The 121,896-nt window shown below is 40.4% G+C and overlaps 2 protein-coding genes across 3 annotated transcripts in view; one reads left to right on the forward strand and one right to left on the reverse strand.

Annotated features, from left to right (window-relative positions):
* The window catches only part of scamp5b (secretory carrier membrane protein 5b), a 9,304-nt gene extending 2,136 nt beyond the window's left edge, over nucleotides 1–7,168 (reverse strand). For both annotated transcript variants that reach the window (XM_030048308.1, XM_030048307.1), the window contains exons 1-5: nucleotides 6,955–7,168; nucleotides 6,270–6,332; nucleotides 6,064–6,183; nucleotides 2,534–2,690; nucleotides 1,564–1,665 (exon numbers count right to left, since the gene is read on the reverse strand). In XM_030048308.1, coding sequence (XP_029904168.1) covers nucleotides 1,564–1,665; nucleotides 2,534–2,690; nucleotides 6,064–6,183; nucleotides 6,270–6,276 — 386 coding nt within the window. In that variant the 5' untranslated portion in view covers nucleotides 6,277–6,332; nucleotides 6,955–7,168. The remainder of the gene's footprint in view (nucleotides 1–1,563; nucleotides 1,666–2,533; nucleotides 2,691–6,063; nucleotides 6,184–6,269; nucleotides 6,333–6,954) is intronic.
* Nucleotides 7,169–44,432: 37,264 nt separating this feature from the next.
* Nucleotides 44,433–103,212, forward strand: igdcc4 (immunoglobulin superfamily, DCC subclass, member 4). The gene is made up of 21 exons (XM_030044421.1): nucleotides 44,433–44,494; nucleotides 51,744–51,814; nucleotides 53,224–53,538; nucleotides 63,589–63,730; nucleotides 70,780–70,913; nucleotides 79,490–79,624; nucleotides 80,316–80,468; nucleotides 83,349–83,759; nucleotides 85,269–85,433; nucleotides 86,198–86,335; nucleotides 87,054–87,236; nucleotides 90,307–90,519; nucleotides 91,988–92,089; nucleotides 93,340–93,529; nucleotides 95,960–96,087; nucleotides 97,477–97,647; nucleotides 97,953–98,087; nucleotides 99,796–99,898; nucleotides 101,567–101,798; nucleotides 101,968–102,096; nucleotides 102,673–103,212. Exons 1-21 carry the CDS (start codon nucleotides 44,433–44,435, stop codon nucleotides 103,210–103,212), a joined length of 3,852 nt encoding a protein of 1,283 aa, XP_029900281.1.
* The last annotated feature ends 18,684 nt before the right edge of the window (nucleotides 103,213–121,896 follow it).

The raw sequence follows: 121,896 nt of genomic DNA on the forward strand, positions 1-121,896 counted from the left end.
TTTATAGCCCATACATAAAGACAGCCAGTTCTAAAGTGTGACATTTATAAATTTAATGGCAGCTGTCATAATATTAATTGGGGATTATCAACATGAGTAAGGTGACTTTTTGACGATTCATTTTAACAGCCTCTCAAAATCTAATAATGTGGTTATCATAAAACTTATATGAGGGCAGTTTCGGGTGGTCCATCACTGTCATGTTAAAGAAAGCAGTGAAAAAGGTCTTTTGAACATATGAACTTCATGAATTCATTGCTCACATTAAAAACACTTCACATAAATGTTTTTTTTTCTTAAGTGTTAATAGAGTAACAGTGACCTTTGACATGTTATTTTTTGTTGTATAAAACTGTGGAAAAACTGACCAGTGTTCCAACTATAGTGATAATGAGACTTCAGTCACACTTGAATACCTGTACCTCTCCATATGTTAGGGTTATAGATAGTTTTTTAGTTTATTGTTTAGTTTAGAGAAGTTCTTATTTATTTAGTACATTTTATTTTGAACATAAAAGTACTGAGGCCTGGCAAGTATTTACAGTCAGTCATCCTGGAGTTAATCTCTCTGTTCAACTCACGCTACAGCTTTGTTGATGGGAATAAGGCTAAGCAATTTTATCGATTCTGCGATATATATCTTTATTTTGTTTCCCCAGAAAGTATCGATTTTTCAGCCGCAAGTATCACTGCATTAAGCCCCATTCAAATCGTGTGTTCTGTCTGGCACTCTGCTCATGTCACTGTCACTGCGCTACAGCAGCGCACTGACATGAAGGTGCTGGATTGTGTAACAAAGCGAAGAGTTGCCACTCCTGTCTATTTTCACTGGCTAACAGCAGCACACTGGCTTAGCTTGTCTATTCAGAGAAGAGGTATCACTTCGGCTTATTTTTCAATCTATGTTATCACATGCATACCACTGCTCATTCATTGGTAGCTGAATTGTTAGGTCTGTTTGATAAGTAATTTACATTTTTAAAATAATAATAATAATAATAATAATAATAATAATAATTTAACATATTGTTAAATTATTGGAGTCAAGCCAAACTAATTTTCTCATCACATCTTTGATTCATTTTGTCCAGCATTTGCAAACTGTAGACTCTCTGTCTAGTCAGAGCCATATATTGTGTAATTGATTGATGCTTTCAGTTTTCAGTTCAATTAATTCAATTCAAGTCAATGGAACACTCACAAGATGTCACCAAAATCACTCTGTCCCTTTAAAATCTTTCAGAAAATTATGTAAGTGTATCAAAGCGTATCGTAACAAACAAACAAACAAACAAACATCAGATTTGATTATTTTCAATATTTTGACCAGTGACACTTACATAAATACTATTATATTTGTCTCAAACCATATTTGGAGCTTTCAGATTTCTATCTGTTTTGAGTGCATGAACACTGTCATTTTTATGTGAACAAACCATATCTAGATATAATCTGGATGCTCAGGACACTCAAAACAACCAGGTCTAAATGGGGTTTAACTGATTTAAAAATAATTCTACTTGAGTTAATCACTTCACGACACATTTGATCTCTCATTCTTACCATACTCCCCATCCAGGGATGCCTATGCTTTGGATGATGCTGATGCCAACTTGGGCCATGAACACAAAAAAGAATGCCATGAAGTTGAAGGAGCTGTCACTCCTGGAAAAAAAGGGTGTGGGGGGGGGGCATTAACATTTACACACACACAATCATATATATAATATATATAATCATATATAGATATTTTTATGATCGCTTGAGCTATAATATTGTGTAAGTATATTATAACCAATTTCATTTCAATAAGTTACAGTAACTTTGATTTGACTGCATTTCAGCCTACAGGTTGATATGAACCACTCTGCACAATCAGGACAAGTGTTACAGTCAACTGTGGGAGCCAAAAGCAATCTGTCTGTGGCCAGTGCTACAGCACTTGACACATACACAATACTTATTGTAGAGTCCTGCAGATATACTGTCTCTGATACCCAGTGCTACTGATATGTATTGATATAATACACTGCTATAATACTAACACCTACAGCACTCTGCAACCATGTTAAGAATATAAAATTCAATTATTCTGTTCCTATACACTATTTTACAACATGTTGCTGTAATACTATTGAGTTAATACTTCAAATTACATCTAATTTGCAAAGAAAATGCTGTTACTTATGTTTTTCCAAACACAGCATTTCATGTTTTACTACTCGAAACTAGCAGTAATTTGTGAAATACTTCAACAAAACTTTAAAGGTACACAATGTAGTTTGTGAGCACTTTTCATGGGGGTGACGTATTATCAATATAAACAAAACAACTTTCAAATATTCCAAAATAAGGCTTTGCAAATGTCTTTTGAGATAGGAAATGCACTCAACATATTTATTATTTATTGGCCTAAAGGGGTCAAGGGCAGTTTTTTGTGAGAAATTTTGACTGTAAACAAAACCAAGTGTGTTTACAAGGAAAACTACTGTGGCTACATTTAACGAAACAATGCCATGAAATGCTGACTTACTTGAAGGCCTTGTAGATTGGCCTGAACCAACAGACATAAGAGCAGGGAGTGAACATGAGCAGCCAGATGATAGCCAGGCCAAAGTTGGTCACACCACCACCACCAAACATCCACGCAAAGCAGCCAATCAGATTCACCGCAAGTGTAGCACTGTTCACTGAGAGACCACAAAGCACAGATGCACACAAATGTAAATTTGGCACATATACATGAAGAAAGTGGACACATTGTATTCATTTTGAGATACTCTGAACTGGAATGCACATTCATGCAGAGGTAGAGACTGGGACACTCTCCTGTGTAGAACTGACCTGGATTTATGAACATAAAAATTTCAATTTTGTGTTTTTTATATTGTGTATTTTTTATTTCTGACACAGTGGTCTTCAAATCAAATCATTCAGGACTACAACATTTTGTAAACCTCTATTCATAGACGGAGGGCCGCCCCTTGCACATGGATCTAAACTAATATGCTATGATGTATGGGTCTATATAAGTTTTGCAGTATCCTATAACCTAATGAAGCCTTGTTTGAGTGAAATGTTGTTCTAGTCGATGTGGGTGAAACTGAAGCACAGGACAGCAATATACCCTGTGCAGGCATTTCTTTTTCTCTTTAGACATACATGTATTCTGATCATGCAGCAAAGAACAAAGTTTAGAAAGCATAAATGAAGCCAGCTTGTGAAAGCATACTGTTCAATAAGAGCAATACTTGACTCCCCGCATAGATTGTGTTCCTTGAATAGCCTTTCTGCTTGTGTCCCTCTCAGTTTATTCTCAGGAATATCACAAATGTACACGGCTTCCCACTTGGGTTGCCATTGGTTCTAATTGGAGCGCTGTGTTAGCACCTCAGTTCCAGCTTTCTTCACTTTGGCAAAGGAGGCCAATCAGTTTCAATTTCTGGCCCATTGCAGAGATGCAGAGCACTTTACATCAGAGTTATAAACCCAACCACAGCTGCAGTGAGACAGCCATTAAGGAACACAGTTTCAGTCTCTCTAAAATGCACAATTTATGAGAGAAAATCCACTGGTAATTGATTTCCATACATGCAGTAGGATGGGAATGACTTTGGTTTAAATAAAAAAAAAAAAAATCTAAATATTGCACAATACACAAACAACTGAAATACAAACGGGACAAACTGAATGAGACCCCGATGATTACATCAACCAAGCAATGTGCATGCCATACCCACATACTGTGACAGAGAAATGGAAAATGCAAACACAAGCAAAAAAAGATACAGGAAAGTGCTCCAGTGGGAATGAGCAGTACAGGAGAATCAACAGTCAAAAGCAGATTTGGGCTTTGGATACCTGCTTTATCATTTGTAGAAAAGAGAGGAGGTCTGTCAAAAGAAAAGAGGTTAGCTAAAATGTAAGCTAAATCAGAATAATAAGTACTACATAATTTTTGTTGGGTATCATACAAACATCAATTGGCAAAACCGTGCTTTATTGAGCCTGCAATCTACATATAACAAAACAGACTAGCATGGAGACAAAAAAATAGTGCTCTCTAATCATTCAGTGTCACGGTAAAGGCCATATCGCCCCATTGTCAGCCTTAGTGGAAACAAGTTATCCCAAAATATGATAGATGACTATTGATGAAGTGAGGTTCAGGTATGCAGTGGCGGTTCTGCCCATGTTGCCGCCCTGGGCGAAATTACTGCCTTGCGCCCTTCTGTTCTAGCCGCAGCGAGAACTTCCAAGCGATAATGGCCGTTACCGGTGCCCCTCTGGCGGCTACACGCGCCCCTCCCAGAGCAGGCGCGCCAACACCTGCACAAATACCTTTTTTGGAAAAATACTTTTTATATGGACAAAATCTTGTTTGCATAAAAAAAAAAAGCCACCAGTCGGCATCAGGCGGGCCGGTCGCGGCACCGGCTTGATGCTTACAGGTGCCGCGCCCACCCGGTCAGGTCTGCCGGATCTGACAGGTGAGCAGCACACACATACTGCCATCCTCTCATTATAAATCAACTTTTGTTCATACGCGACTGCAGCAGCACAACGGACAATGACACAGACAACATGGTTGATTATTGACTGCGCAATGTGGCCATTCGCCGGTAATTGCGGCATCAGGCGAGCCTACCTACTGGTTTATATGCAAGCACAATACATGTGTAGACCCCAATATTAGACGAGGGCGTTTTTTCAGGGCATTTTCAATGGAAAAAATATTGTCTTATATTCAGATGAATACGGTAATAGAAAACTGCTTTGCAGCGAGGATGATTTTTTTTTTTTTTTTTTTTTTTTTTTTTGCGCTCATGCCGCCCCCCACGTGACATGAAAATATGCCGCCCCGGGCGGCTGCCCGCTTCGCCCGTGCCTAAAACCGCTACTGCAGGTATGCAGCAGGGAAATTGTGCAGTGTTGGGCCTTTTTCAGGTGGTGGCAATTTCTTTTTTGCTGTTATGTATATATATATTTTTTCTTGCAGCACTTATCTGGAGATTTTCAAATGATTGTAAGGTCTCTCTACAGCACCTTAAAGGCTGGAGTCTTGGTTTTCTTGCCTCTAGCTTTGAGACATTCATGTAGACGCACTTTTAATTTCAATGCTAAACTATTCAGGATTCAAAACAAAGCTGTCCAATCAGTACTATGGCTCATTATCAAATAAACCATTCAAGATGTTAGCCATCGGTCAAGATGTCAGCCGTCATCTCTTTTCTTTATATTCTGCCAGAATATTGGTAATGGCAGGTAAGCATTGAGCTCACTAATGTTCTGAGGAACAACTCAACGAGTCCATTTTCCAAGAATTTGTAAGAATAGTTTAGTCTTTAGTTTAGTCAAGGCTGCAATATCATACATCACAATTGTCCAGATAAATACAGTAAAACTGGCACAAAGATCAGTCTATAATTCTTTCACTTCACTATAAAGAACAGAGTACGGTAATTTGTACAACTTTTAATTCTTAAGTACCCAGTAGCTGCTTTTTTTTTTAAAGTGGCTGCTCTCAGTACATAAAGTTGCAAAATGATCCACTCAACCCTTGATTTATGGTGCGAATGATGACAAGGCCCATATACATTTTATTGCTCACTGTAGGGGACTAAAATACACCCACTGAACAAGTTCCCATAAAATATCTAATTGACACAAATCAGTAATCAGCAATTGCCCTGTAAAACAAATGATTTTAAAAACAACTCTAATATATGTGAATGTATTCCCAAAGAGGATGATAGTAAAATCCTCTGTCAGTACAATATACAGAATTATTATCTTTTTAGCCTACTTTGAATATTTTTGACCATGCCTGTGTTGCTGTTTTGCAGCGCAGTCATGGGGCTGTTTTGGAGTTGAGTATTTAAAAAAAGCACTGTGGGATGCACCTGCTGGCTCTCTTTAGTTAAAGGATGTAAAAAAAAAAAAATCCAGTTTATTGTGAATGGGACAAGGTTTGCATAATAGGTTAACAAAGAAAAATTAACTTAGATTACCTTAGATATGCAACTTAATGGAATAGGCTACCAAGTCATTTTAGCCACTCACATATCCACAGATTGTACATTTTCTTGCACATGCTGCGGTGCTGCTCAGGGATCTCTTCAAAGTCCTGGTAGAAGCATGGCTTCAGTGGGATGAATTTAGGCAGTGGAGGGAAGTTGGGCTCTGCAAAAAGTAATTGCATAACACTTAGAGATTTTACATCAATAATGAGACAGTATTTTCCAGTAAATGTCTACTGAATTGCTTACCAGCCATGTGGACAAAATGTTGATTTTGCTCTTTGGGTTGATTTCTTTCTCAGTCACCTGAAGCTGCACAGTCAGAAAAAAAAATAGTTTATGACTTATTTCTACACTTATGCTCCCTTACAGACTACCTAACCCCTTGTGTATGTGGTTATTGCCAGTTGCTTTGATAAGGCAGTCAAATCTATCACTATTATCTATCACTCTACCTAATAAATCTATCACTTTATTAGGTATTTGTCCTAACACAAACTGCCATAACAGCAAACGTGGAGCCATGAGGCTGGTCTTAACGTCGACACGTTCTGCCGGGGGATTTGTGTGTGTGTGTGTGTGTGTGTGTGTGTGTGTGTGTGTGTGTGTGTGTGTGTGTGTGTGTGTGTGTGTGTGTGTGTGTGTGTGTGACCGCCAGGCATATCGGCTCAGTGGTGGCTCTTTGGGGTTTTAACGACTGCATCTTTCCGGTTTGAGTCTAACCACCGCAAAATGGTAACACCCTTCTCCATGCATTTTTGCATTTAGGCGTGTGCGCTTGTCTCAGTCAGATAACAATCTAGCCCCACTTAAGTACTCGACAAAGTAAGCAGTATTCGCAGTGTTTATCTTGGAAGCCAGTTTGCTGGTTTGACAGACACCTCACCATAACGGCCAGGAATTACGGATTCTGCTGGGAACATAATCTGCTTACCTCCTCCAGAAAGCAGCCGTACTTCTTGGATTGCCGTGCACTGTGGCTCCACTGCACGATTGCACGCGTTAAATGGAATATGACTGACAATCAGGCGATCTCCTCAAGAGAGCAATCAGACTATTAGGACACTTTCTTCCGCAGAATACAACCAGAGCAACAAATCTTTGCTGTCATCGCCACCGGCCAGTCATCGTGCGTAAAGCTGCTGTCACTTCGCCTCAGACCAATAGGCAGACTTCTCTAATCCTCGACGCTGCATCCATGGTCCAATCACCGCTTGGCTCTCTGTCCGTGGTGCTGAACTGATGCCGGCGGTGGTAGTACAGAGCAGTGTGGGTAAGTGCAAACCACCAGCCTTGTCTCGCTGAATGGAGTCACTGCCTGAGCTGGGCTGTCTAAAAATAGCTGCTGAATGAGATCTAGTCTGGTGGTCTGGTTTCCCATGGGATAACAGGATACACTGCTGGCTATATTTATAACAAATTGTAACATCCGGAGATTCGGCTTTGCTGAAACAAACATGGTTACCCAAAATTAAAATGTATTATTCTCTTTTGGACACTGGATGGTGCCACAAGAGTGAAGCCGGAAGTGCAGCACTGAACGCAGCGCTAGATGGCATGCTGTCCTGTGCTGGCTCCCTCCACTGCTGGGCTTATTTTTGTGTCCAGCAGTATTCAGGAAAAGGGTTGCATCCATTCTGTTTATCTGGGAAACAACTACAAGGTGTTTTTGTTTACTCAGTGGCAATAATGCTGTCCCAATGTATCCAGGCTTTCTCCTTATCATTTCTAATTCGGGCTGTTACTTTTCAAAGATTTGAATTGTCAAAATACTTTTTTTCTTTAACTTTCTTCCTTAGGTAGATGACTGGATTACATTGTGCAAATCCAACATATAAAGATCATATTGTAGAGTGTCATGGTTTGTAGGTTCAAGTCCAGCACACTGATGCCTGGTATCAGCGTCAAAATGAAGCTTAATTTATTTGACCTAAATATTTGGCTGAGTCCAGCTCTCCAGCTGGGGTTGCTGTTTCACTGTGCTGGAGAGAGAGTTTTGAGCAATGATGTAATGACAGTTATGATATTGTAACCCTAGCTCCATCACCACAGGGGAAGCCGTTTAGCAGGCTCTATGGGCTTGTGTTCCATACAATCATATAATAGACCCTGCTCATATTCCGGCGCAGTCCGAGCCCCCTGTCTTTTTTTTTTTTTCATCCAAACCTTTCTTCAGGTTCGATAAGAAGTGGCAGGGGGGCCTTGCTAAAGGGCTCCGCCTGTATCTTCCAGTGAAAGCATGCCATGTTGAACCGCCTCGGTGTGGATCTCAACTCTCAGTACATCTGCAAATCTGGAGGCAGGTGCCTTGGTGCTGATGGGATCTGCCCAGGATGCCATGACATATTCCCAGAAGTCTGGCAGGGCTGGTGACAAGGTTAGCTTGAAGGCTGGGAAAGGCCTGTGAAAGCCCTGTTGCAGACACTTTGTCAGGCAAGGGGCACCAGGTGGCAGTAGCTGCAGGCCAGTCTTCTCTGCAGCAACAGCCATGATTGCTGGGAAATCCTTCCTGATGGAAGGAACCCCCAACATGGTGGTGAGGGCTGTGGAGGCATCATTTTCTGTAGACATCCCAGCGTCATCTTCCATTTCCATGTCAGGAAGAGGGGTTGGGCTCAAGGTGGTCAGTGTCCAAACACAAAATGAAGCAATGAAGACTTGGAATAAAACATTCCTCATAACTCTATGCAGAAGTTCTGAAAAAGTGCTTCATAAAAAAAGACACTTCCCATACAGGGGAAACTGAAGAATCTTTAAAGGTAGCTGAAACACTTTGTATTAACAGTGTGCACCATTATCAATATCAGGTTACCAGATTCCCTACCTAACCCTAACCCTAACCTGTTGGTGAATTGTCTTAATGATGTCTCTTTTAAAAGATGTCTCAAAAGGTGGGAAAACAAGAAAAACCTGCAATCACATATTTCCATACAGTTATAGGCTTTGTCTTTGAGAAAGCCTGTAGCTGTATATAATGAATAGGGGCATTTTATATTCCTTCAACTGGACCTATATTTAAATGCCTGAGTCAATCTGTTTGCTCTTAATTATATACCATTACAGAGATAAATCTTTGAACTTGCCCAGAAATGCATGTTTTTCACATAACATCTTATCAGTATTCTCAAAGCCGAGTGCAGGTTTTTCCTAAGATGAAGAAAAAAGGAGGAAAGAAAATTTCACTGATGCAGAGAACAGCTAGCTCTTTGACATAGTAAGGATGTCTTCAGATTATTCAGCAGTTGTTACAGACATTACATCAGCATGAGATTCATGTAAGGACAGTTGGTTGTATTACATAGCCAAAGATTAAAAGTGCCAAAATACATTAAAAAATCATTGCTGTAAAGGCTTGGAAAAACCCTTACCCTTTAAGTTGTTCATGTTCATGTATATTGCATAGAACTCCAGGTACAAATGGAAAATGAATCCACTTCCTGAAAGCCAATATGTTATGGCAGTAACATAGCAATACTGTACTGCTTGTGGATGCAATTTTGATGCTGGCAGCCACTTTTTTGCATTGTCCAACAACCTGCTGTAAACAATGTGTAGCTGATTATTAGTCTGAGGCTGTTAAAAAAAACTACTGCATAAGCCAAAAAACACAAATTAGCACATTGCCACATTTCTTAATACACTGTATAAGTCACTTTTAAGGACAGCAGGGAGGTGATGGGAGCATGGATATCATTATCCGACTGGGTTGAACCATCTTGTCTGCTGTAGTCCTCCCGACTGCAGTGCCCTTGAGCCAGTCATCGAGTCCCTACCAGCTACAGCAGTACTGACCCTGCACTCTGACCTCCCTGTGGAGGCGGGAAGGAAAAATTCCCCACGGGAATCAATTACATTATTATTATTGTGAGCATCCACCTACAGTACAGACATGCTGTGTCTCCATCAGCCTACGTAAGTCATGAGGTCACATGACTCAAGTATATTTACTGTTAAGATACTGAATAACTTTACAGGGCTTTCTCTCCCTGAGACTCGCTATTGTGGAACAGTCTACATATTTTCTTCAAGGAATCAGAGATCATCTCAGTGTTTATATCCGGGCCAAAAACACCTGTTTGGTGCTTTTTACCCACCCACTGTTTCCTGCTTTCTTTTTTTTCTCCAGGCCTTATACCCACACAACTTTCTTCAAATGTCCTCCTGCAAACTGCTCCCTTCTGAACCCATTGCCTCCTACTGTTTTTGTTATGCTGGTCATATCTTCTTGCTCATCATCCTAAATCGTTTGCCACTTTACATCTTTATTTAGCTTGTCTCTGGAGCATAAAACTTTATGTTTGCAATTTAGATAATCTTTACCAAAAGTTCTTTATGTTTTGTTTGACTGATGGCAGCATTTATGCAAAAGGAGCACAAATAAATATATGTTGTAACTGTATAATTCAATATGCTTCACTGGAGAAGTGCAGGGATTTCTTGTAACTAACAATGCCGTATTAATCAGATTTCAATTAAAGTACGTCTTGAGACGAGACTTAAAAGAAGCCACTGACTCAGCCTTGGTTTTCAGCCTGGAAACAGAAGACCACTACTAGGTTCATAAGGGATTAAAAGGTTTGAAATATAATCTGGAGGTAATCAATAAAATCTTAAAATCAGCCCTAAAACAAACAGGGTGCGGAAGCAAAGAGGCTAAAACAGGTGATCATACCTCTTGGTTCTGGATAAAAGCCTGGCAGCTGAGTTTTGCACAGTCTGTGGTCATTTCAGTCGTTGTAATAATCAAGGCACAACAAGATTACAGCAAGTGCAACAGTTTTTACATCTCTAAAATTTCAAATAGATCTTATTTTTGCAATATTTCTGAGGTGATAACATGATTGGACAAGTGGGTCAATGGGGAGGAGTGGTATGTTGCTCAAAAAATAATTATTATCAAATAGGACACAAGGATTTCTTGCAGCAGGCATGATATGTTGTGGCAGGTAACCAGTAGATGGCAGTATTTGTTTGGCGATGTGCTGTGCCCCAATAGCAAGGATTTCTGTTTTACTGGACTGGAGATGATGAAAATGTACCAGTTTCCAGTTTTTATCATCAGTCAGACAATCCTGTGGAGAACTCAGCATACTGAGGTCAGTGGGCTTAACAGAGAGGTGCAACTGTGTGTCATCCTGGTAACAGTGAAAAGAAACACCATGTCTACAGATGACATCACCAAAGAGGAGCAGATACACAGAGAACAAATTTGGTTCTTTAACTGACCCTTGAGGCACACCACACTTGATATGAGAGAGTGATGACAAGAGCTTGTTAACAGAGACACAAAGCTTCGTATTTGACAAATTCAACGAGAACAAGTTTAATGCAGGACCCAGTATGTCCAAAGGAATGTCTTGAAGAGTTCTGTCACAAGCTGCAATTAAGTCAAGCAGCACAAGAACTGAATACATGGCTGCATCGGTATTCATTAAAATGTCATTAGTGACTTTGAGAACGGCCGTCTCAGTGCTAAAATGATGATGAAAACCAGATTAGAACTTTTCAAAGATATTATTGTTTTCCACAGTTTAAAGAAGCTGCTTTGACATATATTTTTTCAAGAATCTTAATGAAATAAAATAAAAGGTTGTTTTGAAATCTGACAATGGTTATCTGAGGTTAGGATCACAACCAGCAGACAGTGAGCTGGTCAAAATAGAAAACAAAGGAGGCCCAGAACATTCCACTACGAAAAAAAAACAAACAAAAAAAAACATGCTTTACCAGTATCAAAATGTTTCAAAATCAGTCAGGACCAGACCTGTTTACCTATGAGCATTAAAGGAATATTCTACCAGTGCCTATTCTAATTCTCTTTCTATGATGTTTAAACTGCTCATGCAGTTATTTTATGATGAAGTGTGTAATTTTCATTTTTGTTGACCCACTTCACCTCAACCTGACTCCTCCTTCAACACTGATTTCCTGGAATGACGTTTGACAAACCAGACCTGAACGTGTGTTTAACGGTGTACATTGTACATGACCATATTAAACATAATTGGATACTGGATGATGGACATTCTGTGGCTATATTTTCTGATATTCAAATCATTTTTTGTAAATTATTTTTACACTTCTAGGAATCAAAAAGATATTCATAATGTAGTTTTACATGTTACTGAAGGTAGCAAAATGAAAATCCAATATCATGGTAACTTTACTCCAGTTTTCATGTGTAGCTGGAGGAAAAAAAATAGTAATAGTTTTGTCAGCTTTAACTGGGAATTGAGAAAGACAGAACATTATAGTCTATTGAGGTTTGGTTGGTGGAAGATTGGTACCTCTCCCTCTGTGACAGTTAATTTCTCACTGTGTGATTGCTGAACACTGATAAAAAAAAAAAAAAAAAAAAAAATCATAGGTGCAGAAAGAAGACCTTTGCCTTTGAGGAGCAGACACTGTCAATAACTGTGTTTTGGAGAATGTCGGAAAAATGCACCACCATACGTCATTAACTTGAGAATGTGAGGTACATCACCAGTATCTCATTTTATTTAATAGTAGTGACCCAGATCTATTATAGGATGTAGTTTTTACCTTGGTTCACCTGTTGTCCACAGCAGTGTGGAACTGAGACAAAGAAATGACTTCATTCACGGGAAGCTTGTAAACACTTGAGCAGCTTTTCAAATGTCTGCTTCACTAATCAAAGACAAGAGCTAATGAGGTTATTCAAATGGTAATTCAGGACCCGAATCATGAAATCAATTGCAAATGTGAGGTGCACCTACACAGATGGAAGTAAGGAGCACAAGAAAGCAATTAGGGTTGCAATTAGCTCTCAACAACCTGCTTATCTGTCATGGATTAGAATCCTTCCTGCTCTTGAAGTTGAGTGGTGCAAGTATGCCGGTATAGGATGAGTGGAGCTGTCAGGCGCCTCAATGTTCTTGCACAGCTTGAAGATGAATTGAATTTGAATTTTTATTTATCCAAAACCCAGCCATTCTATTGCTTCTTCTATTGGTAGCTGCTATTGCTTCTATTTGCTCATTTACAGCAAAACTAGGTTAAGTATCTTGCTGAATTTCTCCTGATCCATTTCCATCAGAATTAGTTGTCATGTGTTCTTGTACACATACAACAGAGGAAACTATGGAAAGTACATTTTCTTGAAAAAAAAATATTTGATTTGGGTGTCAAGAACACTAAGCATAAGCTCTATTTAAAGGAATTACTGTTCCTAGGGGCTATGAGAAAGGTAATATCTGAAATGAACACAGAGTTACTTTTTAATAAACCCTACTTTTAATAAAACACTGTTGCCCAGGTACTAGGAAAATTGCCCTGATGATGCATCCACTATGTAATTATTTTACATGAATATATTATGAATGTTCCTTCAAGCTTACTATCAACATATGGTAATGTGAAATCCTCTCAAAGAAAGCTTAGTTCATATTGTTCGTATAGTTCATATCTGTGCTGACTGTTGAAAAAACAGTGAGTAGACATGTACATTCACAAACCCTCTGGGCAGGTGCTGAGTCAAACAAGATAAATGTAGTTAAGGAACAAAAGAGGCCTGCACACTGTAGTGGGTGCTTATTTATTTAGCAGTGAAAAAGTGACATTTTGATCCCCTGGTTCTTTCACTGTTGACTGTTGACTATAACAACGCTCCATGCATGGTGTTGCATAACCTCTTTCCTATATAGGAGAGACTTTGGGTTTGGTGAAAAGCGGCTCTGATAAAATGTTGCTATTATGATATTAATTATTATTTTAATTAATTGCTGGCTGAAGAGCTCTCTTTTATAAAATACAAACAATTTAAGGATGTTCAGAAATGAAACATTGAGCCTGAAATTGAAAACAAGCTACAAACTTCAGGTAATATTTGTAAAGAAACTGATGTATAATTCACAGGCAGAATACAGGGTCACACTCTCTATGCTATTGTGCATTAAGTGCGTTTCGAGGACAAGTGCTTTTCACATAAAAGATATGGTAATTGTGCTTGCATGAAGGCTGATCACAGCCAAGCAACCAATATGTGCTCAGAGAGGGACAAAGTGACAGGGAGACAGAGAGAGTCTCAAGGGAGTATAAAGTTGGCCATCATGTTTCTCGGCAAGATTTCTTCATCTCTTATTCCTCGCCCTCTCCTCAAGTGGAATGCACACATCATCCCTCTCTGACAAGACAAATAGGTCGTTTGAAAATGGTTGAAGTTGCTGACAACAAAGACGCTAGAAATAACTCGGGAGGTAAAACAGTGTGTCTGTGATTATTTAGTCCCCTTAACATTGTTTTCCTGTCACACTGACAAGTGGGGCTGAAAGCAAACGGTGACACACAAAATATAGCTCCTCTGACACCTATCTTACTTAAAGGAGTTCCAAAATAGTCATTGTCTTACCCCTTCCTCCTACACAAGGTATGCATTGTATTGGACCCCATATAATCCTACGAAAGGATGACAAAGACAGAAAGATGATAGAGGAATTTATGAATCCAAAAGGGAGTCAAAGGATAGGATAATATGAGACTGATACTACCCTCCAACCACCCACCCCCAGTAGAGATAGGCCCTTTGTCCTTTTAGCAGTGGCAAAGAAGAATATGTGTTTAAGGCTGCTCAATCAGAGACCAGACTTCCTCCAAACAAAATGCTTGAAAGATGTAAGATGACCTTCATAAATGCTTCATTTCCTGGAATACACACCTAATTTAAAGGACAGTGCAAATCTCCTCTTTTGTTTTTGTGTGTATGTGTGTATGTGTGTGTGTGTGTGTGTGTGTGTGTGTGTGTGTGTGTGTGTGTGTACATTAGTGCTAATCCGACAGAATATATTAATATATATAGAATATAGAATATATTAGTAATTCTTAGTGATGTCTGCATACTGTCTTCTGTAGTTTTATACAGCAGGTTTCATTTTCCTTTTTAAATTGCTCATAATTCGAGCACCTGGTTCATGGATTAAATAGCAGCGGATTATTTTCACTAAAGGTTTCATTTTCCTACCTTCTATAGAAACAATTGCCTGTCATTCATTTTTTGTTTTGTATGACAATATCTTCCATAGACTTGAGAAAGAAAAAAGAAAGATAAATGATCGCAACAATTATACTGCCACAATTATACTGTCAAAAAATGTTTTTTCTTTTGTTTTTTTAAACAAGATCTGACAAATTTATAAAACGTGAAAACACTACATACAGACACACATATTAACATTACCTTCATGATAACACTGTTATTGCGTTGCTGGAGTTTTGTACAAAAGCAGATTATGTTTTACTAATAGTGATATATAATATAACAGAATTCATATTCAGATCCTCAATCCTATCATTATTAAAATGTTTCCTAGAGACTTGAGGTTACTCTTTAGGTTAACCAATAATACTGGCAATAACTCAAGATGGAAATCTTTTTTAAGTGTCTCTGCTTCATCATCAGAAAATCAGCATAATGGGCTATTACACTACACAATCATAACATTTTTCATTATCAGTTTTAGAAGACATTTATAATTCTTTATCTATGGTTTACATTCAAATTGTGTACCCATGTCTTTTCTGTCATTACTGTAATAATCTTTCCCCACTTTGCAGGGGAGCTACATAAATTTGATCATGCTGTCCGCTGAGAACATACAGTATCTGACTGTGATGCCGATTTAATTCTTCATAACATTATTTTCCTTTCTCTATTCAGTATATTCTTTATAAAAAGAACTAACTATTGACAACATGCAAATAGACTGGTTTCTTATCATAATATTAGAGTTTAAACCAACCTGATCTCACAGAAATCCGTGAAATGAGCACGACCTCTTAACAACACATTGCGTGCTCCTGGCACGTAACCTGTTATAATTACGTGTGGCCACCACGAAAACAGCGTCAACTGAAAGTCAATTTCATGTGGGTGGTAGTTCATAGATGAGAAATTTAATCAAAATGAAATAATAAAATAAAAAATAAAAAAATCGGCAGTTTTCTAGACTAGGCCTACCATATTGACCCGCATAAAAGACAACCCTGATTTTAAGATGACCCCTCTTTTTCAAGACGATTTTTTTTTTTTTGGAGGGAAAAAAAAAAAAAAGGCTACTTTTTATATGGACAAAATCTTGTTTGAATAAAAAAGCCACCGGCCAGCCCGCCTGGTGCCGCAGCCGGTAGGAGTAGTAACATGGAAGGGCGCAAGCCAGTAATTTCGCCTAGGGCGGCAACATAGGCAGAACCGCCACTGTATAGTTTATAATGTCAGAGCTTATGTTATATTGAGCTTATCATATTTTCTTAATAACTAAAAGGTCTTAACAGCTTTTTTGTTTTCAACATTGAATAAAACGATGCTATATTGTTAAAATTCATCAATAAAGTGCATGAAAGTTTTCTTGAATTTTGACCATTTTTCATCATTTTCATATTTTTCTAGTCCACAAAAATCACATTTAAAGCCATTTTGAAATCAATGAATGAAATTTTATTTTAATCTGAAAAACACCGGCGTTACCACGGCAACGCGCTTCATGCAACCTGATGACTCCTGGGTTCTCGGCTTCAAAGATATCACGCCATGGGTGGTGGTTCATAGATCCCGGAAGTGCAAATTTAATCGGTAGGCTATTCTGAAAAAAAGATCTGATTATTAGCCATAACGTTGTAACCATCCAAGACAGACTTACCACGAGCTATGAGGTTGTGTAACGATGGCATGTGTCCACAAGTCCCGTATAATATCAACTTTATTTTAAGAAAACACGTTTTATTTGCGATATCATATCTCGGAGAAGCACTAGGTTACATTACCTATAATCCTAGAGTTTATCAGCGACGTGTCTGATTTGACAACTTTCATCAATAAAGTCAATAAAGTCTAATAAAGTGCATGAAAGTTGATAATATGCTGATAAGTTATGCCATTGAACACAACCCTTTCAGTCAGCGAAACAGAGCGGATGGAAAAAACGTGGAAACACGTCAAAAATAGCACTAAAGATTTATATATAGGCTATATATATTTTTTTTTTCATAACACATCTTTACTCATGGTATAAACATAGGCTACATGTTAAGGTTATGCTTTTGCTGTTGAAAAACTACCGTATGTAGGCTATGTTTTTTAAACCTAATTTCACAACGTTTATCCTAACCCGGAAGAGGCGTACCAGAACTAGGCTACAATTTGTGCAGAGTTGCAACACACAGAGGTGTCCTGCGCCATAGGTTTTGTAGTTCTAACATGTTATGTCTATTATATGAAGTTGTGATCACTAACTTTGCAATCTTAATCAAAGTTTTTGGGTGTGGGAAGAACGCTTGAATGGTCACCCAGCTGGCATTTTAACATTTATTCAACACTGAATCAACATCATAACTCATGGGTGAATCAGTGTTGAATTTGGTTTTGATTTTGCAAAGCGAATCAACGTTGATATCGTGATGTTGTTTCAACATGAGTGAACTCATGTTGAATGCCCAACAGTGAATTATTATAGAAAATTCCGTTCCCGCTGCCGGGGGGTGCGCGTCTGAATCACTAAAAATGAATAAGGAGAAACTCTGAACGTGCTTGCCACCTTTGCAACCGCGTGGTAACCCACCAGCCCTATGCTGTTAGTAGTGGCTCTTGGGAGAAAATCGGTGGCTCTTGGGAGAAAATCGCCTAAAAGTACTGGTCAAACAAATGCTTTTTTTCTCAAAGACAGTAAGTCCGAGCGGAAAATAAGGCTTACAGTGCAGCAACAAAAAATGGCACAGACATGGGGTCAACATTTTTGGAAAGCTCTTGACCTCTACTGTCATGCCCGATGGCAAACCAATAGGGGGCGCCACTAACTACTGTCAAAACATGGAAAAAACATGATTTCACTATCTTAAGAAAAAAAATTAAATCTGTAATCTGACCATACAGGCGTTCTTCCCACACCCAAAAACTTTGATTAAGATTGCAAAATTAGTGATCACCACTTCATATAATAGACATAACATGTTAGAACTACAAAACCTATGGCGCAGGACACCTCTGTGTGTTGCAACTCTGCACAAATTGTAGTTCTGGTATGCCTCTTCCGGGTTAGGATAAACGTTGTGAAATTAGGTTTAAAAAACATAGCCTACATACGGTAGTTTTTCAACAGCAAAAGCATAACCTTAACATGTAGCCTATGTTTATACCACAAGTAAAGATGTGTTATGAAAAAAATATATATAAATCTTTGGTGCTATTTTGATGTGTTTCCGCGGTTTTTCCACCCGCTCTGTTTCGCTGACTGAAAGGGTTGTGTTCAATGGCATAACTTATCAGCATATTATCAACTTTCATGCACTTTATTAAACTTTATTGACTTTATTGATGAAAGTTGTCAAATCAGACACGTCGCTGATAAACACTAGGATTATGGGTAATGTAGTGATATGATATCGCAAATAAAATGTGTTTTCTTAAAATAAAGTTGATATTATACGGGACTTGTGGACACATGGCATCATTACACAACTTCATAGCTCGTGGTAAGTCTGCCTTGGATGGTTACAACGTTATGGCTAATAATCAGATCTTTTTTTCAGAATACCGATTACATTTGCACTTCCGAGATCTATGAACCACCACCCACGGCGTGACATCTTTGAAGCCGAGAACCCGGGAGTCATCAGGTTGCATGAAGCGGGTTGCCTTGGTAATGCCGGTGTTTTTCAGATTAAAATAAAATTTCATTCATTGATTTCAAAATGGCTTTAAATGTGATTTTTGTGGACTAGAAAAATATGAAAATGATGAAAAATGGTCAAAATTCAAGAAAACTTTCATGCACTTTATTGATGAATTTTAACAATATAGCATTGTTTTATTCAATGCTCAATATAACATAAGCTCTGACATTATAAACTATACAGTGGCGGTTCTGCCTATGTTGCCGCCCTAGGCGAAATTACTGGCTTGCGCCCTTCCATGTTAGATAGGCTACTACTCCTACTGGCTGCAGCACCAGGTGGGCCGGCCGTGGCACCGGCCACTCACCTGTCAGATCCGGCAGACCTGACCGGGTGGGCGCGGTACCAGCCGGTGCCGGGGCTGGCCCGCCTGATGCCGACCGGTTTTTTATTCAAACAAGATTTTGTCCATATAAAAAGTAGCCTATTTTTTTTTTTTTTTCAAAAAATGGTCTTGAAAAAGAGGGGTCATCTTAAAATCAGGGTCGTCTTTTATGTGGGTCAATATGGTAGGCCTAGTCTAGAAAACTGGCGATTTTTTATTTTTGACTTTATTATTTTATTTTGATTAAATTTGCGCTTCGGGGATCTATGAACTACCACACAGATCCTAATTGACTTTGAGTGGACACTGTTTGCGTGGTGGCCACACGTAATTATAACAGGTTACGTGCCGGGAGCACGCAATGCGTTGTTAAGAGGTCGTGCTCATTTCAGGGATTTCTGTAATATCTGTTGCAAACTTTCACCTAATTTCCCCGAATGTTGAAAAAATAACTACCATTTTCCATATTTGTGTTGTATTTTGTGTATTGAGTGTGTTTCTGGAAATGTTAAAAAAGTTACTTGAAAACACTGGATGCAACATTTCACTAATGACAGCTGCACTAGTAGTGAAGCTGTAATTTTGTAATTAAAGATGCTTTTATTGACTGATTTTGGGCTTAGTTTGACACGCCCCTTTTCATATCCATAATAAAGCATGCTCTTTTTTTTTTTTGTCCTTTCTGGTTTATTATTCCAAATAAATTTGACTGTGGGTTGTACATATGGGCTGTAAAACTTTTGGACTGGATACCAGTGTCAAAAATGTAAGCTGAGAATCAATCAAAGACATTATAAACCATACTTTTACAAATATCGTCAAGTACAGTCATTTCCAGGGTTGTAAAGTCTCTCTCTCACTTCCCATCTGCCCCCGATTACTAGCATTATACAGCCTCAGTGAAGTAGGAAGGTTTTAGCAGTTCATGTTAAGGGAATGACGATGATTGAAATAATACCTGTCGTATGGGAGGGGGGAACTGGCCCAAGCCATCACTTAAAAATACACTCAAATTCAGAAGTGTGATCAAACAATGTTTTCCCCGCAAGCGAGATAATGACAGTAGAATAAAAAAAAAAAAAAAAAAAAAAAAAAAAAGTATCTTGAAGCATTTGAGGCACTTTTAGTTTGTCAGTGCATCAAAGCAGCCACAGATCTGAGTGGGTTCTTTGGAGAACTGGGTATTGCTGAACCATACTTGGAAATTACATATATTATAGTGACATTTATCTGTGTTTGAGAACAAATGATGTCACATTTGGATAATTTCTCCAATTCATCTCAGCCGATGAAATATATGTTTCTGGCTCATCAAACCTGGGCTATCCCATCAGACTGCATCCTCAGAGCAGTCTGTCCATGAAAAAGGGTCAACAGATCATTTTTTGTCTCTGACCACAAAGATAATACCTGCCACCAGTAGCTTGTATGAAATGTGAAAGTGGTAAGGAAGAATTGAGATGTTCTGCACCAGCTTTCAGCCTCCAGTAGCCCTGTTTTGCATTATTCTCTCTCCTTATCCAAGGGACTCACTCCACATTCATTCATTTTTTTCTTCCTACCTCTCTCTCTGTCAGTGAAAGTTCATTCGTAGTTTCAGTCCAGCCAAGCCTTTGACAGATTGCGTTAGGGCCATCTCTGGCTTAAGCTAACACAGAGAGCAACGCCACAGCTAGCTGTCACTGTCCTATGTGTTGCTTTCTGCTCTTGGTCTTTCCTCTTTTCTATCTCTTCTCTTACTCTCTCGCACCCTGCCTCTCTCCTCTCCACAGCAAACAAGGCCACCATTAATCTGACCCCTGAGATGAGCTCCTTTTTCAAGGATGACCTTTCTTTTTCAAGGCTACACAATCTTCTGCTGAGATTCAGATTTAAAATCTGCTTTTTAAGCTAATTGGGACAAGAAACACTTCTTTCAGTGAGCAGTGGTTGTACCCTTTATTAACAGGGACTCTTGCCCACCCACTCTCTCCCACTCCAGCTCCCTGTCAATGCTTCTCTCTGCATAGATTAGAATGGGAAAGTCAGCTTTCCCCCTACCAGCTTTGCCAGCGTGGATTTGCTGTGTAATGGTGTAATGAATCTTTTCTTGCTCTTCCTCGTTGCTTGGTTTGTTGTCATTGTGGATGAAATGCAGCTATCTACCAGGATATTAGTTTTTGCTGTGCCTTTGAGTAAGAAAGTGAGGGAGTGGGAGGGAGGTAGAACAAGGGAGAAATGGAGGGAGGGGAGGAAAGAGGAAATGAAAGGTGAGAGGATGAGCCTGCAGTCGTAGTTCCAATATTTATTATATTGCACACCAGCAGCAGACATACACACCATCTCTAAGAGCTTACAGTTATGTTTGGCTCTCTTGACCCTCCTTGTCTGAGAAATGGGGGAGTAGGAATGGTGAGACGATGGTGGTAGATGGTCTCTTTCTGCATGTGATCATGAGATAACCCACAGTATAGTGAATCACTGTTTATTCACAAGTATTACATATGTATTTTGGGAAAAATAAATCATTATGAAAAATGTATTATTCAATATTCATGACCCTCATTCAGGATCGTTTGTTAAGGGTGTTGTCATTTTATCTGTAAAGAACCTTAGTAATGAAGTGTCCTTCACAAAGTATTGTAATTTCTTTTGAGTTAGTGTTGTAAGAGCAGCTGCGCTTTTTTCAAACAGTGGATATCACATTTTACTACTCCTCAATTAAACATGGAAGTATCACATCACCACACACACACACACACACACACACGCATACAGCTAACATGCACATGCACACATACACACCCAAACACACACACTGACCCAGTTGGTTCTTATTAAATACCTTTATTTGTCCATTGAAAGCCATTTAAATGAGATAAGAATATGTTTCACTTGTGAGATACTCAATCTCCCCCCTTGGTACTCTAAATTTAGGCCCAGTGCCAGTGCACCCTAGTGCCATTGTCCTCCAAAAGTAAACCATTTGCCCAGTCACCGTCTAAGCCCATGTGCCACTGTTGTCTTGGTTTCTATGGAGACCCTTTCCTCCACACCAAGCATGAGGAGGGCACCCCTCCAACGGAAGGAGGTGGAATAACATTGTGGCAAGGCAATCATACACCAACCTCATTTACATATCCAAACATGAACCATGGACCATAGTGTACACTGTTTGCTCACTAAACCTTTCACATTAGTTGATTAAACTACACAGGAAAAGAGGGGAGAATATATTATCATTCATCATCAAAAATAAGGTTTTGCTGATGCCAAAACACAGACCTCTGTGGATACAGCCATGTCAAGTGAAACAAATAAAAGAAAAATTATATTAAAACTAACTTAAAACATTAAAAATACTGCTGCGAGGAAATCTTCCACTCTGTGTTCTGTTCTTTCTCATCCTGACTCTCTTTGTACTCTTACACTGTTGCACATAAATGACGCATGCTTGAGTCTGAGACAATGTAGCCCCCTTCAACACTTCCAGCTGTGGGCACTGTTAAATCCATCTGTCAGTCACTCTCTAGGTGTTTCCTTAGCCTTTCAAGGGATGCTCTGCTGTCAGATAGAGCTGGGGTTCTCTGCTCTTGGGAAGAATGAAGCATAGACACCATGGAGACTCAAATAGTCAGCATTCAAATACAATCACTTTACCGGTAATGCTTTACAATAACCAACATTAACAGCAGAAATGGGATGTGTATACATTTTGTAAACATTAGGTGAAACTGGCAAAATTACTGATATGGACCTTTAATAAGTTAGGACAGGATAGAATATTCTTTAGTGTTTTTGTAAGAAGATTTCAGTCAGAAATCATAGCACTTTGACAAATAAACAAGTCACTAATGCACAGTTACAAATACTCAGTAACAAAAAGAGACACATGACATAGTCAGTCATATTAACAATCAAGTTATTAATGATGCTAACTTGAGTAGGCCCGCTCAACTGTCAAGAGTTATAAATTATCATAAAAGAGTGATAATTTTCTGTGTAACTAATTATATAAACAATAATTACAACGCATGACCTTGTGTGTATGATTCATTTTGGAAGCATGCATGTCTTTTAAACAATATCACACATGAGGGAGTGCTGTTATACTGTATATCAGGTCATAGGTAGGTAAAAGGCCATAGGCCAAGTGCCAAAGCGTGCCAAGAATTTGCCAAGAATTGTAAAGCTTGAACAGCCTTTTGCTGCTGTGTTATTCTTTTTTCCATCTGGCTGATCTCCCAGCCTACCCTGCAGTTCTCCTTCATCACAGTAGAAGGTGCAGTGATCCTCACTGACAGTAAAGTTTATTTTTGCCTGTCACTTTTCCTGTCACCATTTTCAGTTCCTATCGGTCTGCACTATGGTATCTATAAATAACATTCATTCATTACACCTTCCCCACCATTCCCGGAAAAAATGACCTGCTCTTGTTTGTGAGTGTGGGTGAAAATCTAAATTTGGTCATCAAACATTTATACTGTACCCTATGTTGTGCTGGGTGATGAAATGCACTCAGAAATGATATAAGATTATCTCTGAGGGTGAAACAAAAGTTAAATCTGGTCTAAATACCTTTTAAACATTGGGCCTCATGCAAGGACCACTCATAAGAACAGATTCATTCTTAAGTGGTAGTATGAGTGATTTAGGAGAAATTTTCAATGCACCAATTTTGTTGTATTTTGAGTTTTCTCTTAGGCACGAACACAATTTACAAGGAGTCATAGGAGTCATGCAATTAGTCTGCTGTTACCCAAACCTAGGTTTTCCACTAATGGATTGTATATCTCATTACTCTGAAGCAATTTTGAGTTTGAAAATCCTATATATATTAGACTTCATAATTATGTTGACATTATCCTGTTTGACTCCTATATATGTTAGACTTCATAGTTATGTTGACATTATCCTGTTTGACTCTGCCTTTTAAGTTACAATTCTAAATGTATTCATATAGCCTAACAATATCATCATTAATTTACACTGGCTGTTACAATATCAATATGAACAAGAAAGGTTTAAATTATGCATTAATTGAAGGTTAATTTATCTCTGTATGTAAGGTCAATAGGAAGCGTAACAAGACGTGTCATGGCTGACATGTTTCTTTTGGATGCCTTGGCACATCAGGCCCTTGGACGAGAGTGTGTCTTTAGACAGAGTGCTGATATATTGGAGGGACAGATGAATGGTTGTTGTCACGGTTTAGATTACCGCAGGCTGTGCTGCTACAAACCAGTTACTTGTTAGAGCCGCAACTCTGTAGACAGACAAGCAGATCAAACTCTATTCCACCATGTGTCCAGACACTCACTACAACTAGATTCCTGGCCACAGGAACTTTCCAAGGGAAGATAGGAGACAGACTGGGTGTGTCCCTGTCTTCTGTATATCATGTGCTCCCTATGAAAATAAAAGCCCACATCAGATTATCACCCAGGTACATCAAATTCCCATGTACCACTGTCGAACAAGTACAAATTAAGACAAACTATCCATTACTAGCCATTGCTGGACTACCCAACATCTTACACATGCACTGTACACTAATTGAACACATACAGTGCCTTCCCCTGATGTATTGCCCTTTCTAAATTGCAAGCACTATCGCTGCATCCATGTCCAAATTACATCAGATGCAAAATATAACCTGCTAAGTGACGCTGCACACCAATACTTGCAGTCATCTTGCAGTCAGCTGTCCATTATCTCCATACAAACTATTTTCATTTCATTCATTTTCTCTAGGTGATAGAGGTTATGCTGTAGCTCACAGAGCAGACTGGAGCACTCATACAAGTGTCACACATGCATCCATGTTGTGGTAGAGTGTAAAACTGGGATTTTGAAGGCCAGGTGGATGTGCCTTGACATAGCTGGAGACAAACTGCTCTGCACTACCAGAGAAGGCATGTCAGGTTATTTTAGCATGCTGTGTATTGTAGAATATTGCAATGAATGAAAGTGTTCTATTACCAGATCCAGCACCAGTAGATGACCCCTTAATGGACCACACCATCAAAATACCATTGTGGTTAGGCACTAATTGCATGGCTTTCATGCTGTGATTAACTGAAAGTAATCAAAATTATTAGTTTTTAGGTTGGTTTTTTTTTGTTTTTTTGTTTTTTTTTAGAATGACCCTCTAGTAGGATTTGTTATTTTTCCCATTCCTTAGCTTTAGCAGGTCCCTTAATTCTATTGCTGACACTGTTGATAGACTGAATGTTAGACTTTCATCCATGGATCTCTGAAAGCAGGACTTCATTCACCGAACATGTAAAGTTTGTCTTTTTAGTCTTTGATGCCGTTTTCATGATCAAGCACCTCGTGACATATGAGGGAAGGACCTTATATGGTATTATTTTCAGGCATTAATTATGCTTATTTACAGTTCTCATGAACACACACTCAGGTACACACAGGTTGCTTTCATTATATTTACACGGGTCATTTACATGTTTATCTGAAGTTAGGAGGGTCTTCTCAATCTGACGTATCACACTTGTTCAAGCCCATCATATGAAAAAGTATACCGTATATGACTGTTAAGATAAAAATACAAAAAGCAATTCTTAAATATTTATAAGGTGCCTACGATCTCAAGTGAAACAAAAATCTATATTGAGAAAGATTTCTTAAGAATAATAATAATAATAAATTTTATTTGTAAAGCGCTTTTCATAAAAGAATCTCAAAGTGCTACAAAAACCTAAAATAACATTAAAAAAAAAAAAAAAACACAGAGAGCAGTAAAACAGTAAAAACCATCAACAAGGAGAGAACAGCTAAAAGGAGTAAGAAACACAGGATAAAAATACAAGGGCAACTAAGAACAGCTTAAAAACACCTGCCTGAACAAGAAAGTTTTAAGTCATTTTTTGAAGGTGTCCACAGACTGGGGTTTCCTGAGATTATCAGGGAGGGAGTTCCAGATGTGGGGGGCAGCGCAGGAGAAAGCTCGGTCTCCCATAGTGCGGAGTCTTGTGCGGGGAGAGTGAAGGAGATTGGAGCTTTGGGACCGGAGGTTGCGAGCAGATGAATGAGGGGTAAGGAGGTCTTTGAGGTATTGAGGGGCGTTGCTGTAGATGCAGAGGTGGGTGATGAGGGCAATCTTGTACTGTATTCTTGCGGTTATGGGGAGCCAGTGGAGGTTCTGAAGAATGGGGGTGATGTGATCATTTTTGCGAACTTTCATCAAAGTTCGCAAAAAAGTTTAAAAAGGTTTTGCTTGATTTCAATACAATAAAATAAAACACTGACAATATGTTGGAAAAAGACAAATCACAACCCTTCTTTGAACTGATTATCACTTGATTCAAGCAGATCCTTGAAACAGCATAAGCTGTTTTGAAGAAATATAATTATCTCACCCTATTCACCTGTTTCAAGAAAAGTATTTTCCTTAAGACTGAATACAGGATTTAATTAAAATGGTAAGATTGGCATTTTCAACACTGCAGCGAGAGTTCTACAGAGCCCCACGCCAACTAATTACAACATCATCCAGAGCAGAAAAAACGGAATTTGGTGAAAAAAAAAGAAGCATCACAAACTAACCACTTACTGCCAAGATAAACTACTAAAACTGCTTGCTGCTTCACTCGAGCCAGACAAGTTTACTACCCTAATTGGCCTCAGTGGGCAGGACATCAAAAGTGTAAATACTTTTCTCTGCAATGGACCTGTTCTATCTTTGGCTGTCCTGCTTTCTTTGGCTGATTTTCACTGTGAAAAGAAAGCAGCCTCTATTTGAAAAGTGTCTTGTAATTCTTGGAGCACATTGTTTTATCTTGTTACAAATCTGCTTTAAATGTGATAATGAGAGACTGATGTACAATCACAGTACCACAACTCTCACACTAAGCATCCTGTAACCACAGTGCACAGCTAAACATGTCTACCACTGGGATAACAAATTACAGATGGGCTTCAACTGTTGCTGTAGTGTGTTCTATCCGTTTGTGGTAGGAGGGATCAAGTTACCCATAAGTAAGAACATAACTTAGAGCAGGCCAAATTGTCCCCTCCACTGGTGCAGCTTTGTGGTATAATTGCAGCGACACACTTCCTTTCCATGTAAGCTTGTCTGTCCGAAGCACTGGGACACTTCAAAAGGACTGTATATTGGTGCTGTATAATTGTGTCTTGCATTGCTGAATTTCACTATTTACACACTTGTGGTGCTGTTGCTTTCTATGACTGCCAGACAGCAAAGCAAGCCCTGGAAAGAGATGACCAATATTCTGTTTAATCACACATCCCCCTCCCAAACCACAGACCACCACACACATGTACTGACATACACAGCCACAGACAGGAAAGTCAGACACAGCCAAACCTCCGACTATAACATCAACACGTCAAGCGTTTGTGACTAAACTGAGCCAAGCTATTTCTTTCAGATGGTCTCTGTGTTCAGATTGCTGTGCACTGTGAACTGCTTGGTGAGCAGCTGGTAGCTCATGTTCATTATGTTACAGCAGCTGGGGAGGAAAACTGGAGTAGCAGGGAAATTACAGCTTGACCACAATCACAGAGGACGCGGCAATGCTATTAGTTTTCCAATCCAATCACACAATCTGACAGCCCAGGCATTTGCCTCAATCAGACACCTGGGAAATATGTCCATCCCATTTCAATTCATCAGTCCAAATCAGTCTGATATCAGCATTAAATGAATATGTTGTTAACAGATAACCATACCCTAGCTTGACAAGATATTATTACCAGAGGAAACTCCTTCATCTCAGCCCTTTAGAATTGTCAGTCTCTTGCTTGTCCATGTGATGGGCAAAACATTAAGTTTTTTATCCCTATATGCTGCATATACCCATTTTGTAAAAAAAAAATAGCAGCCAAGATTTTTAAATCAGTTAATTTGATGGAATGCAATTTTCAGAAAACAATCATTTTTCAAGCAAATGTTGTAAGGTAAGTTTTCTAATAACCAAAACTATTCTTTCTTTTACTACTAACAACCAATTCTGTGAAAGTAAATGTCACTTTTTCAGATGATGAGTATTGCATTTTGGAATTTTAGCCTAAAAACAATGTTTTTTAAATGCCACCTGGTAAAGGGTGCGCATACAGCGCTGAAGAGGGGTATTCTCCAAGTTTGACTGGTAAAAGCCTGTGTTTGCATGTTTGTTTTCCTCTCCAGCTCTATCCCTGTCTGAGCACACTGGTTGCTGTGGGTATCAGTGATGCTGAGAATGCTGCGCGAGGCGAGTCTTTGTCTGCTCTGAGAAGGTTGGGCTCCAGCTGGATCCTGCTATGTGTTTGCATACAAAAGTCAGCGGGTCCCTCAGCACATGGTGCAGGAGGCGAGCTGGTTGATTGGCATGCACACCACCAATACACACACAGACACACACATCACCACCTCCCTGTCTCCACCTCTCTCTCTTGCCTGCTCTTGCTCAGGGTACACATGTGCCATATCCCTGCTCTCCATTTTTTTTTTTTTTAACCCAGATCTGCTTTATCACACAAGCATTCAGCCCTGCATATGCATGTGTGCTTGTGCATATAAAGGTGCATGCTCTCTCTCTCTCTCTCCTCTCTCTCTCTCTCTCTCTCTCACACACACAGAGAGAGAGAGAGAGAGAGAGAGAGAGAGAGACAGAGACAGAGACAGAGAGATGCATGATTACATGCATGCACATCTATGGATGCTCAGACACACATCCTTGCAAAAACCCTAAAAATTACCCCTGTGAAGTAAAAACTACATATACTTTGCTTAATCTGAACATGGGGTTTAGGAACCTTTGTATCTGGGTGTGTGGATGGCCATAAGCTAGGTTTCCTGCATATGCTGAATACACACCAGTGTATTCAACATTTGGTTCATTCAAGGCAACTCTCTTGCCTAGAATGGGGTATCACGGAGGTTTAATCATTCTCAAAAGAGAGAGAGACAGGGAGCCAAGGGTAAAAAAAATATTTTTGCCAAATTTGGTTTTGCAAATGGGGGTTTGCGGCACAGCCGTTTTGTAGAAAGCTTCTGAGTTTACTGGAAAGCATGGGGCTGAACAAAAAAAGGAGAAAGAGAAGGGGTGTGTTAGAATCACCGACAGCTTTTCAGGACTCCACCAGCAGCCTCGGAGCAGACTAGCCAGCCAGTGTGTCTGGTGAACGTGCGTGCGTGCGCCTGTGTGTGTGTGTGTGTGTGTGTGTGTGTGTGTGTGTGTGTGTGTGTGTGTGTGTGTGTGTGTGTGTGTGTGTGTGTGTGTGTGTGTGTGTGTACCAGCAGCCAACACACACTTAACATTCGTTCACAACATGGCGATGAAGCGCCGAGAGACACGACGGCTCTCCCCCGACTAATGCGACCTTATTGTTTGGAAAGCCAGGGGACCGTTAACCAAAGAGACCTCAACATTCATTTAGACTTTTTTTCGCACCGGCGGAGACAATAGCGGATTCCAACATATGCATGTCGCTATAACGGTATAGCTGGCTGTATAGACACACACGCTGCTTACCCCTCTGGTGGAAATCAAAGGCTTTACATGGCGGTGGAGAGTATAATTTGGCTGTTCAGTCTACTTTCGCTGTTCTGTGATCCATCCAAACAAGGTAAATAGCTCACTTTAATCGTCCGCATGTTTTCCAGGAAAGTGCATGTGTAGGGTAGTGGGCCACTCATTTTACCCTGAAGTGCAATTACTCAGAACATAAGTGGGCTGTGATAGAAGATACTGTAAGAGAGCTACTGGGCAAATTTGCACCTTGCTCGCTCCTTGCAATATGCTTCTGTCTGGATTCTGTGTTCACCTCATATGGCCTCTTCGTGCAGACCATAGTAAGGCGATTCGGTTCATTTTTTCATTTTTCTCTCTTTTAAACTCCACGGCCATCCCTCTCAGCATTCGCTTTGTTGTTAAGCTTTGGTGTTACGAAGTTGCAGCACATTGCCCCGTGTAACAGTCGGTGCAACAGTGTTACCAGTGGCACATGAATGTTGTCAGGGCGCTTTGAATCGACTAGTGAAGTTTAGGATCAAAGCGGGGATGAGGCGTATTAAGAAATATAGGAAATATATTTTGCAAATATAGAGCGCCCCGCTGGCCGCTCAGTTGTAGCCTATATAAATGTCATCAGAACTTTCTCCCCTTACAATTTATTAACCTAGAAAAGCTGCATGTGGGTAATGCGGAGCCATAATCTTGTTTAGCCAGTGACTTATAAAGAAGGGATAACACTGTATGTATATAAGATATAGTGCGTGCACAAAACAAATAAACAAAAAAGGTTTATTTGTCATTTAAGGCACATCCTCTCCACATGATCTTTACAAACTTGTAGGCCATGTGCCTTGGGCTGAGAGATGTAGCCTAGCTGCTGAAGCAGTTTAATTTCACAGTCATTGCAATTGAGAGTCTGTCGACACAGGCGGCGGCGAGTGGGTGAGAGGCTGGCCACAGTATTTACATGACAAAGGCCAGTGCAGAAGAGCCAGTATCAGTCTAGGTTACGGTTTAATGCTCTACAGTAGCCCTGAGGGCCGCCAAAGGAAGACACAGGGGCTGGAGAATGTGAGCAATATTTTACTATTTGCTACATGTCTATGACTGAGTTGGAGTGTGTTGTGTAGGACAAGGGTCTCCAAACTTTTTAAAGCTGAGCTTCCCTACATAGATACACAATAGAAGACAGAAGAAGATTTTTGTTGTTAGATATGAATTTACAAAGAGTTACATCCCCCTAGGTGGGAGTGTAAAAGGAGGAACAAATATGTAATTAAACAAATTTCTTAGACATCATTTTGCTAGGGACAACTGGTGTTTTTTGTTGTTAGATATGAATTTACATAGAATTACATCTCCTTGGTGGGAAGGGAAAAGTAGGAACAAATATGTAATTAAACAAATTTCTTACACATCATTTTGCTAGGGACAGCTGGTGGTTCCTGCATGTACCTAGTTTCAGAATCAGTGCTGGTTTAGGATAGTTCACAGCCGGCTTACAGACCCAGAGTCATTTGATCTGCATCAGTCTATTGACTATACACCTGTGACAAATGGTAGCCAGAAGCTCCCAGCGAGGTGCTGGTTTGCTTTCAGTTCTGTGAGGGATATTTATGGAAAAGAAATCCCTTGCTGCATAAAGCTGACTGCAGCCAGCTCCATTATCATTTTTACCAGAATGGTATCTGTATATCGCTACCTGATTGTTACTTACCTGTTTAATTAGACAGTTAGATCGCCCCCACCACCCCACCCACACACACAACCCACACACACATACACACACAGCACAGTAATGCTGCATCTTCACATGGGTAGGAGCATGTGCAAGTGGGTTGCAATATACCTATATATACACCATGTGATTAAACTGCTTGCAGAATGCTTTCCTGATAAACAGTTGTAGAAAACATATTTCTTCCTTAAAAAACTCTTTATTTGAGTAGAGGAAGTAGAGAAGTAGAGGTACACTTGGCCCTGACTAACCATATTACATGTTTTATAAATACAGTCGTTGTTTCCTGAATAGATGGTCAGAAGGAACACCTACACATTTTGAAGTGAAAGCCCTTTGCAGACTCACATGGGACCAGAAATGCTGTCCTGCTTCCAAGGGATCCTACACTAATTTTAGCCATATTTACATCATGTAAGCACCCTTATTCACAATTAAATTAGTCTGTTAACAGCCTTAAAAGCATACCATGTATATACAGCAGGGTATAAAATCATGCTCTGGAAACTCCAGCAGAGACAGAATTAAAAGTTACTCCCCCTGAGATCCCACTGGCAGGCAAGTGAGTGCAACGGTGGGTGCCATTACTTTCAGATGATGAAATTTCATGCAGGTATACAGTGACTCTGACAGATGAAAAGAGTGGAAATAAGATGGATATAGTGTCTGTTTGAAAGGATAAGTATTGCATGTTGCCACCAAACAGTCAGCACCTAAAAAGCACAACATTTCGGCCCTCTGCGCCCTAAATACAGTGAACCTTTCGAAATGAATGACAGACATGCATTTAAAAGAAAAATCAACAATTCCTTGTCTAAAAACCACTGACATATTTAATATTTATTTAATCATAAAGTCGTCCAAAACAGTTAATCTGTGCTTGATGAAACAGAAAGCACAATTGTATTCATTCCCTGAATGCAGAATATTGACAGAGACACTTTGCTTCATAGACAAATGAATAGATATTTATTATGTTTTATTACCAGATGATTACTTTCCTGTGAAATTAGTCTGTCATTAAGGCCATTAAACAAAACCATTCATTTAAGGCATTTGTTTGTGTGTGTGTGTGTGTGTGTGTGTGTGTGTGTGTGTGTGTGTGTGTGTGAGAGAGAGAGAGAGAGTGTGTGCGCACACGTATGTGCACACATCTCAGTTTGTAAGTTCATAAATTGGAACTGGAATGGTGTGGGAGGTGATAGTTATGAGGTTACTGTGGGAAAGGAGGCTGGTGAGTGGGGGTTGGGGTGATCCTGGGACAGGGATGAATTGGCGCGGAAGCTGTTGAGGAGAATTTGAGGGCAAGGGGCATTGCTACATCAGATCCACAAACAAAGAGCGTGTTTTTTCCATTCCAAAGATCAAATGAAAATATGTCAACTTCACTGAACCCATTACAACCAAATGAATGCTGTGAAAGTACGTGAGTGTCTGTGTGTTTATACAAGCATGCAGCTCAGTCCTTAATGGACACGAAGAAAAAAAAAAAGCACAAAAAACAACCTTGTAACATCTGCAGTCCTGTAGGACTTGATGAGCTACAGTGTCTGATTATTATCAAGCCTCTATTTTTTATGCAAAATGTCTTTATGTTTTAGCTTTTATCCAGCAAGGGTTGAATGAGTTCACAAGCTGTTTTTTGGTACTGCTGTTTCACACTTGCACAGACAAATTCATGCCTGGGATTTGCCCAGCGCAATGACAACCTTCTACTGTTGGTTACTGGACAATTCCACCAGAGCAACACTGGTATGAAGTGTTTTGCTCAAGGGCACCAAGGGAGGGAAGAGCATTTTGCATTCACTTTTCCTCCTTTCATCTCTACCCTCTATGTCAGGGATAGTTTGTCATTTCTCCTCTCACTAGTCGAAGTTGTGTTCGTATGATGTTTTGTTGGAATGAAAACGGGCAGACTGTGAGCTCTCCATGGCCCTTGTCTTCTGATCTCTTCTCTAGGCTCCTGCCACCCTTCCACAACTGACACTAATTAATCTGCCTGTGATTACATTATCTGATTATCTCAGCCTCCTGACCCCTACTTTAACTTCTGTTATCTCCTACAGACAGTGGAAGTGATATAATGTGCACAGTGGTGCGCAGTGGATTTGTTCTGCTGTATACTTCTGAAAGGTGGATTTCTGATTAAAATTTTTTTAAAAAGTCCAAGCCAGCCTCTGATCTTGGCAGTATATTTGGATGCACATTATCTCCAGCTTGTCTAATTCAGCTAAATGAATGCTTAGAGCATTGTGATTAAATTGAAGCAATCCAAGATCAACACTTTGTCTCCGGCTCTTTAAACATGTGAGTTTGTGACACATTAAGATCATCACTCTTGAGGTCTTATTTCTAGCAAGTCTTAAGAGCATCTCAAGACCTGGTCCTCTTTCCCAGGTTTGCTGCTTGGTGCAGAATAGAAAGCCCTCCAAACCCCAGTTACTGAGCAAAAAAGTGCGTGTGTGTGTATGTGTGTATGGGGTTGGGTTAATTGGTTGGGTGGTTAATTAGACCCATCTACCATTGTCTCATTTTTGTCTCATATAAACAGGATAGCGCAACTTACAATGGTCCCAGTCTCCTCAGTAGCATATTTTGCTAACCACTTGTTTTTAGCCCTCAGACTTTCCCCTGGGGAATTCTGTAGGGCAGATGGAAGTGGAGATGGAAACCCTAAAATTCTCTAAGAAAAAGTCTAAGAAAATGGGGACGCCTCATCAGGGGTACTTAAGCGTGAGTTCAGGTCTACAATGGGCTAATTTACTTTATTTCAGTGTGCAATAGATGGATATTTTTACAGCTGGGTCATCCAGGCCTTGAGATACAAAAAATACTGCTATTCCACCACTGTTCAGCAAGTCAGACAAGGTCATCTCAGCAGTTTGGGTCCTACAAACCAATATTCCTCTTGAACATCCTAAGAGAAATAGCCTGTAGGAATCCTACTGCTGAAGTGACCCCGGGTAACTTTAGGCATGGTGGTGGGAGGGATTTTTTTTTTTTTTTTTTTTTTTGAGTCAGCCATTTATTCCACACACAGTACGAGGGTACGCCAAGGCAAAGTCCATTCTCTAGCTTAACTGTCATTGGGATGTAAAGTTAAACAAGGGGTTACATTTTTGGCTTGGTAGATTGTCAATGTAAGATATTTAGAAAATGGTCTCAAACAGCATGCAGTTGTTTTGTAAGGCATCTAAACAAAGAAATATTAACTTCATAAAATTTGTTTGTCTGAAGTTGACTTGTCCCAAAACAGCAAAATGTAGTGAGGCAAGTTTTGGGCATAGACTCTGCCTCCTCTTAGGTCCAATGAATCTGCTTTTGTCCTTCACAGGCCAACACATTACCTTTCTAGTTGAAATCAAAAGGATTTCAATATGATTTTCTAGTCAATTGCACATGAATCATATTTACTCATATTACTTTAGACTTACTTCATTCTCACTCATTACTTTACAATATAGTACCAGGTAAAGAATCAGCACCAACTAGTATATCGATACCACAACAAGCAATGCCAAAATCTGCTTGTTGACAGATATTCTGATGTTGGAGTATTCCAACTTACAGTACATGCTCATAGCACAAACCTGTGAGCTAACCAATGCTTGTTTGGTTTGCGTTTTGTCATTATACCCTTGAGAGGTGCTACTTGTTAGTTGCAAGATGAAACTGGGACATGCATATAAAAATATAATAATACTGAAATCCATTTTCTTTTCTATATAGTACTCTGTATCAAAATATCCCATTTATGTTTTCCTAAAAAACAGATGAGCAGTTTACAGTCCCCCAGAGGAACAAACACACATGCAGCTATTGGTCCCTCTTGAATCGGGAGAGAAATTTTATTTCTGCTTGAACTCACTTAGCAGGGTCACATGACATCAGCATGAGAGCGTCCTGTCATGTCTAACAACCTTACTGACTCTCATACTGTATAAAGTCTGTGCAGGTTCGGTCATGACATCTGCTACCATGTTTTCTCTGGGACAGTATTCAAGGTTCACCTTACCAGTATTTAACACTGTTGATGAAATGACACTTTATGCTGGCATGTTTACATCTTTGGTGGCATACAAGGTCCTCTGAAAGAGCTATTGCACCATAGTTGTCCTCCAGGATTTTTTCTACTGATGCATACTGACACTCACTGTCCATTTTATTCAATAGCTGCAAGAGATACACCCTCTGCTGTGTGTTTGTGGTTACAGCCAATCACATGTGTTCTGCTTCACATGTAGACAGTGCAACTGTGGGCTGCTTCTTTTATGTCTAGGAGACAAGAGCTCCATTTTTAGTGAGACTGAGGCTGTATCACATTGTCTCTCACTTGCATCTGATGCCCAATCAGCATCGCTATGTCCTGCAAGGTTTAGCTTGCAGCATACAGCACCTGCTCCTGTGATACATTTCCTAATGAATTGTCCCTGATAGATACTTAATTTGCCTTTGACAAGTGCTGTGACAGCTTACTGACAATCCAACTCAGGTCTAGTCATCACATAAATCAAGCTACCCACTACTTCCCAATATAGAGGGTTTTCATGACGCGTCATCAGCGCGTCAACAGTCCGGAAGCCGCCATATTGGAGGCACTCCGTACCACAACAAACCATACACACATAGTAGATCCCGAACGTCGTCAAGAAAAATGGTTAATTATTGCCGTGTTTTAGGATGTACCAATAGATCAGACCGAGAAAAACATTTGGAATATTACCGACTTCCAAAAGTGTGTGTTTTTTGTGTGTCAGATTGTACATGATCGAATAAAACACTATGAAACTAACTCAGATAGTGCAGTGTAGGTAGCAAACTGCGGGTCTTTGAAATTAAAAATAAAAAAGATTGACAGTCACTTGGCTACACCTTGAGTATCGGAATTACATCATACAGTTAAAGTTAGGATGATTAGGACGTTATTGCATTACTTATTTTGGCCTTAACAACACAATGGACGTTGATAGATATATCTTTATTGTCATTGCACAATCATATACAGTACAATAATGCAACGAAATTAGGGCTCAGTACTTTCGGTGCACGGGAGAATAAATGATTTTTGGAGATGACTTCGTACTGCGTCTCCCTCACCCATCCACACACCATGTGGTTATAGGCCTCCAAACCTTTGTAGGATTTAAGGTCTTTCGCTGTGTATGGGCTCGGTGAGAAAACCAGGTAGTTGACTATATTGGGATATGCAACTGAAGGAAGAATCACCGGGTCGTCATGGATCCAAGAGGGAGCCCACTCGTAGGGATCTGCGTCAGAGCCCGTCTACGACGAGCCTTGCCACTCTCCATTAACCCCCATTGTATCAAACTTGGTTGCAGTTCCACCATAATTCCACTGGGGGTGATCGCGGGCGAGTGCAGAATGAATGGGGCTCTATGGAGCTAAACGGCTAAATTTGTCTCTTACTCCTGTTTATGGTTGAAAAATCGCAAATACTGTTGTAGTTTCTGAAAGTCCAGTATGGATTATAGGTTAAGAATGAAATTAGTGAGAACTTATATCCTTTCAGTTTCCTACAGTTTGGGCTGTTGTTGGCCATAACACGCTAGCATTTGCTAATGAATGCTGATTGGTCAGTGACGGACTTGCGGCTGTTTACGACGAGGGATCCCACTTGATGGCACCCGAAGACCAAGAGAAACGGGAAACCCCACTCTTAAGGAGGACTTTTCCATCAAAATTGATATTTGTGTGTACAGAGAATGTCTAATATAGCACAGGCGGGCTCTCTCGAGTGTCTCCGTCTGCTCTCCGGAGACGGGCTCTGGAAATCGCCGTAAAGCAGCACCTCTCAATGTGTGACGTCATCACACTTTTTGAACGGCTTTTTAGAGCAGATAGGTGAACTTAAAAAATCCAATATTCAGCTGAGTGTATTTTTTTAGCCCCAACTTTTGAAAACTATTCAAATTACTTGACAAAAAATTATTTCCAGAGAAAAGTGGATTTTTAGGGGTGTATCCCCATAGACTCCCATTCATTCTGCACTCGCCCGCGAGCGCCCTCACATGGACAGAGGCGTGTTTCCAAGACCCGGAAGTTAGACGAGAGTGGCACTTCTCCCCATATTAGAGATTCTCTGTCTGCGCCACCAATAAAGCATAATTTCTCAAAATATCGCGCCTTTTCTTGTGGTCCAAGAGCATCCCTATATGCCTTTGCATCTTGTACGCGTTTTGATGAGCTTTTCTGTTGTTTTGACATGGCTAAACTCACTTAAACTGTACCAAGCGCACAAGTCTCCATTGCAGTCCGTTCAGTTGTTTACATTGAGTACCTCCAATATGGCCGTGCATCCGGGTCAGCGCCCAGAATGTGACGTCGGTGAAAACCCTCTATTTTTTTTCAGGTCAACAAGATAGTCACCATCATTATACTCCAGTTTCTGTTCATTTGGGGTTGCTCTTGGTTTCAAAGTCTGACATGTTAAATTTCTGTAGTACCTTTGATATGTACCTCTTTTGATTCATCTTCATTTTCACTGCACTTTGCTCAAAATTCCCCAAATCATTCATTTTACTGTTAGTACTTTCTTCACATCATGAAGAGTAGCCGTATCACTGGCAGAAATAATTAGGTTATCAACCAAATTACCAGAATTATCCTCTCAATTCCAGTTTGCTGGCCAGTGTTATGCTGAGTTTTGCATCCAAGCTGAGAAATGCATCCACTCCAGTTTACCCTAACCGTAATCTGAGGAAGCCATGCCTAAACTTATCAAATATGGGGGTTTTGGAAATGGGCGTTTGTTTTCGGGATAACGGGCCATCTGACTAATGGGCTTTCAGTCCAATGGGACATTTTTTGGACTGCTGAGGTTTCAGAATAATGGGTCTAAAGAACCAATTGGCAGTCCCCCTTGAGACATCTGTATGCCAGTGGGGTAGCAGGATAGTTTTAGGGGATAGTTCTGGAATAGCAATAGCTTTATGCTGGATGTGGAGTCTCTGTTGCCCGTATGTCATTTGTAGTAGTATGTCTGGTGAACTTTTGTAAAGTGTCAATGTGTTTCTGCTTTGATCTTACCAAGGCGAAATTCCTGTATATTTATTGTCCTGTGATTAAAGAGAACCTGGTGCTGACAAGTCAATGCCCTGAGTAAATAAGAGAAAGAGGTGGTTCACCCGTTGTAGGTATTTGCTTACCTGCACTGCTGTGCGAGCTCACCTGAGCTTTGTATCTCAATAACCCACCTCAAGCCTGGCATCTTACAGCCTTCTGTGTGGCAGCTCTGAAACTAGAACTGAAACAGAGATCGTTCCCACCCACATTTTTGTCCTCCTTAATGAGTTACTGTTATTGTGTTTTCTCTAATCCTGTAATTATTGTCATTGTAAATGCTGTATTTATGTATGCAACTTTTTCTCTGTAAACAAATATCCTTTTGGTTGGTCATTAGCACAGTTTAAACTTTCACTCTGCCTAAACCTGTTGTAACCCACCTCCTGATTCATAATTTCTGTGAATATACATACTCAGATCTCTTGAGACTTAAATCCAGAGCTTGTAGGACAGCAGTGTTTATGTAGACTAGCTCATTACACATTAGCGATAAACTCATCATCTGCATGTGTGTGTGTGTGGTTATGTATGAACAGCCAACATCCATGCTTGCTTGTGTTGAGTGTGGGTGTGTCAGCTCCGATTTGTGAGTGCATCTTGATCCCCTCCCCAGAGAGCCCATGCTAAATTAGGATGCATATTATTTAAAGAGGCCCTGGGCTGACTTTCAGCTGGATATCTTTGTGCAGTGGATATGTTGATTTGTATGGTGACCTGTGTGTGCCTATTCATGCTGTCAAGGAAGCAATCATGGGTACAGAGGTGGTTATAAAAGGAAAGGAAATCTTCAGCTCAATAAAACTGATGGCCGTTCACTCTCGCTTTTGTCCACCAAGAATAATATTTCCCTCTGTGGCAGTTAAAATAAGTTTCTTGAATTTGAATTTGAATTTGAATTTGTGCATGCTTTGTGGCTTGTGAAAGGCTGGGCCTGTTAAAAATGTTGGAATATATTGTGTGGTGACTTAATGAGTGTTGTGGTGAGCCTGTGTTTATGTCCAGGCTCAAGTATAGTACAAGCTGAAGCCTGGGTTCAACACAGTCAGATGTGACTATCTACCAACTATGAGCACAGTCTGGTATACAGTGGTCCCTCGCTATAACGTGGTTCACCTTTCGCGGCCTCGCAGTTTCGCGGGGTTTTTTTTTTGTGCAATTTTGCATGCTTTATTTATTTATTTATTTATTTAACAGCGCATTGTGTTTTGCGTCCTGATTGGCTAAGGGACTGTAGACCATTGTCAATCAATCTCCTCCGTGCCGTGTCTCCTGTACAGTACAGAATGCGTTCATTCTATAATACTGGACTTATTTTTCTACGAAGGTTTGAACTTTGAGAGTGTTTAACCAAGAGAGAAAAGTGAGAAAATATTAATGCCTGTCTGAAAAAAGTGTATAAAGTGTGTAGTGAGGGGTTTTACAGCCTTAAAACTTCTATAATAATTGTAAAAAATAAAGCTGACTACTTCGCGGATTTCGCCTAGTGCGGGTTATTTTTAGAACGTAACCCCCGCGATAAACGAGGGACCACTGTACAGGCAAAACTCCTGTGCATATTATTAGAGGATAAAGTAAATGTTCCACTTAAACAGGAATTTCTTTCATGAGGAACACTCAACAATAAATAGGCACAGAAGATGGTAATGAGATGACATTTTCATCAAATAAAACAGGACTGGATGAAAAGTGATTTAGAATCATGGACCTTGAAACAGCTAAAAGTTGTATTTTACATTTGTTTATTTTCATGCTTATTTTTCAATTATGTGCAGCATATTTTATTTAAGTAAATAGTTTCAAAGCATTTCTGACTCTATCTCCCTGTTTTCCCTTGCACTAAAAGGCATAGGCTGATACAGAGTACCGATTTACTGCTTAATACTTTCTTTGAGAACAGTTGCAAAGCAGCACACATCCCTTTCATGTAGAATATTCTGTCTAGGATTATCATTATCTATCAAAGTAGTTTTCTGCGGTCCACTTTGCTCCTGTTTTGCATTTTCCAGTAAGGCTGCAGCCCTACTGAAACTCAAGTATTCTACTGTTTATCCTTACAATTAATGAAGTAAGAAGATATGTTTCTTTGTCTGTTTGTTTTATTAACAAATAACTTTTTGCAAAAATATGAATCTCCTTTTACTTAGGTGTGTACACGAAAGAAAGAAAAAGTTTTTAAAGGTTAAAGAGCCAGCATCAGTGGAGGGCAGATAAAAGGATTCATAATGGCAACTGACATCAAGCAAACCATAGCATCAGATCCCACGCCTCTTGATTCAGATGTTTTAATGCACTCCTATGCTGAATAAGAGCATATCTCTAAGAAAAAAGAAGCACAGCAGCAGCTGCCAAGGAGTATGAGTCAATACATAATTTCAACAATTAAACCAAGGCAGTTATACAGTGCAGAGGAGCCCAACTTGTGTCGCTTACTCTCTATGAATAAAAAGACTGTCTCAACTCTCCTACTGTTTTCTCCATGGAGAGAAGGAGAGAGCAGAGAAAATGGGGAAGAGTGAGGATTAGTATGTATTAGTGTGCAAGAGGAACAAACAACCTAACAGGTGAAATTAAACAGACTAATGTATTAAAATATTAGCTGTTTTAAAAATGCAGGGAATCGAAAATTATTTTCTAACTCCTTGGAAACATCAGTAAGAGAAACCAGTTGTCACTTTCTGGCCAAGCAAGAAAGCCAGACTTTGTAACAAAAACAACAACAACAACAACAACAACAGCAATACTACTACTGTTACTACCAATAATAATAACAACAACAACAATCATGGGCTTCAATGTAGCTGCAGGCTTGACAGGTTTTCTGGCCAATACCTCACAGGTAAGTTCAAGTAAACCTGCTACTTGTTAGTATGACTGACCTAGAATTAATCTAATCTCACTTCTTGGAAAAGCCTCAGTTACTACTTGTGACAGGCTTGAATGTCAGCCACCTTTAAAAAGCCCAATACTGATCAATAAAGCTGGATCAGTAGGTTATATGGTAAGGTTGTGACAAAGGCAAAGGATGCAGCCAGTCAGCATCACAGTTTGTTTTGTGTTACTTAGGGATAAGGAAATTGTTTGTGGTTGAAGTACCACATTTTTACACAGTTTACTGATGATTTTTTTTTTATTACTTTGCTTTGTGTGTGTGCGTGTGTGTGTGTGAAGTGGGGGTCTCTCCATGGCGGTGCTCATTTAGTAAACCGACATGCGATCACATTCCTGCCATTCCACATTGCTGTCCGCTCGGTCACATGACAGCAGAGGAGTAGCATGGGAGCTGCCTTTGGAGTGTGTGTGTGTGTGTGTGTGTCTGTGAGTGTGTGGATGGGTGGCTGGAAGTGGACTGATATGGGATCAGGTTTAAGAGACTTCTATTTGTTTTTCAAACTTTCATTTAAGCAACCGTCAATACAGAAACAGATTTGTACTGACATTTACAAACATAACCAACATTTCAAAGATAATCCTACATTGTAAAGCAGCTCAGCTACTAACAAGATTTTATTTGTTGTCCTAAAACGCTCCCAGCGCAGCCACCGAATCACACACACTGCTCATAAATGAATGAACACACACACACACACACACACACACCAAATTTACAACATATTTCTTGCTTTATTTGAAAACAACATATATTAAAAATATATAAAAATTTCAGCAGTCCAGAAATGATGAGCAGTTATAAAGTATTTAAAATAATGAAGTCAATACATTTACACCGTAAAAGCAACAAAGTTGTGCATAACAAAGCCTATAAGTAAAGACAATGACAAATGAACACTGATGAATATAAAAGTATTTTGGCAAATAAATATTCATGAACAGTCAGTGAAAAATATTGAAAATAAATGTTAACACTACGAAAGTGTTAGAATCAGCATCTACATGTTACAATGCATTTATTATTTCTTGGCAGCTTGCCAGGTTAAAATTAACTGTGGTTATGTTCCGTTTAATTTGTTCAAACACATGACTTTAATGTTGCAATAAAAACGACTCTCAGATTCATTAAATCAGATTCAACAACCAATCACATACCTTTAGCCAATGTTCTTTTTTCCACCTCTAATCTTCTTTTCTTCCTCCCTTAACCGCCGGTCCTAAATTTTTCTTTAAGAAACCATTTGTCTAAAGTTATTCCGTTCATAAAATAAGTTGCAAATGGATTTTTATTGCCACAATAACCAGCTGAGCAGATGCTACAAGATGGTGCTGCCATGCAACAACAATGTATTCACTTTTTTTTTTTTTTTAACAAATGTTTTGGCCCAAATACCTCATAGAGGCATGGAAGAGGGCGGAGCTTAGCACAAACAGGGCCATAGTTTCCAAATGTTTCCACATCCTATCACAAAACTTGGGGGGAAGACTTAAACAAGGCCATAACTTCCAGTTGCAACCTCACTTGAGGTCTGTGCTCTACTGGGGCCCTCCTGTATTTTAATAGAAATCTTACAGGAAAAACATACCTTAGGATTTCATTGTAGAGACTTCCCTCTTTGGGTTAAATACATGCTAATGCTGCTTCAATCTGCTATTGACTAATCAGGTACCAAAATATGTCCCAGTTCCAACATAGATCACCTGAGGATAAGGGAAAATTTGTGCCTCGCCCAACAAAAAAAAAAAAAGAAAGAAAGAAAGAAAAAGTGAGATGTGATAAAGAGAAAAGGTCTGGAGCACACAGCTAAGAAATGTATTTACTGATGGTATTTGTTTATTGGTGCTACAAGTAGCACCTATTAAATAATTTTCTTTGCTGTGCACTCCATACATCACATAAGCCCAGAGTGCACTTCATCAAGTGTTTTTGTGGCACAATATATGTGTGTGTGTGTGGGTGTGTGTGTGTGTGTGTGTGCATGTGCGTGTGTGTGTGTGTGTGTGTGTGTGTGTGTGTGTGTGTGTGTGTGTGTGTGTGTGCATGTGCGTATGTGTGTGTGTGTGTGTGTGTGTGTGTGTGCATGTGCGTATGTGTGTGTGTGTGTGTGTTGGGGGGTAGAGGGAAGGGGCTAGAAGCCCCAGTGTGAGCATAATATGTGTCATGTGAAACCTCATGCAGTGCAATATGTCCTTCCTCAATGCAGCATGTACCATGTGGAGTCACGTAGCAGTCTCATTCATCATCCTGACCTCTTGTGTTACACACTCATCCCTACACTCATACTCATAAACGCACTGTCAAGCAGGCTTACATGTACAGTACATGGCTTCAAAGAACAGTGCCAGGAAAGAGGGAAGAGGACTCTTACTCTGTTTTTCAGTTGTAATGCCGAAAATGTTTCTTTGTGTTCCCTTAACACAGAGACTGGGCTGAGCAGCATGCAAGTTTTATCAACATGTGATGCAATGATCCAAAAGCTTTCCAAGACTGTGGTCACTTGTATAAGAACGGAGAATGAATAAAGACATTCATAGAGTTTTGATAGTTCTTTCCGATTAAATGCTATTATGCAGAAGAAAAAAAAAATTACATTTTTTTGGTATGGATATTCAGCTGTAAATGCATAATGTTTTTGTTTTATGCATGACTTTTTACTTGACAATGAAAATTAATTTATTACCACCACCAAGTGAAACAGGTTGTGATTGCTCATCTGCCTCTCCATCTATCAGCAGGACAACTCAAATAGTACCAGACAAGTTTACAAGAAACTTAGTGGCAACATTTTCAGGCCATTCGGCATCAAGAGAGCGTGACAATGGGCGTAGCACAAAACAGTGCTGTAGTTTCTAAATGTATCTCAAAGCGGTATGTCCGATCAGAACAGCATTGCTGGAAGAGGGCGTGGCTTAGCACAAATAGGGTCATTACTTCCAGCTGTAACCTTGGCAGGGATCTGTACAAGTGCCTTCTTGTACTGAATATTTATTTCCATTTATTACTGCTTTGACTGTCATTTTGACAGCTTCAGGTCTACTTTAGGCAAGCATGTATGTAACAAAAAACAATTAATGACATTAACGGTTGCAAGGTGACACTTGAACTGGCAACAACAACCACTTTTTAACATATAAAAAATAGGGACAGCAAACAGCAAAACCCAAAATGAATAATTTTTTAATATTTATTGAATTGGTGATATTTAAATATTATTGCTACAGTTGGAACTGTAACAATCATGGACACCAACTGCCGTAAAACTTCTCAGGAGAAGAAGAACCAGAACCAGAACCAACATTGGTGCGTTTACTTGTGTGTGCACAGGCATCTGCTTTAGAGAGGATGGCGAAGCAAATCAAGTTGTTTGACGGTGCGATGAAATGTTCAACCTATCAACATGACAAATGAATGTGCAAACTGATTCACCTGACAAAGAACCAGATGAACCTGAACGGAAATCTAAAAGAAAATGTGTGAAGTTTTGGGAGGCGAAATATAGTTCATCCATCTCTGAGCTGGACAGAAAATTATGCTGCGATGCATGTACAGCATACTCCTCGATAAGTGACACATCAAGTTCACTAGTTCAAGGTTGCACATCCCATAGAGCCACAGGGCTGGAAAAGCACTGGAGCTCGAAGCAACACATGTGGGCAGCTCAGCGACATAATGAGGTGAAGGCTGCAAGCGCTGGGACGCCCATTGACGGGACAATCATTTGCAAGATTAATGCTGCCAACTGGGAGATCCTTGTAAAATGTTTCAACACCGCATATTATGTTCTGAAAAATGAGAAACACTATCTCCTTCAAAAGAACATACCTGATTTGGTTTGACTGACAAGCTGCAGGACAGATCAGGCATGCAGGGGGTAACGTTGGTTCTATTAACTTACCCTAGGCTAATTTACAATAAAACTTTGGAGATTTATGTCCAACCATAGCATGTAATATAGTTTTTTATATTTTCTTGAGGGACCCACAATGAGAGACTTCCAAAATCTGAAATGGAGAGAAAGGATTAACAAGAAACCGGTGACTTGCTGGGTTCATTATTAAGGGATCTGCGAAGAACATGACAAAAGCTGTGCTGTTAACTGATGACGCTGAAGATTTTAAACATTCTTCTATGTCACATTTTAATTATTAAGCCAATGTATAACTGCAGAGTATCCTAACTACTCAATTTATGAGATGACTTAAAATGGAAACTGCATTTTCAGTTTTAGCACCCTAGCCCTAACCCTAACCCTAACCTAAAGACTGATGCCTGGTTGCCAGCCATGCAGCCACTTTGAAAAGTTTGTGTTAAGCCCTGCAAAGGTAGGATAAATCCAATGCATGCAGCAGTGAGAGCACAGTGCAGCGCAAACCCAGTGTAAACGTGGAGTCTCCCAATTGGAATCAATGACATGCAGATTGAGTCCTGCCAGTGTGCTAGTGGTATAAGGCTTTGTGTTGTTTCTTAGTTTTTCATCTGTGTAGGCTGTGGTTTATAATATCCCTTGTGCTATACCTTTGTACTACACATGAAGTCCTGTCGCCTTTGTACCATGTGTGTATTGTGAAACTTAGTTCATCCATATGTTTCCCTACTGCCACTACGAATGGGTGTACATTTATGGTGCTGGGTGAAAAAAGAGATTGGGATTTGGATATCCAAGGCCCATGTTGTCCCTCTGTTAGTTTTTGTGCTAGCTTTGTTGACTCAGGGAAGTGGCCCTGTGGCTGTGGCCATGTGGAAGCCCCTTGCTGCTGGGAGGCCCTGTGTATAGCACGCAGCAACAAAGCTCTGTGATTGGAGAAAGCCAGACTGGGGATGAATGACCACTGTACATAGAGCAGCAGGCATGAGGGAAAAAGCACTTTCCAGTTTTATTTTTCTCCTTTTCATTCTCCATCTTCAGTATCCGAGTATCATGATTGGAGGTTAAGTGAGATGGTTTATGACTTGCAAGACATAAGTGAATAATTAAAATCAGACTTTATACATATTATGAAATGAACATTTCACTCCTTAGTACAAGGTGACAGGTGTGTAGGAGATGACTGTGGGATGACAATTAACAGAAAGAAAAGACTCCTTCACTGTACATCTGTATGAGTCTGGGCACAGAAGCTTTTTTTACTCTCTTGAAATGCTAAAAAACACTGTAGGAGACAGTTGGATATTAATGCTTTAAATTTTACCAGTGTGAGTTACAAAAAAGGTTTTCTTGCGATGTGTTCATCTTGATCTGGAGGATAGCACCAGAATATCTTGTTTACACAGCTTTACCTCTGAGGGGAAATTGCAACCTCTTGCAATCTGGACATTGCAGAAGTCAGTACTGCAATTTTTCATACTTTTCCATTTATTTTGCTGCACTGTCTGTATACATGTGAACTCAGTCCACTCTTCTGTCTCCAGAGCTCAACATATTGTGAAAAAGCAACTGTGCCCTCAGATTCATAACAGTTCAGTCCCCTTCCTGACAGTGAGAGTAATGTGTGTGCGCACATGTGTGTGTGTGTGTGTGTGTGCGGTTGGATGACTGGGTGTGAGAAGAAGCCTGCTGTATTGTCAGGGGAGGAAACACAGCTGGAATGGTTAACACCTGACACAGCAGCTGTTCAGTGACTCAGAGCCTCACTGTGGATGGAATTACAGCATGTGGACCGCGCTCTAGTGGTTCTGTGAATTTGCTGAGCCTATGTAGCACTTTGTAACAGAGAGATAATATTTAAACCACAACAAGGCAAGGATCATGAAGAAGGTTTAATGTACAGTGAAAGTTACACTGCACATTACAGGAAAGCAAATGCTTTCATCCCAGGTGTTTGTGTTTGTGGGTGTGTTCAAGCATACACCTTAAATCGCATGCAGTGTCTTGCCTTTAAAAAAAAAACTGAGAATGGAAGCACGGCTTTAGCACACTAGGCTACATGTTTAGACAAAGTAAAGTGTGTTGGCAAGGAGAATTTCAGTCAGTGTTTTTGCACTGGCATTTCCACCTGCATACTGAAACCTGAGAGCCTCTGTCTCCCTCCAGGGCTTCTAGCTCGCTGATTCTCTTCTCAGATTTTCATGACCCTGGCTTTGCAAAGTATTGATTTATTCACACGCCGAGTAGCTCTTGGTAACAAGCTCATGTTAAAGCTAGGTTTATTTTTTTACTTGGTGGTTATCGATGGTAATTGAATTAGCAAACAACACCACTGAAAATCAGCAAGCAAGGCTCATGGGATGGACAGTATTTTAGAGTGTATTCAAATGTATGTATTTTAAAAACATACAGATACATACAGCTTCGGTGCTCCTTGGCACAGATTTTAGAAGTCTCTGGAACTCTACTGTAGGGATGCACCACCATGCCTCCAAAAGATACTGTATGTAGAGATGGATATTACAGTAGGCTGTAGTCTGTAAAGCCATCATTATGAAGACAGATGCACATTTGAGAGTTCATTGGTGCAAAAACCACAGGCAGTGGTCTATAGAGCTCTAGAAAAAAAGTAGTCTGGCCAAATGAGTCATTCTCCACCATGAACGCTACGGGTCTGAATGCTTGACCCATACAGTGACAAGGTCTGCTGGCTATGTTATGCTGTGGGGGGCAACTTTCCTCTTGTCCTTTTGAGAGGGAAGGCTCACTGCAAATCAATACAAAGTCATTCTGAGTGATCATCCTTATCATGTAATGAAAGAGCTGTATCCTGATTTCAGTGCTCTCTCCCAGGATGACAATGGCCCTATCCACAGGGCACAAGGGCTCTCTGAATGGTTTCATGAGAATGAAAATGATGTAACTCATTTGCTGTGGCCTTCACAATCACACATCTCAACCCAACTGAACACTTATCAGAGATTTTGAACCGACAAATTAGACAGCATTCTCCATCACCATCATCAAAACACTAAATGAGTCCAAATGAATGATTATCTTTTGGAGCAATGGTGTTCCCTCCCTCCAATACAGTTCCAGAGACTTGCACAGTGTGCATTGTCCACAGTGATTTCCTAACCAAATTTTATTGAGACAAGAACCATCTAAAATACGCACACACAGACACACACGCACACACAACACAAGGACTAACTACTAACATCACTCAGGCACAGTGCATCACAATTATCTGTTGCCACTGTGCCAATTTGGGAGATGTACAAAGCAATCTAGTTATCACTGCTTTTGAAAGCTTTAGTGATCCCTCTTCACAAAGTGTCTGTAATAATATTCCAGTGCTCTCTGTCAATTGAGTCTCAAGGCTGCTCTAATCTTATCTACAGTGTTCTCTTCTCCTTCACTCTCTCTCTGTATCTCTCTCTCGCTTTGCCTCTCACACTTTCATTCCCCCACTCTTCATTCTGTCTAAAACCGTTTTTGACCTCTTTGACCCTGCAATGGAAACAGGATCTGTACGCATGTGGCAGACTATGAGCACATACAGACCTTCTATGTGCTGTCAGCATACAACTTTTGATGTTAGCAGTTTTTCTTTAAAACAACTCTTATTTTCACAAAAGTCATTAATTTACAGCATGTTACGCTCTGTTGGTAGCTGAGAGAGCCACATCTAAGCCAATGAGGTGTATTATAGCTGGGTGATATGGACAAATTCAAACAATACTGAATATCAGAAACCTTGATATCAATATTGTGGCAGTATTGTAAGAATGACTGTGGAGATGACTGAGCAGGTAGATGCAAATAACAGAACAATTACAACAGTATAATAAGTTCAGAAAATTGCATTCCTTTATTGTAATGTGGCATTTTAAACCAGGAAAAGACAACTGTTTAACATATATCCCAGATCATATGTTGTCTAACACTATTTATATAAAATTGATATATGTCCCAGGCCTATGATGTATATAAGGATAAACCTCTTCCCTGTTGTGAAAATTGTGCAGGGCATCATGACAGCAGCACCAGGGATATCAAGAACAGCACATGACAACAGCAAAAAAAAAAAAAAAAAAAAAAAAAAAAGACAGCAGTACAAGGCATGCACATATTACAGTACACAAAGACACACCTGTCTATGACATAGAAATACTGTACATCATAGTGGAGTGAAAACAAAGCAGCATGTTTTCTTTGTTTTCTAACCATTTTAGAGTGCATCTCAAGTTCATTAAAGACCTGAGGTATTGTATGACTGAACAGGAGACTCTGGAAACCCAAGCTGCAGCCTCAGGGCCACGGGGTGTCCAGTCTCTGCTGATAGTTAGCTGGGCCAGGGGAAATATTCTCTCCTCTTTCTCCTCCTGCTCTCCCACCTCTTGTGAATAGGTGAGCTCTTAACAGATGTGGTCAAAGTAAGCACTGACAATCAGAGCAGGGACCTCCTATTACTCCTTCATCTTTTCCCTTCTCTGCCTTTCACTCTTTTATTTGTTTCTTTCACTCTGACTAGAGGTGGATGCTTCCTGCCAACCTCTGTCTTTTTGGTGTGTCTCTATTTGTCTATTACCCTGTGATGGACTGGCAACCTGGGTGTTCCCGCTGCCCTCTGCCTGATGAGCGCTGGGACAGGCTCCAGCACCCCCTGCGACCCTTACTAGGATAAGCGGTTTGGAAAATGAACGAGTGAATTTATTTTTGTATATTTTGTGTATTTTTCTCTATCTTTCACTCTTTTTTTTTTAAAATCAAAATGCCATCAAAATGGCGCCGCTCTAGAGGCAGCTTGTTACAGCAGCTCCCGTTCACTTGAACGTTTTTTTCCCTTTTTCTAGTTTAGTCTCCCCTTTTATTTCTATTTAATTATTTACTGGTTTCTTTAACTGATCAGTGCACTATGGAGACCAAAGTCGCCATGTTTGCTCTGGTCTTTCTTTTGTAAAAATTTGTGAAATTTCCCCACCGTGGGACTAATAAAGGAATATCTTATCTTATCTTATCTTATCTTGTCTTATCTTATTTAATATCACGAGGGCAAATATCATGGATCAGTCTCTGTCTGTATGTTCATTTCTTTGTTTGCCTGTCCTACCATTTTAAATTAGGGATTTGCAATACATCAATATTACATAAATACTGTGACATCTCAACATCATCTGGGATTTTGGACTGTGATATGGTGCAAGTGTTGTCTGTTGACAACTACTATTGATTGTTTATAGGAAATTTCTTGTGTGGATGATACTGTAGTCTCAACAGTATCATCCAAATGTCAACATCGAGATATTCAAGTCAAGATATTGTGGCATTTGATTTTGTCGATGTTGCCCAGCCCTAACGGAAACAGTACCGATTAAAATTATACAAAGCAGTCCAAGTAGACTACAATTACAGCTGCAAACAAGGTGACCCATTTGACACTGAATGGCTTGGACATGTATATTGTTTCTTTTCTGTTTCTGATTGTTCAGTCTCTTTCTCTGCATCCCGTGTGTAATCCATGGCACTTTCTCTACTTTTGAGTAAACTATGAGCCACCTGGCATCGTGCCATTACAATCCATTCACTACAGCTCAATCAGCGTACACAGCCGCCGTATCCCACAGTGCACCCTGCCACTTCCAACAGCTCCCTCCACTACAGGGAAATGTCAAAATGGCCACTTCACAGATCCCCCCTCTTAACTGCATTTTGTCCTCATGGGGCACTGACAGCAATTCTCTTTGTGTGTGTATGTGTGGGTGTCCGTGTGTGTCTATGTAGTGTGTGTAGGTGCTCAGGTACATGTTGCTATGTGCATGTGTGTGAGCAGGCCACGGTACATGTCTAGGTGCAAATCTAGGGCATGCATTGTGTGTGTGTGTGTGTGTGTGTACGTGTGTGTGTGTGTGTGTGTACGTGCATGCCTGTGTGGATATAAAGAGTTTCAGTCCCAGATGATATCACCGCCATTAGAAAAAATGTGTTATGCTCACCCCCACCTACTTTTGTAAAGGATAGTAGGTCATGTAAGTCCTCGATTCAGAAATTATCATTTTTACCAATGGAGTTTTTCTATAGTTTGTATTTGTAGCAGTTTTGAATAGAATTTTCACAACAGTAATGACCCACCTGTTTTTTTGCTGTGGGATGTTCTATACACACACACACACACACACACACATATGTATATATATATATATATATATATATGCACATTGCATTGTTGTTGCATTCTTTTTTTTTTTTGGGGGGGGGGGGGGGGGGGGGGTGCTTTTCAGATTTCCTAATGGGAATAGTTGTTTCCTGTTTTTATTCTCTTTTTTGTGCATGGTCCTCATCACACCTCTTCTAAGGTTTTGTGTGGTGTAATAGCTTCCATATCCGACACACAATGATCCCCAGCCCAGGCCAAGTGAAACCACTGGCACTGAGCTGAGAAACGGCTGCTAACGTTTTAATGACTTAATGAGACCTAATTAGTTTAAATGCGCGAGAGGAAGAGAGGAGCCAGGGAGGTGATCTGCATCTGTGTGTGTGTGTGTGTGTAGCGTGCATTTTGTGAGAACTCGCGCGTGCTTAAGATTGTTTGCATGGATTTAATTGTTTTTACGTGTGTTTTGTGTTTGTGTGTTTTCTGGGAATGTTCGTGCATGCATGTGCATGTTTTCTCGGTGGCAGGTGTGTGCCAGAGAGTCGTGCAGCCTTTCAGAGCATTACCCAGCCTCTTCATCAGGAAGTGATGCTGGGGGGTCAGGCCTCATTTAATCATGGAAAAAAATTCCATCTCCCATTAACTTAATTAATCCAGCGCTAGAGAAAGAGAAGAGCTAAAGGAAAGTTGCCTGTACAGCTGCTGTGTGTGTGTGTGTGTGTGTGTGTGTGTGTGTGTGGGAGCGTGGGTGCATACGATTTGAGTGCAAAATATTTTTTAAAAAAAAATGATGAGAAAGTGGTGCAGTGGCATAGAAAGAATGAAAACTATACGCAATATCTGATTCTGCTAAAAGTATGTTTTGAAACTAAATGGATTCTTACTTCACCAGTGCTGGGTGGCACTATGCTGAAAGCCTTATTTTATCCACTCTTATCCACAAGGTTTCAGTAGCAATATACTTGAAATAACACTGAAGAGATCTTTTTGAACCAAACACTTGAGGAGGCAAGCATAGTAGTCTCACCCCTTTTAGTTTGCCTGAAAAAAGCACTTAGTGTTTTGTAAGATGTGGTGCTACTGCACTTTTTTTCTGCTATGAAAGGTTGCATGCTTGGCATGTTATGTTTACTAGTATTAGGAGAAGATTATTGCCCACACAAGATGGACAAAAATCCTTATTCACAGACACAATGTCAAACAGATGCTAGTGCACAATATATAAAACAGCGTTCTTTGAAAGATTACCAACAAAACAAATATAAACACACAAGCATAACCTAGGCAATAATGACATGGGTGACAGCTGACCTTTTCCTCTCACTTCTGTTCTCAACCTCTATTTCCCTCAATTTCTTACACTATTTCCCTCTTACACTAACTTTCCTCCTCATCGATGCTAATTAAGTGCTGTCATGCCAGTCAGGATTTGGAGCCTCTACCTCCCTTTTTCTTCCTTCCACTCCATTTTTTTCTTCCCTTCTTTCTTGATCTCTACCCTCATCTTTTTCATTCACCATCTTTTCCAATCATGGCACAGTCAGCTGTCGTGACATGATTTAAAAAGAAAAACAGAGCAAAAGGAAACAAAGCGGAAACAGTATTGGAACAAGCGGAAAAGCATGTGAGATAGACAGCAAAATATAAACAAGAATATGACAAAATAATACAGCACTATAGAGTTAAGATTAAAACGTCCACATCCATTCTAGTGCTAGATACAGCTCATTCAAAATGGATCAATTTGAAGAGATTAGTGGATCAAAGTCTCTAGATCAAATCTCTATGGCCCATCTTCTAACAGTTACAAAACAAATACACCAAATACACACACACACACACACACACACACACACACACACACACACACAAAAACTCCACACACCTAGGTGTATAAAGAATGCTAAACTCTGCACACCGAGGTGCAATCATAGGATACAGTACTGTACATGATAAGGTCAGGAGCACGCCATTCTCAGCCAACCATTTACCTCTTGTCTTCTGTAGAGAAGCCTGTTTCGGTGGAGCTGAGCTGTGGGGCTGGGCCCATCCATGTGGTGCTGGAGCCAGGACTGCCCCTCCTGCTGGACTGCAAGCTTGGGGCCAGCGACACACCTTTCAATGTCACCTGGCTGCAGGATGGCCAGCCCCTGCCTCTGGATGGGGGCGACTTCATGCAGCATCTGCCCAACGGATCTCTGCTCCTGCTCCCTAACTCTAAGGATGGCAAGCCGCCTCAGGGAGTGGAGGGGGGATACAACTGCATCAGTGCCAGTGCCTTTGGAGCCCTGACCAGCCGAACCATCACCGTGCTTCTGGCAAGTAGGTGTCCAGCAAAAACTTGCACAGGGGGAATTGGGAAATCTCTCAGAGTAGGGAGTATGAACAGAGAGAACGTGCTATAAGTCAGTGGGAAACACAAGCTGCTGCAGAAGCATAAACCATCTCATTGGTTGAGTTAGTGTCATTGGTTGGGTGATCTGGACAAAATCAAATATCACTGTATCTTTGACTGAATACCTATTAGTATTGTATTGATATTACATGGATGACTGTTGTTGTTTTTATAAGATATTTACACACAACAAACAAAATAAAAACCCGTTCCGACTTTAAATCTTTTGGTAATTGTTTACACACAGCTTCTTGAGTTTGCTCTGCTTCTTGGTTAAATGATCTCTTAACTCCAGATTTAAAGTTCACAGAACAAGTTACAGTGTTAGCATAACAACTAAATGTAAATCAGGCAAACAAATAATTTACTGTTCTTTTCACATGAACAAAGTGGATGCAACAAAACCTAGTGAGTTTTTGTTTTTATTTAGGTAAGCTGCAGCAATAGCAACAGCTGCTCGTTTTGCTTTAAAAAAACACACTCAAGACAAGACATATACTTATGTAAAAATAATCTTATACAGCTTCCTTCATGTGTATAATCCAATGTAATTATAGCGTGCAAAAGACATATACACATATTCATATACAGACAAAAGTTACACAAACCTATTTTTTCTGTTTCTGTCTCAGTGTAGTGTAGTGTTTCTCAACCTGTGGGGTGCATCCACAAGGGAAAGCACCAGAGAATGTCAGGATTTGCTGTGAGGCATGATGGAAAAGGTCAAACAGTTTTATTTTTAAAAAAGTAAAGAAGAAGAAGAAGAAGAAGAAGAATTTTTATTTTATTAAGAGTTTTTATTCAAATGCACAGAGACAAACCTCAGTGGCTAGTAATTGTCAATATAAACAAATGGTAGCATGCTAAATATAGAAAAGATGAGTAACTTCTAGTAATATAATACACTACAGGAGGTTATTGGTACAGCGAGGGTAGGGTGATGGAGCCTTTCTTAAATATTCAGAAGAGAATATTTGAGAACCAGTGCTGTAATGGAAAGGATATTGGTTTGAACCCTGCAACAGCCAGTGTGTCCTGTCAAAATATCCGTGATCAAGACATTAAAAACCTAACTGTTCATGCCTTGAATGTAAATGTAATGTAAATGGATTTGTCCCTAACACACTTGCATTCATACACACAGTAATGGATTCCTCAAGGGTATTTCCTTGCATGACTGGAGATGAACTTGGTTCTCCTCTGCCTCAGACAGGGACGTATTGTCTGGTGGAGAGCTAGTAAGTGTCCTGGGAACAGGTACACTATTAAGCAACACTCTAGTAAAAGGTAAAGAGAAGAGGGAGGAGGTGGAGGACGCAAGGAAGGAAAAAAAGAATGAAGAATGGGGAGATAAGGAGAAGATGGAGGGAAGGAAAAGCTCTAGCTTTTTAATTGCCTCTTCAAGGAGGCCTCTTTCTCTCACACTCTTATGTGGCAGTCTTTCATCAGTCATTAGCTTTTTTGTAAAATGAGACGGTATCCTCACTGGATGTCCCCTCTTTTGTCAGCCGTGACATGCCTATTTATGAGGATGGCTTGTTGGAGGGACATTGGGGACAATAAGGAGGAAAAGGGGGAGGGGAAGAGGGGAAGGTTCGAGGGATGGATGGAGGGAGAAAAAACTTTAAGAAATTTAAGATGATGAAAGGAATGGCCATAGATATTAGATATTAGATATTGTGTCCTTCAATATATGTGTGTGTGTGTGTGTGTGTGTGTGTGCTTGCGTGTGTGTGTGTGTGTGTGTGTGTGTGTGTGTGTGTGTGTGTGTGTGCTTGTGTGTCTGTGTGTGTGTGTGTGTGTGTGTTTGTGTGTGTCTGTGTGTCTGTGTGTTTGCTTGCAAACTAATTTCTTCTAACTACCAGAAATTAAACTGAATAAGCAATGTTTTTATGATCACATGTAGGAAAGCAGATTATGAAAGCCACCTGCGCTCAGTGCAAGTTTCCATGTGATGCATGTGCATTTTGAAAAGGGAAAGACATAGTGACAGAGACTGCAAATTGTAACCTTGGTCATAATGCACCATTGACATAAATGCCATCAGCTTTATAGCGGTTTTCAACCTGTCAAAATATGTTCTTCCTTTCATGCAAACAAACTTTATTATAGTCTGACCCTGTCTCAGTTAAAATAGTAATAATAATTCACAAATCTGAAATACTATACGTTGTGGATAGAAAGATGTTTTTCATCCATCCAGGCCAATGCAGAACTGTGCATTCATTTTCATCTTCCTCTTAAGATACTGCATCTGTTGTTCAGTATGCACCTTGGTGAGTTTAGTGTTTTTAGCACAGCTCACCTCTGCATCTGATCTCACATCATCTTCCTCCTCAGTCAGACAAATTAAATGTCCAGAGGAGACAGTGGGAAAAAACAAAAACAAAATTACAAGCAAGAGACATTATTGTCATTATGGTGGGAAACAGCACCAGCTTCTGGAGATGAAGAGGAAAGTGAGGCAAAACCGTCTCTGCTTCACTCGCTTCACTTGTCGCTGGCGGGTTCAATTCAATAGAAACTTAATCAGACACTAATTGGACAGTCAATGATTATGACATATTTCACTATTGAACCACTGCTTCACCAGATTTTTCAATCATGCACTCCTGGCAATCCTGATGGAATGACTGACAGATACAATAACCAATCAGAAAAGAGTTCACCCAGACTATTTCTGGTACATAGCTGGACAGCACAACAGGTAGAGGATATTAATAGAAATACCAGCAGGATCAATCGTCGGATTTCACAGTATTGGTTTTTATGCTGATGCATTTTAATATTGTAGCAAAATAGTAACCAGTTATGCTTGTTTTGGGGCAGGATTCAGTGAATTGCTAGCTAACTAATTGCAGGTGTTAGGTAGACCAGCTTATTCCTCCTTTCATACCAGACTGTATGTAAGGTAAAAAGCCCACTGCTGTTAACAATATAGTGTAAATATATTGTTTCAAATAGTCAGTAGTCTAATAGTTTTATCCTACTTAAGGTTTGTATATTGTGAATACTGTTCACTACAAGTAATGTAAATTTTATATTATACTAAGTACATTCCTCTGCATAGGCGTGGATTTAAATCACATGACTTGGACTTGACCTGGACTCGAGTCACACATTTGATGACTTACACTTGACAAAATCAGTACACTAGAGACTCAATTTTGACCTGAACACCAGACACTCGCGACTTGACTTGGACTTGAGCCTTTTTTGACTCAGAAAGACTTGATAGTTTACCATTCCCAAAGCCAGAGTATAAAAATTAAGCAATTATGCCATGCTTGCAGGCTCCCTAGTGGTATAAGGAAAGCTGAGGGAGTTAGCCTTGTCCTCTCATGATAAACATGACTTTAATTGACATCAGAAAATCAGATCTTAATATCCCAGATCCACAGTGACCCACAGGAAGTCAGTTGAAACCTTAAATCCTATCAAATTAATCAACAGTAAGTCTTGTATAGCATAAGATTAGGTATCTGTATCTGTTATTAATAAATTCGCCAGGAAAGCGTGTGTGTGTGTGTGTGTGTGTGTGCGTGTGTGCATGTGTGCGTGTGTGTGGATGTGTGGTGAAAAGAGAGTTTGGAGAGGAAAAGAGAAACTCACACATGAGGTAGGCCCTGCAGTTCTTTGGAAAGAACTAAGTGCATTGGCATTTCAGGACCTTTTTTATGCCCAAATTAATTAACCTTTCAGATAGACTCGTAAGATGCAGTGCATTAATGGACCATGTGCAATAATTTGCATATACAGGGCAGTCAGAGGGAAAAAAAAATAAGATTAGTAAAGAGTGCATTATGACTTGTTAAGGACTTAAACCTCAAGGTTTAGGACCTGGGATTTGACTTGGACTAGTCAGTCTTGACTTATGATTTGACTTGAGTATCAGACTCATATAGGTAGTGGGCTGCATTTGTTCAATTGAGATTTCGCGCGGGACTAATTAATTTTTGCTAACATCAATATGACCTGAAACGACACATGGATATTTCAGGCAACTTTCTGATTTCTAATTTTAAATCGATCAATTTGTATCCTACTTATCAATGGGAAAGTGCATGTTGGCTCATGAAAATAACACATAATGTACAATTATATAAAGCAGAAGAGAGAAATGCATATATATGCAAATATATAACATACAGGGTTTCCATTTACCTCCAAGAACAAAATAACTGCTGTTTCTATCTGTCTTGAAATATTCTATGTCAACCTTTTTTCTTTTTTGACAGCAGGTTTGTTAAACTAACATAACTGTCAGTGCAGCAGCTAACCTGTTGGTTTTAATTTTACTTCTGGCCGATGGATAGTTTGTTGTGCAAGGGCTAATTCATTTATCTTAATTTATCATTAATAATTAATTTATGAATTTATAATTGGGAACCTCTAATTTTTTCTTGTTACGCATTAGTAATGTTATAATTTTTCAAAACAAATTTTACTGGGGAGACACTAAATTTCCCCGGGACCCACAGGTGGTCATTTGTGTGGGTCCCAGGGAAATTTAGTGGATCCCCAATAAAATCTGTGCTTTTTGACAAATTATAGTGCTTGTTTTTTCCTCCTTTCCCTCCAAATCATTTTAGGGACCAGAAGCGCTCACAGGCCGGATTTGTCCTGCAGACCGTATCTCTGACATCTCTGACTGAGGACTTGACTTGAAACTTAAATGTCAGGACTTGAGCCCTCACTTATGACTTGCAAAACATTGACTTGGTCCCATCTGTGTTCCTCCACCTGGCGTTGTGCACACCCAGAGGACCTACTGAGACCTCCTTTACATTCTTTTTAAATGAATCCCCTGCTGTTAAAAATATAGCCAAGTCAGAATCAATTTGACCAATTGTTAGAAATACAAAATAATATAGATGACAAAAGGGAAAAAAATTCATTCAATTAAATTTGTTAGAAATAACATGCGTAGAGGGAGTATCATCTGCGTCACTGAAAGGTTTGTCCAGCAGCCATCACCAGTGACGTCCCAAGGATAAATTAGTAAGCCTCATCTTAATGCAGACAAACTAGCTCATTCTCTCATGATATATGACCTCTATGTACCCATTTATCCTGGAAGTAAAAGAATTACTTTCAAAGAAGATGAATGCACTAAGAGTACATTTAACATTATGAGATTCTTTCAGTGCTGACTCACTGAAACCTTGTAATTTTCCACAATATCATGTATAGTGATGGCCTTTCCTCATTAGGATTGCTGTTTGCATGCCAAAACTAAGTGGCTACATGTATTTAAGCTTTCTAGGGCATTGTTCTCTAAATTGGAATTTTTGTAGTGTCATTGTTTACCAGTAGCCATTAGAAATACAGTATATATCAAGGCTGATAGCATGCTTGATGGGTTTTCATAGTGTTACTTGGCTTCAGAGCAGGGTAGCGTGCAGGTCATGGGTGGAATTATCTGCTAGCACAAGGGGAGGGGAAAAAAGCTGCAATCTGATAGCTGTGGGGCCAAAGAATGGGGCATAGATAGAGGGACGGACAAAGACAGACCAAGAGATGAGGTAAAGTCAAGGGCAGGAGAGAGACAGAGAAGGAAGCTGTTAGGGGGGAAAAAAGAGAAATAAGAGCGCAAGGAAAGGGGACATAGTGACTTTCTGTTGAGCCTATACAAGGGTTTTGCAGCAATGCGAACAGTAACCCTTAATGGATTGCAGCACCCAAGGAACTGCCTCAAAATTTTGTTTAACCACACAGGAAGATGAATTGATTTTTGACCCTGCGGCATGCTTTGTGGCCTGTGTTACTCATTTGCCCGGTAAATCATCAAATGCAAGGGTAGAACAATGTCAACTTTGCAACATCTGAGTGTGCGCTCTCTGCATGGCGTCAGACAGATCTGCCATGAAATGTCATAGCAGGCCCGAGGAAAGGCATAGAGAGTCTTGGGAAAATACTAATGTGATTATGCTCTTGCTCCATGCGCGCTTTGATGGAGCGGAGGTGGAGGCCCAGGCAGTTTCCATTGTTCTGTCACAGCATGGGCAAAGTAACTTCTCTGAACACCCCCATCCCTTTCACATTAATGTCTGCTAATGTGCACTCTCGCTGATCAGCTGTTACTCAACACACACTCTCTCCCTCTCTGTCTCAGGCAGACACACACATACAGACTCACCGAGCGGTCTACTAATGTAATCACAGGAGGACTGTGTACAGGCATGGAGGAACACACTTGAGTAAACAATGAGATACAAGCAGCTAGGCACACAAGCATACTCGCACCCGCACACACACACACACACACACACACACAAACACCCACACATGCAGACAGTGCGTCTGGCACCCCGTCAGGCACTCTCTGGCAGTATTACAGGTGGTGTGTTTACATGAGAGTATCATGCTGTGTAATGGCTGGAAGTGGCAGGGGTTAATTATCAACTCTGCCTGCCACAATAGTCACACAACAGCCGCTGCAAGCTTTCCTGAAATGGATAAAATGCAGCCTGCTTCCACGGCCAAGCATGTGAGTCAGCCTCTGTGTACTCATTGAGAAACTTTGTTTCATTTAGCTCAGTGGGAAAACACAGGAGAGCAGTTTGTCGCCATGACCTACAGTTGATGAGTCGGGGGTAGGACTGGAGGTGTGTGGTTGTACCTGTTGTGTAGACTGTCCTGGTTCTTACCAATGTAATGTTTCTGTGCTCCTGTAAATACCCCAGTTTAGTCAGCAAGGGAGAGGTTGACTGATGAGGTATCACTTTTTGTAAATTGGCTAAGTGGATAATACTTGTTTGCAGTATGTCACTTAACCTGTGAGCAAACTAGATACCACTTCCCACTCAAATACCAAACCCGTCAGTAATAAAGTTAGAACTTATCCAGTTAACATCAGCTGATCATGTTTCTAATGTAAAGCTATAGAAAAAAAAACGTATTATGAATAGTGTCTGAATAAAAGTCTAAGCAAGTAAAACATCTTTTCAAGCAGATAATACATTGATAGTCTCCATGGGGATCACTGAAATTCCATCTAATCTGCTCTATTATGGTCATGTTATGGGTTATTTTGTTCATATTAGTGGTTCTTGATACCATCATGAGTTTAAAGTATACCCACTGATTCAGTTGAATGCAACATCACAGCAGCTTTAACGAAGCAGCTCTGTGCAATGTGTGAATCTCCTGTCTTTGGTGCAAAATAGATGAGGTAGATTTATGCATGTAGCACTGCTGGGTAATCTTTACATGTTTTCAAGCTGTGTGAGTAATTCCACAAATCTTTTGTGAATTAGTTCTATGTGTAGCTCCACTTCGACGACATGTGTCACAGTGGGATTCTGAAATCAGAGAGACTGATTACCAAAACTTTTTAGGTTAAGCTGCAGCTATTTATTCAGATGCTTCACCCCGCTTTGCTGTTTAAATGAAAATGATGTGAGATAGTGATTTATTGAGAATCATTAGGCTAATGTTGGCTGTCTTCACTACATATCCCTCTCTCTCTCCATTGACAATCAACCAATCCCCCTCCAACACACACACACACACACCACACCACCCCCTCCCGTTTCCACCTTTCCACTCCTCAGTCAGGGTTACAGTCAGCTTGTTTTGTTCTCTTGTCCAACCAGCTAGTTGGAGTCAGAAGTTAGAGGCCCTGAGACAGCGCTCAGTGCTGCCCCCTGCTGCTCAGTATTAGGCTTTAACTGTTTGCAGTTGTGAGTAGAGGAGCCCAACAAAATCCGGATGTGAAAATGCCCGCCCAAGCTTGGCTAAGTCACCAAGTCCTCAGATTTCTAATAATTTTACATCCTGGATCTGTAAAAAGGCTTAAAAGGTCATGAAAACATAAAAAAAAGTAACTTGATATTTGTAACCTTTTTTTTCATTTTGATGTTATTATACTATTTAATAGTTAGTGGTAATAGCAGATTCTTTACATTCAATGATAAGGAATTTTGCCAAAAGATGTGAATGGGATGGGCAAAAGTGTTTTATTTTATGGGGTTAATATACAATGGCAAATATTTTTGACATGTCCCTAACAGTAATTTTGTAATACCCTTGTCCTTATACTGCTAAGTTGCAGTTTCATGGTTTGTGTTCATTATGTTCAATCAAAAACTTTCTGTTTGGCAGCTTTTTGTTTCAGTTGTTTTGGTTGTTAAGTTTGTCTTAAATCCACTTCCAGGTCTTAAAGAGTCTTGCCTTGGTTAAACCACACGACACCCTGAATGATCTATTTGTCATGAACAGTAGACTTCTGCCCAAATGTCTCAGTCTGAGGGTGGCCTTAACTTAAACAAACAAACTTAAACAACAGAGAGATCAATTTAACCAAGCTTAACCCTAAGCCCATCTCGTCCAATCAGATACCCTTGGTCGGGGCATCGGGTTGGGTATTTATGAAAGCATATCAGGGGTGAGAAAACCATTTGTTTGGTCAAGCTGTTGTTCAACATGGTTTTTGGAGACCTTTATCAATATTTTGGACTGAAAGCTGTGCTCAGGAGGTAGAGCGGTCGTCTGGGAACCGGAGTGTTCCCAGTTCAATCCCCGGCTCCTCCAGAGTGTGTCGAAGTGTCCTTGAGCAAGATACTGAACCCCTCACCGCTCCTGATGGAGAGCTAGGCACCTTGCATGGCAGCCTCTGCCATCAGTGTGTGAATGTGTGTGTGAATGAATGAATGTGAGGCAAAATACTGTAAAGCACTTTGAGTGGTCAGAAGACTAGAAAAGCGCTATAGAAATGCAGTCCTTTTACCATTTATCTTCAAATCTTACTATTTTTATGCCTTTAACTGCATTTAGATCACAGAATACTAAAACCCTACACTAGTAATATTATTAATACTACTACTATTACTATTAACTCTGCAATTATAATAATATTTATGTATACTTGTGTGAAATATGATCAAATAATGTTTCTTTGAAATTAATTCAGATCAAGGTTTTCCCAAAGGCATGAATTATTGATCAATTACACAGTAAAAATGTAATCAAAACTGTCTCATATCTGTCATATCAGCACTGGAAGTCACTGACTGGCAATATCTGAGTTTTAACGAAAGACACAGGTTGATACTGGCAATTCTGTCACTGTCCTTTGGCTCCTTTGACTTCTATATTTCTATGTTTTTGTATTTTGGTGGAAGAGGACAAACAAATAACAGGCAAAACAGTTGTAGAAGATGACATTTTGATGAAACTAGAAGGCAAGCAGTGGAGCGCATACTGTACCTCTGCCAACATAATGTAATTGATCAATATATGCCCGTTCCATGTGTCAGACTGAATAATGTCTGTATGCTGTATTACCAACTCCTGCCCCATGGCAACCTTTGTGTAAATCCTTTGGTATGTAGTTCTCTCCCATAGAAAGATAGAACAGCATTCAGCAAATATTACACCTAGTACAGTCAGAGACAGTTATGTCAAGGAATTAACAGTTTATTGAAATGGAAATATAGTTATATTTTGCTCTGCTTCAGGGAGCTTTTGGATTCCTCACAGCATGAGTAATCTGCTGAAACAATAATCACAGCATAACAATAGCCAGAATTGAAATCATAGTTAGTCAACGTGATCCAGCATGCTTACAATGGCCAGAAGATGCTGGGGTGGTGGAGGGAGTGGCAAGATAGTGTGGCATGAAATCAGCAGTGAACTTAGAGCTTTTAAAGACCGCTTTGAACACTTGTGTGAATGTGATTGGATGGCTAGTCTGCTGGCCTCATTAGCAGATTGTCAGTGAGCCACTGATGCTGTCAAGTTGAATGTGTGAAACAGCTGATAGCTGATCAGCTGTGAGGCTTGCAGACTTCAGTGCTCTGCCTGAACTGACTTGATGCTTCATTTCTAATCCTGACTTGCTTACTCACTCCCCTGTGAGACACATGTGATGGTCTCTCTAACCAGCAGTTCACACCAGCATTTCATCCTCAACCTCAACAACCTGGATATGTGTAATACATATCCACCTAATCTATAATATCCTCCTCCTGCAGGCCTGTCTCAGTTCCACCAGGACCCAGCATCCCAAGTGGTGCCCGCTGGGGATGATGCCCGCTTTGAGTGCCAGATTGAGGGAGTGCCCACACCTGTTATTACTTGGGAAAAGGACCAAGCGGCTGTTCCTGAGAAGCCAAGGTGAGCCTGCCATTATGTTTGTGTTAATTATCAATTTATTTTAGCAATGTGAATGAGCAATGTTAGAATAGCCAGGATTCCTAGAGAATTACTGTAATTCTGACTCACAGAACCCATTCACCTCTAGTGCAGATTGTTTTTTTCTTTTTACCTGTTCCAGAAAAATCGTGCCACCAAAATTCCATGAGCAAAAAAGCACACACGGTGGACATTATCACCTTAAAACATGGAATATTAATTTCTGGTCACACATAAAGTGCACTGTACACATTTACATTAGTCAGTGTGAATTTTATGCAAAATGACCTCAGTAAATATGATGCGAAGCATTACAAAAATATTTGGATGAGAAATCCAACAAACTGAATCAGGTGGGCTGTGTGCACATAGTGTACATTTAGGTTTCCTATATCTGGGGTACAGTTCAAAGATAAGAACAGGCTTCCTGCATGTGTATGTGTGTGTATATGTGTGTTTGTGTAGTGTGTGTATATGTGTACATTTGTATGAGTCTACATAATGGAGGCAGGTCATGGCCACCACAGGCCACTGTACGTGTTTGTGGTTGTTTGTTTTACACCGTGCAGTTGCCCACCTCTAACACCCAGCCCCCCACATCATAAAGTCGGGGGGAGTGGACAGGAGCATTTACTTTGTTACCCACAGAAGCAGAGCATTATAAGATGGGTGTTTCAAACAAAAATGTGAAACTTGAGAGAATTTGATTATATTGTGTCAAATCTTTAGCACCCCCTGCATGATTTGCAAAATGGTTTGTTGCAACGTACAATGTGGGTAAATCTTTAACCTGCTCAGTTAGAGATTCAGCAGAGTCAATAAGCTACCTTACTGATGAATACATGCTTCCTCAAATGCATACACACATGTGCATGCACACACAAACACGCGTGTACACACACACACACACACACACACACACACACACCCTTACACATAATTATAAACAGACAGATAATAATAATCATCATCATCATCATCCCAATAATTGTAACAATAACAGCAATCTGTGTTTATCTAGCAATTTTCAAAGTAACAAAGAACTTCACAATCAAGGCTTAACAGAAGCAAGATAAGTAATCCAGTAAAAAACAAACAAAAAAAAGGTAATAAAGATAAGGGAAAAATAATAGATCCAGACACTATGACAAAGGAATAAATAAATATGGACTTGGCAACAGTGTTAAACAATAAATAAAAGCCAAAGACTGTTAAAGACATTGGGCTCTAGTTTCGCAGACCAGGCGAGGCGGGGGCTTAGCGCAGATGCGCTTCGCCAACTGGGTGTGGCCAGGCGGATTTTCCAAGTTTGGCACGCCATTCTCGGTGGCGCAAGTACTCCGCCATCCCTCCTACCGGCGCAAGGGAGGAGAGAAGGCGTGGAGTGGGTTTGACACAGCCGATTCACGTTTAACCAATCAACGTATTCTCATGAAACGGTTCGTATGATATCGTACGAAAAATAATGCACAAATTTCCGTGCATTTTCCTACGAATTTCCAGCAGCACGAGCGATCAGCGCGCCTGCGCGAGCCCCGAAGCGAGAGCCTTAAGAAAAATGGCGGACATTCCTTTTATTCTCAGTGGAAAATGCAATATTTTAAGAGAGCTTATGCATTCAAATGCGTTTTGATAACATTTCTAGCAGGAAATGTGCAATTTATTTCCAAAATCTTCGTTCAGGTAGTGTATATAATGTTTACTTTGTTAGTTATTACGAAGATTCTTTCAGGTTTCTATCGTTGCTATGGCTGTTGCTATGGACGCTGCTACCACTGTCGCTGATGTAGCTTCCACTCGCCGTGGAAATCTGGGGAGGGAGGCGTGGGGTTAACCTGCTCTCACAGAAATCCGTGAAATGAGCATGACCTCCTAATAACGCATTGCGTGCTCCTCGCATGTAACCTGTTTTAATCGATTTCTATGGTTTTAATTCCGTGTGATCACCACACAAAGTGTTCACTGGAAGTCGGCGATATTCCGTGACATCACGCTGTGGGTGGTAGTTCATAGATCCCGGAAGTGCAAATTTAATCGATATTCCGGAAAAAGGTCTGATTATTAGCCATACCGTTGTAACCATCCAAGGCAGACTTACCACGAGCTATGAGGATGTGTAACGATGGCATGTGCTTCAGCCGAGTCCACACGTCCCGTATAATATCAACTTTATTTTAAGAAAACACGTTTTATTTGCGATGTCATATCGCGGAGAAGCACTACATTACCCATAATCCTAGTGTTTATCAGCGACGTATCTGATTTGACTTTCATCAATAAAGTCAATAAAGTGTAATAAAGTGCATGAAAGTTGATAATATGCTGATATGTTACACCATTGAACACAACCCTTTCAGTCAGCGAAACAGAGCGGGTGGAAAAACCGCGGAAACACGTCAAAATAGCACTAAAGATTTATATAGTCTATATATATATATATATATATATATATTTTTTTTTTTTTTTTTTTTTCATAACACATCTTTACTCGTGGTATAAACATAGGCTACATGTTAAGGTTATGCTTTTGCTGTTGAAAAACTACCGTATGTATGGTTTTTAAACCTAAATTCACAATGTTTATCCTAACCTTTGTTGCTGCACTTTTAAAGGCTTACAGTGCAGCAACAAAAAATGGCACAGACACGGGGTCAACATTTTTGGAAAGCTCTTGACCTCTACTATCATGCCCGATGGCAAACCAATAGGGGGCGCCACTGACTAGTGTCAAAACATGGAAAAAACATGATTTCACTATCTTAAGAAAAAAATAAAGAAAATCTGACCAAACAGGCGTTCTTCCCACACCCAAAAACTATAATACAGATTGAAAAATTAGTGATCACAACATCACATAATAGACATAACATATTAGAACTACAAAATCTATGGCGCAGGACACCTCTGTGTGTTGCAACTCCGCGCAGATTGTAGTTCTGGTACGCCTCTTCCGGGTTAGGATAAACATTGTGAATTTAGGTTTAAAAACCATACATACGGTAGTTTTTCAACAGCAAAAGCATAACCTTAACATGTAGCCTATGTTTATACCACGAGTAAAGATGTGTTATGAAAAAAAAAAAATATATATATATATATATAGACTATATAAATCGTTAGTGCTATTTTGACGTGTTTCTGCGGTTTTTCCACCCGCTCTGTTTCGCTGACTGAAAAGGTTTGTGTTCAATGGTGTAACATATCAGCATATTATCAACTTTCATGCACTTTATTACACTTTATTGACTTTATTGATGAAAGTCAAATCAGATACGTCGCTGATAAACACTAGGATTATGGGTAATGTAGTGCTTCTCCGCGATATGACATCGCAAATAAAACGTGTTTTCTTAAAACAAAGTTGATATTATACGGGACTTGTGGACTCGGCTGAAGCACATGCCATCGTTACACATCCTCATAGCTCGTGGTAAGTCTGCCTTGGATGGTTACAACGGTATGGCTAATAATCAGACCTTTTTCCGGAATATCGGTTAAATTTGCACTTCCGGGATCTATGAACTACCACCCACAGCGTGATGTCACGGATTATCGCCGACTTCCAGTGAACACTTTGTGTGGTGATCACACGGAATTAAAACCATAGAAATCGATTAAAACAGGTTACATGCGAGGAGCACGCAATGCGTTATTAGGAGGTCATGCTCATTTCACGGATTTCTGTGAGAGCAGGTTAACCCCACGCCTCCCTCCCCAGATTTCCACGGCGAGTGGAAGCTACATCAGCGACAGTGGTAGCAGCGTCCATAGCAACAGCCATAGCAACGATAGAAACCTGAAAGAATCTTCGTAATAACTAACAAAGTAAACATTATATACACTACCTGAACGAAGATTTTGGAAATAAAATGCACATTTCCCGCTAGAAATGTTATCAAAACGCATTTGAATGCATAAGCTCTCTTAAAATATTGCATTTTCCACTGAGAATAAAAGGAATGTCCGCCATTTTTCTTAAGGCTCTCGCTTCGGGGCTCGCGCAGGCGCGCTGATCGCTCGTGCTGCTGGAAATTCGTAGGAAAATGCACGGAAATTTGTGCATTATTTTTCGTACGATATCATACGAACCGTTTCATGAGAACAGCCTGAACCAATCAAATGAGTCCCTGTCCTCGCCTTTAAAATGCGCTGCGCGAAGGCATAATGAAAGTTTACACAACTGACATGGAGGTCTACTGCCACAGGCGGAGCGGAGCTCAGGAGACAGGCGCGGAGCAGAGACTGGCGAGCAGTGCGGACACGTCACCAAAACCTCATAGGCAGGCTTCCGGAATGTCAGGCACATGAACAATGCAATAAATACTGACAAAAAACACTATTCAATGCTACGATCACAATCAGCACTTTGTGCTGATTGTGAGGTTTTGGTGATGTGCGCCAGTCAGCGAAACTTACACTGCGCCAGCCCCGCTGCTCTTTGCGCTGAAAGTAGACGTGGTTTCAGATGGCGAGCTTTTGGTGCACCTCGGCGAAGCCTTTTGGCACTAAACTGTCACTGCGCCAAGCTGAATCTGTCGGCACCTCCCCCCGCTGCGCTGCCACTCCCATCTCGGTGCACATCGGACTGTGAAACTTGGAAACTGTCCGCGTCTCCCGTTTCGCCGGTCGAAACTAGCTCTGCGCGGGGTTCGCCTCACTGCGCCACCCCGTGCTGCACCGGGAAACTAGAGCCCATTATGGTAAAAAAAAAAAAAAAAAAAAAAAAACTGGCTCCCTTCAGTGCAGGAACTCTCTGAAGCGTCCTGTTTGACAATCGCAGACAATCTCTGCCCCTGGTCTCGTATGGGGTTGTAAGATCAGAGACATAACTTAGGACCAGGCAACGCAGAGCCTTCAAAGTAATCAGCAAAATCTTAAAATGATGTCTTACAATAACAGGCAACCAGTGAAGAGATGCTAAAATGGGGGAGATTTGGTCCCATCTCACAGTTTTAATTAAAAGCCTTGCTGCAGAATTTTGAGCACACTGGAGCCATTGTATCTGGTTTTGATCACAACAGTCAAGGCAAGTTGAAATAAAATAAGCATAATCCTCTGTGTCACTACAGTTCACTACGGATCAAATTTTTGCAGTGTTCCTTGAATGGAACAACGCATGACTGGGCAACCTTTTAATATGTTGCTCAAAATTAAGAGTATGTCCAAAAAGGACTCCTTAAGTTTGTTGGGGTAGATATATTTAACATACTGATGTAAATGACTAGGGGCAGACTGAACTCAGCTGGAATTTCAATCAGGGCCCATGATAAAGACTTCACTTTAGTCTGAATTTAAGAGTAAAGAATTATTTGACATTCAGTTCAGTTAATATCATACAGCTCTGCAAACAGGCCAGCCTGTTTATTTCACTTGGTTTGACTGAGAAATATAACTCCATATTATCCTCTTAAAATAATGAAGGAAACAATCTAGAGCAAACCCTGAGATATACCAACCCACATTATCAATAAAGATATCTTGATCAACAATGGAGTGCTGAGCTGAGGTCAAGTAGCACTGGCACTGGGCAGTTGCCTGCAGCGGCATTAATCAACGTATCATTTAAATCCTTGACAAGAGCAATTTCTGTGCTGTGATGCTGACAGAAACCAGAATTTTTTGGAAATGATCATTATTTTCCATAGAGTAAAAATGGAGTGAAAGACTTGTTCATGATAATCGTGGTCTGTTTCAGTAATTGCATAGAGGCCAAGGGTTTTCACTTGACACCAGTTCCTTCTATCTTTTGTATTTCATGGTTAATAGAGTGCAAAGTACAAAGTGAGTTTTACCTGCATCCACACATGCAGGTACACACACACACACACACACACACACACACACACACACATACGACAACGAACAGCCTATAATCATCATCATCATTGTCGTCATCATAATGGTAACAACAATAGGAATCTCTATTTATATAGCATTTTTCAAAACAAAGCTTCAAAATCGAGAATAAAACAAGAAAAATAACACATAGAAAAAAGCCTTCAATCAGTCTGCATCCACCTGGAATTTGACTCACACACAGAAAATATTTTCTTTTTTCATTTACTGGCCCTGGCATCTTGGAATTTCTCTCTAGCCTTATTGCACAGGACTGAGTGCTAATGGCTGACATAGCCCTCTATGAACCTCAAACAGCTCACTGCTTATAACGACTTATTGGTGGGATGTGGCTCTCCCACCCCAGCTGTTGTTAATGTCCCCTCGCAAAAATGAGCCAAAGGATGGGTGGTACATCACCGTCTTTTTTCTCGCTCTGCTCCCAGGCTTTCATGCTGTCTCATTCCTTTTTCCCCTCTAGTAACCCCCCCTCCTGTTTCCCTCCCTCTCTCACTCTTTCTTTTTGTTCTCTATTCGCCTCACTGTTTCTCCAGCTACTCTATCCCCATTTCCCCATCATTTCTCAGCCCATTTCTTCCTCTTACTATTTATTTCTCTCCTCATCCTGCTTTGTTTTCTCCCTCCCTTGCTCCCTCTTATCCTTCCCTCCTCCTCATTCCTCTTCTACATTGCCCTTTCTTTTTCCTCTCCTTCTCACTGCCCCCCCTCCCTGTGGGCTACCGCTGATCATACTGCATTTTGGTGGGATTAATAGGCTATGATAGAGGTGGTAAGAGGTTGTGGAATGGCAGTTGAATGCCTGAGCCCTAGGGGACAAACTTTCAAACCATTAGTGTTAGACCGCCTTTGGACCTGACCTCCAGAGATAAGGGAAGAAATGAAGGGATACGCTATATGTGAAAGACAGATGTAGTAAATATCAACAGTGCAAGTATACATTGCACCAGAGAGATAAAATACCCACATATCACTTTTTGATGCGCAGCTCTCTCTCTCTGACTCAGACTGAAAGCTCATCTTTCAGTCCCTCTCCAGAATGAAAGCACAACTTATACAAAGTTCATAAGCCAAATATTTGATGCCACACACCACAACGCGGGTTATTCTTATTTCTTGCACTCTTTTTTCTTTCTCTGTTTCTGTCACCCTTCTGTATGTTCCCCCGTGTGTTGCAGGTTCATTTCCCTTCCTAATGGGGTGCTCCAGATTTTGGGGGTTACCAAGGAGGATGAGGGTGCCTACCGTTGTGTTGCATCCAACTCTGCCAGGAAGCTCGTCAGCCAAGAAGCCAGCCTTACTGTCATAACAGGTAGGAGTCTGTTGCAGTGCTTTACAATGTTTTAATAAGCAGAGAAAGTCCTGCTGGTACTGGGTGGTATGTATGATAGATGACTTCTTCTCTGCACAAAGCTGCAGTCTGAAAAATGTGCATAATTTGCCTGAAATATCCTCCATTGCAACACTGCTTCATAAATTAGGAATAGTGATTCCTGCTGTGATTCTGATAGCAATCATGTGTGCACCATCAATAAACAAGAAGACTGTAGGGATTGGCCATTTCATATTTTTTTGAGTCGATTCTGATTCCGATTCCAGGTGGTGGAATTGATGGAATCCTTTTTAAATCTGTTTTGATTCCAGGGGTCAAAGCAAAAAAAATATTTACTGAGGTGGAAATGGTCCCAACTTGTGTTTTTGCAGTGGTCATTCTTATGATCTACAAACTCTTTCGTGTTTAATATTTTTTTTGATTCTTAAGTTCTAAGTCACAAATGCAGCTGAAGTTGATTTTAATTCCAATTTTTGAAGTTTTTATTTTTTAAATAATTCTCGGAATTGATTTCAAGGAATCAAGAGTAAACCCAGTGGGAGTCAACCATCCCTACAGGTTAATAGAAATATTGCAAGAGTAACAGAAAATCAGTCTGTTGAGTCAAGGCATGATGAGCCAGTTTCATGGTGGCCATAACAGCCATGGCTGTCGTGGCACCCTCAGTTTGACTTTATGCCCCACAGGGCATATCATATAATCTTATGATAATGGCTGCTTGTTGCCTGCTAATTCTTGCATATTTGGCATAATCTGGCACATTTACATGATTGACCCAAGTGTTTATCAATGTGCATTGTCTCACATAGCTGTAGAGCTGCTGGTCACAGCTAAGGAGAGGCATGGTTGTGTGTAACGTTTGGTCTGTCGGTAACCTATGAATGTTTCAGATCACCTCGAAATACTTGTTTTGGTTGCATTATTACTCAGGAGTGAACAAAAGAAGAGGGGGCCATGTCCTGCACCTGCACTCCTTTGGTAGCAGTGTCCGTGTCTATTAAAATATTACTTACAGGTTCCCTGGTCTGCTGAGACCAATTCTCAGTGTGGAGATATCCACTATATTCCCTTTGCACACTTAGGGCCCTATCTTGCGCCAGACTCCCTAAACCCGCTATTTGCGGATTTAGGATTTAGGAAGAGGCGTTCCCCCGTAAAAGTTGCTATCTTGTGCACCTCCCGTTATCCGCAAAACACCTCCGCTACCCGCTATATTATGCATAGGTGTGTTTTGGGCATTACGCCAGTTAAACCAATCAGTGTGCCAGGTGCCATTGCCTTTAAGGGCAAGATGCGCTATCCTAAATCCTAAATCCTAAACCCGCGATGGAGAGAGGGAGGTAGATTTTCTCAGGGCTTCTACTGAGGCTAAAGCAAGTTGGCTTTATATATATACATATTATATATTATAGTATAGGCAAGTTAATTCGGGAGGTGGAGCCACATGTGTTCAAGTGGACGTGTCACAAGGTTGTGCTGATTGAGTAAAATCCCCGGGTCACACCACAGACACACAAGAAGCAGAGGTGGAACTATGTGTAAACTAATTTATTGACAAGGTAGATTGGGCAAATAAAATATTAAAAATAAAAATATAGCACAGCTGCTGGCTTATGTTAAAACAATAAAACGTGCTGGCGTAAGTGTCCAATTAAAACAGTCTTTCCTCTAAACAGTCTATATGAGTAATATACTCAGTCCATTCCGGCGGCGTCCCGGTATCAGTCCGACCGTGTGCGTGGCGAGGCTCCGTCGGGGCGTGCATTGAAGCCGCCTGGGCGCGCTCTCGTAACAGCCCAAACTTTAGGGATAGCGGATAGCGGGTGGTCAGGACCATCCGCTATCCGCTTTCCCTAAAGTGTGTGCGCAAGATAGCAACTTTAGGGATAGCACATGAAACACGCCCACGGACACACCTCCAGGCGCAAATGATGCAGTCGGCATAACGGATAGCGGGTAGCGGGTGGCGCTAGATACCGTTTAGGGATAGCGGAAGTTCCTAAATCCGCAATTTGCGGGTAGCGGGTAGTGGCAGCGGATAGCGGGTGGCACAAGATAGGTCCCTTAGTCTACAATAAGTAACCTAAGTAGCTCTCAGCCTGTTGATCTGTTGCATATTATTTGTGTTTCTTTGTATATTAATTATTTTCATTCCAATAAGTCCAAGTGCCAATGGAAGCACAGCATTTCTGGTTGTTGCTGTGGGAAACCAAGAGTACCCTATAGCAACCTTTTCTTTACATCATGATTTCTTGGCTGAAACTAGAACTCATTGTGACTGAAAAAGCACCGGCAGCAGCATTTTTCTTTATGAACAGCCACTTTTAATGGCCACTTCTTATAGAATACCATGTATTAACAACCAATGGCAGCTGAGAGGAAATTGTGTTTGAATGCACTCTTAACGAGTATGTAGTCTGTGTAACAGCTGGGAGGACGTGTAAAGCAGGCTTGTGGTTACTAAGTGACAAGGCATGTGTGCCCAAACTCTGCCTTATGCATCTCCTGACACTTAAGGTTAAAAAAATGGCTTTATCTGGAGGGCCAAAACTGATTAAAAAGTGAAAATCTTCATAGCTCTCTTGACACTCCTCTGTCTTGTTCTATTGCTGATATCCTCTCTAAGCACCTCTCCACAAATCTGGTTGCATTGTAACAATCAGCCTGCTGTTTGCTTCTTTTTGCAGCTTGCTGGATCATGATCAGAGGTCCCCTTTCCCTCATTCTGGTGTTCACCTACCTTTGCTACTTGAAATAGTACAAAATCTAGTTAAACACTGATTCCCTCCTACATACCGGAACTGACTGTTACTTTAACTGCCTACTTCCTGATCCAATCCTCCACCTGTCCCTCATGAGCAACACATCTAGCTGTGCAGATGGTATACTGCATGTGATCTGACCGGATTCCTTTGTAGCTATGTGTTAGGGACAGAAAGCTGTTTAACAAGCTGATAGAACTTCATCATAGGCACGCCAAATCAGGATGCTAGAGAAGCCCTTAGCTTTATTAAGAGACCAGAATCACCCGCACACTGGAATACCCCTTCCAATTAGGTGATTAGAGCCGGCATGCTGGCCAAAATTCTCGTAACTTTCCTGTAGTAAGAGCTTCACAGTGTTAAATGATGCAGTGGAGTGGGATGTGGAATACTAATGCTATTGCTTCCCCATAGCTACAAAGGGGTCACATCATAGACTGACCTATTCATCCAGTCCCACTATATACTGTATTATGATAAATCTGCACAAAAAAGGCCAACCGCCCACTGTCTTGACACCTTTTTGGAGGTCAAAAAGTAGGATTAATCAGTTTGGTAGATAACCAATTTTGCTTCTGTATGTGTTGACCTTGAAATTCACTACGAAACCAGATCCCTCAAGTTTAACACCTTAACATATTTCTAATTGGACCCTGAAAAATGAATGAGCTCTTTGAATGGATTTGAATTACATTTTGAGGCACTCCGTCTTGATTTCCAACTTAATTTTAAGTGGAAACAAGGGGTTAAAATGAAGGACTCACCGAAGAGTGTGATTGTGAGCTCAAGGGTGATGTGAGGTAAAAATTAGGATATATTAAGGATTTTCTGTTTCTTAGTGATTAAATAGTATAATACTGATCCTTGGGGTTGATGAGAGGTGCTGATGCAAAGAACTAGAAGGGCAGGCTTGAGGATCAGATCAGGAAACATATGATGTTAACAGAAGGGACCTCTAATGTACCTTCTGTGGTCAAGTGCGGGGTGTGTGAAAGACTTAGAACCCATGACCCCTGCTTTTATTTCTTACTTTCTTGTTTGGTCTCCTAGTCATTCATTGTTCTCAATGTATCTAAAACAGAAGGAGCAGACATACCCCAAAATCTAATTCAGCCGTGTTCACTGATATAGACTGCTACGGACTAAACAGGGTTTCCCCTAGATTTTTTTTTTTTATAACAGTGACAGCATGATCTTCAGAGCGTATTTTCATCAGCAGCAACACCACTGAACCAGTACAGAAATACTGATAGAACTTGGCTTCCAATTTATCTAAATGCAATCTGTATTATATTTTTTGTTACCTTTTATTTACTGAAATATAATTTGGCATTATGTAGGTCTAGTAAGTTTTTAATGTTCTGTGCAAATTGCACACCAGTGTTCTCAGTGGGGTTCCCATGTATAAATTAGTCAAATGCTGTGCATAAATGCACTCTTGTCCCACTCTTGTACATAACATATTCAGAAAATGTCTTTTAATATGTGCATGGGAATTTCCTGATGGCAGCACCCACCCTGCACTCTGTGGTGAAGGGTGTATGCTTACTGCAGACTACAAGGTGTGGCATGAGTGATTTACACTGTACAGTCAATTAGTCAACAACGTGAGGGCTGATTTCATCATTAGGGAGCACACATTAAAGCCATGTCGCATTATCAGGCTCTCTCTACCTACTGGAGACATCGGTCAGTTTTAATTGGCCACTGTGTGGAAACCATTGTGTTTTATGTGAGTCATGGTTTTTGTGGGGGTTTTTTTTGTTTGTTTGTTTGTTTGTTTGTTTTTGCTTGTTTGTTTGTTTTGGGTTTTTTGGGAGGGGGAATAGACGGAGAGAGGGACACACAGATGAAGTAAAAGTGAAGGGACACAGAGAGAGACTGAATTTTGACATCCTTAAATTAAACATCATGCCTAAAAATCCACAGAGAAAAGGGATATTCTCAGTTCATAATACATTAATGATATAAAAAATACTCAAATACCTTACCAAGGTCTCAGCTGATCCAATCAAAAGGCTTGAAATCAACAAAGCAAGGAACATGTTTTCACCTCTCTAATTCTTGCTCTCACAACTGAGAATAGAACATAAATATTGTCAATCAATGCATTCCTTTTCTGTCATACAAGCCATTCTGCTCCTCCAGCAATAACCCAAGAGATTCTAAGAGGCTGTTAAATCTATTACTGAGCACACCTAAATACAGTATATCCAAACTAATACAAACTATCAAACTAATACATCTGTAGTTTAATGGAACTCAAGGGTTAACTTTTGCAGATTTAGGGATAGGTTTGAATTTATAGATTTATTTCATACAGACTGTATAGTGCCGTGTAAAATGCACACCAAATTTGGAGATTCAAGGACTTCTTCTACACTCACAGCTTTATTTGCTTTAGCTTCATCTACCACTTTCTGCAACTCTTATAGTGTGATCCCAATATTCAGCATATGATTCAGGCAAAGTGCTGTATTGCTCATCCTGTTTTCAAGCTCACATTTTGCCTCACAAATTTATTTTAAGAAATGCCCATTAAATAGTGAGAAACTTTTATGCATGCAAATGCCTATAATCTGTTTGCCACTTCCTCAATATGTGGTCATTAAAATCTCCATTGGAATCAACTTGTTCTAGAGGCCCCAGTTTATTTATTTCCCTCCAAAATTGCTGCAGATTATTGGCAATTTACTCTGATCCTTACACTTGAAAAACGTTTTCTCTGCTGAGCACAAGTTAACCCTTAATTTATTTAATTTTTCACACTGGTATGGTTGCTTTATTCTTTACCAGAACCTTTTTTGTTATACAATATTTGTCCATTTCCTCATGAATAAAGTTACAAAATTTGCAAAAGGCTTTGCAAAAACAATGTGCTGTCTACAGATTTGATTTAAACAGTATTTCACAAATTGCTAATGTGTGGAGACAGTATAGACACAGAATGCTCATGTGGTCATCCTGCTTCATCCCCATGTTTCCTATTGCATCCCCATTTAGGATTTTCACACCTCCAATTAAGATTTTCGCTTTTTTGGTTTGGCATTTTTGCTTTATTGGGCAGTTTTAGTAGAGATAGACAGAAAAGACAGGGCAGAGAGAGAGGCTATGTCATGCAGCCAAGGACCCAGCATTAATAGTACGCGTGCTACTGGTTAAACCACCGGGACACTCTTTTAACACCTTCAATTATAAGGGAGGCTAACGCACCCAGACTGTTTTCCCTTGATGGTGTTGCTGCTGCGTTGGAACCCTGGGAGGATGCCACTCAAGGCACTCTTATGAGTCAGTACATGAAACAGACGTCAGATCCAATGCCATCACTACTCGCCTCCACGTCAGAGCTCTGTGAATAGAATACCTCAACCTCTTGGCTTTGATTGAATGTTGCCGGGGGCATCGAGTTTATTTGATTCCCATGACTGGAGCACATGGAGAAAATATGAAGCTTTCCGCTGCCTTAAACACCCTCTCTCTTACTCCCTCCCCTTTCCTACTACTTTTTTCCTCTTCCCCTTTGTATTTTTTTCTTCTTTTTTTTCACATGGTTAACACACCACCTACACCTATCATACTTGTACAAGGCCCCTATGAATGCACACCCTCCATTGCAAAGGCAGAGTGACCCACTTAAAGCCTCATGCATAACCAAGCAGTGCTGTATGTAATCTCAATGATTAATTTATAATGTGTTTACAGAATCCCGGGCTGCATCCTGGGGATCATTAGCATTATGTACCGCTGAAACAGCCGGGGCTGAGCTGAGCTGCAGTGGTGCAAGGCCCTCTGACATTGGTGTTCTTGGGAGTATCTTGTCCCATCAGCCCAAAGCCCAGTGTTCTCCTAGAAAAATGAATTATATCTTTATGTAATGGAGAGGAGCCATTGGCTATAACAGTAAAACGGCGGTGACAATCCATCAACTGGCGAAATGGCTCCGCTTTTCTCTCACAGAAGCATTCTTTCTATCTCATCGTGTTTCTCTTCCTCTCCTCTTTGCGTCAGCCCTGCTCTTTGCCCTCTCCCTGTCCTGAGGTGTCTCCTTCTCACTTTGAAACACCACCTCCCCCTCTGGCTCTTCCTTTTCCTCGCTCCTCTTATCTCCACTCAGTGAGTCTTTCTCCAAAGTTAGCGGTTCCTTAGTGGATTGGTCTCTGTTAGTAAAAGGCACAGTGAGATGTGTTTAGTTTTCAGCTTCTGCCTGCCCAGCAGTCTTTGTCAACAACCAATACTGGGCAACATTTTGGGCAGGTGGTGGAGAACTGGAAAGGTGTCAACATCAAAGCTTTCAAATACCATAGAGAAATTATCATCAATTTATTTATTCATTCATTTATTTTTTTAAATAGTCAAATAACAGCCGCAAGATATTTTGCATAATTGCAGTCAATAATCAAAACACTGTCCTGTACATGTACTATACTATACTATACCACCAAACTACATTTGTTTTGGCTCATTTTATAAGCCTAATCCTTGCCATAAGCAATAAAAATAATGATGTTGACCATCTCCACTGCAATAAACATGTTTGCATCACAGCCCGTCCAGGGCTGTGGCGGTGTAAGCTGATCTGTCTAATGTTGGGTCAGTGCTCTCCTACTGAAAGATAAGATAAAATGAATGTTTCAAATAAACCACAGGACAGGACAGGATAGATGGAGGTTTACTACTGCATGGATGTTCTTTGTGTAATTCTCAAGCTAGTCAGTGTTTATATTTCACCTAAATCAACAGTGCTCTTATCTATGGCTGGTGAAAGAAAAAAATAGTGCTGAGTAGTGCTAGTTCAGATGACACTTCACATCACTGCAATCCAGTAAACTAAACAGAGGTGACTTGTTCTACATCGCACTGATCAAATATTGTTGCAGTATACATGCTGGTACTCCTGGGGAAAGCAAGCATAACTAAGTGTCATTCTGAATGTTGTCAGCCCAACTTATCCATCTTAGGTTTGTACTGTAATTGACAGGCAACAGTGTGTCCCAGTTAGTTATATCCCATTAGTTGAAAATGAGTCACAGACACAGTGGTGGGCTTGCACCTTAACCAAATTCAAAACAAGAAATATTGAGTAATTAAAGGAGCACACTAAAGTTAAAATGGTAAAAAGAAAATGAAATATTAAATATTAAAAGCACACATAATCACAAAATAAGTTTACAAAAAGGATTACTGTCATAAATATCCAGATTAAAAATCAGTATGCCTTAAGCAATTACAAATAAACAAATAAGGTGAACCACTGAGTGTAAACCAAGGACTACCATGCCGCTTTGTTCAGTTCCTGATTCATTATTTTGTCCTGGGTAGTACATATTAACAATGTATGTAATCAGGGAAATAAACATACAAGCAGTGTTGTGCCATGCTGAGTTTAATTATGGTGTCCATAGTGGGCTGCTTGTTCAAATAAATAAATAAGTAAATAAATAAATGCATTTTCCCGTAGATTCTTCTTGCAATATGTATCAAATGCAAATGATGCTGATAAGAATTTAAAGACCGCCATGAGTTTTCAATTTCCCTCATCCTTTTAAGATGAATTTATCTAGTGAAGAGTTTTGCTGAGCAACTGCTGTCTTTCAGTTACATCCATGGGTTGTGGAAACTTCTACTATCCATGGCTGGGTATTGGGATTTAAAAGAGGTTTTCCCAAGGGGAGGGGATAACATCCAGTTTCCGGATATGGTGGCTCAGACTGGCAACTTTGGAGTTACAAGCCAGCGTCTCTAATTTTTGTAGCAACCATAATCCCAAATTGCATCCTGTTTTTCTATTTATAGGCTCTACCCAAGCCCTGAACAGTGTTGTGATTGTGGCGCCGCCTCAGAATGCCACAGTGGTGCTGGGTCACCCTGCTGTGATGGAGTGTATGGCGCAAGGCCAGCCAAAACCTCTGGTATCCTGGAGCAGGCAAGGTACAGCAAAGCTACCATACACCCTGACTCTCCAGTTCTCAGCCTGTGTTGTCCTTTTATTTTTATTCCACTGGTTCCATCTTCCTCTCTCTCTCTTTCCCTCATTGTCTTTCTCACACGCAGAGACAAAGTATCAACACTGTTGTATCAGATTTGCATATTTAATATTAACATAGCCTTTATATTGTTGACTTTTGAGATCACGTCTCTTTTATTCTTTAGTGTTATGAACCATTTTTGACATGAGATAAGTTAAATTGCTGGAACAATGCTGAGTGGATCCGTGATTTTTGTCAACTCAGTTATTTTGCACCTTCAAACTCTGGACACACACACTTGTAAACAGCGCAGTCCGGGTGAGAATGACGCCTTGTGAAACTGTTGGAATTCCCGTCTCCTGCTGTCAGATTTGGCAACGTGTCCCCCGCTGTATTGTGCCAGTATGGAAACAACCTGAACCCAGACTCAAATGTCACAGAGCCACCTGCTGGCCAGGTTGCGGGATCACACAGGCCAAATTACTCATCGTCGACACACTTCTGCCTCTGTCCTTTATGCTGTATCTCAGGCAACTGAAAGCCTAAGAAATTATCTCCAATTTTCTCAAGGCCAATCTCACTTTTAGCACCATTATGCCTGATCTCTGAGACGACCCTCCATTTTGTTCTTTGTTTGTTTCCTCTTTGATCAGATGGAAAGCCCATTTCCACTGATGTGGTCGTCCGGGCAACAAACTTGGTGATCCGGGACACCAGGCGCCATCATGCTGGTGTCTATGTCTGCCGAGCCAACAAACCCAAGACCAGAGAGTTTGTTATTGCTGCTGCTGAGCTGCAGGTGCCTGGTAAGTTTTATATTGATATGGTATCTCTGAGACACATTTGCTCATTTGTCACAGAGCAATGGCGTCTTAAAAATTTTCTCTTATGGGTCTAAAATCAGATCCTGCCACTTTAGTGCTTATCCCTCCAGAAAACAAGATTCCTTAGTCGTCAGCTTATTGTTAATTTCACAGTTGATTTTAAGATTTTTCTGTTAGATTTAAAGGCTCCAATGTCTAGCCCCATGCTACATCTCAGACCCTACACCTTGTTGTATCAGAGACTTGGGCTATACTCATGATGCCTCTCTGGCTGTTGTAGGCGTAAAACTAAAGGCAACTGGGCCTTTGCACTCAGAGCCCCTGTGTGAGTCCATGCCATGCTTTTACTTCCTGGTTAAAACCTTTTGTGTGTGTGTGTGTGTGTATGTGTGTGTGTGTGTGTGTGTGTGTGTGTGTGTGTGTGTGTGTGTGTGTGTGTGTGTGTATGTGTGTGTGTTTGCATGTGTGTGCCTATCATACAAACATTTATCATTTCACATTCCCCACTGAAAAGCAAAAATATATAAAATTAAAGGATCTCAAGAATATTGAGGGATAGAGGTTTTAATTTCAATATATGTGGTTAATCACCAGAGTCTAAGTAGCAAACCCAATGGTAAGCTGCTAACCTCCACTAAATTCAAGCAGCCATTGTAGTTGCTGTTCCTCACATTGCAGCGAGTTTGATAACTGTCTTTTTCACAAGGCTGCAACAATGGTAATACAGTCACTGTGTGTTTGATATTCATGGCTCTACACTAAGCCGTTTCATGCAAGCATGTTAAAAGTAGCAGGGGTGCAATGCAAATACACTATATTACCAAAAGTATTCGCTCACCTGCCTTTACTCATACTATGAATTGAAGTGCCATCCCATTCGTAACCCATAGAGTTCAATATGATGTCGGTCCACCTTTTGCAGCTATTACAGCTTCAACTCTTCTGGGAAGACTGTCCACAAGGTTGAGGAGAGTGTTTATAGGAATTTTTGACCATTCTTCCAAAAGCGCATTGGTGAGGTCACACACTGATGTTGGTCGAGAAGGCCTGGCTCTCAGTCTCCGCTCTAATTCATCCCAAAGGTGTTCTATCGGGTTCAGGTCAGGACTCTGTGCAGGCCAGTCAAGTTCATCCATACCAGACTCTGTCATCCATGTCTTTATGGACCTTGCTTTGTGCACTGGTGCACAGTCATGTTGGAAGAGGAAGGGGCCCGCTCCAAACTGTTCCCACAAGGTTGGGAGCATGGAATTGTCCAAAATGTTTTGGTATCCTGAAGCATTCAAAGTTCCTTTCACTGGAACTAAGGGGCCAAGCCCAGCTCCTGAAAAACAACCCCACACCATAATTCCTCCTCCACCAAATTTCACAGTCGGCACAATGCAGTCTGAAATGTACCGTTCTCCCGGCAACCTCCAAACCCAGACTCGTCCATCAGATTGCCAGATGGAAAAGCGTGATTCATCACTCCAGAGAACGCGTCTCCACTGCTCTAGAGGCCAGTGGCGGCGTGCTTTACACCATTGCATCCGACGCTTTGCATTGCACTTGGTGATGTGTGGCTTGGCTGCAGCTGCTCGGCCATGGAAACCCATTCCATGAAGCTCTCTGCGTACTGTACTTGGGCTAATCTGAAGGTCACATGAAGTTTGTAGCTCTGTAGCAATTGACTGTGCAGAAAGTCGGCGACCTCTTTGCACTATGCGCTTCAGCATCCGCTGACCCCTCTCCGTCACTTTACGTGGCCTACCACTTCGTGGCTGAGTTGTTGTTGTTCCCAAACGCTTCCATTTTGTTATAATAGAGCTGACAGTTGACTGTGGAATATTTAGGAGCGAGGAAATTTCACGACTGGATTTGTTGCACAGGTGGCATCCTATGACAGTTCCACGCTGGAATTCACTGAGCTCCTGAGAGCGGCCCATTCTTTCACAAATGTCTTGTTTCACAGTCTGCATGCCTGAGTGCTTGATTTTATACACCTGTGGCCAGGCCAAGTGATTAGGACACCTGACTCTGATCATTTGAATGAGTGAGCGAATACTTTTGGTAATATAGTGTACCTCCATGGGTACACAGAGAGCAGAGCCACTGTAGGCTTACCTCTGAGGGTAAAGCTTTACCAGGCAGCAGATTGAGTGTAATAGTCGATGTCGAAGAAGCACAGAAACACTGGAGTTCATGTAAATAGATCACCTTGTCAGAGAATGGATTGTGGTCTGTGTATTGATCAGCTGGTAGATGACTGACAGTGCATGACTTTCAAATCCAGACATTTATCTAATAATTCTATACGGTGAAGTTATATATATTTCTGTAATGTTCTTCTGAAAGTTGATATACAAATAAAAGAGGCCGGATCTGAACCCAGGCCTCTGCAGCTTAGCCATAGTATTACATGGTACGTGTGCTACATGGTGAGCTGCTCAACTAATGTTTTAAAAGGAAATGAAAACAATTTTCCTACATTTAAATCAGTCCTCCTACACTGGAAATGGTTACTTAGTGAGAAATGTATCACTTGAACATAGATAGTGACAAATATTAATCATTGAAATTTCACTTAAATATATTCAGAAAAATCCACTGTAACCCAGTTGTCTGATTATTTGACCATAGGTGGACAAGACTGATCTTATTGCCTCTGCTTAAAAATTAGTGAATAGCATCAAACAAGTGAAATTGTATTTTCCCCACTACTGGATTTTTAAAAATGATATTTTCTTATAGTAGAAAACCAAGGAATCTCTAAGCCAAATCATGAGAGTAAATTTATTCTTTTTACTATCTAGTGTAGGAATAGTGTAGGAATTAAGTATAATCCCTGTTAAATCAGAGCTCTTGTCTCCCTCCTTGCAACAGCCCCTCCAATGATCCTCCAGCCACCAGAGACAGTGTCCCTGTCCCGGGGGAACACAGCCAGGTTTGTGTGCAACAGCTCTGGGGAGCCTCCTCCAGTGCTGCATTGGCTCAAGAATGGCCAGCCCATCAAGTCATTCAGACGGGTGAAAACCCAGAGCCCTGGGGTGTTGCTCATCAACCAACTGGCACTGGAGGATGCGGGTTACTACCAGTGTATCGCGGACAACAGCCTGGGCACGGCCTGTGCCACTGCCAAGCTGACAGTCATCGTGAGGGAGGGTCTGCCCAGCCCTCCACGCCATCTGTCTGCCACGCCTTACTCCAGCACCACAGCCCTGCTCACCTGGGAGAAACCCGAGCACAACTCAGACCAGATCATCGGCTACTCTGTGCACTGCCAGCGTGCCGCAGGTGTTTGTGTGTGTGTGTGTGTGTGTGTGTGTGTGTGTGTGTGTGTGTGTGCGTGCTGCGTGCGTGCGTGCGTGCGTGCGTGCATGTGCTTGTGTGTACCTTAATGCCTATGTGAATATTATCACTGTCAGGTAAAACTTTATTGCTTCAATTCTGGCGATTTTGAGTTTTTTATTTTAACTGAAAGAGCACCTGCTCCTCTGTATGTTGAAAGGATTCTAAAACCCCTGGCTTTCATGCAACATTTTCTAAATCAATTTGATCAGTAATTCTCAAACCAGTCCTCAAGTGCCACCTGTACTGCAAGTTTTGATTTGAGCTCTGCTTTGGCACACCTGATCCAGTTAAGGGCTTAGTGCTGACTGGTTGAAACTGATCTACCTGAACAGGGAGGGAGGGGGGTGGGGGTGGGGGGGGGTTATTGCACAAATAGGAGAATTAATTACCTCCTATTTGTGCAATAACCCCCCCCCACCCCCACCCCCCTCCGCCGCCCGCCCGCCCGCCCGCCCAGCAGCTACGTATGGACAATACATTTCTGTGCAATATCCCTTTATGGAGGTATGGTTTCTTCAGGCCCAGGGTGTGTAGCCCAGTCCGGGAAACACCCCTGGGATGAGGAGAATTAATTACCTCCTATTTGTGCAATAACCCCCTCCCCGCCCGCCCAGCAGCTACGTATGGACAATACATTTCTGTGCAATCTTCCACTGTTAACACTGTTTAGTCAGTTGTTTCTTTTTCTGTTGTTTACATTCTGTTCTTATTGCACTCGTTATTATTTACACTGGTTATTCAGTTGTTTACGCTGCTCAGTCCGTTGTTTACATTCTGTTTTTATCTAGTTATTCTCAATTGCACTCATTATTATTTATACTGGTTATTCAGTTGTTTACACTGTTTAGTCTGTTGTTGTACATTCTGTTTTATCTAGCTATTCTAAATTGCACTCATTACTATTTAGCTCCTGTTTTTTAGCACTAGTTATATAGACCATATCATACCAGTTATATAGACTATATTTATGTATAATATTTATATTTATATATACCTAAACGGTCCCACAATTCCATCTCTGCTGTAATCCGGAAGCCAAGCAACGACATTTCGTTGCCAAAATCTCACTGCTGTGTTTTTTTGTGCAATGACAATAAAAGAAGTCTAAGTCTAAGTCTAAGTCTAAGGGCATGCAGAAACAGAAGCGAGAAAGAGAAGGGAAAAACAGAAGCGCGAAACAGAAGCAATGAGTTCTACTCACAACTACTTCCAAAAAATAAGGACTCCTCGGCACCATAATTTATTTGTGTCAGATGTATTTTTTTTCTTCTTCCAATACAAGTGCATGTGGCTTATTCATTTGAGCAATGCATTTGAAATGTCTCATCTCAAAAATATTTTGGCATATTGAAAAGCTGTAACTAACCGTTGGATAACTAAGTATATGCACACTATTTTGGAAATCCTTGTAAGATCTGTTGTATTTCATTTGTGTAATTTCATCTTTCCCAGGCTCAGACAATGTGGAGTACCAGTTTGCGATGAACAATGACACCACAGAGTATCATGTGAAGGAGCTCCTTCCCCACACAGCCTACACCTTCTTTGTGGTGGCCTACTCTCCCATGGGTGCCAGTCGTCCCTCCCTGCGTGTCACTGTGGAGATGCTCGAGGATGGTGAGTAATCAGACATTATGTAGAGACACAATGAAAATCAACCTCCAATGTATTTGCTGAGTGACTTTGTTAATTATTAGCTCGCCAACCTTGTAATGCTGAAGGCTTTGCAAGAGTTCATGAATCATCCGTATAAATATATACATTTGAAATGTTGTTCTCCAGAGTTTTAGTGTAGGCTGGCCTTGAGATAGCAGTGTAACTGAGCATAAAATAGTGTTGTTTTAGGACTGAATGCAATGATAAAAAGAAAAAAAAAATACTAGCAGTTTCGATGTCATTTGCTTCCTCCTTTACATCCTAATCCACTAAAGCATTTTTTACAGCACCCTCAGTGATTATATCGCAAATTGTTGTTGTCTATCCAATACTATTATGGTCAACCTATATACAGCTGCAGCTGGCAAGAAGGGGAAGCATTCGCTGGATATAGATATAGATACAGATATGTTTCAAGGTAATCGAGTCTTGTAGGGAGTGGTACTGCAAGCTGCCACTGCCTATATGTGTATGTAATAGATCCACCACATCTGTGCACCCAGTTACAGCTGAAAGCCTCTTTGCCTCATTCCCCAGTGTGGTTCATGTAGAGACCTTGGTTTGGTACACATTTCTGTGGCTTTTAAAGATTTTATAAGTAATAGATTAATAATAAGTGCAGTGTTTTTTCAACTTTCCATTGATTACACACATCAATAAAATGTTAAAACCAAAGAATGTGCATCATAAGACAGTTTAGGATGTCCTCTTATGCCCTCCTCCAGTTCCCAGTGCGCCTCCTCAGCTGTCTATTGCCAGCACATCCCCCACAGACATCAGGCTGATGTGGCATCCCTTGTCCTCACAGCACAGCCGAGGAGCTGTTACCCGCTACCGCATTGAGTACAGCACTCTCGATCAAGGTGAGCATCCTCTGCGAACCAAGATGACAGAAAAGACAAAAAAAAAAAAAGCTGAATGTGATGAGCCTGCATGAACATGATGAAAACATACCTTTCAACATAATCACTCATAGTAAGGATATAATTCAGGAACTTTGCTTCAGATTGCTAGAATTTTGGCCTAATTGATTTTCTCTATTTTACTGAATCATTTTCTTCTCCTCCTTCATTCTCATTTATTTTTGTCCTTCATTACTTTGTTCTGTTTTCTGAGAACAATAGATAATGGGTTAAGAGTGTTGGACTGAACCTGAATTTGATAAAGTTATGCAGATACGACCTATACAAGGTGCACTGCAGAGCAGAGCAGTCATTCGTACTGACCCTGGGTGTATCAAGTTCATTTCGAATAGAGCTTTTTCATAACAAGCTGTCCTTGACAGATAGCAGTGTAATTGAACTATCATATAAAATAGTGTCTGCTGTTTTGTTACTGAAAGCAGTGGCTGCACTGTTAAGGTGCACATGTTTTCGATGATGCAGTTTGTCTAATGAATCATCCAGTAAAAGAATATAGTGTATATATTGCTAAAAAGAACATTTTGTGCATCAGATAGTCAAGATGTTCATTGTGTGTGTGTGTGTGTGTGTGTGTGTGTGTGTGTGTGTGTGTGCGTGTGCGTGTGCGTGTGCGTGTGTGTGTGTGTGTGTGTGTGTGTGCACGCGCTTGTGTCCACAGCAGACAATGTGTTCTCTGTGGAGGTGGGAGGTAATGAAACCCAGTTCACCCTGAGAGAGCTGCAGCCCAACCAGGCCTACCGCCTGAGGATGGCAGCTGGCACAGGGGCCGGCTTTGGGGTCCCATCAGAGTGGGTGCAGCACCACACACTAGCCCACTACAGTCACAGCAATCACAGCATGGGTAAGAAAGACACCACATGTGTCACATGTTTTAAGTTAAATGGCAATGGGTCACATCGCAGGAATATGTAGTACCAGAATGTATTTTGCAGCTCATATTTTATTAGGTGGTGGCTTTCAGATGTTTTTCACCAGAACAAGCTCTTGTCTAAAAAGTGCTCTGGCTGAGTTAGGGAAAGTCCTGGGTAAGTCATGGAATCTGTCAGCAGGGCCACAGTGGGAACCTGAAAGGTTTGTCAGTCATAGGAATCCATTGGAAAATTGTATATCTCATAGATTGCTAATCATATAATATTTTCACAACTGATGATCCTGTTGATCAGGACATGAAAAAACCCCGCAGAGCTAGTTTGGACCAGCGCAACCTGAGGCACGCTCAGTTTGGTAGTTTGGTAGTTTGGCAGACAGAGATGCACTGAGATGGAAGTGGTGTTGCAGCAGGGGGAGGTGTCGACAGATTCAGCTTGGTGCAGTGACAGTTTCGTGCCAAAAGGCTTCGCCGAGGTGCACTCAAAGCTCGCCATCTGAAACCACGTCTACTTTCAGCGCAAGATGGAGCGGAGCCGGTGTAGTGGAAGTCACCAAAGCCTCACAGGCAGGTTTCCAGAGTGTCAGGCACATTAACAATGGAATAAATACCCACAAAAACCACTATTCAATGCTACTATCTCAATCAGCACATAAATTTATCTCCATATCGACTGTCCCGTCACAACTGATGTCAAATCAAAGGAGATGGGCCCCGTTTGGCATGCGTAATGGAAACCCAACCTGATCACCTGTCAGTCAAACAATGTGTCCAGTATGGTGATGTCTTTCTTCCATTCATGGTGTCTGGGGCTGCTTGTGTTAACTACACAGTTCTTCTTCCATATATATAAATATTCCACACAAATCGAAAATGTAAAAGGCATCACTTCCTTGCTAGACACTGGGCGTTTAGAACAGCGAATGTAAAAGCTTTCATGAACCGGATTTTGTTTTAATCTCTAGTGTGTCGTTGCATCAGTAAGTGATGGAATTGAAAGTTGCAAATCAAACATGTATTTATATGAAGATGGCGAGGATTATCCTTTTAGGTAAAAACATTCATTAAAAATGGGGGCTTCACAGTTAAATTTATATTTGCTCGTAAAAATCAGTAACTTTAACAGACAGTGACAGAGCTGGAAAAAGAGAGATGCGAGGCAGGTAGGTAATGGAAAGAAAGGGGAATGAGGAAGACGAATGTAAGGATAGATGCATGGATGGATGGATGGCAGGTAGTTTCAGCAACATTCCAGCAGTCAAGACTGACCTCATTGTCCTGAGTGTGTGTTGCTGCTGCTCTCTTCTTCCACGTCAATTGTGTAAACGTTCATTATGCCTTCCCCCAGCGCATTTTAAAGGCGAGGACAGGGCCTCATTTGATTGGTTTAAAGTGAATCGGCTGTGTCAAACCCACTCCACGCCTTCTCTCCTCCCTTCCGCCAGTAGGATGGACGGCGGAGTACTTGCGCCAGCGCGCATGGCGTGCCAAACTTGCAAAAATCCCCCCCACCCCCCGCCTCACCCAGTCTGCGAAACTAGAGCCCTCTATGTTCATCAGGCTTAATGAACTGACACTTGCCATGAAGGTTAAGCACTGAAACTGCGCACGAGCTGGTCCAGAGTTTGATCAGTGTCATTTTTCGACCCTTTGACACCGACAGTTATTCAAGGTTTCACAGATTTTCCAGGAGTTGCAATACACAGCACAAAATACATCGCAGTGGGTGGCATGTAATCCATTTACATGTGAACATTTTTCATAGCTGCTAGACAAGTTAGGAATGTGGAAGGGCTTGAAGAGAATAATGTGTAAAACATTCTTGGCGATGGGCCACATATACATCAGCATTCATCTGGTTCTTCTGCATCGCCGGTATTGCTATCACGTTGGTCATGGAAAGGTCAGCATATGGAATAAGGTGTGAATAAAAGGCAGTATGTATGCCTGTGTGCACACAAACCCACAAAAAACAGAGAGAGTACAGAGAATACATTGGTCTAGAATATGAATGCACTGTTTACTAGCAACCTTGAACCTCAATTTAACTTGCAGTTTAATTGCGCATGCAGTCTGGTACTTGCAAGATATTGTGCATCAGCCCACATACACATAACGACTAATTCATATGTCAGTGCCAAAACAGCAGGACAATGCATCTTTCTCCCGTCCCTGTTATTGCCTGAGAACTCAAATTCCTACCAGCAGAAGAATATCAGTGACTGAACAGACTGATCAGCGCACACATGCCAACAAAAGAGCACTGCATTTTAGTTTTAAATCCTCAGATATATTCGCACTGCCAGTCTGTCAGTGGGTGTGTACTTACTCATATTTTGTTTAAAAATTTGGCATTGCCTTGTAGGTGGTAAGTTGGCGCATTAACTGTGAGTTCACATGTTCAAACCTTGTAATAGCTGCAAAAACAAATCCTAAATATTGGCATGCTGTCAGCAATATTCCCACTGTGCACCATGTGATTTCATGTCTATATTTTAGCTCTCATATAGCCAAGGATCTTTTTCATTGTGGAATGCCCTGTGTTAGACAGATCGCTAAAAACTCTGAAAATGTCTTCAATTCAATTTTATAAAATCAGGCCTTAAAAATAAAATTTAAAAAATAATCTTGCATTTTAGTTGATTGGGCTGTTTTTCAACATAAACATGTAATCTAGTTTCATTTACCCTTATGTTTCTTTTTGTCAAAAGTGATCAATGTCCTCTGCATCAGAGTCAACATTAAAACCCCAAGCCTGCTGCTGTACCTAATACTTGCCTTGCCAGTCATCCTTACCCCCCAAAATGGTTAATTGTTAAATCTACTGCAGTAGCACATAAAAGGAGCTGTTATTAAACAGAAGTAAGATAAAATCAGTCAGATGTTTCAGTGCAGCTAAACACTGCCTGTAAACTATTTGGGTAACGAATTGTCAAAGTATAGTTAGTCTTTCCTGTGTTTAGTTGTAATGTTACCTCATCTGGTCTTGATGCTTTCTTTTTCTTTTTCTTTTGGTTTTCTTCTCTTTTCCGGCCTCTCTCAGTGATCTTCGCCCCCACTGAGCTGAAAGTCCGAGCCAGAGTGAGCACTCTCAATGTCACATGGCAGCCCTCACCCAATCACACACAGATCTCAGGTTATAAGCTCTCCTGCAGAGAGGTGGAAGCTGAGGAAGCAGCCAATGGGGAAAGGACGACACAGACCCACACCATCAGGCTCCGTAAGAAGGCCAGGCATCATCTTCTCACTGGGCTGGGTAAGTTGTAAACTTCTTGAAGCTTCTTGAAGTTTAATTCCTTTTAAAAGGTCATTTTCCTCTATGCCATTTTTCAGTGATTTGTTTTGTTCCTTATAGTAGATCATTTTGGTTCAGTACCTTCAACAATGGAATTGGCATGAATGAGCTCATGCAAATCTAGTTAGAGACAAGGTAATGTTTTAGTGACATGATGTGTTATACTTGTATTTAGAGTTTTTGTTAGTGTTTCCTGAGATGTGCGAACATGTGCAAACTCATAACAGTTTGAGGCTCATATGGTTAAACAAGATATATGAGATTATATGTAATGGTGAAACAGTTAAAGCCACTATTGTCTAACTTTCTTACCCACAGCTCCTGTAGATTCCCAAGATCCCCCTTGGCTTCTGCTCAGTTGCTATAGAGTCAGAGAGAGCTTCGGGACTTGGTAGAGTGACATAGGCACTCGCAAAGCTCCGGCACAAAAATAATGAATGGGAAGAACTGATCGTGCCCACCCAGTTTTTTTTATCATAAAAAAAAAATACGCTGGCTTGTTTTAAGACCCTCCCCTCTGTAAAGCCATGTTCCTCGACTTACATGACTTTGAACCTTCTGTTTCTCCTCTTTGTTTTCCTGCTGTTGCAATGTAGGCAAAATACTCACAGAAGTGGTACCCACCTCCCTAAAAAATGCAACAAAAAAAAAAAAAAAAAAAAAAAAAAAAAAAAAATCATTGATAATTTATGTGCTTATTCTCCATTTTTCAGTTGAGCCAAAACATTACTCACTCAAATCAACCATTGGCAGTTTTGTATAGTGCACCTTGAAAAAAAAAATCAGATAATCATGAGCCAGGTAATTTTTTAGCATTTAGATGACTAGACCATTTTCTATGACATTTCCTATTATGTGTGGCCTTTTCCAGACTAATTTAATTCTGCCACTGGTAGCCTTGGCAGACAGAGTGATATCCCTCATTCAAAGCTCACTCACTCTCATGGTTGACAAATAGGCCTAAGGGTTCGACCTCCTCTCAGTTTGTGAGCTAGAAATTGACAGAAACCTCTTATTTAGCAGGCAGAAATCTGTGTGGATAAAACCGATCCCAAAATTCATCCCTCTGAATGACACGCTGGCTCTCATGTTGACGCATTTGAATGTGTGAAGTCAGCATTTTGAGAGTGGTTTTCAGGATATCTCTGGAAATTGCACACATGTTTTCATTGCATTTAAATTAAATGTAGAGCATATCTGTTAAATTTTAAGAGCTTTCAGAAAGATGGTACTATTGGTTAGAGACCCAGCACTGTTCACATGACTCATTATATTGGTAGGATGTTGAGCTTTTGTTTAGGGGCTGAAAAATCCACTAATCATGATTACGGTTACTATGATATGTCTTCTGTTGGTATGGCTCCCGTCATTGTCTTATCCATCTGTCCTATTTTGTAATCGCTCCCTCCCTCCTCTCTGTGTGTTTCAGTCCCTGACCGGCAGTACGAGGTGAGGGTATGGGCTTTCAACAAGCAGACAGATGGGGCAGCTGCCGTGTGGAAAGGAAGGACTGAAAAGGCTCATGACAGAAGTAAGAATTCTCTTAGCAAATGTGTATGTGCCTTTCCCTTCCATCTGGTGTGTGTGTGTCAGTGTGTGTATCTGTGCATCTCTGTGTGCATCTGAGCAATGGAGAACATAAGAGTGTGTGTGTTGGCCAGCGCTGATGAAGTTAAGTGTCCCTAAACCAATTTTGAAGGTGTAATATTTGAATTATGGAACTGCTTTCATTCCCAGGGGTGGATTTGAGCGGAATCTGTACAGGAAGCCTGATTGGTCAGTCTGGAAATTCTCTGATGATGCTTTCACTTCAGAGAATTAACAAAAATGGCAGTGGCCATGAAGAGATCTGATGTTTTCTCGAGAAATGTTACAGCATCAATAAATTAGAAGACAAACAATAATCTAGAGAAAAAGTTGCTGTTGTGCAATGTCTTATTATGTAATCAGTTAACCTGCTATGAATGATTTAATACCGACCAATGGTCTTCGCCCATAGGTTAGACAAGCATTGACTTTGGTAAATCACCTCTGATAGAGACATGACCAGATCCCACTGAATTACAATGTGAGTCACTGGGTCTGGAAACCAGGATAAGACAATGTAATTTTATGGTGCCTTAGTACTATCTTGGCTTTCACCATCCATATCAATACACAGACTAGTGGTCAGGAGTTATAAACTAAATAGTATTTCATTCATCATAATTAAAGGCAATATGTTTACACTGACACAAATTAGGTTAACACGTAAGGTTAGAAATGTTGAAAGGAGCTACAAATAGTATCAGGTCAGGCAGCAGCTCAAGAAATCCAGATCAAACATATATTTTATAATGCAATAAGTTGTAATCATTTGCTGTCAGCAGCAACAATATTAGAGCAAAAGAGAAAGCAGCAGCAGTTTTTGGTTAACAGTATGGATATAGCACATGTTACCTACCATAAGTTCCAGTGGTTAGTTTTCTATGATAATGTTAATCCAAACTGACTGAACAAGTCCAGGCATTCAACAGCCTAAAATGCATGTCCATTAGCCTGGCTACTACTAGACCCCAGTAAAAGTTTGCTCTGTCACATACAATCAGAGCTAGCTTGGTTATTTTGAGAACTTGAAATTTCAGCAACCATCATCGTAACAGTGGATCGACTGGTATTGATCGGCAACACTCCCACTGCTGTGTTATTGTAATGTTCATATTTGAGTAAATTGTTACACATTGTACCTTTTCCAGGATTCAAAACAAAAGCAAATAAAATGTGCATGTGTATGTATTGAAGCTTCGTCACTGCCCATGGGGAGCCCCCCTCCGCTGCCCCCCAGCAGTGTCCAAGCCACAGCCAACAGCTCCACCTCCATCTGGCTGCGCTGGGAGAAGCCACGTTTCAGCAACGTACGCATCATCAACTACACAGTGCGCTGCAGCCCAGCGGGCATCACCAACGCCTCGCTAGTCTCCTACCACACCAGGTCAGAACTCAGGTTAAATTTAATCACGCGTACAATGTTTTAAGTGGTAAAGCTACTGCCTGTGGATATCTCACTTCTCATTTGACAGTCAACATTTCTACAATACTCATGCAGGCTTAGTGTCTTGCATAATCCGCAGTGTGAAAAGCTCTGTAGCTTGAAGCTCACTCAGCCTCTCTGAAAGCTGTTTGTAGAACTGCCTCCTCCTGCAAAAGAAAAAAAAATGTCTCAACAAAGCTATAAAAAGAAAGTGAGAACTTTACTCTGGAACAAACTCAGAAGTGGTCAGTGTTAAGATGCCTTAGGTGGTGCCATGTAGGCCTATATCCTGTGTGCATTTTAAGATATCGCCAGACCTCAGCTTCAGTTCTCAGACATCAGATAAAACAACATTGTTCCTCACACTAAAAGGCTTCAGGTCATACATGAGTTACAGATTCAACCCTGTATTCAGACTTTGCAAGCAAACATCTTTGATTTTTAAACGGTTCACCAGGTAAAGCAGCTACCTAATATTGTCACCTCAGCAGCCCAGGTTCAATTTTGTGGTGGGCCCTTTGCTGAATGTCACCCCCTTCATCCCACATCTCCCCTGTCTTTGCAGTCTATCTGTTTACTGTGCAATAAAGCAGAAAATGAAAGAAAAATGTGGGGATATCACAACATTAAACAAATACCATAATCAGCTGTACCATAATCAAGTATCTTAATCATCTGACGATAACACACAAATTGGAATGTATTCATATGTAAAACACAAAAAATGATCAGGTTTTGGCTTTCTTTTCTTTGCCTTGTGGTTTCTCTTGCCATGGACGAAGATCGAAAATTACTTAAAGATATTTGCTTGCAAAGTCTGAATATAGGCTACAATATCAAACTTTAATGCAGGTTGAGGGAATTTCATCAAAAAAAAACTTCCAGCAGTACCTGTCACTGTTACCCTGTAGCTCTGTGCTGACCAGTCAGATGTATTACAGTGCAGGGTGGTTTAGCTTTGGGATTGGCTTGATCAGCAGTTTGTAAAAAATATATATCTTTAGCAGGAAATTAAACAGCTTGTAGGATATTATTCAAACATTCAATTAAAAAACAAACAAATATTATCCATAGTACCAACTCTCAAATTCAAATGGCCTATTGTATTATTCAGGTTTGGTGGAATGCAGGCGGTTCCAGACGAAAATTATTCATTTCAGCTGCAGCTGTGGCTATTTGAAGGCTACCGTCTGATTAAATTGCCACATCTTCATTAATGCTGCAAATGCAGCACTCTTAATGAGGATTTAAAAAAAAAAAAACAGAAAGTAATACAATTTTTCTTTCAGATTTTTTTTAGGGTCCAGCAGCACCAAACAAACAATGCATTTTTGAGTACTGTTCTGTTTTAAATGGCTGGATGTCATCTTCAGTTTGCTCACACTTGATTATTAAGATATCTGTTTCACAGCTATCAAAATAAATTATGTCAAGATGAATTACATGGCTCTTGCTTTCATTGTATTTATTTTATACTCATTATTTATTCTGGTGAGACCTTCATCTTAAACCAATTTCCCCATGGTGATCATTAAAGTTTCATCTCAGCCTCTCATCTTAGTCAAATCATAGTCAAAACAGGACCTCGGGGACATAATTTATTGGCAGATAATCGATTTTTACTCTAAACTATTTTTTTTTTTTTTTTAATCAATGCATGATATGAAGCATAGGTCACATTTCTGGACTCCAGAATTTACTGTTGAGCACCGTGAAGGTCCTGCTTTTTTGTAAACCCCTCTGGCTTTCTTCATCCCTCCTACACAGTTTCTATTTATAGGAACGTAGATACAATATAAATATTTTCTTCCTGTGTTTTAATCATTTGTGCAAACAACCTCAACCAAGAATCAATTCATTTGACAAATACAGAAAAATATTATTTTAGATATTAGTTATTATATGGCATTATTTTAGAGGCATATGGTAAAGGAAATAAACACAGACCAGAACACAGTCCACACTGGCACACATGGCACAGGAAACAATGATTCAATACAAAAAGACAGTGCAGGACAACCAACAGACTATGGACTCTCACTGTTCTCACTTTCTGTTTTTCACTACAAAAATACGAAAAAAAAAAAAAAAAAAAAAAAAAAAATACTGCAAAATGCAGTCAGCAATAGTATTCAAGTGTGAGTCTTGCACAGGCATTATGAATAGTGTAATATGGTGCAAACAATAGGTTGGGATAATGAGGCAATAATTATTAGGTGGTAATGACAGTGGCAGTAATTGTGTTACAGTCAGTCCCACAGAGTGTGCAAATTATATTAACTAAAGTACACAGAACAAAATTATGTCTTTTATCCATGCATAATATGAAACATAAAGTATAGCCTTCACTTAGCTTTGATCTTGCCCTCTTGCCTGTTCGGTTTGTTGCAGCGCTGCTCAGGAGATCCTGCTGGGGGCGCTGAAGCCCTTCACCCGCTATGAGCTGGCAGTGCAGTCCAATGGGGTAGACGTGGTGGGACCCTTCAGTGGCACCGTGGAGGAGTCCACTCTGTCTGACCGTGAGTGTCCAGTGATTGGATAGGAGGCCGTTTTCATTTTCACATTGTGAAGAGAGAATGCAAATTAGAATATTTTGTAAAAAGACATTTATGTAAAACAGGGCAATAAAACCACTAGGAAAAAATAGAAAAAACAAATAATTACAATAGAATTATTACAGACATATTTATAGAAAGATCCAGTGACGACACAATCTAATATCTATCTCTGTCTGATAGAGTACAGAAACTTCACAGTACTTTTTTGGACCTTCAGAAGCCTATCTTTTAGTCCTAAGCTAAACACATTTTGCACTGGAAAAGACCACAATTAACTGGTCAGAATACACTTAATGGGGCCATTCAAGTCTGTCTTCATTAGCATATTTATGAGATTCACCAACTGATGAAAAACTCTCCTCTGTCCCTCAAATACTACCATTGCGTTGTCCTTGAGCATGTCATTGAACATCTTATTTCTGTGGGGAAAAAAAAGTGGACAACTGGAAGCATTGTTTGCACTAAAGCATTTTTTTTTTTTCCATTTTAATAGTGTGGCATTGTGGTCAGAATTTTAGCCAGGGTGGTTTTTAGTTGGTGCCGACGAGGTGTGAGCACAGTATGCAATCACACGGTTTCTGCAGATCCTTAAAAGTTCTGAAAAGGTCTTTAAAAAATAAGCTGAATATAAGACTTCACAAAATATTAATACATCTTCAATATAGTTATTAGAGATTTTTTTTCACCATAGAGTAATATGTATGCACATTCCTTATTTACTGATAGATAGATTGATTGATTTAAGTGATCTTAAATTTAATTTGAAATAGGACCGAAAGGGTTTTAAAAAGTCTTAAATTTTGCTCTCTCAAGGCGGCAGATGACTGAATTCTTTTATGCATGTATACACATTGTTGTATGTGTGTGTGAGTAGAGAGGGTGTGGGCAGGGTGTTCACTCACCCTTTTCAGCGAGTGTGATCACGGGTGGCCAGTGGACGGCAGGATTAATAGCTGGCATCACTGGCTGATAATTGGCTGTAATAAAACACCCAGATGGAGAGGTGGCCCTCATCTCGACCAGCAGCTCTCAGTTCTCCAGCCAAGGGGTGGCAAGGACGGGCCAGTCAGGAGAGTGCCACTTTTAATGACATTATTACTACCAGTCACTCTGCTGCACCCTGTAATATGCATTGTCACCTGAGCCCCAGCCCATTCCCCCTTGCCCCGCTGGACACAACCCCCACCCCTGCACCTCCCTGCTCCATATACCCAGGTGGCAGGGCTGTGAGGCCCCAGATGGCGGGCACATGACACATCAAATCCCCCACCAAGGCAATATACGTTCTCCAGCTGGGGTGCCTCATTTTTGGGCTCTAATTACTGACCTTCCCCATCCCTTCTCCTCCAGGGCCCTCCTCGCCTCCGGAGGAGCTGCAGCTGAGCGCTCTGGACGCCTCCTCTGTGCTGGTGAGCTGGCGCCCTCCGCTGGAGCCCAACGGTATTGTCATCAGCTACAGGATCCTGTACAGTGCCAACCTCAGCCAACCTGAGCACTTGTGGAAGAACCTCTCTCAAGATGGTGGGTGCTTTTGGCGTGACACACCTCTGCAACTGCACCAAAAAATGTTCATCTTATGTTCCTATTGTTCAATTGTGCCTGTCATTAAGGGACCAGTTCTCCCAAATACAAAACAATTCTGTGTGTTGCCTGATCACAGAAAATATCTGGGTGAAAAAATCCGCTAGGGGTAAGGGGAAGAAAAGAAAGAAAATATATATGCAATTCTATCTTTGTCTTCCTTTTTTTTTTTTTTTGGTTTGTTTTTTTGAGATACTCAATGAGTATCTCAAAAAACAGTTTTTGAGACACTCTCTCTCTTTTAGGGACCATAACCAATATGGAGGTTCAGGGTTTGTCAAGTGACACCCGCTACTTCTTCAAGCTGGGAGCCTCTACTGAGGTGGGACAGGGGCCTTACTCACCAGTAAAGGATGTACACACTCCCCCTCAAAAATATGGTAAGTGTCACTTCTAGAGGCAGCAGCAATAACTGCAACATCAGTAACAGTCACAGTAATTGTTCTCATTTTAGTAGCAGCTGTAGTCATTGTAATAATAATAGTTCACTGACCTTATTGATCCCACAACAGCAAATTCAGTTATTCTCTCTGCAGTACAAGTGTGACATTATGCAACACAATTTACTTGCATGACATTGTCCGGAAGGAAGACAACAGTAACACAGCAGTAAAAAGCAAATCCTGATTTATTTCTTTTTTTGTGGACCTTACCCTCCATGTCTCTTGTCACTAATGAAAAGCACACCCATGCGTTCACACACACACACACACATTCACTCACACACACACACACACGCACACACACACACACACACACACACTTTCACATTTAAGTGGGTAATTTGTCCCTGCCAGCAGAGAGAGATAAGTCTGCGGGAGACGGTAATCCTGCTCCCTCTATTCAGGGGTCTTCTAAGGAAAATATTAAGTGTGGTTTTCAAAGGGGTAGTCTCATCAGTGACCCCACGGGAGATCTTTAAATTACTACTCTCTCTGCTTAGCAAAAGTGCTGTGAAAAGCAGTTTTTCAGCTCTTATATCACTCTCCATCTGGGGTTTGAGTATGTTATCTCATTATACACTTATACACTTGTAATCCATCAATCAGCATTTCAGCATCACTCTCTGTCATTGTACAGAGTCACATACCAAGAGCCCTAAACTCATCCCTGAAGTGTTAGTCATAACAAGTCCCTCCAACATGCTGTCGTTTTGTAGTCCCGGGTCAAAAAGCACTTGTAAGCCGTTTGCTCAACAATAAAACTAGCTGTGAAGCCCTTCAGTGTGCAGTAGAATTACTTTAAGCGTTTTTTTTTTTTTTTTTTTAATATCAAACTCCAGTGCTCCAAATGGGTTGGAGTTGTTTGCCAAACATTTGAAGGTATCTCAGTTGAAAGTCTGTTGAATGAACTTTTTTGTTGCTGACCACTGCCCTGACACCGCCTTAATTGTCCATATCTGAAAAACCTTCACCATCTGGGATGCCAAGCGGGTTACAACAAACAGGGGGAATAATCTGTCGCTAATATCTGACCCAACTGTGCAGGCAAAATACCAAAATAAGCTCACATCACACCCTGCCTGTGAAGGTGCCTCTCCCTTCCTCACAGCACTGGCTCCAAAACCCTGTTCCTTGAAAAAGACAGAGTAACAGGTTTATTTTGGTCACATGGGCTGCGATAGTGTTGCCAGTATGCAGTGTGAATGAGGCTGAGGCGGATGGTGGGTGGGTGTGAGCTCTGGCCATCTGTTTCCTCTCTTCTTCATTGCCAGATTGCCAAAGATCCTCTCATAACTGAATATTAGTGAAGATCTGCTCTCCCTGGTTGAATCTAACTTCTGCTAGAAGTTTGTCTCAAATGAAGGAATCAATGCATTCTCAAGTCTCTTTTACAGCAGACCTGGATCAAACAGTATTTGCAAATATGTCGTAGTTGGGGGGTTCACATTCCCAGAGCACAAGATGGATGCCACATAGGGAAATGCAGTTTGTGACCACTGAGTAAACTTTTTGAATGTTAGTAATTACATTTTATACCTGTAGTAACGTTGTTTACATGCTCAATGCACCTTGTACACCCAGCTGTCCCAAACAATGTGTATCTACATTTTTGCCCTTTCCCTTTGCTTTTTCCATATTTATGCAGAATTGGACATCCATGCAGTGACAGGCATTATTGTTGGTGTGTGTCTGGGGCTGTTGTGTATCCTCCTCTGCATGTGTTTCAGCTTCCGTAACAGCAAGGCCAGGTATGATAACACTAGTGCTTATGAGGTGGCATATGCCATGCCTGTTTCCATTTACCTTCTTATATACCTATCTATGTATGCATTTATCCACCTATTTAACTATATACAAATACAACAAATATGAGTTTGAAAAAATATCAAAAAAATAACATTAATTCATCACCTCCTGATTGAATATGGATTTGGATTCCAGGAACTCCTCATGTTCAAGACACTTAATTAAGACACAACTTCTCTTAAGTACATGCAAATTTATTGATACATTCAAAATATGCACAAGTGATATATAAGGGTTATAAAAATAGCTATATAGGGTCAAAGGAAAATATAGCAAGGGTGGCGGTGTCTGGGCTGGGATAAAGTGATATATTCTATTTGCGTGTGCAACCAGGTTGTCTGAACAAGGTAGAATGTAATCACAGAATTAAAGTACATGGCAGAGCAAATAATGTGATTAGTAATGAAGGTGAATGTTGCCTCACAACGACCTTCCAGGCCAGATAAAGGTTTTGTTGAAGGAGACATGTTATTTCATTCTGTCTAATTTAGTGTGTACCAGTTGGATATTGGTTTAGATATCATTTCCTTAAAAACGGCATTCTTTATGCTACTTTATTTGAAAGTAAACACAAAACACATCTATTTGTGTCAGCCTTCAACCTCACTTAGTCTGCCCTAAGTACCCCTCCAGCTTATATGCAGTTGTATGTGTGCATAGTTGCATACATGTACTGTATGTTACACATTTTTGCATATTTGTTTCTGTTTTCATCTGTATCCAGGTATGAATGTACAGGAGTTTTGTGTGCATAATCTATATTGTTGTACTTTCTTTTTAAAAAACATTTAAAATATATATTAAATATTGTATATGTAGTTTATCTCATCTTTGCACAGTTTATACATATTCTACTATTGTTGTTCATTACATTACATTACATTAATGTTGTTGTTACATATTATATGTACACCCCTTTAAGACATGCTTTGTAATATTGGGCAATGATAAATTTTGACTTGACTACTGCTTGGTACCAAACCTGACACAGTTATAGTCACAGTTATAACCTGGCCTGAATGGCTATAACACTGCAATAAGCTTCCCAATGTTTATTTGATTAATTATTTCAGGCACACAATATCACATGCAAATCACATTATAAATAATACAATACAAAACACATAAACAATAATGTTTTCTGATTAATGGCCCAGTCCAGGGTTACATTGTCGGTCCCTGCTCCAGAGAGTCTTATCAGAGATCACTCATGGTGTCATCCAGATTAGCTGTTGTGTTTTTGTTGTTGTTGTTGTTGTTTGTTTGTTGTTGTTGTTGTTGTTGTTGTTGTTGTTGTTGTTTGTTTGTTTGTTTGTTTGTTTGTTTTGCACCAAGGGATCACATTCCCCAGACAAAGCAGCTTCAACTGAGACTTGGACAATGTTTGATATTATGGCTATGTTGCAAAGATGTGAAGATAGATAGATAGATAGATAGATAGATAGAGAGCTGTATATATATGCAATTCTAAATTTATAAATATAGTGGTAGATATCACAAACCAAATAATACTGCTAGTAAAACGAAATAGTATGGTTTGATACACATTCAGTCTCCTGTAGACTGTAGTATAATTTCTGCACTATCCCTCTTATCCCATCTACAAACAGGGAGATAGCTGGGGGGCTGGACTCCACAGCGGTGCCCTCCCAGTACAGGAGAGGAGGCTGGCCAGTGCCCTCCTCTGCGCCAGAGTGCAGTGACTGCCATGAACTGGAGACGCTGATGCCCCCAGGCAGCCAAGAGCCTGGCCAGCCACTGGCAGAGGCCCCCGAGGAGCAAAGCCTAATTGCTTGTGCTGGTCCAGGGACCGCGGAGGACAGCCTCGCATCTGAGCCCAAGGTCAAAACCTGGCGGGCAGGAGGCAGGAAGGGGGCAGTTTATTTGCAGTTGGGCCTTGAATATGCTGTTAGTTTTTCAGACTTGTTGGTAGGATTCACAATCTGTATGTTAGTACCAAAAAAACAAACCTCTTCTGATAACTGGTTTCACCATGTTATTCGTCTTGCAGCCTGCTTGGAACGGTTCTGTGAGTTGTAACTGGGCCAACAGAATCACCAGATACAGAGACACCATCACAGATGACTCTCCTACGCTCATCAATGGAGGTGTCAGCATGCTAAGTGATGATAACGGCAAGGTAAACAAACTTAACTGAATACAGTTATCCATCTACCTAGTTACGAAGCACCACAGACGCAAACACAGCTACCTATGATATTTAAATGTCATTATTATTGTGAATTTCCTTCGGGATGAATAAAGTATCAATCTATCTATCTATCTTATTAAGGAAAATATGGAGTGATGGTTTTATAAACTGTTGTGATGTGCTATTTTCTGTAGGGTCTGTAGGGTTTGAATCCTCAAAGCAGCTGTTCTTGTTAACAGCAGGCTATGAGTATGTTGGCAAGGCCACTATGTTTCTTCCCCAAGTTTTTGGTTAATCTGTCCTACTGTCTTATGTCTATTTTTTCCACAATTACAGAATAGCTATATATTCAATTGTAAAAGATATTTTAAACAGTCAAGTCAATGTTAATTTAAAGTGTGTCGTCACCAGGAGGGTCTCAACATACCTTTGCGTGGAAAAAAACAAACAAACAAACAAAAAAAAACAAACAATTGAAACAGACAGGGGGAAACTACTAAAATGGTTAAAAGTAACAATAAACAGAATGGCTGGATGTGATATTGGTAATGTTTTTTTTTACAGGACTTAGAGGATCGTTTGTGCACATCTCTGTGCAGTAACCAAGTCGAGGCAGAGGTCATTGTTCACTCAGAGCTGTTGGATCCGGAGAGGGAGAAAGAGGAGGCAGATATCGATGTGGAGGAGGATTCTGACAACACCAGGAGACCCTCGTTGTCTGAGGGTAGCTTTTCCCCTGTGAGCCAGCATAGCCAGCCAGGAAAGGAGGAGCCTATAGAGAAACTGTCAGTGGCCCAAAGCCCCTCGGGCCCTTCCCCGATGAAGCTCGTGCCTAACCACAACAGGGAGCTTGAAGGCACGGAATCCCCGCTGACTGGAGGCGTAGAGCTGCACCAGGACGTGGGGTTGACCAACGGCTTCCACTCCCCCAAGACCCTGCGGCCTGAGCTGAGGCCCGAGACTCTGGAGAACAGGGACTCCAGACACTGCCCCTCTGCACCGGGGAAGGCTGTGTCCTCTGGGATGCCTCTGCCCCCTGCTCCCTTTGTCAGCTCCGGCCTAGTCCACACTACCTCAGCTGCACACACTTACCTTTGCCCTTAGCCTCTGCACGAGTGCACATACACACACACACATACACACACATACACACAAATGGTAGACTGATTTACTTTCTTACATTTACCCAGGAAGAGCCCCTAAGGATTATTTTGATGCACCTCATTATTGGATTTCTTTTCTTTTCCTTTGTTCTTTTCCTTTTTTAGGTACTTTGGATCCATTATTTCATATGTGTGTGTATATACAGTATATATGTTTTTTTTTTGTTTGTTTGTTTTTTTTTTAGAGCTAGAGTATATGGGTATGCATTCTCATGTTTTGCAACCACATTTTCCTCTGTGTTTGTTTCCTGCCCACCGGAAAAAAAAAAAAAAAAAAAAAAAAAAAAAAAAAACAGAAAAGGTTTGACTTAACCAGTCAGATGGAAGCAGATTGAAGGAGGCTTTTCCCACTGTGTTGCACATGGCTCCGTTCCCCATAGGACTGAGAAAGCCTGGAACGTTGCTTGAGTGAGTGAGCACTTGGGCAGGCTGTCATTGTGGATGGGAGGATGGGAACTGCCGGGTCAATCGGTCTCCCTGGGCTTTGTTGTATGGATGCTACTGTACTGTGGCACTGAGGAATAAGCCTTAAAGTAGTAGTATCTACACACTCTGAGAGTGCAGAACACCTGTGTCTCTCTCCAGCCTCCTGCTGTCTCAGGGTACTCTCACACACACACACACACACACACACACACACACACACACATGAACAGCTAATACACATGCATAAATATGGTTATTCCATCATATCTCACAAAAGCACACACACGCACACACACACACACACAGATTAATATGGCGTTAGAAGTCTTCTAACACTGTGGGTCTTCTAACGCCATAGATTAACATTTCCTGACTGGAGCGTGGGGGTCTCAGGTGCCTAATTATTCTAGGCGCGTTTATAACCTCTGTATATTTATATAGATGATTATATTCAACACAAGTAGAAAACACATGTCGACATGAATGAAAATGAAAGGAAAAAAAAACTCAAAATGTAAAAATATATGGAGGATGCAGATATGGTACAATGCAAGGGTTCTATTCCAAAATGCTATATATCCAAGTGTTTTTATTTTGTAATATTGTAATTTTTGTAATTTTTTCTTTCTTTCTTTCTTTCTCTCTTTCTTTCTTTCTTTCTTGGTCTCTTTTTTTAAATGGTGGATTTTTCATTTTGGAATGAAACTCTTCACATGTACATGATGGTACTGGTTTAATTGTGTTGGTGGGAGAAACAGAGGAGATGTTATAACAACCCATGTGTCGAACACTGTCCTGGTTTGGCTCCCAATTAGGGATGCACCACTGTCCATACTGTTGTCAAGATATTGGGCCATTAACAGGGTTGGGGTCCTTTTGTTTAAATCTTAAGAAATGAATACTGAAACTGCAATTTGCATACTAATGATTGAGCCCTCAGTCTGAATAACATTTCTTTAATTGACTGTAATTGTCTTTTCTATATTAAATGGTTGGCATTTTTTCAGTTTTGAAGGAAATGCAATCCCTACATTATTTAAATTGAAGTTAATAAAAGTTAAAACTGATTTTAGACTGAAATGCCGTATCAAAAAACTTCCCAAAATGAGAGTATGGTTCAAGACAGAAATCAAAGTGACTGCTATTATACAGGAGGGAGTTTTAACCTCTTGACAAATAGTTCTATAGTGCTATACTACTGCCATTGTTATCCACTGACCCCAAAACAATGGCCTAAATCTGCACTCTTCAAGTTATGGATCAGATTGCTCCTCCAACTAAGCCAGAACCTTTGGTTCACTACTGAGAATTAGATTTTGGCAGTGTGAAAGAGGAGTAGGTGCATCCCTACTCCTGATCAACAGCACTACCTCATTTCTTTACAGGACAGTTTCCAGTGCGGTTTTATTAGTGTTGGGTAACTAGCACCTTTTTAAAGATCTTCTTCACTTGTCTGACTTCACAGGCTTCAGTATTTCCAGAAACTATCGTCCGACACTGACTTTATGTTATCGCATTTTGTCAAAAAGGAGGTGACATCACTCTGGTGCTTTGCGACTTCTCAATCTCTGCTCATATTGTTTCACCCAGTTGGTTGTGTCACCCAGTCTCGTGTTCCTGTTGGATTCCCCTGACAAAACTCTTTCAAGAACACAAACAAGGGGAGGCAACAGAGATGGCTGACTTACCCATTACCTCAACTCATCTCTAATTTGTGTCGACTGGGCAGGTGGTGACATCAGTTGTAGACTAGCTATGTCCTCCATTGATTTTGTATCTCTGTGATTTTAATGGCAGCCCTGCCTTGCTGTATGCCAAGGTTGGCATCACCTCACTTTTGATTCACAAAAATGAAAATCATATCAATTTGCACATCAATAACAATAACAACAGTAATAATATCAATGAAAAGCAGAAAAGCATTAATTCAATAGGATATGGGAACCTTTTTAGGGCAAAAGACTTTGAATTTTTAAGGATATTCACTTCCAAGATTGATTGAATTGAAAGAGCACTGAGTCCAGCCCTGTTGTATACGATGTTTCATCCTTTCTCAGGTGGCTCCCTACTCATCCAGCAGTGACAAGGGGATGACAAACTTTGGAGACCACTTCCATACTAGTCATGTTTCCATCCTCATTCGTGCAGGTTTCTACGTCTCACCAGCTTCATCTCAGTCACATCAAAAATAGAAATGTAAATAGTTCTTCTTTATACACAAAAAACACCCTTCACCCCTCATTTTTTTCTTACAAAGACGATATCTTTTGTTCTGAAACCATTTTTGTTCTTGATTTTCTGAACAAAATGCATGGTTGTAACCTCACAGAGAATTATTTTTATAGTCTTGCCATGTATGTAGTTAGCATTGCAACACAAGATAAACACATAGTGTACTGCAGTAGCAGTTTTCATGTAGGGACAGAAGTGAATGTGTTCTTAATAATCCTGGGTCAAATACTAGCAGCAACAGCCTCTTACTGTTTGCAGTACCAGATGGGTGGGGTTTACTATGCTAAGGGGATTAAAATAGAGAAAAAGTAGAGAAAAGTATACTAAATATTCTACTCTTCAAACTTCTAAACTTAAAGTTACAGGACTTAACATGGAGATGGATCTTTCCACAGCGTAAACCAATGGGCAATAAAGAAAAGCAGTGTAATTGAATGGAGGGGCGTGATTTTTCAGAACTGTATTGACTGAAATTTTATTTGCACCCTATTACCATTGAAGATACTGTTTTTAAGAATGTAGAATTAAAGAGAATTCAATATAAAAATATATTTTTTTGAAATTATAAATAATTTGGCACTCATTCTTAAATGGATGACTGTTCTGGTGTGAAAAATTAGCTAATGGGTTAAGGTTATATTTTCATGATGACTTTAAAGGCACTCGCTATATTTTGCTATTAGGCCAACTGCATACATCTGGTACTTCAGTGTGAGAAAGCAAACCAAAAAAGGCATTCGCATGTACTATTTTACCCAGGTTCGTAGGTACTGATACTGTTATATATTGATGCTGTTTCTCATAATACAGTCCTCAAAAGCCTGTTTTGTCCTGAGGGTGGCCCATGTGCAGCTACTGTCACCAAAGGGCTCGGAGTGTTTTTTTCACTCTAACAATTGGAGTGTTCAGAATGAACCGTATTTTCAAGACCATTCCAGTTTGATACTTAAAACATACCTCAGCCATAATTAACTTTCAGCAAATACAGAGCAAACTAATGTGAAGGCTGCCGTGCCCTTATCCATTGCCACTGAAAGAATAGAAGTGCTAAAAACCCAGGCTGTGTTCCTGCTGCTCTGACAAGCTTCACCCAGGCCTGGGCTACATTTATGAAATCATTATAGTAACTGCAAATACTGCAAATGCTAATGTTTGTAAAACCGCTTGGGCTGCTAGATGGATGGGGATTACTGTATATCAGGGCAATTCAGATAGTGTCGAATAAGTTGTCAGTCACAAAAATGCAAAATAAATTGACATTCAGATATTTGCCTGCGATTCTGGCATCCATCATATTACATCAAACCCCAGCCGTTTGGCAGTCACACAGATAAAAGCAAACTTTAAAAAAATTACAAATGCTCTTCTGCCCAGGCCTGGCCTCATTTCTTATTCTTTGCTCAACTAGGAGGTATTGAGGTATGACACTAATTCATCATGGACGTCTAAAACATTTGTAAATGTGTTGTTTTGAGCCACTGAGTATTTATTTCTGTACATTATGCAGTCAGTTACATGAATCCATCACATCTGTGATGCTGGAGTTAGACTGTACGATACTGTAGCTACCAAAATCTAAGTTAGTCTGAGTTTGGGCTATGAAATGGTGCTTGATAATAGGTACAATGTAGATAGTAGTGTATGTTTTCAATAACATACTCTATTTAATCTTTGCGCTTTCATGTTCTGTCTGTTAAATCACATTTCCATGTTGGCTATGTTTCAAGTCTTGATGCAGTAGTGGATTTCTGTGGTGTGAGGAGCCCACAGTGAGGATCTACAACAAGGATTAGCATAAAACCTGCCTCCAGCATAAGGGATGTATGCTCTCCTTATAAGAGCTCCATTTATTCTTTTCACCACTATCTATTAAATAGCATTTCCCTCTGTTTTCTTTTCTTTTCCTTTTTTTTTTTTTTTTTTTTTGTCTTGAGCAATCAGATAATTTTCAGTGGAAAATTTCTCATTGCCCCCATTTCAGATATGCTCATTACTTTGATCAATGCATTTAATGCATCCTCCTTTTGTAAGGGTTTTATTAAATAGTATACCTCATGTTGGTAGCTTGTTGATTTGATTCAGATCCATTTCTTTATACCACACATTTTTAAGAAGTGGTTAGAACATATTAGCATCCTGTTGTTTTTTGTCAATCAGGTTTGTATGGACAAGAACAGGATCGTCTGACTGTTTAGTTTTGCCTCAGCGTGAATTATTACTCATTACAATGTGTTATCCATATCCTGGATGCATGTGCTCTGATAGTGAGGGGGTAAGCAGGTGAGGGGAGAGGAGTGGCGGTGGAATTCGATCAACACAGACTTTTCAGTGGTTGCAATAGTATACGTACATTTTCCAAGCTTCTCCACTGTTTGAGTTGACAGCATGGGTTCAAGCTCATTGAAAAGATAATCTTGTGGTGACATTAGGCTACATTACATGGCCAACACTGGCGGAAAAAAAAAATTATTTTGTGGACATTGTTCTTAATTAATTACCCATATCATATCAAGGAAATCCTCCTGTGATGTCATTTATTTTACCCAGGTACCATACCTTACATACCCTGAGTCAGAACTTAGGTGAGAGAATCTCTTTCTTTTTCTTTCTCTGCTCCTGATTTGCTCTGATTAAATGTAAAAAAATGCCCATCAAAATACACCAAAATACAAATATGGCAAATTGTTCATAGAAAAACAAAAACAATTACATATGTTAAAAAAAAAAAAAAAAAAAAAAACAGGAAATGAACGCTTATCAGATTCTATGACTTACCTTTCCCCTACACCTTTCTACAGAAAATTTAGTGTTTCTTTATTGATTTTATAAACTCATGCTTTAAACTCTCAAACTCATGGGAGAAGCTTCTTTTGAATAACAGCTCAAGAGTCGGTTTTTGGTGGAATGCCACTAATAACACCCAGCTAACAGAAGTGCCATGCAGAGAGAAGGGACTGAGGGGTTGTCCTCTCCAAGCAGGTGATACCTCTTAGTGCAGACAGCCATTGAAAAATAATTGTCTCCTCTCTACTCAGGTGCCCCATCTTCGCATAAAATCACAGAGAATCACGCCAGCATATCCGACTCAAATATGTGTAATTTGTTGTCAAATCAAACCTCATGTTGTCCTTCTGAAATACTTATGCACAGATGATACTGCTTTTTTAATTTGATACAAATCACTCTGTACTCTGTCTCTGGGGTTTTCTCTGTCCATTCTGGTGCTTTGTGGTGAGCTACTCTGTCCAGTGATGTCATATTGTTGTGCATTTTTGTACATCTATTTCTATAATTTGTTGTGTACCAGCTCAGCTGTGCTTCTCAGAATGTGTAAGCACAGACTCTGTGGTCATGTGCCACCAGTGAAGCTCAGCACTTATTTTAACACCTTTATAATCGTCGTGTGCCGAACAAGACCTCATTCATGACAAAGACGCAATATAAACATATAACAACACTGAGCCAGTTGCAGGAGCACTTAACAGATTAGCACTTCTCCTGGGGCCATCGGCAACTTTGGACTGTCAACTTTACATTTCTAGAAGTGCAATTTACTCAGTCTGTACAAAACAAACAAACAAACAAACAAACAAACAAAAAAAAAAAAAACAGATGGATTACTCAGTGTTAGCCATGGCAACCTCGGCCATGATGTGTGACAAAAACATCGCTTTTTCAGAGGGACTGGGCACAGGCTAGGTAGTGCTTGTGGTTTGTAGAAATATTTCCACTGTGTTACCATATGTGAAAATGTCAAAACTCACAGCAGCTCTCAAAATGACTGTGGAATCTACTCTTGTGTAAATAAACATCAAAGAAAGCTATTAAGCATCCGTGGCATTTTTTTTTAGTACATCTACTAAACTGTGCATTCCTGTGCTTAACTTGGATCTCACCTGGATTTCCTCATTGTCTCTTGTTTTCTATGTGCCTTTATCATCCAGCTACATTTTCTGAATGAGCTCTTTTCCTGGCATTTATCCTCACAAAAAAATGACATTTAAGGACCTTGCCTGCTTGGGTTATTTCTTGTCATAGTCCAGTCATTTTGACCTTTATGTTATAGCATCTAAGTGTACAATGTATGGAACACAGATGGAAAATTTATCTCCCTTCTTTAACGGTGAGGAGTGAGTGAGAGACGGAGACCCATTCCTGATTTGCTGGATGATCATGTGAAACATTCAGCCACAGAACTTGAATGGAGTAGAACGGTCATTGCACTGCTTGCCGTGATCATTCAGCTGGTACAGAATAAAACTTGATGTGATAATAATTCTTTGCTATGGTGACAAGTCAGAAGGGCCCTAAAGTGTGTCAGATATGTTGTGCTGTGGCTGTTGCCTAAAAACAAAGGCTGATAAAAATTGTAAGCAGTTTTTGTCCCACTGTGTTACACAAGGACTACAAGGCAGCTGTCAAAGTGCAACTTAAATCTGACAAGAGCAACAAGGTTGGAATTAGGAAAGACTGTGGTTCTCCTATTAACCTAGCTCCACCGGTCACCATCTACAGACTAGCAGTCCTAGTTAGTGAGCATCATCAAACATAGCTTTTACCTAATTTTACATTAACTCTTTAAATGCTACACACTGTCCTAGTTAAGCCTAACTTTAGTGGAGAAGAAACATGTTTGGTAAGCAATTTTCATGAAGTCAGTTTATATTGGCACTACCCTGGTGTCATGGCAACGGTACATATAAAAAGGCTGCTGGTTTGACCATCCTGGTACATTTATTTGAATGGAACAAATCTACTTTCCAGTTCTGTGCAGTCAGCCAAATTCTTCATAATTTACTGGCAGACAATTTATCACATTTTAGACATTTTTAAAATTTATTTTAGCCTTGTGTTAGTTTGTCCCCACAACACACACACACACACACACACACACACACACACACACACACACACACACACACACACACACACTTTTCATTTTTAAATGCATTATAAACAGTTGGGGTTATATCTGTGCAAATCTTGTTCAGTGCCACTCAAACAACTTGGGGGCTTTTTGGCTTTTTGTTAGTTTGGCAAATTGGAGCTCATTATGCAATGTCTTTAAATCAGTGGAACCTTTTTCTTTACTTGCCCTAGGGGATAATTATTCCTCCTTAACCATCCTGCTTGAAAAATGTCATATTGTAACTTGGAAAAAAAAAAAAAAGTAATTGCACAGTGTATTAGATGATAAAGGAATTAAGGAAATGGAGGAACTGACTGTGGTTGCTTCTGAATAGTTGCTGCCTCAGTTCAGTTATTCTCAAAATCATATGTCATTGTGTTCTGAGGCCTGGGGGATAGTTAAATAAATTGTGTCTATTGTTAAGTGGCCCTCTTGTACAAAGATGGAAGCGGAGAGGAGTCAGCTATTTATTTGACCCTGCTTCCTGTGCACCCCGCCCTTCTCACTTAAGCACAGAAGCAGTCAAGCTAATAGAGCCTTAACGTTGTTATTCTTGCATTAGCCACTTGGGGGCAGTGTGCTTCTTTCCAGCAATTTCTTAACTGATGAAAACAAGAAGTGTAGCAGCCCTGGTGCCACTCCCATTAGGAGAGACTGAGGAGTTGCACCTCATAGACTTCCCTGACCTCATAAAACACTGTTGCTATAAATGTGAAGTGTGTAAATGTAGTGTGGGCCTGCAAGCTATTTACCTCTTCACAGCTTTTGATGCCCAGGAAGTGAAAAATGGTCCTTGATCACACTGATGGCGTCTCAACAACCCAATCACAGTCCTGCTGCCATCAAATATACAGGAGAGACAGACAGAGAAAGAGAGAGAGAGAGAGAGAGGAAGGGAGAGGGAGCAAAGTGATAGAGATAGATGTGAAATGAGGGGAGAGACTTAAGACAGAAGCACTAAAGGGACTTCAAATGCCGGAGTCCCCTGAGGAGAGAGATAAAAGCTCTCTCTGAGCCACAGAGTGGTAGGATTCACTATCTTCCACCGCTCATCATGTTAATCACAGTGCTAGCCTGCTTGGCAGATCTCATGAATAGATGCACACGCACATAAACTTGCACACACTTACATATAAACAAACACTTTATATCACAGATGCACGCAAAGGAATATGGACACATCCATGCACGCTTATACTGCACACATCAATGCACTTATCTGCTTCTGTGTGCATGTATCTTGGCATCGATGACTCTCACAGGCCAGTGTTATGCATTGTTAGTGTGTATATTGTGTTTTCCTCCTTCCTCAGTGAAGTTGTCTCTAGGCTACTTCAGCATGCTTCATATTTCATCTGAGAGGCAGGCTAGTGGAGCTCAGAGAGTCAGGTGAGGGCCCGTGCTAATGAGGTAGAGCTTGCTGCCTGTGGGGAAATAACAGTGTGGAGCTCTTGAACCGACCCCATCCATTCTGCCTCCTCCTGCTGTGGCTTCAACTTCTACATTACTACAGTTTCCACCTTCGGCATCAGCCCTGCCTGGCCCACTACGACACAGTGTCACTCCTGTGGCCTGTATCAGCAGATTGCTGCAAGTCTCCAGTGTATGTGCTCTCTGATCTAGTTCACAGCTCCAAACCTGGGTCAAAAAGTATTTGCGCATCATTCTTAAACTGCCTGAAGTGCTGTGGTGCTACAATTAGCTACACAGCAGAAAAATTGGGCTCCAGCAACAGCGGAAATGCAACAATAAAAACAGCAGAGAATACTTATGACCTGTCAGATTAGTCTGGGAGGTTTCATTTATCAGACCCTCGCAAAGACCTACCAGGACAAAAGATTGCATTTTTTATAAAGATTTTTTTTTCTTTATTAGATAGATACAGTGGAGAGAAACAGGAAACACAGGGTACAGAGAGAGCACAGACAGAGCAGTAATGAGCCCGTGGCACAGTCGAATCAATGCCACTGCAGCAAAGACTTGAAGAGTAAGCCATAGACTGTATAAAGATTGTATACACTGTCTGTCTACTCTTTTATACTTTCTATGGTCCACACTAACTCACACTTTTAGGCACGTTGCACCTGTGGCCACACCCAGTCACGGCAGGTATTTTTCATCAGGTGCCTGTGGAAAAGTTCCTGCTGTGACATCACTGATTGAATGTGGCCAGAGGGGCAGCAAACCTGAAAGTTTCAACCCCTAGAGGGCAGTGCAGCAGAAGTTTTCTTGATATGGTCTGTGCTTTCACCGGGTGAGTCACTGGTGGGCTCCAAAACACTGCATTTTTAATATTTTCTGGATAACTGAACATTATCTTTGATGGAGAGAGTGTTGTGCCCATCCATTTTATACACCATAATAAGTTAGAAGCAGAAAAATGTCAGTTGTGGAAATGCGTCAAATAATCAATCAATTAATCTGTCTTTATAGACCACATTTCATACAGTGGTTGTAGCCGAATGTGCTGCACATGATTGAAAGACAAAGTGATAAAAAACAAAATGTCAGTCACAGAAGGGGAGATCAGATAGGGCTGGGTAATTAATCAAAGCAATATATAAACATTGAATAAGACATAGAGTTCAAAACCGGTGCAAAAAAAGATAAATGCTATTTCTGTGGGAAAAAAGAACTGACTGTAATGTTTCACAAATTGTACTTTTTAAATCCCAAATTTTGTTGTAAATTTCAATATCGTCTATATACTGAACATTCTACTACATTCCTGCAACTGTTTATACTTGCAGTAAACTTTGTCTGTCTTGTCCAACGAGTAAGCAAAAAGAAAAGAAAAGAAAGGAAAAGACATATTGAATACTACTTGAAATAGGTTTGATATGTCACAGTTAATTTAGATCTTCATGTTGTCCCGCTCCACCTCCACCCCTCACACTAATTGACCGCATTCTCTTGCTTTTGTCAATTCCAGCTTTGTATTCCCATAAAAAATGTCCTGGTGTCCCAGTGGGCGAAGGTGTACAGGTGCTGGTGATGGCATGCGTACAAATCTGGTGCACAACCTTTACTAGGATCTCTTACATCTCTTCTGTCTTTCCTGACACTTATTGTGCCACTGAAAGGAGCAGAAAACCATAAAAAATATTTCAAAAAAATAAATGAAAGTGGGTCCTTCATAAACTATGCAGTCCTGCTTAGGGATCTGTACTCTGTGATGGTGCTTGAAATATCAAGCACAAATTTGTTGTATAAGTGTGGGGTTGCTTCTGCGTTGGAGTCTCTGGTTCTACATGTGTGTCCATTCTCTTTTCATATAGCCATTCCATGGGAATAGCCAATAACAGTTCTTTCTGATAAGATATTCTCTCAATGTAAGCCCTACTGCAGGTTAAAACCTGCCAATCAAACATACTCAAAAACTAAACAGAGACAGCCTGAGGAGGGTGAGGAGGAAGATAAATGAGGGAAGGCAGGGATAGAGGGATTTGAGAAGAGGGTGAATCCTGAGGGAATCATGTGCTTTATTTGGACTACATATCTCTGGCATTATATTAAATCCTGTGTGCTTTACAATAAACTCTAATATACCCTATGAAATAGCTGTAAAAGGTGGGCTCGCTGGGGCATGGCTGGCACAGAAATCAGGGAGGTGTCAGTAAAGGCTGCGGGCTGTTCGCTCCAGCTCCCCCTATCCCCTAGGTCCTGTCTGCCTCTCTCCATTCACTGCTGGCTGGCCACAATAGGACCCCAGAGGGGGATCTGCTGTAAAACTCACTATATACCAATTTCCCATACTACAACCAGGGGCAAGGTGTGACACTGTCTGTTATTTGGTGACAGAAGGTGGGAGAAATGGCGCATCATCAACTCCGTCATCCAGAGAGGTGAGAGGCTTTTAGATCATACACTGGGAAATGGAAGCAGTCAAGTTCTGTTTTGACGTTTCAGTGGTTTTATGGTCAATGTGGGATTGTTAAGATGAAAATATTCTACTCCTCTCTCTCCTGTGATTATTGTTTGAGTGTTTGCCTTTATGTTTTCTCTTCTCTCACTCTCCTCTTCTATTCTCTCCTCTTCTCTTCTCTTCTTGTCTCGTCACCTCTCTTCTCTTCTCTTCTTGTCTCGTCTCTTTTCTTCATGCTGATCACATGCCCACGTATGAAGATGCCTTAAATCCAATAAATGCACAGACATTTGCTTGTGACTGCTTGTGATGGCCTACTGCTGGCTGACCTTTTGCTCCTTGTCCTTACTTTGGGCCAACAATGGGTCGATCCAGGTGTAAGTGTGAGCCAACCATGGCAGTGAAATCATTCAGCCTGGGACTGCACTTGCGCATTAGAGTCTTGCATGTCGTCTGCCAATAAAGGGCTTGCTTCGAACAGAGTGCTGGCTCCCAGCCATCAGTCATCCTACAAGCGTTTTACTTGCCCTTACATTACATCCAACTCTGACCCGATGTCATAGCTGCAGGAGCTCAAATCTCAGCATTTATTATGCCAGGGCCGTCACATATACAGTCACATATACATAAAACCTATCTACTCTGGATTTGATGTTATCCGTGCTTCTATATACCGGTTAGTACTGAGATTCATTCTTATCATTTCTCAGTCTGCTGACAGCAGGGACTGGTAATTTGTAAAAGTCAGTGTGGCTAACTGTCCAAGCTGAACTTGCTGAACCTGACCACCATCGATCAGAGCCTTTGTAAAACTCAGGTATTGTGTTGACTATTGTCCTATTTTTTTTTCTTTTGGCAACTCATCATGTGTTGAGCAGCCTATTATGTAGCACCTACAGATTTCAGTGATCAACGTAATTGAACTTTTTTTTTTAGTTTAAAAGCCCCTTAAACAATTTTTTTCATCAATCATGGAGTGATGAAAGACGACACAAATTTTAGTGTTATTAAACTTTGTCCAAAATGCATTGTTTCAGCTTGGTTCAGTTGTTTTCTTTGCCATGCACTGACATGCAGCGTCAAACACTGCACATTTGCAGCAATTTTACACAGTACACCAATCTTTGATGTGAACCGTCACACATGGTATGCCAGATAAATATAGCTTACACATTTATCTAAAAGTAAAATGAGTGGGAATGTAAAATCTGAAACCCACGGTTAAATATTTGACCCAGCCTGGCCTACTTACTTGAAGTTTCTGTCCTGTGGAAACCCGACCTGACCCAACGGGAACAGTCACATGCTGGTTTGGCCTCAAGAGAGCCCATTCTGATGATGTGAGATGATAAAGGTGTTCCACAGACAAATTTGTGTACATGGGTATATTTTCTGACTGTAATGTGAGTGCACTACAATGATCATAAAAACTGTAAGTACACATTCAATGAGTCATCCACTCTCAATAAAACAAACATTAGAACAGAGAACTATATTTGAATTAATATAGTACTATATTAATTCAAATATTATTCTGAGTTCTCTGGTTTGGAGCCATTTTATTGATTGTGAAGTGTTCCTATTCTGTAGGTGTTTGTTTTATGGTGATTTTTTTTTTTTAAGGCCTAGAGTCCAGGATGTGTCATTTTGAACACCCAACATACATTTGTGATACTTCTGAACACAACATATGATGTTTTTGACCAATGTTGTGTTGAAAATTGATATATGTGTTCGTTTGTGTGTGTGTGTGTGTGTGTGTGTGTGTGTGTGTGTGTGTGTGTGTGTTAACTAAAAGCATGTGGTGAAAATGACACATTCTTTATAAGTGTGCATTGTTGGCTGTGGCTGTGCTTGGTAGTGCAGCCTTGCTAGCTGGGCCTGATGCAGGAGACTTATTTCCACATCAGTGAATGGTACAGGCTGAATCTCTGTAGGCTGGATGACCCACTTTCCAGCTCTCTAAGTCTGTGTGAGTGTTGTGCGCTGCACATCACATGGCCCTCCACCGTTATCTAGACTCAGTCACAAGTCACTGCTGGCCTCTGATGGCAGGAGGCGGGGTCAGCAGTCAGGCAAGACTGCAACCGACTTTACGCACCCTGAATGTTGCACATTTGAATAATGAGGGCATTCACAAGTATGCAAAATGATTCCACTCACTGAAAAATGCAAATTACACATGGATGGCTTTCGGTCAAACAAATATGTGCTCTTAGTTTTGTCTACTGTCTGACTGAACAGCAGTAGGAAGCAACTTTATATTTTCCAATTTAACTGTCAAAATGAAAATAAAATACAAATCCCTACATTACATTCACATATTCATACTATGGCAGGACAGTGTACAATGCAAAGAATTAAAAAAAGACTTTTGTGTGTCGAGCAAAGTTTTCCTCACTGTTGGCATTACAACAGCTAAATATTGTTTATTAAAGAAACAACCTTAGCCAATACTAACTTTCTGCTTTTGAGATACCTCTTATTCCTCTGAACAAGCTAACTTTATTATTTTATTTTTTTTTTAATCTGTTGTACAGCTTAAGATAAAATATGGGCTGTCACTTTAATTTTTACCATTATACCAAAGCCAGAGAGGCTTTATATATGTAACTGTCCTTGGTAGTCTGGGGTTAAACATACTCTATTTAAGTTTTAATTTTGGAAAATTGCTTACTAGCCAACTTATCTTTAACATACTGGGGCAGTAACACTGTACCACCAAAATATTTTTTTTTTGTGCCAATATTAGATATCTCTGTCCTGAGCATATGTTAAATGGTATTATCATATCCATAAGGAACTAGTATTGTTGAATGTAAGAACACTTACTTTTTAGTAACCCAGAGTTGTTAAATTTATTAATTTATTTGTTGTTATTTTATTTCATTTTTCCTTCCAACCCTCTTGTCATACAAAGGGGGCAAATGGACCAATGGCCAAAATAGCTAGAGTAATCCTTTAAGTGGGTATCCTTGAGTAATTACAGTTGGGAATGTGCATTTGTAATTGTAATCTCAAGTCTATTTTTGCTCTAATCATTATGCTGCTGTGAGTATTTTTCTCTCAGCCAGGATATTATTTTAACCTTAATTGGAACACAGTCTTCAAATTTACAGCCAGAGTAGTTTATACCTATGTGCTGTATATACTGTATGTGCATGCCCTGTGGCCAGTGTTGTTCGTTTATAGTAGACAGCTGCATTTCCAGCTGTTGCATAAGAATAGCTAAAAGAGGCCACTGGCATTATGCGTGGGTGTACACACACTCACACACACACACACACACACACACACACACACACACACACACACACACACACACACACACACACACCTTAGGTGGAAAGAGTAATGAATTATACTGTCAGAATGACTCTGTTTTATTTTATCGTTTTGACAGATCTGATTAAAATCACTATATATTTGTGTACAAGAAAACCAAAATAAAAGAGTAAATGCAATGAAAACCCTAAAGTTTAACTACTCAGGGGAGTAACAATTACAAAAAAAAATGCAGACTTGTGTGCAGTGACTAGATGTAACTGATACCTCTGACATACACATTTTACATAGCCAGTTTATACACTGAATAAGAGCTTCTACACGCATCTGTATACAGATGCGTGTAGAAGCTCTTATCCAAACACTCACATCATTAAGTTCTCAGACAACACTGCAAATTTGGCACTACTGAAAAAGAACTGTGATTTATCTGACTACTTTTTTGAAATCCAGAGGTTTATTAATTGGTGTGACGATAACCATTTGGTGTTGAATGTTAATAAAACTCAGGAAATGGTGTTTGATCCTCGTGGGGTGGGGGACCATAGGCCTGTGGTCATCCACAGCCAAGCCATTTCCCAGGTGCAGTCCTACAAGTACCTCAGTGTCTTTATCGACAACGCACTCTCCTGGAGCACACATGTTGGCAGCCTCTGCTGCACATTACAACAACGGTTGCATTTTTTACGCCGCCTGAGAATTCATGGTGTCGATCATAAATTTATGTTGATTTTTTATAAAGCTGTCCTAGAGAGTCTAATTAGGTACAGCATTGCAGCTTGGTTTGGAAATCTCTCTGTTCAGCTTAGGAACAAACTGGCTCGGCTAATTCTTCCTGCTGGAAAAATCATTTTTCAAATTAAAGAGCATTTCTCCAGTAAGAATATCTATGAACAGGCCACTCTGCAGAAAGCCAACAAGATAATTAATGATCCATCACACATTCTGCACAGCGAGTTTGAGATGTTACCTTCTGGGAGAAGGTTTAGAGTTCCTCACTGCAGATTAAATAGATTTAGAAATTCATTCATCCCTATGGCTATCAATCTAGTAAATAAGGTTAGATAGACCAGTAGGATGTTGATTTGTGTGTCTTGCACAGGTTCAATTATTTATTATCCATTTATTGGTATCATGTTCCTGTACTTGTATTATGTAGGTATTTCATGTTCCTTTTTTTTTTTTTTTTTTTTTTTTTTTTTTTTTTGTTCTCATTTTCTGTTTGTGTGATGTGCAACACTCTATGTTTATGTACTGTTCGATATGTGCGGCTGCAGCATGGGCTTGGGGCCCAGAACAAATTTCTCACTCTGTGAGACAATAAAGGTAATCTTGAATCTTGAATCTTGAACAATGGCACAGCCCTTTAAGAAATAGTATTACAAAAAATGTAGTGAACTGCTAGTGACCCTTGGACTGGAAACAAGACAGCCAAGGAAATTCGTCAAGGGCTGAACCATTTATGTATGGGCTGTTTATTGCTGTTTTTATTTACACTAGATGTTTGTGAAATGCTTTTAGAACCATGTGCCTGTAAAATGTGTTATGGCATCACAGTGTTATCTGCCCTATTACTGTCATTACCATATCATTCACACATGGAGCTACAGCTCAGGGATGGGCGGTATGGATAATGGAGATGGGAACCTGGTTTCTAGGCAACCTCTCTGTGTTATTGCATTAGTCATTACAGATAGTGACAGCCATGTCTGTTGTTAGTAACCAACACTGGGAGACCTGATGTATGAGACACAAAGTGCTGTTGGGAAAATGGCTCCCAAGTGTGATCTACAGTGACTATATCTAGCATGGCTGACTCTTCTAATGCAAAAGACAGTCAGGGTAGAGGATGATGTATTCTGGTGCACTTATCATCACCGGCACAGTCCATGCTATCATCATGCTCATGAAGTTTATTATGCCAGTGGGTCTCAGCCGAGATATCATAAGATGATTTTAGGGGTCTGTCAAACTTTTTAAAGTATATTACAGATCAACTGAGAGTATAAATTCATCAGTTTGTCCATCTATCCATTTGTACAACTACTGGAATTAGGGGTGACAAATATGAAATATATGGTTAGGATATCATTATATAACCATATATTTGTGATAGAAGTTTTCCCAATATAAAAATGACATGACTGCATACACAAATGAGTCAACATTTGTTGCCCCTACATTTGTTCTTATTGTTGTTTAAATGAAAGAGGGAAAGGAATCTTTGTTTGGAGGTTAAACAAAAACACTTCAAATGAAAAAATGCTACTTGCAGATTACAACAATTAACGTTAGTTAATCCCGTAATAAACATTAAGTAACAGGTAATAAACATTAAGTAACAGTTAACTAACCGTTAACTAATGTGTCTACGAATCATGTACTAATGCTGTTCATGCTAAGGTATTACTATTTAAGGGCTGTTGTAGATATTATTAACATCAGTAAATGCCATAATAATCATTAACTAACAATTAATTAACCATTACAGCATTAAATAACGTTAACTAACATTAATTGTTGTACTCTTATTGTAAAGTGTTACCTTTTACTTCGATGCATTACATGCATTACTATATATTACTACTCATGACAAGTCCGCTTTTTTTCTATGTTTGTTCACCCAGTAAGAATCCTCTTAGCTATCTGATCGATTATTCATGCAATCTAATCATTTGCATGTCCAGTGACAGCTGGACAGAAGGAGATGGTGGAGGATTGTGATTAAGAGGGCCTCACTGAGTGGCCTTTGAAATCCCATGCCAGTCCCATCTGTATGTACGTGAGTGTGTTTGCGTGTGTCCATGTGTGTGCATATGTGTGTGTGTGTGTGTGTGTGTGTGTGTGTGTGTGCGTGCGTGCGTGCGTGCGTGCGTGCGTGCGTGCGTGCGTGCGTGCGTGTGTGTGTGTGTGTACATGATTAAATGCAGTTATCCTCCAGTTATTTTGCATCTATTATTTTCAAGAGTTACATGCCAATGTGAACAAAAGAATCAAAGAATCAAAATGCGCATTATGTGCATTTGTGAATTTCTGCAGGATCCTTGGGGCTGGCCAAGAACACTGAATGTCCTTAACTGAGTCTGTTCATCTGTGAATGGCACCAAATTGTTGAGAAACACATGCACAAAAATCCAGGTACAGCTTGAGGCAACTGTATTTGGCTAAAACTAGCTAAATACTAGAGAAGAGTTGTAATTTCATCTAGTTTTCTGTTTGGTGCGTGTGTTTGCTTGCAAGTACGGATGTGCAGGCATGTATTCAGTACTGGATGACAGAATTTACAGCTTATTCAGTAGAGCAGTATTTTCCTACATACTACATTACCATTTACTGTCTTGAGCTATTGTTTATTTACACTTAGATAGTCAGCCAGATAGTGGACATTGAAGGCAGCGGCAGCCAGACAAAGATAAGACCAGAGTTACCACATTCCATATTGAAAAGCTCAAGTTCCAGAACCCACTGGGTTTTTGGGAGTTTTTTCTTGCCTGCTATGAACATTAAGTCAGGGGGTGTCGTCCTTTATGTTGTAAACATGTGGGCATGTAAAGCCCTTTGAGACTGTAAACAGTGATATTGGGCTCTAAATAAATCTAAACTTAAATTTGAACTGAGGAGATGGAATAGCTGCATTCCTGGGAGCGGATCGTATGCAGCTCCTGCTGATGGGCTCTACTTCCCTGCGGGTGGCCGAAGTGCAGATTGACTGTTTGGTGGCTAAAGTGATCAGACTCACTGACAGCAGGCAGTGTGGCTCTGCCCCATGCTTAGGTGGGTGGAATTTGGTACTGGTGCACATACACATGCATGCATGTGCATGTGGACATGCATGTTAGGAATGCAATGAAAGAGAAATGTTTCAGTTCCAGTGATTCAAGCTGCAGCAGTGGTCTGGATTCAACTAA

The sequence above is a fragment of the Myripristis murdjan genome, chromosome 3 (assembly GCF_902150065.1).
Source record: "Myripristis murdjan chromosome 3, fMyrMur1.1, whole genome shotgun sequence".
NCBI lineage: Eukaryota > Metazoa > Chordata > Actinopteri > Holocentriformes > Holocentridae > Myripristis > Myripristis murdjan.

Bases quoted from the DNA above. Each gene is read 5' to 3' on its own strand.
- igdcc4 (XM_030044421.1), top strand. From the start codon at position 44,433: ATGGACACCAACTGCCGTAAAACTTCTCAGGAGAAGAAGAACCAGAAC. The intron at 80,469-83,348 runs GTAAGTTTTATA...TCCTTGCAACAG, and splicing joins TGCTGAGCTGCAGGTGCCTG to CCCCTCCAATGATCCTCCAG. The intron at 92,090-93,339 runs GTAAGAATTCTC...TATGTATTGAAG, and splicing joins TGAAAAGGCTCATGACAGAA to CTTCGTCACTGCCCATGGGG.